General features: G+C 38.3%; 2 protein-coding genes and 1 long non-coding RNA gene across 6 annotated transcripts; 2 read left to right on the top strand and 1 right to left on the bottom strand.

The window, feature by feature from the left end:
- Positions 1–26,744: 26,744 nt before the first annotated feature.
- Positions 26,745–65,604, bottom strand: LNP1 (leukemia NUP98 fusion partner 1). 4 transcript variants are annotated; one of them, XM_042955315.1, is made up of 5 exons: positions 65,574–65,604; positions 58,908–59,071; positions 42,361–42,561; positions 31,755–31,985; positions 26,745–27,248 (listed from the first exon to the last, which is right to left on the bottom strand). In XM_042955315.1, the coding sequence occupies exons 3-5, from the start codon at positions 42,520–42,522 to the stop codon at positions 27,099–27,101; spliced, it is 543 nt and encodes a 180-aa protein (XP_042811249.1). In that variant the 5' UTR covers positions 42,523–42,561; positions 58,908–59,071; positions 65,574–65,604; the 3' UTR covers positions 26,745–27,098. The 4 variants fall into 4 exon arrangements, with proteins under 4 accessions (XP_042811249.1, XP_042811251.1, XP_042811248.1 ...); XM_042955317.1 differs by lacking the exon at positions 65,574–65,604 and adding an exon at positions 65,404–65,472; XM_042955314.1 differs by lacking the exon at positions 65,574–65,604 and adding an exon at positions 65,166–65,260.
- On the top strand, positions 51,209–57,978 carry LOC122229811. Its single transcript, XR_006207138.1, has 3 exons — positions 51,209–51,283; positions 53,207–53,311; positions 57,729–57,978. It is a non-coding gene; the product is annotated as an uncharacterized LOC122229811 (long non-coding RNA).
- On the top strand, positions 65,536–100,107 carry TOMM70 (translocase of outer mitochondrial membrane 70). Its single transcript, XM_042955313.1, has 12 exons — positions 65,536–66,169; positions 79,265–79,438; positions 81,654–81,780; positions 83,385–83,494; positions 86,749–86,897; positions 88,504–88,711; positions 90,595–90,729; positions 91,741–91,848; positions 92,752–92,868; positions 96,251–96,348; positions 96,921–97,043; positions 97,990–100,107. Exons 1-12 carry the CDS (start codon positions 65,843–65,845, stop codon positions 98,141–98,143), a joined length of 1,830 nt encoding a protein of 609 aa, XP_042811247.1. The 5' UTR covers positions 65,536–65,842; the 3' UTR covers positions 98,144–100,107.
- Positions 100,108–102,053: the final 1,946 nt, after the last annotated feature.

Here is a 102,053-nt window from a genome sequence, read left to right as displayed (position 1 = left end):
TTGTTTTAAATAAAATAAATAAACAAACAAACATTCCTGGGGAATTTTGCTTGCAAAAAGATGGAGTAGACATAATTTTCCCTATTTCCCCTGCTAGTACAACTAGAAATCAGACTTAATACACAGGCATACCCTGTTTTACTGTGCTTCTCAGATAATTGAATTTTTTTCAAATTGAAGTCTTGGCAACCCTCTGTTGAGCAAGTCTAGTGGCACCATTTTCCAACAGCACTTACTCACTTTGTTTCTCTGTGTCACATTTTGATAATTCTTACAATATTTCAAACTTTTTCATTATTATTATATTTGTTACGGTGATCAGTGATTATGACTTGCTGAAAGCTCAGATGATAGCAGTTTTTAGCAACAAAGAACTTTTTAATTAAGGTATGTACATCATCTTTTAGACATAGTGCCATTGCACACTTAATAGACTATAGTGTAGTGTAAATATAACTTTTATATGCACTGGAAAACCAAAAAATTCATTTGACTCACTTTATTGCAATATTCACTTTATTGCAGTGGTCTGGAACCAAGCCAGAAATATTTCCAAGGTATGTCTGTATAAATAAACAAAGAAAGACTTTGAAAAGTTGCAAGGAGAAGGTAGACAGGCTAATAATCTAGGGACACAAGGAATGACATGATGGTGAGTTCCCCAGGTTTTCTTTTTTCTCACTGGCCCAGACTTGGAGCCTAACAAAAGCCTGTTCTCTCTAGCCAAAGGACCAGGAAGGGGAAGCCTAGAAAGACAAAACAGAAAAAAAAAATGTTTGGACAATAACAGCTATAATCTAGCCAAATACCACGGAAAACAAAATACCACCAGCAAAGGCTAAATAGAATCCTAGACCTCTCTGCCCTTACCAAGTTATACTAAGGTGAAAACAAAGGGCTAGTTCTTTGAAAGGGTCCATGTAATGGACAAACTGCTAGCATGATGGACAAAGTAAAAAAATGAGAGAAGATACAATTACCAATGTCAGAAACAAAACAGAGGATCTCACTACAGACCTTACAGGCATCAAAAAGATGATAAAGGAATCCTACAAACAACTCTACACATACAAATTTGATTTAAACATAATGGACCATTTCCTTAAAAAACACAGATGAGCACAACTCACCCAATATGAACTCATTTGAATAGCCCTGTAACTATTAAGGAAATTGAATTCATAGTTCAAATATTTTCAAAAAAAGAAATCTCCAAGCCCAGATGGTTTCACTGAAGAAGTCTACCAAGTGTTTCAGGAAGAATTAACACCAATTCTATACAATCTCTTCCATAAAATAAAAGAGGAGATAACATTTCTCCAGTCACTTTGTGAAGACTGTATTGCTGTGACACAAAACCAAACAAACACAACACAAAAAAGAAAACTACAAACCATTTTCCCTCATGAATATAAATTCAAAAATCCTTGACAAAATATTACCAAATAGAATTCAGTAATATCTAAAAATAATTATACTCCATGACCAAGTGGTTTTTTCCCCCAAGGATGGGAGTCTTGCTTAAAATTCAAAAATCAGAGGCACCTGGGTAGCTCAGTTGCTTAAGCACCCGACTTCTGCCCAGGTCATGATCTCGCAGTTTGTGAGTTCAAGCCTTGCATCAGGCTCTGTGCTGACGGCTCAGAGTCTGGACCCTGCTTCAGATTCTCTGTCTCCCTCTCTCTCTCTGCCCCTCCCCCGCTCATACTCTGTCTCCCAAAAAATGAATGAAAACATTACATTTTTTTAATATTCAAAAATCAATCAGTGTAATCTGTGATATTAATAGTCAAAAGAAAAAAGTCACACAAACATATCAATCGATGCACAGCAAACATTTGACAAGTATCAGTATCGTAAAAATGCTCAGAAGAGGAATAGAGGGGAATGTCACAATTTGTCCTACAAAAATACTGCAGTTAATATTCACTTAATGTAAAAGGCTGGGGTTTTTTCATATATACATTGTGACTATATTTATATAACATCCTTACAATACAAAGTTATAGAAACAGAGAATGGATTCATGATTGCCAACAGTTAAGCAGGTGAGAGCGGGAGGGAAATGAGCGTGGCTATGAAAGGGCAACCTGAAGGATCCTGTGGTGAGGAGCATGTTCTGTAGCTTGACTGTATCCATGGCATGTTGTTGGGATATTGTACTATAATTTTGCAAAATGTTACCATTGAGGAAAACTGCTTAAATGGTGCATGAGCTGTCTCTGTGTTATTTCTTACAACTGTATGTGCATCTGCAATTATCACAAAATAAGAAGTGTAATTTAAAAAATATTTTTTACTTTATCTCCCTCACCTCCTCCTGGTCAACTTAGTAAAACAGTTTGGTCACTGAGCAAAAGTGCGGCTGTCTCCAGAAAGGGATACTGTCCTCTTGGCCGCTTCCTGGGTACTGTTTGGGTAGAAGGGGTGGAGGGTTATACAGAGGTATTTTGAGAATTCAGAATTCTGCCTCGGTGATTCTTGGGCATGATGTCTCATTCTTTCCCCTACTGGCAACACTAGGTCATCTAGGTTGGTATAAGGTGCAGGCTGGCCAGAAGGGGGCCTAGAGGATTCAAATTTCATTCTGGTTCAGCCACCTCCATCCTCTTGTTGGATTGACATGGTCCTAGATCATAAGGAGAACAAACACTTGATTGTGTACACTGCTAAGTCCTCCTACAAAAACCCATGCAGGCACAACTGGAGGACATAAAGGATCTCTGTAAGTTTCCTTAAACTGCGTTTGTCTTTCTTGCACCTGACCCTCTGAACAAAAGATGTGGGTGTGAAGCAGGTGTGATTAGGAAAGAGGAGGTTATAGTTACTGGAACGGACACACTGATTTTGTAGAGACACAGGGAGAGCAACAGCCCTAAGGGGGGGACACCATAACCCCTGGAACACAGGGAGGAGTGGATGGGAATATTAATCATAAATTGTGTTTCAGAACTGCCCCTAGGGGCTTTCTCCCCAAGGAAAATACCAGTTTCCCCCAAACTGTTGCAAGCATCTCAGATGACACTGCGGGTATGTCATACCCTATCAGACAGCCCAGACCACAATTTAACCTTCCCAAAGAGTCTGGAAACAAGGGATGACTCCAGTTTCTGTAATGCCCTGACACAATACCTGTCAACACCTCTGAATGGTTTCTTCACTCCCATTCACAGTCATCCTATGAGTTAGTAGCATAGACAAACAGGACAGGTTGGACTGACTACCCTGGGGTAGTCTTTCTAAAAACAGAGACTAGGGGGGCACCTGGGTGGCTCAGTCAGTTGAGTGTCTGACTTCAGCTCATATCATGATCTCATGATCTATGAGTTCAAGCCCCATGTCAGGCTCTGTGCTGACAGCTCAGAGCCTGGAGTCTGCTTCAGATTCTCTGTGTGTCTTTATCTCTGCCCCTCCCCCACTCACACTCTGTCTCTCTCTCTATCTCTCTCAAAAAAAATAATAAACTTTAAAAATAAAATAAAATAAATTAAAAAAAACACAGACTAGCTTCAATTATTCTAACTTAACTAGGAACTCTAAGGCTTACCAACTCACCAGGGGGCTACATAGGAGACACTGTCAATCTATACACCCTCCCCCACACCGCTGACCCCCCCTGAGCAGAGACTTTCCAACAATTGTCAACAACCTTAGTCTTTCAAGGGACACCATGTGCATTCCTAAGAATGTACTTCTTGAAGTGAAAGCCAGGCACTAACTTGCCTCCCTCCCCAAAACACAGTGAATTGCACCTTCAGAATTGTCACAAGAGACCTACAAGTGTTTAAACAAATACCACCAGCAGATCACGTACCTCTCAGACCAAGAAGAAGATCTCTCAAAACTAAGACTATGCTTAGTTACTTGGAGATGCTTGCCAGAAGGATAAATGACTCATTACTCATGTGGAACTCTCATGTCCCCCTACAACGGGAGTCATCTAATTAGAAAAAAATGGTGCAAAATTTACCGCTTACTATAGTTGATCTTGTTCCTCAAAGGCATTCAGGTCAGGATTATTAAGGATGATAGACTGTCTCCTTATGGGCCAAGGCAGAGTTTGTGCAATCATAAATATATCCTGCTGAATTTAGAGTTATGCCTTGGGCCAAATGAAAAGATCAACAGAAATTTAAAGAGAAAGACATTTGGTTTTCTAAGGTTGACCCTGATGGTTTATGGGATCTGTTTAGCTGGTGAATCCAGAACCTTGGGCAGAGAAGGAGGGAGGTTTGAGGTCAATCCCACTGCTTGGAGTCCTATTGATGGTAATTAAGTTACCATCAATAATGGTAATTATTGTTATCCAATACTGGTAAATGATTTAACAATAATGGTAAATACTGCTGTCCAATTATTGTCCTTAATTAAATGGTATCCAAGATAAATCAAAAGATTAATCAGATTGGCTGAAGGAGTGGCATACTTGTGGGAAAATATGCTCCAAGTAATGATGATAAAGAAACAAGAGATGGATATTGTTTGAAGACAATTTTCCATAAGACAACACTTCTGGTTGTCTTATGAGCAGAAGTACTGACAGCCTTTCTTCCAGATTATCTTTTCAAGAATGTTTGCATTTTGTTTAAGCAATGTTTAAGCAATATATCAGCCCTGGAAAATAGAGAACGTCTCCTTCCAGAGCAGAGGGTATAATAAAGAAAATGTCTCCTTCCAGGGCAGAGGTTGAAATGGTTCGCTTGCAACCCATTATAAAATGTTAGGGTTTTCTAAGCTCAGGAACACATTATATGTTCAGGCATCAACTGTCTCTCATTCTATAGGATTTGAGGTTCTGAGAACCAGCCCAAATGCTGACTCTGGCTGCTGTTATTACTATGAATAGCAAACTGTCCTTCCACTCTGACCCATAAATCTCATGTCCTTTTTCATCATTCATGACACCGTGACAGACTAACATGTTAGCTTACATGTAGGGGACAACTTCATAACCTTTACATTCCTTGATAGAAGCACCATGGTCTATCAGCCATCACCCCAGATCTCTCTCAGTCAAGGCACTGTAGTTGTCACTCTGACCTTGTTTGCCTTCAATCATTAAATCCACCCTTGTATCTGAGGTTAGGTGTCTCACCTGCAATCTCATATTCTGAAATCTCATCATTGCCTTCAGCAATAAAGCCCAGCACCATGACAGCATCTTCTATCATTACCCCTAGCCCATGGTAATTTCTCAAAGACACCAAGTGTCCCACCTTGTCATTAGAGCATTCCTTATTACCTTATGAATGGAGTGTCCCCTGGACCCTCTTAGAAAACATGATCAAGGGTGGGTCCTCTTGTCTCATATAATAAATCCACTCTAATATTCTCAACTTCCTGAGCCCCCTGATCCCTTTTTCAGTACTCTGCCAAGGCAGTTCTGGAATTTCCAACTGTTTTATTATAAATCTTTATCATGCCCAAGCTTCATTGAGTCATTCCAGCAGGCGACTAGGACAGACTGCAAGTGTCCTTGCCAGGTCATCAAATGCCAAGCACAGGAGAGTGCTACCATGTTTATAAACTTCTTCCTATCTGGTCTTGCATTTCACCCTATGTACTCCAATGTTCACACGTATTTTTTTACTGGTTCCTGCTAGTTCATTATAGCTGGGTCCCACAATTCTTTTGGGAAGCAGTGTATTTCATCTTGGTGACAGAAGTGTATTTCTTCACTTAGGCTATTGGTTTAGAGGCAGTGAGGTGTAGGGGGCAAATCTAAGAAGAAGGAACACTGCCCTGTGAAGCAGCCACCTCAGGGCATCTTTCATGGCTACCAGGCAAAGTGAGACCACTGTCCTCTAACAAAAGAAAGGCAACTTCTTTTGCCAACCTCAAGGATTTAGGGAAATCAGGAGGTCAAGATTCTAGAATACCTATTCAAATATCTTTATTGCAGATGTCAGAGTCTCACTGCTTGGTCAGGGCTCTGGTTGTAGCATAGAAGACATATCAAGGCTACTTATTCAGTTTTATTTGCAGGTCTGCTAAGTTTTCTACTAAATCTTGGGCTTGATTTTCATCACCATATGCTGATCCCTATCAGTGATGGAGTTCTCTTTAAACACTGCCTTTGAGGCTTCTCTGCTTTCATAGCCTAGGTCAAGTTTATAGTTGCCTGAATTGAGCCTGCCATTCTCTTCTGTGAGGCTTTTGAGGCAATTAACAAAAACCTAACAACTCCCTAATTCATAAAATCTGTTCTAATATAGTTCAAGTGCTGACCCTGTGGTATTGTCTAGTGTTTCCTCTTCCACTTATATATACTTCATCCCAAGGCATGAAAAGTAACAATCTGAGGGTTAGGGTTAGGGTTAGATGTCTGAAGCCAAAAGTGAAAAGATCCACATTCAGTGTTTGAAGTGAGATGCTGTTCACCTGAGGTAAGACTTCTCACAGGGAATTATCTGCTACAGCTGCATTAGAAATCTGAAGTGGGCTCGAGGGATGTGACACAAGGCAGCAGAGGCATCAGCTATATCTACCAAGCAAACAGAAGGGGGAAGTGGAAGAGTATAAAATACTAAATTTTTTAAAAGTCAATAAGGGAGAAAAAAGAGGACCATAGAACAGGTGGGACAAATAGAAACCACTTAGCAATATGGTAGATTTAAGCAGCAATATATCAGTAATTATATCACACATAAATAAACCAAACAAAAGACATATTGTCAGGGTAGACAAACACACACACACACACACACACACACACACACACACACACACACACACACATACACAGAGCTGTATGCTATTTATCAAAAAAAGCATCTATAAATATGAACACTAACCAAAAGAAAGCTTAAAAAATCATATTAATAACCAAACAGAATAGCCTTTACTGCAAAAAAAATTAATAATAATAGATATTTCATAATGATAAAAGATTCAATGCACCAGGAAGATATAACCATTCTATTTTATACACCCAGTAACACAGCTGCAAACTATACAAAGTGAAAACTGGCAGAACTACAAGAATAGAGGGACAAATCCACAATCATACAGGATATTTTTTTTAATTTTGTTAATGTTTATATATTCTTGAGAGAGAGGAGAGAGAGAGAGAGAGAGAGAGAGAGAGAGAGAGAGAGAGAGCATGAGCAGAGGAGAAGCAGAGAGAAAGGGAGACACAGATTCACAATCAGGCTCCAGGCTCCAAGCTGTCAGCACAGAGCCCAATGTGGGGCTCAAACTCACAAACCATGAGATCATGACCTGAACCAAAGTCTGATGTTTAACCAACTGAGCCACCGGGAGCCCCAATATGGCATATTTTAACAACCCCTCTCTGCGATTTATAAAACAAATAGACAAGACAAAATTCTAAAAGTGTAGAAAATTTTAAAAAAATTTTAATGTTTTTATTTATTTTTGAGACAGAGAGAGACAGAGCATGAGCAGGGGAGGGGCAGAGAGAGGCAAAGACACAGAATATGAAGCAGGCTCCAGGCTCTGAGCTGTCAGCACAGAACCCGACACGGGGCTCGAACTCAACGGACTGTGAGATCATGACCTGAGCTGAAGTCGGACGCCCAACCGACTGAGCCACCCAGGCGCCCCAAAAGTGTAGAAAATTTTAAACTCACAATTAACAAACAACTTGACATTTATAGAGTACGTAGAACTATATCAAACATCTGCATAATAAATACTCTTTTCAAACACACATGAACATTTACACAAGTTGATTATAAACTAGTCCATGAAATATAAACCAACAATTACAAAGATTTTGAAGTCATACAAGATATGTGTTCTGACTACAATGAAATAAATCTAGAAATCAGTAACTGAAACTAAATATAATATATCCATGATTCAGAAATTTGGAAAAATATACTTCAACATAACCCATGGGTCAAAAATGCAATCACAATGCAATCACAATGGGAACAAGAAAATGTCTCAGCTGACTGACAGCATATCAGAACTTTTGGAATGTAGGGAAAGTTGAAACTTGATAGTATTAAATACATATTAGAAAATACCAGGGAGTGCCTGGGTGGCTCAGTCGGTTAAGCATCCGACTTCAGCTCAGGGCATGATCTGGCCGCTTGTGAATTTAAGCCCCACGTCAGGCTCTGTGTTTACAGTTTGGAGCCTAGAGCCTGCTTCTGATTCTGTGTCTCCCTCTCTCTCTGCCCCTCCCCTGTTCACACTCTGTCTCTCACTCTCTCTAAAAATAAATAAACATTAAAAAAAATTAAAAAAAGAAAATACAAGAATGGCTAGAAAACCAATGATTGAAGCATCAAGAATATGGTAAAAGAACAAATTAAACCCAAAGAAAATAGAAAAAGGGAAATAATAAAGTCAGAAATACATACATTTTGAAATGAAGGGGTGACTGTATGGCTCAGTCAGTTGAGCGTCCAGCTCTTAATTTCATTCAGCTCAGGTCATGATCTCACGGTTCACGAGTTCAAGCCCATATCAGACTCTGCACTGGCAATATGGAGCCTGTTTTGAATTCTCTCTCTCTCTCCCTCTGTGTCTCTGCTCTCCCCCTCCTCAAAATAAATAAATAAACTTTTTAAAAAATGAAATAAATGACAAAAGTTGAGATATAGCCAAAGTAAAAGCGATGAATCACTGAAGTAGTAATTAGTAAAAGTTTATTGGGCACACACCAAAAAAAAAAAAAAAAAAACAAAAACAAAAAACAAAAAACAAAAAAACAGTTTGCAAAAAAAGGAGACTCAAACCAAAACACGGAATGAGGTTCAGGGACATATTGCTATAAAGCAGCTTCTATCAGGGGAAAGCAGTGACTATTCTTCACAGTGATTGGTTACAGCATTGCAATTTTCTTAACTGATAGGGAATTGTTCAAGGGTTACTTCATATCAACCCTGAGAAACATTTTAAGTTTTGCTTATGGTTTTCAGAAGCATAAGCAAGAAATGGATCAGGTCAAGTTAGTCTTACAAAGTAAGCTAAATAAAGCTCTGTTTGTACGACTAAACTGGTTTTGTCTGCTCAGGGAATTTTCAAGGCTCATCTCTGCTTTTTATTTTAACAATGCATATATATATATATATATATATATATATATATATATATATATAATGATATGAAAAGATATTCACAATATATTGCCAAATATTTTTTTTAAAGTAGAATATCAGGTATTTTAAGTCTGTTTATAAATGTATAAAAATGTTATCTCAGGAGATTGGTACTAGGAATGACTTTTACTCTCCACTGCATATACTAGAATGTAGATTTATTTCAATGACTATACTTACATTATATATTTTCAACTTATAATTTTTAAGTAATTTCAAAATTACAGAAAGATCAAGATCAGTACAAAGAACTCCTGTACATCCTTTATGCAGATTCTCCAATTATTAATACTTTCCTACCAAATTTGAGTTCACTCTGTCTCTGTCTCATATAAATATTTGTATTGAACACAAATACAATGTTACCATTTAATCCAAAAAGTCAAGTTTCAACAACTGTTCCAATAATGTACTTTATACATCAGGATCCGTTACAAGACCATGTGTGCATTTGCCACGTTTCTTTGCTCTCCTTCAATCTTTTTTAAAAAATGTGATTGTTTATTTATTTTTGAGAGAGAGACAGAGCGTGAGTGGGGGAGGGACAGAGGTAGAGAAAGACACAGAATCCAAAGCAGGCTCCAGGCTCTGAGCTGCCAGCACAGAGCCCTATGCAAGGCTCAAACCTATGAACCGCACCGCAAGATCATGACCTGAGCCAGGTCAGATGCTTAACTGAGCCACCCAGGTGCCCCTACTCTCCTTCAATCTTAAACAGTTTTTTAGTGTTTCCTTGTCTTTCATGACCTAGATTCCTTTTGAAGAGTACAGGTCAGTTACTTTGTAGGACCTCCTTCATTTGGAATTTGCCAGATGTCTCCTTATGAGTTACGCATTTCTGGAAGCAATACCATCAAGACCAGGAGGCACATGATATTGATTTGTCTTATTACTGGTGATATTAATTTTATCCTTTGGTAAGATGATGTCTGCCAGGTTTTCTACTATGAAGTTAATTATATACATATTGTACTTCTTACATAAGCAAGAACTACTTTGTGGGAAAATACTTTGAAGCTGTGTCTACATTTATTAGTCGGCATTCTACTGTAAAATAAGCCTTTCCTTCTTCCCCATTTATTTGCTTTTTTTTAAATTTAATCTGTATGGATTAATGGATTCCTACTTTATAACGGGTAACGTTGTAAAATTTTTTATTTGGAGTCTTAAATTGGCCCAGACTTGGCAAGTAGAAGTCCCTTCAATTTAGCTCATGAATCCTTTTGACACGTAGCCAGCATTCTTTGTTTATTCTTTACTTTCTGGTATATGATGTTCCCAGATCAACTGGTCTTTTTATCTGCCTCAACCCTGGAGCCAACTATTTCTCCAAGTATCCCTGATTCCCTAGGGTGGACAATGGTATTTAGAAACCAAGAAAGGGGCTAGATGTGCTCACTGCTATTGTGTTATTGCTTCTAGGCCCTCTTAGTGGAGTGTGTGTGTGTGTGTGTGTGTGTGTAAAATATCATCATTATATATGGTAATATTTTGTATTATCATATTTATGGCAATATTTAATCAATGTCAATTTCATGATCTTAATGATTATGCTATGATCATGCAGGAGAATGTCGTCATTTTTTAAAAGTACACATTAAATTATCCAGAGGTAATAGGATATATTCATAAACTAAAATATTAAAAAATTCAACATTTATTTTTAAAAAATAAGGTTTCATGTCTGCCACTTCCTCTCAAATGGTTCAGAAAATAATCACAATAAAAGAGAGAAATTTATGTATATATATGCACATATATGCATTTATCCATATGTATTCACATATATATACACACACAGAGACATACATACCTATTTGTATATATTTAAAACCCCCAGTTTCAGCCCAACACCATAGGGCTTATTCAACACATTCTCGCACTTTCCATATTTAACCTCCTTTCTCTGACAGTGAGATAGTTGGCTTTCATGAACCTCAATATATTTACTTATAGACTCAATCTCCCTGAATGTAACTAACCTTCCAGCTTCACCAGCAGATTCCTTAGTCCTAAGACATGCCAACCAGTACACATAAACATACCTATGCATACCTATACATGCACATAAGCCAACTACTATAGGTCTAACCCTTAATCCTGAGGAAGGGAGAAAGAAGAAGAAAGGAAGAGGAACAAAGAAAAGGAGGAGAAAGGGGAGAGGAGGAGGAAGAAAGACTACTAAATGGCCTTTTGACTAAATTACCCCTTAGGGAAGGAGAAGAAAAAGTAAGGAAGAAAAGAAGGAAGACAGGGAGGGAGGAAAGAAAGAAAGGAAGAGAAGGAGAGAGAGGAAGGATGAGGGAAGGAAGGAAGGAAGGAAGGAAGGAAGGAAGGAAGGAAGGAAAGAAATATGACCACTTATTATATAACTTCATAAAAGACTTAAAACTTCTTCCAAAAATAAATATGAAAAATACGTCTAGAAAAGACTGGAAAATGTTGCTAAAATATTAATCACACTTATGTCTAGGTAGTTAGGTTTTGAATCATTTTTATCTACTACTTGTTTGTTTTACACTTTTTTCAATAATCAACATATAGTACATTATACATTTAAAATAAAAAAAAATGGAACAGAACAAAAGTCCACAAATCGATTCACATGTATATTGATGTTTGTCAAATTTGTGAAAAAAATTCAATGGAGAAAGGATAGAGTTTTCAACAAATTGTTGAAACAATTGGGTATTCACGTACAAAAAATAAATAAAATATCTTTCCAAAACCCATGTCTGCCCATACTCTGCAACATATACAAAATTTAGCTCAAAATTGATCATAGATTAAATGTAAAATTAAAACTATATAGCTTGCAGAATACATAGGAGAAAACCTTTCATAACCTTGGGTTAGGTAAAGATTTCTAAAATAAACCAAAAGCACAATCCATTAAAAAAAAAAAAAGAAATGAGAATTTGAACCTCATTAAAATTAAGAACTTCTGCTCTTTGAAAAGCACCATTAAAAGAATGAAAATACAAGCTATCTATTGGAAGAAGATATTTGCAGATCACATACCTGATATGAACTTGTATCCAGAACATATAAGAAACCCTCAAAAACCAAAGCAATTAAAAAAAAACTACCCAGTATTTTTAAATGGACAAAATATGTAACCATATTTTATAGAAAAAAAAATACTGATAGCAAATAAGCACCTGCAAAGATGTTCAATATCATTCATTAGTCATTTGAGAAATGGAAAATTAGAACCACAGTGAGATACCATTACATACCTGTTAGCGTTAACAGCACTCCGACTGATCTTGAGGGTTTACCTGCTTCAAGCTTAGGCACTCTGCTTGCTGACCAAAACTTCAGAGTTTGTAGCAGGTTCTGCTTGACATACTGCAAACTGCTGGACTTGAGGAACAAAGGACCAGATTTTCTGGAAGGTAAGGCCTGAGCACACTCGAAAACAGACACCACTGACCATGGTGTCCTCAGTAAGAGATTCTGGGTCCAGGGGCAGGAGTCCGTACTGCCTTGCCAGGACATGGCTTGATGGACTACAGGTGCAGCTTCTACTGAAACACCTGGGAGTCTGGCAGAGGCGAGGAATCTGAAAGCCCTACAAGGACAAATGATCAACGGTTGAGCCCCAGCTTCTCCTACACATGCCCCCTGACCATTTCCCCTGCTTCCCCCTTGAAAAGCTTCCTGCTACACCCGGACTGGGAAGCTGGTCTTTGGGACATCAGTCCACCATCTTATTTTAGCTTCCTGAATAAAGCAACCTTCGCTTTTCCACCAATATTTGTCTCTCCCATGTTGACTTTCAAGCAGCAAGCAGCAGAACCTGAGTTCAGAACCAGTCCTCTGTCCGGTAACATTAGAATGACTAAAATTAAAAGATTGGCCCCATCAAGTGGTAAGGCTGTGGAGCAAGTAGAATTCCCATGTAGAGCTAGTGGGGACAAAATAGTATAATTGCTATGCAGAACAGTTTGATGGTTTCTTCCAAAGTTAAACTACACTTACCCTATGGCCCAGCAATCCCATCCCTAAAAAAATGAAACCCTAGGTCCACAGAAAGACTGGCACATAGATGCATAACTACTCTGTTTGTAATAGTCAAAACTTACAAACAACCCAAATGTCCATCAATAAGTAATTGGATGTGGTACCTCCATATAAGGCAATACTACTCAGCAATAATCACTGTGGATGAATCTCAAAATAATTGGGCAGGGTGAAATAAGTAAGACAAAAATTTCTGTATGATTCCATTTATATAAATTTATTTAAAAAAACACAAATTAATCTTTAGTGGCAGAAAGTAAATAGATCCAGGACAGGGTAGGAGGGTTATGGGAAAGAGAAAAGGAGAACTTACAAAAGGGTACAAGTGTATACATGTGTCAATATTTATCAAATTGGTACCTTTTATGTGTATTTAATAATAAAAAAGAACAATTATTAAATTGTAAAATATAAATATGTACAGTTTATTTTATGCTGTTTTAAAACTTTATAAAGCTGTTTTACTTTATAAAGCTGTTTTAAAATGATGTTTTTAAATAAAATAATGCTATCCAAAATATCATTATGGCAGAAGTATTTTATCCCACAATTTTTTTCCCAAAGAATCCATTCACAGATTCTTTTTTTTTTTTTAACACTTATTCATTTTTTGATAGAGAGAGACAGAGCGTGATTGGGGGAGGGGCAGAGAGAGAGGGAGACACAGAATCCGAAGCAGGCTTCCAGCTCTGAACTGATAGCACAGAGCCCAACACGCGGGCCTCGAACTCACCTCCCACAATTACTTTTTAAGAATAGATTCTTATAGGGACACCTGGGTGGCTCAGTTGGTTAAGTCCAACTTAGGCTCAGGTCATGATCTCACAGCTTGTGAGATCAAGCCCTGCGTTGGGTTCTGCACTGACAGCTCAGAGCCTGGAGCCTGCTTCAGATTATGTGTCTCCCTCTCTCTCTGTCCCTCCCTGCTCACATTCTCTCTCTCTCTCTCTCTCTCTCTCTCTCTCTCTCTCTCAAATATAAATAAACACTTAAAAATTTTCAAAAAAGAATAGATTTTTATAAGTAAATTTACTAGATCAAATAGTAATGATATTTTTAATGTTCTTGAGACACAAATTACTTTCAAGGTTGAACAAATTGTTACTGTTAAATATCACATCTCACCCTCCCCAAGCTGAGAACTATTTTTTTTTAAATGTTTATTTTTGAGAGAGAGAGAGACTGAATGCAAGGAGGGATGGGACAGAGAGAAGGAGACACAGAATCCGAAGCAGGCTCCAGGCTCTGAGCTGTCTGCACAAAGCCCGTCACGGGGCTCGAACCTGTCAACTGTGAGATCAGAACCTGAGCCCAAGTCTGCTGCTTAACTGACTGAACCACCCAAGCACCCCTCTGAGAACTAATTTTTTAAAACATTTGCAAATTTGATGATTTTAAATGGCTTCTTATTTTTATTTACATTTTTATTACTATGGAAGCCATATTTTAAACAGAAAATTTACAAACTCGAGAGGCTCAAGGGAAAGCATTTAGGGTGAGATTGCTGTGGAACTCAGGTTCTGTGAGAGATGATGAATAGCACAGGAATATTTGCCTGAGGAAGCCCCAAAGGACGCAGAGAAAGTCCTGAACTCTCCCTTCTAGGAACCGTAGGGCTATCTTTCAGGGAAGGAACTAGACCTATGGTATAGGGCACTAGAGGGAAAGAAAAAGATCAGATTCTGTGTGGCCAGAGCTCTTACCAAAGGGAGATTGTAGGTCAGGATGAGAAAGGATCTGGTTTTGTTTTGTTTTATTTTGTTTTGCTTTGTTTTGTTTTGGTGGTAAGAAGATGAGTGACCCATAACAGCAGTGTCAACACTGTGAGCCTTAACACAATGAAATAGGCTGCCTTCCCAGCCCTGGCAATCATTAAGAAAAGCCTGGAACATATGTGGCAGACCCATTGCAAAGGGAGTTCCTGACTCAAGGAGGAACTTGGATGAGACAGTCTTGAATCAGATGATCTTTATCAACCCCCCCCTTTATTGATATGTAAGTAGCATACATCACTGGATAAGTTTCAGCATAAAGATCTGGCTTAACACATGTTGTGAAATGATTACCACAATAAGTTTAGCTAACATCCATCATCTCAGTAAATAGAATACAGATACAATAAAAAGAAATGGGAAAAATTTTTTTCCTAATACAAGATTAGGATTTACTCCCTTAACTGCTTTCATATATATCACATAGCAGGGGTAAGTATAATCATCATGTTGTGCATTACATGCCTAGAACTTATTTATCACATGATGTTTAAAAGTCATCTGATTTTGTTTTTCTCATTCCTCCTCCTCTATTTTTTTTTTCTATTTGCTTCTACACTTCCCTGGGAATAGTGACTTGTCATTATCTTACTATGTTTGCAAATTGAAGGGTGAGAAATAAAGCCACTTGTTTATAAGAACATAGTGAGAAGCCTTTAAACACATATTAACTAATCACAGACGATGGATGTATTTCAGAGATGAGAAGAGAAATTCCTGAGAAAGTACTTGGCTGGCTCCATAATCATGTTAAAATGGCTCATGACCAGCACACCATTATTATTACCCCTTAATGAATGACTAACCAGTGCCCATCCCAGACAGAATATCCAAACAAAAAGACACAATAGTCATTACAAAGGTTTCATCAGTTGCACTTATCTCTCCACCAAAACATTTGAAGGCAATTTATATACTGGCAATGAAACCATGTACTGTGAAGAAGGATGTATAACTCACAGAACTCTGAGGAGGGAGGAAGTGAGAGGGAAGGAGGTAAGAAGAGTTTGAGACAATGTCTTCTTCATTAAACCCTGAAAGCAGCTAGATGGAGTGTTTGATGCCATGCTAGAAGGTTTTGATTTAATAATGAGGGGCAGGTCTTCAAGCTAGAGACTGACACAATCATGTTATTAAGAGTTATCTCTGAGGAAGTGATGTGTTGATTTTTGTATACTATCTGTCTTCTTCATAGGGATATGAGCGCCTGAAAGGTGTTTTATCTGTTTTGTTCATTGGTGCTGCCCCAGCACAGCTCAGGCAGTCAAAATATTTTTGTTTAATGAACAAATAAATCCTAGCAATTAGTAGGCAAATGAGAGACTGAGCGATCAGGAGCCAAGGCAAGGTGTGAGTATGTTCTGGAGTCTAAGCCACTCAACAGCTGCTGGGCACACAAGGCTGCATAGGCTGGGGGAAAGAGAACAGGTAAGATGGAGGGGTTTCACAGTTACTGTTGTTTTTTGTTTGGTTGGTTGTTTACTGAGATAAGATTGACATATAACACTATGTTAGATTCAAGTGTGTGACATAATTATTCAATATGTGTATATATTGGTAAATGATCGCCATAGTAAGTCCTCTTAATTAACATCCATCACCACACATACTTATGATTTTTTTTCTTGTGATGAGAACTTTTAAGATCTACTCTTTAGCCACTTTCAAATATGCAATACAATGTTGCTGACTATGGTCACCATGCTGTGCATATGTCTCCATGATTTACATATTCTGTAACTGGAACTTTGTACCTTTTGACCACCTTCACCCATTTTGCCCACCCCCCCATCCCACACCTCTGGCAACCACCAGCCTGGTCTCTGTATGTACTAGTTTGGGGGCTTTATATTTTTTGTTTTAGTTTTTTTAAGATTCCATATACAAATGAGATCATATGGTTTTTGTCTTCCTCTCTCTGATTTATTTCATGTAGCATAACCCCCTCAAGATCCACTCATGTTGTCACAAAGGCAAGATATCCTTCTTGTTATGGCTAAATAATACTCCATTATGTAATACACACACACACACACACACACACACACACACACACACACACCCCACATCTTTTTTATCCATTCATCCATTAATGGACACAAGTTGCTTCTATATCTTGGCTATTATAAAGAATGTTTCAATAAACATAGGAGTGCAGGTACCTTTTCCAGTTAGTGTTTTTATTTCCTCTAGATAAATACCCAGAAGTGGAGCTGCTGGATCATATGGTAGTTTTATTTTTAATTTTTTGAGTAATCTCCATACTGTTTTCCATAGTGGCCACACCAATTTATATTCCCACCAATAATGCACAAGTGTTCCCATTCACTATTGTTTTTTTCCTCATATGTGCAGATGGGGCAGAACTGTGCCCATCCAATTAATGTGATAACTGGGTGCAAAACTATAGCAGAAATTTGGCTAAAACATAAATATATAATCCAAGGTTAGAATAGGACGTTTAAAATTCCAAAGATGGAGAAAAATTGAATTCATAGTCCACCTCTTCCCTAGTTTAAAATTTACCATTGTACCAAATGCAAATCATCTGTACAGTATTTTAGGCCCTCTTTTTCCTTTTGTGCCCCATGGATATAACCAGTTTGTCACCTTCCTTCAGATACATTTACCTTTAAATGTATTATAAATCATGAAAATTACCCACTATTTATTTTGTTTAAACCAGCCTCTGAGAGTTTTGATAAGAAATGTTACATTTCTTTCTATTTGAAAGTAAGGGTAGTGGTTTTGTCATCCATCAAACACAGGCTTCTCAATGTCCAGCATTACTTGTCCAAATGTCAGCTCAAGTCTGCCCCCTAGAGCAGAGTAAACCAGTGTCCTGACAGTGTTGCTGAACTGTATTAAGTTCATAGTTCTGACCCTGGGCTTTTCCAGAGGACTGCCATTTTTCCATTTTATATGCTCCTGCATTATTTGAAAGTTCATCAGATACTACTTTTATAAGTTTAAAAGTTTCCAGTTTAGGAGATACATATTAGCTATAAGAGAGTAGTACATGACAGTGTCTTGACTAAAATAGGCATCCGACTTCGGTTCAGGTCATGATCTCGCGGTCTGTGGGTTCAAGCCCCATGTCAGGCTCCGTGCTGACAGCTCAGAGCCTGAAGCCTGCTTTGGATTCTATGTCTCCTCTCTCTCTGCCCCTCCCCGGCTCTCTCTCTCTCTCTCTCCCCCTTTCTCTCTCAAAAACAAACATTAAAAAAATTGAATAGAGATGAAGAGGAGCTCAGGATGGCTTCAAACCAACCAGGCTCCCACTTGATGACTGGTAAATGATGCTACCATTCACTGAGATAGGGACCACAGGGGCAGGGGCAGACTGAGGGCAGACAGGACACGAGACAGTAGTTTACTTTTAAAAGATGAGTTTGAGGGACACCTGAGTAGCTCAGTCAGTTAAGTGGCCAACTTCAGCTCAGGTCATGATCTCACAGTTTGTGGGTTTGAGCCCAGCATCGGGCTCTGTGCTGACAGCTCAGAGCCTGGAGCCTGCTTTGGATTCTCTCTCTCTCTCTCTCTCTCTCTCTCTCTCTGCCCCTCCCCTGCTTGTACTCTGTGTGTGTCTCTCTCTCAAAACTAAATAAACATTAAAAAAGTTTTAAAGATGAGTTTGAAATGCTTGTGAAATCTGCAGCTAGTCGTACATCCAAGGGCCAGTTGTGTGTGTGCATGCACTGCTCTGGACAGAGGTCTGCAACCCAGGATATATTTGGGGATCTTCCACATGTATGTAGCTGATGCCATGGGAATGTTTGAAATTCTCCAGAGAGAATGAGGAGTGAGACAATTGCCTAGGCAGAGCCCAGAAGAAAAGCAGTATTCAAATGATAAGGATCCCTCACCAAAGACCAACCAGGAGTGATCAGAGGTACAAGGTAACCCAAAAGAATAGTAGGTCACAAGAACCAAAGAAAAAGTTTCAAAAGGGGCAGAGTGGACAGCAGTAGCAGATGCTGACAGAAAGTAAGTAGAGTGTATTTTCATAGAATGTGACAGTAAGGAGATAATAGGGTGACTTTCATGGAAACATTTTCTATAGAGGGTAGACAACCTCTACCTTATGCCACAGATTGAAGATTGCCACAGACTGAAAACTGAGAAAGAAATGTAGATATCTCTTCAAGTTTTCTTTGAAAGGGAAGATAGTTGAAATTGGTAGCTATTAAACATCATGGATGATACCTAGTGGTATATTATGAGAGAAGGTTTTTAAGATAGAAGGATCTTGAGCATGTTTCAAAGCTATTGGAGGGGCCCCTGGGTGGCTCAGTTGGTTAACCGCCCCATTCTTGATTTCAGCTCAGGTCATGATCTCACAATTCGTGAGATCGAGCCCCGTGTCAGGCTCTGCGCTGACAGCAGGAAGCCTGCTTGGGATTCCCTCTCTCCTTCTCTCTCTGCCCCTCCCTCACTCATGCTCTCTCTTTCTCTCACAATCAATAAATAAACCTTAAACATTTTTTTAAATAAATAAAAGCTATTGGAAAGGAACCATTAAAATTATGCACTAGACTTACTGATTTGAAAAGGTGTTAATGTTATATTGCTAAATGAAATGAGTTCATGTCTCAAAAAAAAATTTTATGTATGTGTGTATGGATACACACAGACAGTATTCTAGAAGGACATATGGCAAAGTATTAACCATGTTTATCCTTGAGTAGGTAGAACAAAAATTTTAATTGTTATTATTTTCCTTTATCTGTATTTTTATTATGAGAAGTATTGTTTTGTGATATTTTTTAAAAGGCAATAAGCTAGCAACTTCCTTTTCAGAGTACTCTCTCCTCCATGTGCTATGGTCCTGAAAGTATATTGAAGACAGACGTCATTCCAGTTTGATGAAATATATTGTAAAATTCTTAACCATGATTTTTACAAGGACGGCTACCCTTGAGTTTGGGGAGGCGAAGGTAACCCAGGTAACCTGGCTCAAGTAGGAGTCAGCTACTGTGTCAGCCAGCCCACCACTCTATCCAAGGGTCTTCTCATCCTGAGGGTGGGCTACCTCTCCCCACACCTTTCTGTATTCTATAAGCAGACCATCACGAAATCTGAAACTTGGTTGGCAAGACTGAAAAGTATGTGAAGCAAGGATAGGGAAACAAATGTTTCCTTCACAACTACAGCATAATGCGGACCTCGATGGTGGGCCAGGCTCCATCCTCCTCCTCACTGGTGGCAAATAACAGTCAAAACTCACCATGTAATAGCTTGAAGTCATCTTTTCATGTGTGAAAAGCATCATACTGCAGTCTAAGACCATATGAAAGTGCCAATCCAAAATGGATGAAAGTATCTACAAAGAACTTTTCACACTCAACACCCCAAAAATAAATAATCCAGTTAAGAAATGGACAGAAGACATGAAGACATCTTTCCAGAGAAGACATCCAGATGGCTAACAGACATATAACAAGATTCTCTACATCACTTATCATCAGTAAAATACAAATCAAAACCACAGTGAGATACCACCTAATACCTGTCAGAATGAGTACAATTAACAACACAGGAAACAAACAGATGTTGGTCAGGATGCAGAGAAAGCAGAACCCTCTTACACTGTTGGCATGAATGCAAACTGGTGCAGCCACTCTGGAAAATAGTATAAAGTTTCCTCAAACAGTTAAAAATAGTACTACCCTACAACCCAGCAATTTTACTACTAGGTATTTACCTAAAGGATACAAAAATACAGATTCAAAGGGACACATGCACGCTGATATTTATACCAGCATTATCAACAATAGCCAAAGTATGGAAAGAGCCAAAATGTCTATCAACTGATGAATGGATAAAGAAGATATGGTGTATATGCATATACAATGGAATATTACTCGACCATCAAAAAAGAATGAAATTTTGCCATTTGCACTGACATGGATGGAACTAGAGGGTATTATACTAAGCAAAATAAGTCAGAGAAAGACAAATACCATATGATTTTACTCATATGTGGAATTTAAGAAACAAAACAGATGAACATAGGTGAAGGGGAGAAAAAGAGAGAGAAGCAAACCATAAGAGACTCGTAACTATAGAGAACAAACTGAGGGCTGATGGGGGGAGGTGGGTGGGGTATGGGCTAAAAGGTTGATGGGTATTAAGGAGGGCACTTGTTGTGATGCACTAGGTGTTATATGTAAGTGATGAATCACTAAATTCTAAACCTGAAACCAATTTTACCATATAGGTTAACTAGAATTTAAATAAAAACTTGAAATTAAAAAAAAAATGGATTAAGGTATAAGTTGTATGAAAATTGAAAAAATTCAACATCACTCACTTTCAGGGAAATACAAATCAAAACCACTGTGAAAGTGGTCCACTTTCTTACGCCATACATATAAATAAATTCAAAATGGATGAAAGACCTAAATGTGAGACAGGAAACCATCAAAATCCTAGAGAATAACATAGGCAGCAACCTCTTTGACCTCAGCTGCAGTACCTTCTTATCTGACATGTCTCCAGAGGCAAGAGAAACTAAAGCAAAAATGAACTATTAGGACTCCATCAAGATAAAAAGCTTATGCACAGTGAAGGAAACAACCAACAAAACTAAAAGGCAACCAACAGAATGGGAGAAGATATTTGCAAATGACACATCTGATAAAGGGTTAGTATCCAAAATCTAAAAAGAACTTATCAAACTCAAAACCCCCAAAACAAATAAACCAGTTACTAAATGGGCAGAAGACATGAATAGACATTTTCCAAAGAAGACATCCAGGTGGCCAACAGACACAAGAAAAGAGGATCATCATCACTCATCATCAGGGAAATACAAATCAAAATCATAATGAGGTATCACCTTCCACATTCAGAACGTCTCAAATTAACAACACAGGAAACAACAGGTATCGGCAAAGGATGTGGAGAAAGGGGAACCCTCTTACACTGTTGGTGAGAATGCAAACTGTTGCAGCCACTTCTGGAGAACAGTATGGAGATTCCTCAAAAAGTTAAAAATGGAGCTACCCTACAATCCAGCAATTGCACTAGCTATTTACCAAAGGATATAAAAATACAGATTCAAAGGGAGACATGCACCCCAATGTTTATAGCACCATTACCAACAATAGCCAAATTATGGAAAGAACCTACATGTCCATCAACTGATGAATGGCTAAAGAAGATGTGAGATACACACACACACACACACACACACACACACACACACACACACAGGAATATTACTCAACCGTAAACAAGAATGAAATCGTGCCATTTGCAACAACGTGGATGGAGCTAGAGTGTATTATGCTAAGCAAAGTAAGTCATTCAGAGAAAGACAAATACCATATGATTTCACTTATATGTGGAATTTAAGAAACAAAAGAGATGAACATGGGTGGAGGAAAGGAGTGAGGGAAACCATAAAATAAGACTCCTAACTATAGACAACAAACAGGTTTGATGGAAGGAAGTGAGTGGGGGTCAGGTTAAATGGGTTATGGATATTAAGGAGGGCACTTGTGATGAGCCCTGGGTGTTGTATGTAAGTGATAAATCACTAAATTGTACTCCTGAAACTAATATTACATTATATGTTAACTAACTGGAATTTAAATAAAAACTTGAGGGGCGCCTGGGTGGCGCAGTCGGTTAAGCGTCCGACTTCAACCAGGTCACGATCTCGCGGTCCGTGAGTTCGAGCCCCGCGTCAGGCTCTGGGCTGATGGCTCGGAGCCTGGAGCCTGTTTCCGATTCTGTGTCTCCCTCTCTCTCTGCCCCTCCCCCGTTCATGCTCTGTCTCTCTCTGTCCCAAAAATAAATAAAAAACGTTGAAAAAAAAATTTAAAAAAATAAATAAATAAATAAATAAAAACTTGAAATTAAAAAAAAACACAATGAGGTATCACCTTACACCTGTCAGAATGGCTAAAAGCAAACACAAGAAACAATTGTTAGTAAGGATGTGGAAAAAAAGGAACCCTCATGCCCTGTTGGTGAGAATACAAACTGGTGCAGCCATGTAGAAAACATAGAAAACAGTATGGATGTTCCTCAAAAAATTAGAAAAAGAACTATCATATGATCCAGTAATCTCACTACTGGGTATTTACCAAAGAATACGGAAACACTAATTTGAAAGGATATATGCACCCCATGTTCATTTCAGCATCACTTACAATAGCCAAAGTACGGAAGCAGCCCAAATGTCCATCGATAGATGAATGGATGAAGAAGATGTAGTATATATATCCAATGGAATATTATTCAGCCATAAACAATAAACAAAAAAACAAACAAACAAAATCTTGCCATTTGCAATAACATGGATGGAGCTAGAGAGTATAATGCTAAGCAAAATAAGCCAGTCAGAGAACGTCAAATACCATATGATTTCACTTATATGCAGAATTTTTAAAATTTATTTTAAGAGAGGGAGAGCACATGCACAGGTGAGGAAGTGGCAGAGAGAGAGGGAGAGAATCTCAAGCAGGTTCCACACTGCCAGCACAGAGCCTGACTCAGGACTCGATCTCATGAACCTTGAGATCGTGACCTGAGCTAGAATCAAGAGTGAGATTATTAACTGACTGAGCCACCCAGGCACTCTCATAGGTGGAATTTAAGAAACAAAACAAACAAAGGAAAAAAAGAAACAAACCAAAAAAAAGACTCTTAACTAAAGAGAACAAACTAATGGTTACCAGAGGGAAGGTGGGTGGGGGGATGGGTAACATACTATAGAGAAGATTAAGAGTACATTTATCATGATGAGCACTGAGTAATGTACAGAATTATTGAATCACTATATTGTATACCTGAAAGTAATTTAACACTGAATATTAATGATACTGGAATTAAGATAAAATTTTTAAAAAGAAAACTAAAAAAAAAATACAAACCATAGATTGCTATTTTACTTTTCTCTCAGTTTTGCTCCCCCTTTTTTTCTTTTTCTTTTTCCTTCTTTTTACTATCCATGACAAAGTTAGTGTGTATCTTACATAAGGAACCAACTATAGTATTGATTATAACTAGTAGTTTTGGAGATATTCTTTACAGAATGGAGACTCTGGCTGCCCTTGGACATTTGAAGAGCCAAGATAGAAACAAAGAACAAATAGGGGAAATGGGCAGAGGACCTGAAGAGACATTTTCCAAAGAAGACATACATACAGACAGACAGACAGACAGACAACAGACATATGAAAATATATTTAACATCACGAATCACCAGGGAAATAGAAATCAAAATCACAATCAGATATCACCTCATACCTGTCAGAATAGAGATGATCAAAAGGACAAGAAATAACAAGTACTGGTGAGGATGTGGAAAAAAGAGAACCATTGTGCACTGTTGGTGGGAATGTAAATTATACAGCCACTACAGAAGATCATATACAGTTACCTCAAAAAATTAAAAATAGAACTACCACATGATCCAGAAATGCTGGCATTTATCTGAAGAAAAGAAAAACACAAATTCCAAGAGAAATACACTCCTGTGTTCACTGAGGCACTATTTACAATAGCCAAGATATAGAACAAACTAAGTGTCCATCAGTGGCTAAATGGATACAGAAGATGTGGTATATATATATACAATGGAATGTTATTCAGCCATTAAAAGAAAAAAATGAAATCTTCTCATTTCCAACAATATGAACAGACCCTGAGGACATTATGCTAAGTGAATAATAAGTGACACAGAGAAAGACACTGTATGATTTCACTTATATGTGAAATCTAAAAAACAAAACAAAGGAACAAGTAAAACAAAACTCATAGATACAGGGAACAGACTGGTCGTTGCCTGAGAGGAGGGGGATAAGGAAGTGGGATCAAGAGGTACAAACTCCTTGGGTCGTCTGGGTGGCCCAGTCAGCTAAGCATCTGACTTCAGCTCAGGTCATGATCTTGAGGTTCGTGAGATCGAGCCCCATGTCGGGCTCTGTGCTGACAGCTCAGAGCCTGGAGCCTGCTTCAGATTCTGTCTCCCTCTCTCTCTGCCCCTCCCCCATTCATGCTCTGTCTCTCTTTCTCTGTCCAAAATAAATAAACATTTTTAAAAAAAGAGGTACAAACTCCCAATGATAAAATAAATAAGTCATAGGTATGTAAGTGAAGAATGGTGACTATAGTCAATAATATTGTGTTTCATATTTGAAAGTTGCTAAAGGAGTAGATATTCTTGTAGGAAAAAAAGATTTTGTAACTATGTGTGGTGATGGATGTTAATGAGCATTATTGTGGTGATCATCTCACAATGTACACAAAAATAAAATCATTATGTCGTTCACCTACAACTAATATAATATTAAATGTCAGTTATACTTCAATATAAAAAAAAAACTAAATAGAATTCTAGTATCTTTTCTCCTAAAGAAGAAAAATTGTGATACCATATGGCCTCAATGTGTTAATTAACCCAATTGTTGTAATCACTTCACAAAGCATACACACGTCAAATCATAATGTTGTACTATTTAAAATACACAATTTTAGGGGCACCTGGGTGGCTCAGTCAGTTGAGTGTCTGACTCTTGGGTTTGGCTCATGATCTCAGGGTTCCTGAGTTCAAGCCCCACGTCGGTCTCTGCACTGACAGCGCAGAGCCTGCTTGGGATTCTCTCTCTTCCTCTCTGTCTCTCTCTGCCCCTCTCCTGTTCATGCTCTCTCTTTCCGAAAATAAATAAACTTTAAAAAATTATAAATAAATAAAATATACAATTTTATTTGTCAATCATACGTCAATAAAGCTGAAAATTAAGAAAAAAAAAAAATAAGTTCTCACTCCAGCAACACATATACTAAAATTGGAATGGCATGGCCCCTGAACAAGGCTGACATGTAAATTAATGGAGCGTTCAATATCTTTTCAATAAGCCATGGGATATAATGTAAGTATGGTGACTACAGTTTATAATAATGTATGTTTGCAGGCTGCTAAGAAAGGAGATCTTAAAAGTTCTTATCACAAGAAAAAATATTTTGTAACTTTGTGTGATAATGGATGTTAATTAGACTTATTGTGGTGATAATTTCACAAAAGGTTAAAAATATCAAATCATATTGTAGACTTGAAACTAATGTTATATGTCAGTTATGTCTCAATATAAAATTAAAAAAAAAATAAGAATATGGTCTCATAAAGTTAAAACCCAGAGCATAAATCTAACCTCAGTAAATCAATCTCCACCCATGTGATCAAAATCATAAGCTATTGCCAGGTCCTGCTTTTCTCACATCCACTCATTTCCATGCACATCACACACACACACACACACACACACACACACACACACACACACACACCAAGTCAGGACCCAGTACTAAAAGGAAATTAAGGTGCAAGGGGCATCTGGGTGGCTCAGTTGGTTAAACGTCTAACTTCGGCTCAGGTTATGATTTCGCGGTCTGGGAGTTCAAGTCCCATGTCAGGCTCTGTGCTGACAGCTCGGAACCTGGAGCCTGCTTTGGATTCTGTGTCTCCCTCTCTCTCTCTCTCTCTCTCTCTCTCTCTCTGCTCCTCCCTTGCTTGCTCTCGCTCTCTCTCTCTCTCTCAAAAATAAACATTAAAAAAATTTTTAAATAAAAAGGAAATTAAGGTCCTGCCTCAGGTTAGAAGCATGAGTCAGAATGAACTGGTCTCTGGCCCTAACCCTGCCACCTACCTCATCAATGAGTTCCTGAACTTGTCTAAACTTCAGTTTCCTCAGCCAGCAAGTGAAAAGAATAGTTCCAATCCCAGTGTAGTGAGGATTATTTTAGGTGAGCCATCGAAGAACCTGGCACAGTAGTTGGCATGTTAATTACCAGTTCTCATTAAATGGTAGCCATTAGACGTACTTACATAATTACTTCTAATAAAGAAGTAAACCTAGAGTCACACCAATGTCTTTTATTTGAAATTATTTGCAAGGTTGATGTGGAAGAAGAAGAGTTTGTGAAGATGGGTGGGTGGTTCTTTAAATATCTCTCTTTACATTTTTAAGAATTACTTATTCTATTAAGATACCTTTGATTCTCCTTGTGCCCATAAAAGGACAACAACTCTCAACTAAGAGGCCAGAAGCAGCTGGAGCAGGTGCCCAGTCACCTTGGGGGACTGCCATACCCACTGCCGGCTGCAGTCACTCAGCACCCGCAGACACTCTCTTACAGCTACCTCCACCTGGCCTGGCATTCGGGGACCCGAAAAACACAGTGGCATCTGTAGTCATGATGTGGAGACAAAATACTATTTGGGCTCTTTTTCAAACAAGGAGGGCGTGTATTCTTCTCTGTGTTCTTCCTTCCTAGATTTCCTTCTTTCCTCCATTTTCTTTAGAGATTTTATCTCCATCCTCAGACATTCTCTTTCATTTCTCTCCTTTCTGCTCTCAGGTCCCTGAAAGAGAAAGGTCAGAAAAGGGTAGGAATGTACTAACAGCTAACAACGTGCAACATTTCTCCTATCAGAGATGAAGAAAGCCCTGCTCATGTAGTAGACTTGCCCATCTTAATTTCACATAATAAGTTAGCATAAGCCTAAGTGTGTTGCTAAAGGTTTTAGTCATAAATAAAGGGAATGAGCCTTGGGTGTCAGCAGAGAGACTGTGGAGGAAACTCAGCCTGTACACAACCCTGTGTCTGCCTCTGACATGTAGAGAGATGTGTTCTCACAGTACGATATAATTAATAGTCTCCTGGTGCTTTTCTGAAGAGGAATATGGCAAGTGAATCATACATGGACTGATTCTAACTTCCCAGGGCCCACTTCTTTTAAATTACATTAATAGTAGGGTTTGCATTAGTTTTAATGTGTGAAGAATGGAGTGTTGAGGAATGACATCCAACCACATTGTCATTCCCCAACAGGTTGCCCAGGGGTCCACATTCACTGATTCATTGAACACACACTACTGCTCTAAGATCAGGAGATACAGCACTAACTAAAGAAACCCTACTTCTTCAATATTACACCTAGGTGGACAGTGACAGGCAATCAATAAGCCTAAAAGGCAACAAACGATATAACAGATAGTGATAAGTACAACGATGATGAGCAAACAGGGTGATATGATAGGGAAGTGTGGAGGGGGGAGGGGAATGTTTCTTCAGTTTCCATGGTCAAGGAGCATCTTTCAAAGGAATTACTGACTAAAGAATGGCACTGATAAATGTGCTGATGGTGTCTACTTACACTTCTATTTTTAAGAAAAAAACCAAATAACATCATTACTGTCCCCCCGCCTCCATAGGAACTGGAAACGCGGGGGAACGCCTGAGTGTCTGTCAGTGTGATGAGAGGCAGTCAGATGAGCAAGATCGTGACTCAGTCCTGCAGGCTGAGTTATGAGGGTGTCCGGTTCCTGCAGTGGTGTCAGCTACTCTTCAGTGCTGAGTTGTTTTCATACCTACATTGCTTCATTTCTAACTATAGTGGTCCAGGGGTCAAAGTCACAAAGCCAAACAAACGATGAAGCTGAGATACAGCTTAAGAGAAACCTAAAAATTGTACCAGGTCTGTAAATGTGCCTCCAGATTGTGTTCATCAGACCCAGCAGCTGTATTAGATCCATCAGGCTGATAAAAGTTCATATTAAACAGTCATGAATGCCTCTAATACTTATAAAAGCAGTACAAAAAAGGAGGAAATACAGTGATGATTACTTTCAGTCTGGCTTTTCCCTTATTGAGAATAAAGATTATCTGAGCAACGCTCATTAATAATGAACTGAAATCAGGGTGCCTGGGTGGCTCAGTCGGTTGAGCGTCCTAATTCAGCTCAGGTCATGATCTCACAGATTGTGGGTTCAAGCCCCGCATCAGGCTCTGTGCTGACCACTTGCTCAGAGCCTGGAGCTTGCTTCAGATTCTGTGTCTCCTTCTCTCCCTGCCCCTCCTCCACTCACGCTTTGTCTCACTCTGTTTCTCAAAAATAAATAAATGTAAAAAAAAAATGAACTGAAATCTGTTTTCTTATTTCATTTAAAAACAAAATGTAAAAATTTTCGAAATAAGCCAGTTGAGTTTTTCAATATCAAAATGAAAGAATTTAATTTTGTTGGTCATGATCAGGTTACAAAATTAGTTTGTGGCTCTTTTTGATGCTGAAGGATAAAAAATTTTAATTTACATGTTACTATACATTTGGCTCCCAACCAAAATACATACCATTTTTAGATTTGCTAAAAAACCACACTTTTTAGTGTAGTTAGCTTTAGAAAAGTATGTCAATTGTTAAGTAGGAACAAGTTTTAAAGTATACGTATGTTCTAAATTTTTTATTTTACATTAGGATAAACTTTAAAGTATATACTCTTTAAAAATTGATATAACAGAGAGGCATCTGGGTGGCTCAGTTGGTTAAGCGTCCGACACTTGGTTTCAGCTCAGGTCATGATTACACAGTTCATGAGTCCAAGCCCTGCATCAGACTCTGCACTGAAAGTGTACAGCCTGCTTGGGATTCTCTCTCTCTCTCTCTCTCTCTCTCTCTCTCTCTCTGCCCCTCCCCTGCTCACACACTCTCTCTCTCTCTTAAAATAAATAAAGAAAGTTTTAAAAATTGATATAAAATAAAATATTCAATAAAATTATTTATCCTATATACATTTATATATATATATAATATATATATAATATATATATTATATATATATATATAATATGAAAACATAACTGATTTTGTGAATCCCTAGGAGGTTTCTAGCTATCATACATAGCCGTGAAAAGAGTTCTTGAGTCAAAAAATTGAAAATGCTGTCTTGATTGCCTCAACACTCAAAAGGAAGAGCTTGGGAAATGAAATATTAGCAAATATTTTAGGGAGAATGTGATGAGTATCTTTTTAAATAGGAGAACTGATTTCATGCTTGCACACTGTTAGGACTTATAATATTAGCAAATCATATCATATAAGCAGTTATATAAGATGTGGATCATGAGGACATCAGATCAACAAAGAACTGTTAAGATTAAGTTTTTGTTGTTTTTTTTTTTCAAAATATACCATGACTTGCTCTGGAAAAAAAAAAATTGAGGCTGATATGTCTCCTGAATTAATATAATGAATTACTTTAACAAGTAATTTTAAAACAAGAATTCTTTCATTTCTGTTTTATTCCTGCCGAAAGCTCATAATCTAAATCTAACCATGAGGAAATATCAGATAAACCGAAATTAAGCATCATTCTAAAAAGGTGTCTAAAAAAGAAGCCTGTATTCTTCACATGTCAGGGTCATGAAAGACAAGGAAAGACTGAGGAACTGTTCCAGAATAAAATCAATTAGGGGGATGTGAAAATTGGTTGCAATACATGATCTGGAATTTCACTATAGAGAATATTAATGGGGCAACTGACGAAATATGAACAAGGTCAATAAATTAGATATAAAAGTATTGTGTTGGTGTTAATTTCCTGAGTTTAACTATTATACTGTGTCTTTCTAAGAGAATGTTCTGCCCTTGTTTGGGATTTAGGAAGGGGAGAAAGATACAAGTAAATATAACATAATAACATTTGGAGGGAATCTGAATGAAGAGTATATTTTTTATACTATTCTTGCAACACTGTTCTAAGTCTGAAACTGTAGTGTTTTGAAAAATGATATAAAGAGGGGTGCCTGGGTGGCTCAGTCGGTTAACTGTCCAACTTCGACTCAGGTCATGATCTCGCAGTTTGTGAGTTCGGGCCCCACGTCGGGCTCTGTGCTTTCATCTCAGAGCCTGGAGCCTGCTTCTGATTCTGTGTCTCCCCATCTCTCTGTCCCTCCCATGCTCATGCTCTGTCTGTCTCTGTCTCTCAATAATAAATAAACATTAAAAAAAATTTAAAAATGATATAAAGAAAAGACAAAACAGGAACTCTTAATAATATTTAGGTATGGTAAGTGACAGTTGCTCACTATTCTTCCTTCCTTACTCCTCTTATGATCAGGTGGAGAGAGCAGCCTACTGAAGGACAATCACACCCAGGGTCACTCTCTGGTAAAAGTGAGGTGCCAGCTGCAAGGCAAAGATGCATGGTGACAGTCCCAACAGCCATCACTGCTAACCTGAAGACATTGTGTTCACATGGACAATGAGGCAGGAAGCACCCGCAAGTCTTCCTCTGTACATTCATAGGACATAGCTCAAAAACCGGGTGGCAATATGCCTAGTTGCTTATTTTTCTGCCTGGTGCATGGCAGAGACATATTACTATTCTTGTTTTGCAAAATAAAACAAACAAAAAACAGAAAAAAGAAGTTACTTTTCTCAAGGCCACTCAGCAAACATGTTGCATAGTTCAAAAACTATCCCCAAATTAATAGGTCTCTAGTTTATTACTTTATATATCAAGCTTGGCATTTGGAGTTTCTACTCTTCGCCCATTTCATGCCTGTCTCTCCTTTGTGTTTTACGTAGACTCCCACAAGGCCCCCTGAATGCCTGGACAGCTCCTACTCCTGGACACTCACTAGACGGGGTTCAGAGATCTCCTTCTGTGTGCTTTTTACAAGTGCAGGGGAACACACTGCTGTCACACACTATCTGCTACAGAATTAAATACGAAAGGAACAGTTGGGGTAGTTTTTCCCTTCTTCAAATAGTGAAAGAAGAACAAGTCACGATTATTTATAAGAGTGACAAAAATAGTCTCAAAGAACCAGAGGACCTCAGTAACAAAAACATTCCACCTATAGTCCTCCAGGAAATCTTCTTACACTTATTGGAATCCCCAATAAAAATAATTTAAAAGATGAATATGCATCTGGGCTATCTAAAACTGAGTGTCATTTTTCATAGACCTCATCACTAAGCTGTAAATGAAGAAGTAAGAGTTGTTCTCCTCAAACTTGGGGAGGATGAACCCCTTTGGGTTTCCTTTTCTAAAGTGGTTAAATATTCAATAACTCTGTTACATACCGAAGAGACAGAGCGTCTGGTTCTAAAGCACAGTTGTTGTTCAAAGGACTCTGAGAATGCTTGAATTTTGGAATGGGATCTTCCTTTTGATTCCAGTGGCTCCTTGAATGACCCATCTGTTGAACATTTTCTATAATCCCGCATGTGGGTATGGCATCGAAATCCCTGGTCCTCATGAGAATGCCTTCTGGGATGGCTATCAGATGATGTGATTCTGGGAAGCACAGGAAACTGGAAATACAGAATAAAAATTTTTATAATATAAAGAGACTGTACAATATTAGCACAGGGACAGATTATCCATAAATTACCAACTAAACAAATCTCATGTTGAACTGAAATTTTATCTTTTTGATTAGCAGGACATTCCTTCTACAATGAAGGAGAGTCAATTGATTAAAACATTAAGTAGAACATCCCAAGACTAACTTTGTTCGTCCTCCACCATTAGGGCAATATAATGAAGCATTCCAAGCCCTAAATTGATACGTAAAAATAAATTCCAAAATTTAAAAAAAAACTTTAAAGAAGCTATAAATGTTTAAGAAATAATGCAAAGGTGAATAGTTATATGATTGCTATATTTAGAAAGAATTTCTAAGCAAAAGCAATGGAAAAAGCCAAAAGGAAAAAACTAATTTAACTGCATAAAAATAAAGCTAATGTGCAGCACAAGCAACATAACAAAATTCATGGTAGATTTAAAAACTTTAAAAATATTTTGCTACATTTTAGTAATGTTTAATCATAATATCCTGAAAAGAACTATCTCACATACATATAAACATACAAGTCATATAATGTAATAGTATCAATGTTAAAGTCATAATCAGAAAACAATCAAAAGACAGACAGTTCAGGGAAGCCAATCTTGAAAGAACTATTCTCTTAGGTCGCCTGGGTGGTTCAGTCAGCTAAGGGTCTGACTTTAGCTCAGGTCATGATCTTGAAGTTTGTGAATTTGAGCCCCTCATTGGGCTCTCTGCTGTCAGCACAGGGCCCATTTTGGATCCTCTGTCTCCCTCTCTCTTTGCTCCTCCCCCACTCACTCACTCTCTCTTAAAAATAAATAAATATTAAAAAAAAAAAAAAAAAAAAAAGAGGGGCGCCTGGGTGGCTCAGTTGTCCAGCTTCGGCTCAAGTCATGATCTCACAGTTTGTGGGCTTGGGCCCCGCATCAGGCTCTGTGCTGACAGCTTGGAGCCTGAAGCCTGCTTCAGATTCTGTGTCTCCCTCTCTCTCTGCCCCTCCCCGGCTCTCGTTCTCTCTCTCTCTCTCTCTCAAAAATAAATAAACATTAACAAATTAAAAAAAAAAAAAAAAAAAAGAACTGTTCTCTCAATTTTTCTCACTTCCCAACCGACTCCAATTTAGCTTTTGCACGCAAGGCTGATTTTGGTCAGGATATTGGTCTCAATGTTGCCAAACTCTGTGCACTTTTGCTCTTTAATCATTTTGTAGCATTCAATCCAGTAGCACACGTGGCTCCCCTGGAAACAATCTTTCCTTGTCTTCTACCACTGCAGCTCAAGGGTGATCTTTCTGCACTGTGTTTTAGACATTGCTACTCCCTTGTTCCTCTAGCAGCTTACAACTATTGGAGTTCCTCTGGGTTCTAAACTAGTCTTTCTTCCCTTCCTTTCCTTTCTCACTCTACACTGTCCCCCTAAATATCTCATCGTCGGGCTTCAGTTTCTAGCTATATTATGATTTCCTAATGTGTATTGTTAGAGCAGACATCTCCTTGGAGTTTCTGCACCCTCAAGTTTCCTCATGGTATCCCACTGGCACCCAACTTGACTTGTGCAAATCTGAACTCATGACCTCTCCTCCCCAAACCTGCTCCTCCTGTGTCCCCTAACTTAGAAGATGGCACCACCATGCACTCAGTTACTCAGACCAGTAACTCAGGAGCCACTCTTCACATTCAATTGCCACGTCAGCAGATTCCACCTCTCAAATGTCTCTAAAAACTACCCATGCTTTTCTAGCGCCACTGTTACTATTGTAATTCAAGGCACCCAGATCATCTTTCAGCCAGGTTACAGAAGCAACCTCTTCATAGTGGATCTCCCATATCCATGCACTCATTTATTTTGTTGTTCCTGCAGCAGAAAGAGTGGGGAGGACAACTACCAAGTCACAACTGATCACTTTTCGTTTTGCACCTCATCTTGTATCACCTGCCCTTTCGGTGTCAGTCTCACTGGTTAGTCACTTCCTCCAACTCCCATGCTCCTACCCGGCACAGGCACCTTCACAGATGGTCCTCTGTGCTCATGACCACTCACCACCCTACCACATTACCTCAGGTAATGGCGAATCATACTCAGTCATTCTGCATTTCCACAGAAACCCTTCCCTACTGCCCTGGTTGGTTCCGGTCCCAGTTAGATGCCTTCCTGGGATCTTGTACTTCTCCTGTATGATACTCATCACAACTATACTCAAAATTTGGGGTAATTTTGTTACACGTCTCTCTTCTCCATTAGACCATATGCTCCATCACATCAAGAGCCATGTTTCATCCTCTGCTAGAATCCCACTATGCAGCACTTTGCCTTATTCACAGCATGAGTTCATTAAATATATATTAGATGAGGGGCACCTGGCTGGCTCAGTTAGAAGAGCATGAGACTCTCAATCTTGGGGTTGTGAGTCTCAGCCCCACATTGGGTGTAGAGATTACCTTTTTAAAAATCTTAAGCCTTTTAAAAATAAAACCTTAATATATATATGTATATGCATATACATATATATACACATATATATTCTTTCATTCTCTCTCTATATATATATATGAATAAATATACAAAGAATGAAAGAAAAATAAATATCAAAATACCAACTGGTAAAAATTGTTTATGCTTATTAGTAGACAAAGATTATGGAAAATGAAATAATACACAATCTTACCTTTCAGTTTTAAAACAAAAATGTTACTAATGGTACCAATACCAGCAAGAGTGCAGGGATCTAGGCTGGTAGGACCACAAATGTGGATAGCCTTCCCAGAAAGCTGTTGGCAAAATGTGCCAGGGGGCTTACAATATCCCCCTCCTTGGATCCATCCATTGCACATTGTTGTTTGCTGTATTGTGTCCCCCTGCCCCAAATTCGTATGTTGAAGCCTTATATGAGTAGCTCAGAATATGACATTTGGAGACAGGGCCTTTAAAGATTAAGTCAAGGTAAGACCATTATGGTGGGTCTCATTCCAGTCTGACAAGTGCCATTATAAGAAAAAGAAATTTGGACACACACGGAGGGATGCCAGAGATAGGCTCACACAGAGGAAGGAACGTGAAGACACAGCAAGAAAGTGGCCATCTGCAAGCTGAGAAGAGAGGCTTTGGAAGAAACCAAACCTGCTCACACCTTTATCTCAGACCACTAACCTCCAGAACTGTGAGAAAATAAATTCCTGCTGCTTCAGTCACCCAGTCTGTGGTATTTTGTTATGGCAGCCTGAAAAAAACTAACACACATGTCTAGAAACTTTCTCTCAAAAAATAATCAAAAATGTGGTTAAAGATTTGTAAAGCTACTAAAAAGACATGAGGTAAATTTGTATATATTATTCCATTTATTATAGGTAATACAGAGCACTTGGTGCTTTGGATAAACTGGGGAGCTAAACACTTTGGATAAACTGGGGAGCTAAACACTTTGGATAAACTGGGGAGCTAAACAGGCACAGTGTCCTGCAGAGAGATGATGTCTGCATAGGAGAAGAACACTAAACAAAAAGGGCATATGCCTACAGCCTTGGCCAAATGCTGTAAAGGAAAAGTTCAAGGTGCCTTGAGAGGATATAAAATAGGGTAAAATAATGTATGTTTGTGTGGGTGCTGGAGTGGCTAAGAGGATCGGGGAGACTTTTGTGAAGGTGTGATGATTAAGATACAGTCTGAAGGATGAGCAGGGTTAATTAGGGAACAGGGAACACTCTTCTGCCTGAGGATGAGCCCCATATGTGCCACAGAAGAGCTTGCAGGCTGTAAGGAAAAGAAGCTCGCTGAGCGGGAGCACCCGGGAGGAGGGAGGTGGGAGGAGGGCTTGAAGCAGGATAACATTGTAAGATGGACAACCTTAAAACATACCTGAATGTTTTGAAAGGTTTTCTTTGTGCCATGGAACTTTTTTTTTTTTTTTTTTTTTTTTAGTATTTTCTAAGTTTTCTGCAGTGATCATGTATTATATTATCGAGAAAAAAATGGTACTTTAAAAACTTGAGACTGAGACACAGAAGAACACATACTAAATGACTCCACTTGCATGAGGTCTCTAAATTCCTCAAACCCATAGAAGCGAGGAATAGAGTGGTGGTCGCCAGGACTTGAGAGAAGGGGGAAACAGGAAGTGGCTGATCAATGGGTATAAAGTTCCAGTTATGCAAAGATGAATGAGTTCTAAAGGTCTATTGTACAGCCTTGGACCTATAGTTAACAATACTGTATTGCACACTTAAAAATCTGCTAAGATGGTAAATCTCGTGTTAAGTGTTCTTGCCACAATAAAATTTTATTTATTTTTTTATTTTTATTTTTTTTAACGTTTATTTATTCTTGAGACAGAGAGAGACAGAGCATGAACGGGGGAGTGTCAGAGAGAGGGAGACACAGAATCCGAAACAGACTCCAGGCTCCGAGCTGTCAGCACAGAGCCCGATGCGGGGCTCGAACCCACGGTCCGCGAGCTCATGACGTGGGCCGAAGTCGGACGCTCAACCGACTGAGCCACCCAGGCGCCCCCACAATAAAATTTTAAAAATAAAATTTTTAGGGGCGCCTGGGTGGCTCAGTTGGTTGAATGTCCAACTTCAGCTCAGGTCATGATCCCGCGGTCTGTGAGTTCGAGCCCCGCATGGGGCTCTGTGCTGACAGCTCGGAGCCTCGAGCCTGCTTCGGATTCTGTCTCCCTCTCTCTCTGCCTCCCCGCCCCTCACTAACGCTCCGTCTCCCTCTGCCTCAGAAATAAATAAACATTTAAAAAAAAATTAAAAATAAATAAATAAATATAATTTTTAAATTTGAGGTTGGATATGAAATGAGAATGTTTGCACAAAGGGCATAAAAAAAAGGCAAGAGTTATATACTTAATATTATACACTTAATATTTCCTATCAGATAGGTTTTTCCAGTTGTTTGTTTTTGTGTGTGACTTTGTGGGAAACAGGCTTAAAAGATCTCTCTAATCGATTACAGGGAGAAGTTCCCATTTTTAAATATGTTTACTTACCATGCAAGCTCTACTTTTGGAATTTTATATGCCCTTCTAGTGTAATTTTCCTGGCAAAGACATGAAACAGTGCCCTAGCTTATTTTTATGTAGCTTATTTTTACCAAGTACGTACATATCACCTCCACAGCCATGGACTAGCCTTAGAGGTTTCTCTCCCACACTGTGAGTGTGGGCTCTTGCTCACGGGATGGGATCCTTCATTTTGAGCTCACCAACTGGGGTCCCAGATGACAGAGTGACAAAGCGTGTACAGACACTGCCTTCAGACCAGTCTCTGTCCAGTTCCCAGTTCTGACCCAAGGCATAGGTTCTCACTTTAATTAATTAATAAGAAATCGGTGGGGTACCTGGCTGGCTCAGTCCATGGAGCATGTAACTCTGGATCTCAGGATTGTGAGTTTGAGCCCCACGTTGGGTGGAGAGATTACTTAAAAATAAAACCTTTAAAAATTATAATAATAAATAAATAAAAAGACATTGGTTATGTAAAATTTTCCTCTGGAGAGCTTAACTACTTGATATTCTTTGTCTTGGCTTTAATTGCAATCATCCTTCACTTGTACCCCTCCTGCTCTCTGTGTAAATACAAGCCCCTGAGACACCCATTAACACCAAAATGAGAAACAATGAGGAGAAAGTTCCAGGTGCTGGGATAATAAGACCCATGTTAAGTCATAGTGCACAGTACCAGAGTACCACACTCTCTGGGGACCATGTCCTTGACCTCTGACCTCAGAACAAATCCTGGGAGGGAATCATCCTTCCCTTTTACAGATGAGGAAAATGAATCTTAGGTCAGCTAAATGTCTCGCCTAAGACTTATGCATGCAGGTGGAGAGAAAGAGAAAGGGCAAGCTTTATGGTGTCTCTTCTTATAAGAGTAGTAATCCCATCTCACCTCATGAGCTCATCTACACCTAATTACTTCCAAAGGCCTCATCTCCAAATACCATCACATTCAGGGTTAGGACTTCAGCATATGAATTTTGGAGGGTTAGCAGGGGGAGGGGGCGACATCGGTCCATGACAGAACATATGCCAAATGCCAACCACCAGTATAAAATTACCTACTGTCTTCCCATTGTGATATAAGAGAGAAAGAGAAACATTAGAGACAATGAGGGAAAGGCAAAATGAAAGACTCTAGAACTTTTTGCAGTACTTAACTAAAGCATCATCTGGAAAAAAATTCCCAATTTTCAACACTTCCAGCACATAATAATAAGAAGCATAGGTGCTCGTTAGGTACCAGGCAATGTCCTAATTACATTATATAAATTACTTATTGAATCTTCCCTACACCCTTATGAGGCATATGCTGTTCCCATCAGTCACCTTTACATATGGTCAGAGAGACGTAGGTAACTCAGTCAGTTACGCTGCTAGTGGCCGACCCTGGGTGGCTGCCTCTGGAGCCCTCCCTTCATCCTTCTCTACTCTGCTGCCCTTCCAGTGACTCCTCTACATCCAATAGAAAATAGAAAACAAATCCATAGAGCGTTATGCTAAAAGTGCTACTGTAGAGTTGTCACTGTTGCCTGAAACTCTATCACTAGTTTCATCTTTGGGATTAAGGCATTGTCTCCTGTTGAAATTAAATATAAATTTAACCTGAAAAACAAGAAACCACTGTTACTCACGTAACTTTAGGGCACTCCTTCTCCTCAGGTTTATGAAAAATCCTCTGAGGGGGCCATGCCCCGCCCGCTCCGTGTAGTGAACAAATGCGGGCAAACCACCCCTATGGTGAGATACTGTAATGGTGACAGTGTGTAGCCATACTCAGGTCAGTCAGGATAAAAATGAAAATTGTAAGTGTCTTCTATTGCTTTAAATTGAGACCACGAAGAGAGAATATAAAAATGGTTAAAGGAGATTATTTATTTATTTATTTTGAGGGAGACAGTGTGCATGGGGGAGGGACAGACAGAGAGAATCCCAAGCAGGCTCTGGGCTGTCAGCACAGAGCCCCACACAGGTTTTGAACTCAGAAACTGGGAGATCATGACCTGAGCTGAAACCAAGAGTCGGGTGCTTAACCGAGCCACCCAGGTGCCCCAAAGGTGATTATTTTCAAAAAGAAAAAAATGGGGACACATAGGTGGCTCAGTCCGTTGAGCATCCAGCCTCTGCTCAGGTCATGATTTCTTGGTTCATGGGTTCAAGCCCTGCCTCGGACTCTGTGCTGACAGCATGGAGCCAGCTTCGGAGTTTCTTTCTTTCTGCCCCTCCCCTGCTTGTGTTCTCTCTCTCTCTCTCTCTCTCTCTCTCTCTCTCTCTCTCTCTCTCTCTCTCAAAAATGAATAAACATGAAAAAAAATTTTTAATCCCTTGGGTGCAGACAGGTAGAGGCTTATTTTTATATCCCCTCAAATGATATCATGTGGGCAAGCATATACTGTGCCTACCTTGGAGCACTGAGAAAGCATTTAGAATTAGCAAAGCTTGGGGTGCCTGAGTGGCTCAGTTGATTATGCACCCAACTTGAGCTCGGGTCATGATTTCATAGCTCCTGGGTTCAAGCCCCCCACTGACCAGCTCTGTGCTGACAGCTCAGAGCCTGGGGCCTGATTGGGATTCTGTGTCTCCCTCTCTCTCTCTGCCTCTCCCCCACTCACACTCTGTCTCTTTCTCTATCTCTCAAAAGTAAATAAACATTAAAAAATAAATAAATAAATAGAATTAACAAAGCCCTCAGCCAGGGAATTTGGTTCTTCCTTGAAGACTCCTTTCATTTAGCATAATCTCCCCTTCCATAGGCCCAAACTGTGCCAAAGGATGGTAAGAGAACCATGGTAAGATACAGAAGATGCCTAGAAAGCTGAATAGACTAAAGTCTTTAAAATTCGCTTTCAAAGAGCAGAATAAATAAGGAATACAGAAACTTTTACTTGTGGCGCTGGAGGTACAAGGCACATCAGTTCAGTTAATGAAAGAGACTTCATATCACTTCATTTTTTTCCACCAAGAACATCAGGACAGTAAAGTTAGATTTTTAACTTCACTTTAAATCAGCAATCATAGATCATTAAACTGAGGCTTGTTAAAAAATAGTGTTCTCTAAAAAGGACCACGCTCTACCCCTTGTCTACCTTGTTCTTTCTGACAAATTGTATTTTCCACTAGACTGGAAGTTCCACAAGCTCAGAGATTTTGTTTGTCTTCTTGTGCCCTATAAGCCTATAGAGGCTTGCATAATGTCTGGCACATAATAGGTATTCAATAAATATATCCAATGAATCAAGGCTCCATCGCTATGGTTTTGCGGGAATCATGAGGCTGAAAGCCATATTAGAAACCACATTCAAATGGGAAAGAAGGAGAAAACTCTTCTCTTCCAACACATGTAATATTTATGGATACAGGTTACTAATAGGTTGTGAGAGGGAAGAGCCTTAGGTTGGAGCAGTGGGGAGAGAAGAAAAGAGATAAGGCTAAGAGTAAGCTTTTCTTTTTAAGTTATTCGTTGAGCTCAAAGCAAAACACACACACACAAAATGAAAACCTAATGGTTCTCATATCTCTAAGGTAAGAAAAACCTGAGTACATTTTAGAATTCGAACAGTTAAGTATCCAACTACAGGCTCTCTTCATAAATATGTGGCAAAATGTGACCAGAGGTGGAGATTCAAACCCCTGACTATTTCCCAGGACTCTGCTCACCTCACTCTGGGTCCCCTGCTCTGTGTTCTGTGCTTATGCTCTTGCTGTTCTATTGAATAGTGTGGTCATTTTTATTCCATGCTTTGCATCCTTAAATAAGCACATGCTTTCTGCATGTTAGTCTGATAATTATGGAAGTCACTGTTGACTAAGAGAATCTGAAGAGGTTAATTCAGGCAAATGCTCAAAGCTAGCATGGGCAGGAAAAGATATATGGACATCTTTTAGAAATGTCATACATAACAAATTCCACCCTGATAGTTTAAGGCAAACAGCACTGAAACCTAAAAATTGATTCTCTAAAAAGGGTGGATTATGTCAGTATTAAAAGTCTAATAAATGCTAAAATTTATTCAACAAAACTGTATTTTAAAAGTCATGTTTCTTCTTTTGTTTTCCTATTTTCAGTGGCTCCAAAGGGCTGTTGAGATAAATAGCAAATCAGAACTTTTCTCTTTGTTTCTCCCTGGTCCTCACTATCTGGAAACTGGAAACTAATTACACTCCTGGTTCACACATTGTGAATACCTCACTCGAAGTGGAACATAAGAGATTAAAATGAGAGTGTGATATGCAGGTGTTCATTTACAACAGAATCATGGACAGTTAGCACTAGAAGGGTTCCCAGGGATCATCCAGTCCAGCCTCTCTTCTTTTTTACTTAAGGTACCTGAAGCTCAAAGAGCTGTTGAAACTTGCCCTTAGTCCCTGAGTATGCATTTGGTAAGAAACCTATTTTCAAATATTTGTGTCTCAAAGACATTCCTCAAAACTTGCTGGCCAGTGGGAGTAAAAGAGATTTTGCCTTACACACTTTTATATCCCTTATAAGCATTAAGCATCTGAGAACTCTAGGGATAAAAATGAAATAAAATAACATTACCCCAAAACGTACTTGTTTCTGGGGTTGACAGAGGCAGAAGGTTGAGAATGTATTCTCTACAGCTGGAATTTTAAGTGACTCAATGAAAAAGAAAAGCTGTATTATTGTTGTGTAACTGGGAAGCAGAGGACATGTGTGTCTGCAGTGGAGTCTTCCAGCACCACAGCTGAACAAAGAGAACCACTGTCTGCACCTGCTGCGGAGTCCTCACCTGGTCAGGCCCACCCACTCCCCATCAGGGGCTTTCCTGCTTGCATCTTGTTCCCTAGACATTGGGTGTTTGCCTTGCTGAGGGCAGGACAATTGTGGCTCCTTCTACCCTCAGGAAACCAAAGGGGAACCAGAAGAAAAAGGATATCAAATTTATCCAAAGGTGGTGATTTATCATGAGGAATCACCAATTCTTCAGAGGTTATCAAATAGTGGAGCTTATTTTCAGTATTTTAAAAAGACTATAGGAAATCACACATTGACCCATGCCGATGCTGCACAAACTATAATATCAAGTGTCTTTCCTTTGGCTTGAATTACATTAACCCTCAGAAGGATTGTCTCAGGTTTATCAGTAGCTCCGAATCGTAGTTAAAGATATCTTAGACTACTAAAAATGAAGAAATCTTTACCTAATAGATGAACATCAGTTCCCCTGGAGAACAAGATAAAGTAATAAAAGGGATTTTTGTGGATATAAAAAGGTTTAGAAGTACTGCTTTTTAACCAAAGAAAATTTTATACCAAAGGCCTCTTCAAAAATTATCCAATAGAAACCCCCCTCCCCTAGTCCAACTCTCCCCTGGTTCTCTGATAATAACTCACTGGGCAGGGCAGGGAGGTTTTCCTGTAACTGGCAGCTTGTGATCCATGACGGTCTCGGAGTCCTCTCTCATTCTCTTCTATCCAGCTGTGACCCCAGAAGCTGCTCATCCATTTGGCAAAAGACACATCATCATCATCATCATCATCATCTTTGTGCTCCATGTATAGGTGATTCAAGGTACTGAAGGCCTGTCCCTAGATCTGACAGAGAGCAATATCATCCAACAGGGCTGACTTGATGAAACCCAGGATCTCCCCCAAAAGACAAAATGAAACTGGTATTTTCAAATGCTCTCCGATAATGGGATTCTTAAGGGAGAAAGATTTACTAAACAACCACTTCACCATCAGGCAGCCTCAGGGAATGTCTATTTATAAATTGTGCAGCCCACATTCCCTCCCCTCCCCCTGTCTTTTTAAATTGAGGCTTTTTAATCCTTCCATTGCTGGGGCTTGTGCCTCCAAGCCTAAGGGTGGGAAGCACAGTCCACTGCCTGGTTTTCCCTGTGCTTTGCTGCCGATGGCATGTGATGGCATCTCCAGCTGTCAATGATGATGGAGCATGACCTTATAATATGCCTGTCAGCTCCAGGCTAGTTCTGAAATGGGGCCACTTACAAGGGACAGACTGACTACAGACTGCTAGATGGCCAGCTTTTGGCATGTTATATTGTCTGCTAGATACACTCCTAGTAAATAAAACTGCTATTGATACAAAATCCTGGGATTAAGGGAGCATTTTTTTTACTGATGTATCATTTATATCTGCATAAATGTAAATAATATACATGTATGTATATAATGTACAAATATTAAGTGTTCAGTTTGATGAATTTTTTACATGCATATACCCATATATAATCACCACCATGCAGGCGAAGACAAAACATTTCCAGCATCCCAGCTGGCTCCCTTTGTCCTTCCTCCAATCCAACCTCCCTCCAAAAGGTTATGACTTCTGCCTGCTGACTCTATAATTTTGCCTGTTTTTGAACTTTGTTTCAATGGTATTATACAGAATGTATTATGTCATATCATTCAATGTTATATTGGTGAGATTTATCCATACTTTTGTAGTAATGGTAGTTCATGCTATATAGTACTGCATTGTATGAATATCCCACATTAAAAAAAATTCAATCTACTAACTGATGGTCATTTTGGGCTGTCATTTGGGTTGTGTTCAGGTAGGGCTATTATAAAAAGCTTCTATGAACACTATAACCTTGCCTTTTAGTGGGCATTTTTTTGAGATAACAGGAATAATGCATTTATTAAACCCCTGCTTTGTACCAGGTATGAAGTCAAATATCTTACATATTTGTAAATGTACATATTTTTAAATGTATCCTGGGAGATTTGTATCACATTTTATAGATAAGGACAGTGAGATTCAAACAGATCATCACTTGCTCAAGGTTAAATTACTACTAAGCAGCATAGCCAAGTTTGAAGCAAGGTGTAGAATAATGAAGTCCAGACTCCACCATTCCACCAGTATTCCAAGAAAACTTTGAGAAATCTTGCATTTGTAAACAGAGGTATTCTTGGCCATTTCCCATATGAAAACTCTTTGAGTTGCAAAAAGACATGCTTAATAATTGTGACCAGTGTTTCTAGAGCATGGTACCACAATTTCTAAGTTGCTAAGGGAAAATAACCAAAGCATAAAATAGCTTGCAACATTTTTACTTCTTGTTTTAAATAGTGAGAGATACAGGCTTGTAACTTTGTATATTTTTATTACAGAATGCAGAAAGCCTGCTTCTCAATGGCCCAGATGAGAAAAGTTATAACTATAAATGTATGCAACCACTATTGGTTGTCTCTATTATTAAAGAAAGAAACATGGTAACTTCATTGGGGAAGCAGGATAGGTATATCCACAAAACTTAACTATGGATAAGCCTCTTCTTTTCTATTCCTCTTAAGACAGGAATGTCTTTTCTTCCAATTTTTGAAACAAAATAATAAATCTATGACCAGTGGATTGAAAACCCAGAACAGATCATACCTAATTATTGCTTAAAAGTATTTTGAGGAAAAGAAATAGGACATTATTTTAAAAACCTCTTTGAGTGACATCTATCTCTTGGAGTTCTGAACCCTTCTTATATTGGGAAATGTTCAGATAAAGTTATAAATATGGAGATTTATTATGTGGAATCGGCTTATGCAACTATAGAGGTTGAAAGGCCTCACAATCTACCATCTGCAAACTAGAGACCCAGAAAAGCCAGTGGTGTAATTCAGTCCAAGTCTAAAGACCTGATAACCAGGGGAGCCAATGGTGTAAATCCAAGCCCAAGGGCAGGAGAAGATGAGATATCCCAATTTATGAAGTGAGGTGGGAAAAAAGGGCAAATTCCTCCTTCTGTCCTTTGTTCTAATCAGACCCTCAACTGATTGGATGAGGCCCACCACACTGGGGAGGACAATCAACTTTATTGAGCCCATCAATTCAAATGCTAATCTCATCTAAAAACACCCTTACAGACACATCCAGAAATAGTGTTTAATCTGGGCACCCCATAAAATTGACATAAAATTAACCATCACAGGCACTAATCCCATTCATGAGGGCTCCACCCTCTCATTTATCTCCCAAAGCCGTTATCTACAAACCATCATATTATATTTAGGCTTCAACATATGAATTTTGTAGGATTACAACATACAGCCCATAGCAGGGTCCCCACATAAACAGCACCCATTAAAAACCATGGGCACTAAGTCCCAAATGAGAATGTAGACACTTCACATGTGTTGCCAAAACTCATTACTGGAGAAATTAAATGCATCCTATAATAAGGCTTCAATGGAAAAAATATATATATATATTTTGGAAGCTTGTGCCTGGCTTTCTTCAGACTTCACCCAACATGCCCTTTACCATTTTAGATTTTACTTTGTATCCTTTCAGTGTAACAAATCTTATCCATAAGTATAACTATATGCTGTGGATTTTTCTAGCAATCTTTAAACTGCGGTGCCAGTTGGTGTCAGAAGTGGGATTTATTAAAAACAGCTCTGACTCACTGAAATATGGCTAAAACAGTGTTTGGAGAAAGGAGGTATGAAAGGGATACAATTGTGAACCTTCACCTCCCAATGGCTACCTAGTCACCTGTGGTATGAAACAGCAGCTGAGATGATGTCTCTTGTGAAAGGTGAAGGTTACCTATGGAATTAAAAATGATAGATCCAACCCTAGGAGAATTGGGTTTATTGGCTGCTTTTGGCCATGGTAGCTAAGGTGAAGGAATAAAAAAGTGCAGGCTGGGTGACACCTTTAGGTTTTGTTCTGTCCTTCAGGTGGGAGGAGAAAGGGTTCAAACATTCCTTTAGGGGCGCCTGGATGGCGCAGTCGGTTAAGTGTCCGACTTCAGCCAGGTCACGATCTCGCGGTCTGTGAGTTCGAGCCCCGCGTCAGGCTCTGGGCTGATGGCTCGGAGCCTGGAGCCTGTTTCCGATTCTGTGTCTCCCTCTCTCTCTGCCCCTCCCCCGTTCATGCTCTGTCTCTCTCTGTCCCAAAAATAAATAAAAAACGTTGAAAAAAAAATTTAAAAAAAAAAAAACAAAAAAACATTTTGTGTGAGCCAAAATGTTGTATGTTTGTATTGTTCACTCCTCCAAGTGGGAGGAAATAAGATTAAGTCAGTTCCAAGGCTGGAGAAAACTTTACACAAATTAGGAAAAAAAGACAGAGATGGGGGGGGCGGGAGAAGAAGAGGGGAAAAATAACAATCTACCCACTGGTGCAGCAGCCTGTTGCATTCCAGCTGGGATTTCTCAGTAGTTGTAATGTTAATCCTAAAAGTGTTGAATTTACTGCTAAGGTTTGAGTAAACTTGCAACAACAACAACAAAAAAAAAAAAAAAAAAGAAAGAAAGAAAAGAAAGAAAGAAAGAGCAAGAAAGAGACTTTCTAAAATGTGTTTATTTTTTGTTTTATGGGTATTGCATCTGGGTATATAATTTTTTTAATGATGTAAAAAATATATGCTTGTAATTTCATAAAGGCTAGAAGGATTATTCTAATCTGGTGAAGTCTCCCAATAAAAGTGTTAATATAACATAACTTTCTTGTTTGGATGGATTAAAAATTTAAACTCTTTGAACTTCTGAATATTGAAATCTTCATAACTAATTATTTTTGCTATGATTTTTGCCTGTTGGACCCTATGAGAAAAGGCAGACAACATAAAGAGAAATATTCTCCACAGGAAAATATAGTTTTTGAGGTTTAAAAAGTAGTTTTTTAGCTTGATAATAAGTTTCTGTAAAATCAGAGGTCTGACTCTTACAGGCTGGTGATTTTCTAGACTAAGTGTGTATATTTTTGAGTAGGTCAATTTGAACTCCAAGTCCAACAAGATAAAGGGGGCTTAAAAAGCCTTGGAACACCACTGTCTAACCTGTAGTCTCTCACCTTTGCTGCTGTCAAAGAAAAGTCGTTGGCTTTTTGGAATCCTGAATTCAGAGATCCTAATTGCCTGGACTCGATGGTATGCTGAAACCTAACAACATCTGTAACAGACAGTTCCAATCTTGGAAAGTAGACATAGGCTAAATGAATCAAACAGACTCTAAGACGACTTTAGATTTAAGACACCCCTCTGTGGGGCCAGAAACATTGTGGATGCTGGCTGGAAAACATGGGTCACCTGTAGATACCCACTAGTAAGGGCTCATTCTCTGATGGGACCATCTGAAACCAAGTTGCTAGTGGCTGTATATTTCTAACACAGGGGCTAATTGCATTTGAGATGAATGATCACAAGGAACCTAATGTGTGATTCCCATTGAAAGCTGTTAAGTTGGAAGACAACACAGAATGTAGGGTAGACCTCTCCACTCCACTCCTGACAGAGGGGGGTCTCCTCTCACCTGCTGCTCAGGAATGTCTCACTGCTGTTGACTTATGTCTGACTTTCAAGATTATTTGAAATTTGCAACGACAGACTGATAGCCTGATTCTACTTTACTTACCTTTCTCCTTAGTCAGGCAATTTGATTATTAAATGCAGCAATTCCCAGACAAAGATTGTTCTTTTTCAGGCTGATTACTGAATAAATGATCAGGATGAAAAGGGTGAGGGTTATGTAAACATGTTCTGAAAACTTTTGAAAATTCAGGATTTTGTCCTAACCAGTTCCTGAAGATGATATGTCTTTCTGGTTAAGTTATATTAACAGTGTTTTTCTGTGTAAATTCTTCTATCCCTCTGTTATGAATTTGTTAAATTATCACTTATTAAGTGGAGCATGGGATGTCAGATGGTGAACTGTGGTTCAACAACAGACCACAAGCAGAATTAAAATAGAGAAGGTTTTTATTTACAGGTCCTGGAGGAAGTACCCGGCACACCTTGAGGGCTATTGTGGGGAGGTCATGGCAGAGTGCCGACAGAATGAGGCAGAAGCTGGGACACAGGTTTTTATTAAAGTCTGCAGGTGGAGTGCTTTGGGATTCCCAGGTCTAAGGTTACATTGGTCAACTCAAGCTAAAAGGGCAGGGTCTGATAAGCCACACGGTAGTCTTATTTAAGGAGCTCCATAAGGGGAAGGCAGTGGGGGTCAGGGGAGATTGTTGATCACGAGGGCTGTTGGGGAAGTGATAGCAGGAACTTACATGTGCCTGTGACTCTGCAGACTGCTATCTAGGGCATGTGCTTGTATGAGGGGTCTAGTGTCAGTTTAAGGTCCCTGCTTGGTCAAACAAAATGATGTCAAGGTAGCAATACCATGGAGTAACAGCTAAATTCTCAATACCCTCTTTACACCCAACCCTTGTTGATGAAAAATGAGAATAAAAAATGACTGGGGAAGAAACATAAAGTAATGATTATTAAATGAGACACACTGATTTTGTAATAACAGAAAACACACACACACACACACACACACACACACACACACACACACACACACCCAGCACCTGGGAAATGCCGGAAGGAGGACATTAATGATCCCTATTTCTCATAACTACTCTGTTTTTCAGAACTACTCCTGAATGCCAATGTTGCCTTCCCAGGATGCTGTGAGGTCCTGAATTCAAACCAACTACTGAACCTATGATCACACCTGACAGTGCTGACTGTGGGGCAGCTCCTATGTTCCCATGAAGAACACCTCTAGATGTCGTCCACACTCATGAGGCAAATGAACTGATGTCAAAAACAAGCAAAACTGGCTGAAACTGCCTTCTGGAAGTCCTTCTGGAAAACTAGGGACTCAACTGCATTGCTTGGACTGGACAGAGACCCTAGAGCAGAAGGACCCACAGTGGGAAGCCACACTGGGGGGGCCCTGTTAACCTCTAATGCCTAACTAATGTATGCCTTCATTGGGTGACCTAACAATTGCAAACTTTTTGTTTCCAAGAGTACTCTCTGGGATTATATATCTTATACATGCACCTTGACTTTCATGAGTCACCTCAGTCCTGGAAGACATGCAGGACAGCTTCAGCTTTACTAGCCTTGTACTGCACTTGAACTGATGACTTAGGTCAAGTAAAAAAAGTTAATGCAAAAACTTTAGGAGAGGGCCACCTGACTTACTAAAATTGAAATTGTTAATTTTTTAAAAGGTTACTTATTTATTTTGAGAGAGAGAGTGCCTGTGGGCCCATGGGTGGGGGAGGGGCAGAGCTAGAAAGGGAGAGAATCCCAAGCAGGCTCCACAATGTCAGCACAAGATCATGTCATGAACCGCGAGATCATGACCTGAGCTGAAATCAAAAGTCAGACGCTTAACTGCCTGAGCCACTTAGGAGCCCCTGACCTTTATTGTTAATGGGACTTGTTTAATTTTAATTTTTTTAATTTATTTTTAGAGAGAAAGCACGAGCAGAGGATAGGGGCAGAAGAGGAGACAGAGAGAGAGACAGAGAGAGAGAGAGAGAGAGAGGGAGAGAGAGAAAGAGAGAACCTTAAGCAGGCCCCATGCTCAGCACAGAACCCAACTCAGGTCTCAATCCCGTGACCCTGGGATCATGACCTGAGCCTAAATCTTAACCAACTGAGCTACCCAGGCGTCCTAGTGGGATTTGTTTTAATTGGCTAAATCCAGGACTGTGGAGGGCATAAGAGAGTCAGTACAGCAAGTTGCCTTCACCCTGCCGCATGGGGTTCTACTGATGATAATTTTGCTCTAAAAACGTCTTGGCCAAATGGGGTAGACTATGTGGAAAAGAGTTAGCATAGTAGCCTGAGACTACATATCCTTAGAAAAGCCTTCCTGCAAGGTTGGCCCTTGACTGGCATCTGGGAACCTGGCTGGTTAACTTTCCCTAGTATTATAAAATTTACCCTAATTAATGAGTAGTCTAAATAGCTTATCCAAACTTTGGTTTATGCTGAACAACTAGTTTTTTTTTTTCTGAAAGTCTGGAATTTCTGTACATGCTAGACAGTGTGTGCCTCATGACCATCATCCAATAAAAGGCCTGGGGTCTGAGTTCCCGGTGAGTTTCTCTGGTAAACAACACTTCTCATTAATGGAAGAATTAAGCATGTTCTATATTCCAAGGGCTCTTGGAAGCTTGAGACAGTTTTCCTCCAGACTTCACTTATGTGTCTTTTTACTTTGATGATTTTTCTTTGCATCTTTTATCAACTGCATGCTGAGCCCTGTGAGTCCTGTGAGTCACTGCACCTAAGGCTGGTCTCCAGGACTCCCCAATACAGGAAGGAAAAGGAACCCTTCACAACTTTGGCCAAAAATTCTCCCAAAGAAATAAGCTATGAAGTTACCCCCCAAATGAAAAAGAATTTGGTCTACATTATATAAAATCAGTCCACTTCCATTTTTTCTCCTACTTTAGCTCATTTACTTAAAGGTATGAGAAAGATGGCTCCCTGATTTGCCTGAACAAAGGTCCTTATAACAAACCCGGAGCAGCAAGGGGACAGCAGCAGCAGTTGTCAGGTCTTGGCAGCTGGCGGAGAACTGCTCTTCCAGTCTGTCTTAGAATCCCTCGCACAAGAGGAGGCCATGTCCCAACCTGGGAGCCTGGCCACCAGCTTCCCCTGGCGGAGCCCTGGACACCTGCCTTGAGGAGACAGTGCCAGGGGCACTGGACCAAAGGGAGCTGCCCTTTGGCCCCTGCTCTAATGTTCTGCCTTGCCAGGCCCACGGTGTGTACTCAAAAGTGTCAAAGGGGCCAAGACAGCTGAAGTTTTCTAGAAAGCTTAAATGTGTGTTTTCTTATCATTCTTAATGTGAAAGGAATTACCTTCCCTTCGAGGGTAGGAAGCTTGTGGTGTGTGTGTTCTCATAAAGCAGTCAGACATCATGGGTGCCCAGGGAATCAGTGAGAATAATCCTTGGGCTATGTGAAAATGAAGCAGCTTTTCGATGCCCCCTCTCACATTCACTGCTTCAGGAGATTACTATCATGAAAAAATGATTTTCTCTTTATTTCATTCTCTCATTTATTTATTTCCCTTTATATACTGCAATGCCTTCCCTTTATTTATTTCATTCTCTATAGCCCCTATGGTTATAGTAATTTATTTTTTTGGTTCATTTTCTTCCTTGGCAGTTAAAGGGAAGAATTATTCCCCATACTATTTTCAAGCTTTCCTGAGCCAGTCTCATTCGAGAAAGGAGGTGCTATGTATGGGAGAACTGAGCTGCTACATCCTTATATATTTATGTATAGTCAAAATACATCAGCGGTTTTTATATAGTTTCTACTTGCCAGAAAGCAGTGCTTGAATATTTGAAACTGTGTGCTGTTATATTTAGTGTCCTGGTTGTTAGAATGTTCTTTTGCAGGCAACATGTCATAATGTAGTCATCCATTTCCATGATTGTTATCAAGTTACACTGTGAAGTTTGCAGTGTATCAAGTTACACTGTTGAAGTGATCATCAAAGGCACGACTGCTTGGTGTTTAACCAAGGGTCTGAAAGTATGTATTATTTGAGGGCAGATAATCATTATTTATTATTCTAAAAAGTTATGTAGCTTATATCATGAAAACTATTTTTAAAATATACTATTGTTGATGTAAAAAATATATGAGGAGGATGGGCGCCTGGGTGGCTCAGTCCATTAAGCCTCCAATTCTCTCATTCTCTCAGGTCATGATCTAACAGTTGGTGAGTTTGAGCCCTACAATGGGCTCCGGGCTGGCAGGATAGAGACTTCTTGGAGAAGTCTCTCTCTTCCTCTCTTTCTGCCTCTCCATCACTCACAAACACACGTACTCTCTCTTTCTCAATATAAATAAATTTTAAAAATGTATGTATATGAGGGTGGAAAAGGTTTGCCTACAAAAATATTGGTTAGATAAATATCTAGTTACTTTGGCATTAAGCATCATTAAGTTCTGCAGGATTTGGGCTACTGGTGGGTTTCATAATAGTCAAAGTCATTAGATGCTGGAATAGGTTTTTATAAGACAATACATCATCTCTTCCACAGAGAACTTTAAGCATGGCATTCATTCTCATCTGCCACAGATGGAACCTGTCTAGCTTTGCCTCCAGTAGTATTCTTAATTTTATGGCCTATCAAGGTCTTGTTGATCCCTGAGCAGCTATTATTCTAAAACAGATTGCACATCCTATTTGTTAAAATTTGCCATTATGTAAAAGAAAAAAAAAAAAACTTTATCAGTTTAGTTCATCAGTGTGTTATACTTCAGGAAAGGCTTCCTCCAAGTCATTAATTACAATTTCACCGAAACTAAGGGTGATGTCTCAGCACTTTCTTTTAATCTGAGTCTACAAGCCTCCCCATAAGAAATGCCTCAGAAAAGAACTGAAGGAATTAGATAATCTTTTGAGCTCACTTCTAAGAGGGGCAAAATTGTGCAATGTACAATAATGGTGTAGACCACCAAACATTTAAAGGAAACTGTGACAAAATATGACATTTAGGAAAAGAAATTGCAAAGTTTGAGTCAATAAACAATGGGTGGTCCTCAGACTATTATAAATAAAAATTTTAATGAAGCTTCAGAACAATATTTTCTGAGGATCAAATGCCATACAATGTTAGTATGAATATAGTCTTTCTGGAAAGAAATATAGCAAGATGTATTAAGAAGATTTTTTAAAAATATTTATATTCTTTGATCCAGAAATTTTTCTTCTTAGTATTATAGGTATATAAACAGGTACAACAAAAGATATTTGTTCATCATAACATTATTTAAAATAGAAAAAATATGGAAACATCTTAAACGTATGACAATTGAAGACCATGCTAATAAATTATGATATATTCATATAACAGAATTCTGTGCAATCATAAAAAAGCAAGGGATTTAATGACACTGAAAACTTCTCAAAATATTTGTCAACTTGACTGGGCCATGTTACCCAGATGTTTGGTCAAACATTATCCTGGATATTTTTGTGAGGGTGTTTTTGGATGAGATTTACATTTTTTAAGTGTAAACTGTTATTTATTTATTTATGGCAAATAAAATTTCAAAAAAATTTTGAATATAGTTGACACACAATGGTACGTTAGTTTCAGGTGTACAACATAGTGATTCCACATCTCCATATGTTATATTATGCTCACCACAAGTGTAGCTATGTCTGCTACCATACAACATCATTACAATATCATCGACTATGTTCCCTATGCTGTGCCTTTTATTCCCATGCCTTCTTCACTCCGTAACCAGAAGCCTGTATCTCCCATTTCTCTTCATCCATTTGCCCATCCCTCTGGCAACTATCACTCTGGTCTCTTTATTTATAGGTCTAATTCTTTTTTTTGTTTGTTTATTCATTTGTTTTATTTTGTAGATTCCACATATAATTGAAATCATATGTTAATTGTCTTTCTCAATCTGATTTATTTCACTTAACATAAGACCCCTAGATCCATCCATGTTTGTTGCAAATGGCAAGATCTCTGGATGAGATTTATATTTCAGCTGGTGGACTTTGAGTAAAGCAGATTGCCATCCATACTGCAGGTGAGCCTCATTTAATCAAAAAAGCCTAAATAGAAAATAAGGTTGACCTACCCCCAAAATAGGGAATTCTACCAACAGACTGCCTTTGTACTTCAACTGCAATATTGCTTACCCATGAGTCTCTAGCCTGCTGGCCCACTCTGCAAATTTTGGACTTGCCAGCCTCCATATCACGTGAGCCAATTCTTTAAATTAAATCTCTCCCTCAATCTCTCTCTCTCTCTCCATAACACACACACACACACACACACACACACACACACACACACACACACATCCTACACATCCTATTGGTTTTGTTTCTCTGGAGAACACTAATATATACAATTCATTAGTATGATCTCAAATATCAACTATGAATCATGGATTTCAGATAATTTTTATTTGTTCTTTATACTTATTTCTATTCTCTTCAAGTGATTATGCATCACTTTTGTAATCATGAAAAGATGTTATTTTAAAATTTGTTAATGTTTATTTATTTTTGAGAGAGAGAGAGAGAGCACAAGCAGGGGAGGGGCACAGAGAGAGGGAGACACAGACTCTGAAGCAGGCTCCAGGCTCTGAGCTGTCAGCACAGAGCCTGATGCAGGGCTCTAACTCACGAACTGTGAAATCATGACCTGAGCCAAAGTCAGAGGCTTGACCAACTGAGCCACCCAGGTGCCCTGAAAGATGTTATTTTAAAACGACTCATGCATGTCATACTTAATGGGGAAAGACTGAAAGCTTCCCCCCTGAGATAAGGAAAAAGGCAAGAATGCCCACTCTCACCACTTTTTTCAACACAGTGCTAGAAGTTCTATCCAGTTCAATAAGGGAAGAAGAATGGAAGTGGGGTGAGGGAAGGCATACAGATTTTAAAGAAAGAAATTAAATTGTCTCTATTTGTGATAATGATTGTCTCTATATAAAATCCCAAGGGATATACAAAAAATACTCCTAGAACCTAGAAGTGAGTTTCAGCAATGTTACCAGATACAGACTCAATACAAAGAAAAAATTAACTGTATTTTCTACATACTGAAAATGAACATACAGAAATAAAAATTAAAATTATAATACCATTTACAATTGCTCCAAAGAGAGTGAAATACCTAGATACAAATCTAACAAAACATGTACAGACACTGTATGCTGAAAAGGACAAAAAGCTGATAAAAAGAAATCAAAGAAGATGAAATAAATAGAAAGGCTTACTCATGAATTAGAAGAGTCAACAGAGTAAAGATGTCATTTCTCCCCATACTGACCTCTAGGTTTAATATAAATGCCTATCAAGGTGTTTGTAGACATAGAAAAGCTTACTCTAAAATTTATAGAAATTCAAAGGACATGAAATAGTTAAAAACAGTTCTGAAAATGAAGAATAAAGTAGAAAAATCATGCTATACAATGTGAAGGCTTACTGTATGGCTACAATAATAAAGAATGTTCTATTGATAGAGAAAGACACACATGGACCAATGGAACAGAACAGAGAATCCAGGAACAGATATAAATATATATATTTAAACTAGATTTTGCAAAAGTGCAAAAGCACTTTTGGCAGGGTGGGGGTGGGGAATAAGGAACAATCTATTCAACAAATGGTGCTGGGACAATTGGACATTCACATTTTAAAAACTGAATCTTCCAGCAGCCATCTGGCAGTGCACACACATGTGTGTTTGCCCTGTTTAAAAAAAAAAAAAAGTAAAAACAAAGTAAAAAATGAATCTCGACCTATGTCTCACACCTTATACAAAATTAACTCACAATGGATCACAGAATTAAAAATAAGTTGTGAAGTTATAAAGCTTCTAGGGAACAAAATGGAGACAATATCTGAGATCAAGAACTAGGTAAAGAGGGGTGCCTGGCTGGCTCAGTTGGTGGAACGTGTAACTCCTGATCTCAGGGTTGTAGGTTTGGGTGTAGATATTACTTAAAAATAAAGTCTTGGGGCACCTGGGTGGATCAGTGGGTTGGGTGTCCAACTCTTGATTTTGGCTAGGGTTGTGATCTCACAGTTCATGGGATCAAGCCCTACATCAGGCTCTGCACTGACAGTACAGAGTCTACTTGGGATTCTCTCTTCTCTCTCTGCCTCTCTCCTATTCACACACACTCTCTCTCAAAATAAATAAATAAATTTTAAAAAAATCTTTAAAAATAAAATTTAAAAAAATAAAAAAATAACAAAGCAAAGAGTTCTTAGATTTGACACTAGACATATAATTCATAAAAGGAAAAACTGATTAGCTAGATCCCATCATATTAAGAATTTTGCTCTGTAAATCAATGAAAAGAAAAGCTAAAAACTGGGAGAAAATATTTGCAAACAATGTATCCAACAAGGACTAGTTTCTAGAATATATAAATAACTGTCAAAATTCAACATTAAAAGAACAAAAGAGCAAAAGACATGAAAGACACTTCATTGAAAAAGATATATAGATAGCAAATAAGCACAAGGAAAGGTGTCGACATCATTACCCATCAGGTAAATGCAAGTTAAAGACAAAATCAGTTATCACTCTAAACACCTATCAGAATGGATAAAATTTATTAAGACTAGTGTAAACACCAAATGCTGGAGATGCAGCAGAGAAGCTAACTCATTCTTGCCTTGCTGGTAGGACTTAAAAGTGGTACAGTCACTTTGGAAACCAGTTTGCTAGTTCATTTTAAAACTAAAAGTGTGGGGCTCCTGGGTGGCTCAGTTGTTTAAGTGTCTGACTCTTGATTTCGGCTCAGGTCATGATCTTACAGTTTGTGAGATCGAGCCCCAAACTGGAATCTGTGCTGACAGTGAGGAGCTCGCTTGGGATTCTCTGTCTCCCTATCTCTGCCCGTCCCCGACTCATGGCATGCACATGCATGCTCTCTCTCTTTCTCTCTCTCAAAATAAATCAGTATTGGGTATAATGCACTATTGGGTATTTACCCTTGAGTAATTAAAACCTATGTTCATGCAAAAACCTACACGTGAATGAATGTACAGATTTGATATACACAATTTAGACTGCCCTCAAGAGAATTATGCTGAGTGAAAAGTCTTAAAAGAATTCATACTATATAATTTTATTTATACAACATTCTTGAAATAACACAATCATAGAGATGAAGAACAGATTAGTGATTGCCAAGGGTTAAGGATTGGGAGCAGGGGGTTGTGGCTATAAAAGTTTAGCATGAGAAAAACTTTGTGATGATGGAACAGTTCTGTATTTTGATTGCAATGGTAGTTACATGAAACATGTGTGAAAACTGCACAGAATTTTAATACACACATACGAGTGCATGTATGACTAATGAAATCTGAATAAATTTTGTAGATTGTATCAATGTCAATTTCCTGGTTTGATATTGTCCTATAGTTATGCAAGTTGTCAATATTGGAAGAAGTGGCATGAAGGGTACATGGGACCTCCGTGTGCATTTATTTGCAACTTTCTGCGAATCCATAATTATTTCATAATAAAAGTAAAAAGAAAAATGACTACTAAGAAAAAGAAACTTCTCTAAATGGGTAGCTACAAGATCAAAATGCTGTTGAGCTAGAGGTATTCGGGGATGACAATAATGAAGACAGCATAGGTTTTCAATCTCTCTGAATCCCCACATAAAAAAGCCAGTAGAACAATTGTAGAGGAACATATCCATAGACAACTCTACAGCAAATATTGGTGACAAAATGGGCTCTGCCCCCAAGTGGACAGTGTGAGTCAAACCACCAAAAGCTAAGACCTGGGACAGTTGTCCAAGCAGGAGGAAAAAGAAGGAAGCAACAGGGCATCTGCCAGACCTGAGAACAGGAGAACCACAAAACAGCCAATAGTTTGGCAAACATAAGGGACCAGTTTAAGAACAGTGCTAATCTTTCATCCACCAGCATTGCTAAATTATTTTATTATTTCTAGTAAATTACACTTTTGGGGGGGTTCTATGGAGACCACCAGATTGTCTGTAGATAATGAAAAGTTACTTCTTCCTTTCCAATCTCCTTTTATTTTCTTTTTTGTCTTATTATTTTGTCTAACACCTTCAGTACTATGTAATAGAACCTGAAGTCCCTGACTGATTCTTGACTTAAAAAAGAGAAAAGTACTAACATTTCATTGTTAGGTATGATAATTTATTTAGACTTCCAGATGATCTTTATAAAGCTTCTATAATAAAAATGTTTTTATAATTGTGTCATGGGCAATTATGGCAAGATAGTAACATTGGTTAAATCTTAGTAGAAGATGGTGGTAGAGTAAAAATAATTGCAACTTTTTTGCTACTTCTCCTATGGAAAGTTGGAGTCTAATTCACCTCCCCATGAATCTGTGCTGGCCCTAGTAACATGTCTGACCCATAAAATGTGGCACAACAAGGCTTTACAAAGCCATGCAGCTTCTTCCTAGGGCTCTTGGGACATTCTCTCTAGGAACCCTGAGATGGCCCCGACTGCCATGCTGGAAAGGCCACAAGAAGGTGTCCCCCTGAGTAATCTGAAATGCATCCAGTCTTCAAGCCATTTTCACCAAGGTGTCAGGCACTGAGTGAAGCTTTCTGGAACCCTCCAGATCAGGCCGACTGCCAGGAGTATAAACCATTGACACCAACAGAAGAGTCAATCAAGCCTTGCCCAAACTCCTGAGCAATAAAACTTTAAGATATAATAAAATGGTTGTTCAAAGCCACTAAGTTGCTTTAAGCCACTGCTACTTGGGATAGGTTGTTAAGCGGCAATAGTTAACCAGAACATAGACACAGAAACTATCTTTTATGGCTTTACATTTTTTCATAATTTAGCAAAATTGAGTCTCCTCCTCATTGCTGGATTTGAAGCTAGTTTCCACTGGCTTGGAAAAGCAACAAAAGGTAAAGATAGGGGACGTATAGCCTAGAGGTCCTCAGGTTCAATGCTAGATCAAGGCTAAGATCAAGTTTGCATAACCAAGGTTCCTAGTCTAATAGGAATGAATTAGAAAATGGTACCCTTTTTTTGGTGGATATTCCACTGCAGGCTGATCACTTAGTGATGGACAGTATCTTCATGCAATTCAGAAAAAGGAGCACCTTTCTCCAGGCAGACACAGCCTGATACCAGACTATGAGGAACAGAATGCAGGCTGGACCTTAGCCCCCACTTGATCCAGCCTTCTTGTGTAGGGCACAATTCATGTAACCTATATATAATATCTTTATAAGTATAAGCAAGGCAACATTTCCACATGCGCAAATGACACAAATTCTTGTGGGTGGTGATGAACTAAATTGATGAGGATAGAAAGATCTTAACAAATCTGTGAGTGGGCAGAAAGGTAGCAAATGCGTGCATCAAGTATATGCATGCACGATCAGTCACAGCTAAGGAGAGGGAGCTAGGGTTAAGGAAAAATGCAGAGGTTCCTTCTGACAGCAAAAAGAGCAGCTACTTGATTGAATCATAAAGTGACATTCCCCCTGAGAACAAAGAAGTACCACCCACTTAACTGATGCTTTGATGGAAGTTGAATAAGGCGGAATCCATCAGGAGAAAAATTAGAGAAAAATTAACAGCATGAGGGCTCAGAGGAAACATGGACTTCGATATATCATAAGTAGGGTATGAAGGACAAACCAGTCAGGTCCCAATGGAAGCAGCTTCAGTGGTGCCGATGGTAACAATGACTACAGCATGCTTGGACTGGAAACCAGTAGACAGGATGATGGTGGATGGTGGGGAAGCAGACTATTTCTGGTGATGGCAGCAGTGACAGCATGAGCTGGTCTCTTAGATGATACCTGTGGTTGGACAGCAATGGTGGCATTAGATTATTAATTTTGGCAACAGTAATGGAAATGAAGCAGCAGTCAGGGAATTGTTCAACAAACCCTTCATCAACTCTTTATTCAGCACTGACCACGTTTCAGGTATCATGTTGGGTGGATAAAATAAGTATGTTAACAAACAGTTATTATGTGCTCAGCCACGTAATAGATGTAGGAGCACAAAATGACCAGAACATGATTTTCACCCCTCAAGGACTCAGAATTGAATATGGGTAGCACATGAGAACAAATAATTATGGCAATGTAGGAGTTGTGAGGGGGAAATATATATTGCTGTGCAGGTCCAATGCAGGAAGAGAAAGCATATCCCTTTGCTCTGACATATAGCATTACAGGAGACATTGTGTTATGCACTGTATAAGATAAAAGATGAATCAGATATACCTTCTGATCTAGGATGATTATAGTCTAATAGATGAGGCAGGACAAGTATAATTCTATAAAACAAGGTAAAAAGAGTTCTGTTTTAAGAAAGTTCCAGAGAAGTATTTTGGGAGGTTAAAGGAAGGCTCATATATAGTAGATATACTATATATACTATTAAAATAGACTATTTTAAGTAAATGAAAATTCTATTTATTCTATCCTAAATGTCATTTTTTTTTCCTTTTTTGATACCCTTAAATATCATTTCCTTAAAACAGTATCTATTGAGTGCTGACTATATGCTTTGGCCTGAATGTTTGTGTCTCCCCTGCATACACCAAATTCTTAGGTTGAATTCTTAACCCTAATGTGATGGTATTTGGAGATGGAGCCTTTGGGAGGTAATTTGAATTAAATGGTATCATGAAGGTGGTTGGGGCCCTGGTCCTATGCAATTAGTGCCTTTCTAAGAAGAAGCACTAAAGAACTTGTGCACGTAAGCACTCACTCTCACACACACTCTCTCTCTCTCTCCCTTAGTTACCACACAAAAAAAGAGAGGTCATGTGAGGACATGCCAGGACTAGAGCTCTCACTAGAAACCAAATTGGCCAGAACCTTGATCTTGGACTTCCCCGCTTCCACAACTGTGAAAAATAAATTTCTGCTGTCCAAGCCACCCAGTCTATGGTATTTGGTTATAGCAGCCCTAGGAGACTAATACAGATTTTGGCACAGTGAGTGAGGCACTATTCCCCCAAAACTCATGTCCTCACAGGTAAAATACATTCATTTCATCCCAATATCCCCCAACTACTCATTCCAGCATATACTCTAAAAGCTAAAGTCCAAAGTCTTGTTTCAACATCATCCAAATCAAACATGGATGACAAAAAAAACATTGAGTGAGACTTAAGATATGATTTATCCTGAGGCAAAATTCCCGTCCAGCTGTGAACCTGTGAAACCACACGTTATTTCCTTCTGAAATACAATGATGTGACAGAAAGATTATAGACATTTCCATTCCAAAAAGGAGAAATATGAAAGAAGGGTTGAGGGGTCCCAAAAAAGTTCAAAATTTAGTAAGGCAAATCCCATTAGATCTTAAGGCTCAAGAACAATTTTCTTTGTTTCCATACTCTGCCCTCCAGGCCCAATTGGGTGGCAGGGTCACCTCAGTGAGGGAGGGGAACAGCCCAGTCCATGCAGCTTTCTACAAGGGTGACTGCCTCTGAGGCACCTGGTGGGCCCACCCTTTGAAATAGAGGAGGAACCAGCCCTGCCCTCTGCCTCTGTAGTGGGAATGGCAGTCCTCATTTTTTAACAGCCTCTGGGGTCATTGTTCCTTTTGAAAGATAAGGCATGCTTATAGCAGAGTAGCTCTATGGTCCCATATGGTCTCATATATCACAAAAGTCCAATAGCCTTCCTTCATTCTGCTGTTCCCCCTTCATTTTGGTCCTCTTTAGTCCCAGCTGGCAGTGTTTCTTCTGGTATTACTCCTGGCTCTGCTGAGATGGCTGATGAAGCTCATGAGTTGTACTCAAGATCTATCAAACAGTTGTTCAGCCATACCATTAGTGTTTCTTTGAGAACAAGCTTTCTCATTTTGCAATATGGATAGGCTAAGAATTTTCCAACCTCCAGTTTTTAGTTCCTTTTTACTTAACAGTTTCTTCTTTGGTACATCTCTCTCCTCTTCCATTTTACTGAAAGCAATAGGAAGGACCCAGACCACAGCTTCCATATCCAATTTTATCACTCATAAGTCCTACCTTCTACAAAACACTAGGACACAATTCAGCCAAGTTCTTTGGCACTTTATAACAAAGATCATTTTCCTCCAGTTTCTAGTAACCTGTTCCTCATTTACTCTGAGACCTCACTGAAAGAGCCTTTAACATCTATATTTCTACCAACATTCTGTTCATGATTATTTATGTATTTCAGTAAGAAAATGGATGCTTGGTCTCCATCTCTCACTTTTTTCTTTCTGAGCCCTCAACAGAATTGCCTTAAATGTCTTTGTCTACCAATAGTTCCTTCACAGAAATCTTGGCTTTTTCTAGCACATAACTGAAAACTCTCAGCCTCCACCCATCACAACTCCAAAGCCACATCCACATTTTTAGATATTTCTCACAGCAGCACTCCACTCCTAGTACCAAAATTTGTATCACTTAGCATGCTCCAGAGAAACAATCTATTGGATATATATGTTTATAAAGATATTTGTTATAAGGAAGGGACTCATGCAATTATGGAAGCTGAGAAGTCTCAAGATCTGTAGTTGAGAGACACCCAAGAAAGCTGATGGTACAAATTGCAGTCTGAAAGCTGGCAAATTCAAGACCCAAGAGCCAATGCTTCAGTTAATTCCAAAGGCAGGAAAAAAAAAAAAAAAAGAAAAAGAAAAAAAACAATGTCCCAGCTACAGGCAGTCAAGCAGTGGAACCTCCCTCTTACTGAGGGAAGATTAGCTTTTTTATTCCTTTCAAGCCTTCAACTGATTAGGGCCACTCACATTAGGAAGAGCAATCTGCTTTACCTAAATGTTAATCTCATCCAAAAACAGCCTCACAGACACACCCAGAATAATATATGGCCAAATATCTGGGCACCGTGTGGACTAGTTGACCAGATAAAATTAACCCTTACACTATCTTCTGGGCTCTGGAGTACAAGATGAACAAACTTTTTGTAGAGTTTATGTCCTTTGAGGGGTCACATAAATAATTTCAAATACTGCCAAGTGCTATGAGTGAGCTTCACTCATAGATGAGCTTCATCTATAAAATAGATGAAGTGTATGGAAGGAGGTGGGGGTGGGCAGGCATTTCCTTATAGGAAGTAGAGAAGGTCTAAAAGTTTCTGAGCTCAAGAATGAAATTGGAGTTATGCTTTGGGAAGAGTAATCTAGTCTCTAGGTGCAGAGTAACACATAGAAGAGAGGTTCTGGAAGCTGGGAACCTAATACAGCATTCAGAAAAGATAAAATAGAGAAAAGAGGGTCTGTGGACTCACTGGAAGGCTTGAACACCAATCAAGCAGCTATCTACCAATTCTACAAATAATAAAGTCTTTCAGGTAGCAATGACAATTAAGGGCATAGAATTATACAATTTTAAAGCTATGAGGAGCCTTAGAAATGATCTAATCTGGGGCACCTGCGTGGCTCAGTCAGTTAAGGGACCGACTCTTGATAATGGCTCAGGTTGTGCTCTCACTGTCTTGAGATCCAGCTGCTTAGAGCCCCAGATAGGGGTCCCCACGGGCTGAGTGTGGAACCGGCTTAGGATTCTCTCTCTTCCTCTCTCTCTGCCCCTCCCCCACTCATGCTTTCTCTCTCAAAAATAATAAACATTTTAAAAAAAGAAATCATCGAATCCACTGGTCACATTGGTGCTCACAGTCTCTCTCTCTCTCTCTCTCTCTCTCTCTCTCTCTCTCTCTCTCTCTCACACACACACACACACACACACACACAGCTCAGTAGTATTAAAATCTAGAATGAGAACTCGGGTCTTGCGACACCTGGCTGGCTCAGGCAGTAGAGGATGCAACTCTTGATGTCACAATCATGGGTTCAAGCCCCATGTTGGGTATAGAGCCTACCTAAAACAAAACAAAACTCAGATCTTTTGCATTCCAGTCCATTAGATGTTCTACCTCATTCAACTGACTCCTAAGATACAGACCAGAGAAGAGATAAAGAAATCTTCTATTGAGTTCCATGAATCTAGCAAGAGAAAGAAAATGTCTGTGTTCACATACACAAAACTTCAGTTTTCTTAGAAACAATTTTACTTCTCTCCTTTCAAATTTTAGAAATAGAAAATTAAGCAGTGAATGTCTATTTTGCAACAAACAAGATGTGAAGAAGACCTTATATATTATCTAGTTAAATCTTTCATATAAAGGGGTGAGAGGTGTGTTTTCACTATTTCACAGCTTAGAAATTTATGCATCAGGTCAATAAGGTCATAGAACTAGTGACATGCAGTTCTATATTATAATCAATTAGGAAATGATAGAGAAAATGGGAAAAAAGATGAATAGGCTAGGGAATGAAAATGTTATGTTTACCAAATCACAAAAGAAACAAGAACAAATTCATTTACTGATGACAACCTTAAAAATCAAACCAACAAAAGCAGCCCTTTAGATAAATATTAAAGTGTTTCAAGAAACTCTAACACTGATGTCTTTGGAAAGGGGACCTGGGTGGCTGGGGACAGGGAGATTTTTCACAGTAAAACTTTTATAACTTGTATTGCAACCATAACAATGTTACCTATTCTGATAAATAAGTAACAGCTAAAAATAAAAACCTTCAAATGACTTAGTTCCTGCCAGTAGTAATTACTAGCATTCTACAATCCCCCGAGGCTGCTGAAAAATGGAAATTTCAAGAAAGAAAAATCCTAATTCTATTCTGAAGAGGCAAGGGTGAAATTACATTAAGGGTCAGAAGACTTTCCTTTGAGGTTTGGGAATCAAGAAGGAAGAGGACTACCTACCCCAACCACTATTTGATCAACTCAATTCTATTGCTATTATTTTTAAATTTTTTTTTAACGTTTATTTATTTTGTGACAGAGACAGAGCATGAATGGGGAGGGTCAGAGAGAGAGGGAGACACAGAATTCAAAGCAGGCTCCAGGCTCTGAGCTGTCAGCACAGAGCCCCACGCGGGGCTCCAACTCAGGGACTGTGAGATCATGACCTAAGCCGAAGTCGGATACCCAACTGACTGAGCCACCCAGGCGCCCCAATTGCTATTATTTTTAGCTCATCTTTTAGTCTGTTACTAAGGAATCCCTTTACCTGAAAGCAATTTACTAACTGGAATCTACATGAAGCGGGAGAAAAGCAATGATCCTGAAACATTCAAATCAGCCCATTCTAATTTAATCCGTCTATTTTGGATATTTTGGATTGAAATACATTGTATTTCAATCTTTATGTAGCTCTACTGTGATATTGAAAATTCTGTTGTGCCCCAAAGCAAAATGATCATTTGTAAATTTTTAATATAAGGGTTTGCAGACCAGTGTATTTGAAATAGGGAGTCATAGCTCTGAATTGGTTCTCTAGTAATACCTGCCTTTTCCAATTGAAAATACTATGAATTCCGAAAAATTCCTTGCAAGGGAAATTCTTGTATTTTAAGATGTCTGGTCCAGAGCACGGGGAAAGGACTTGACAAAGCTATTCGATATATGAAAGCTATGGATTGACATTTCGGTTTAGGAATGAAGCAAGAAATCTGAGACAGCTAGTGCAAAACACCCAAGGCAGCGGGCGGATCAAAGCACTGCAGAGGGCGCGGGTGCTCCAGGGATCGCGATGTGGGCTGGTGTGTCAGGAGAAATCCAGCAAAAGGCACAAATATGTACTGGAAAGCCGCTAGTAGGTGGGAACTCTGGGTCTTCGCATTTCTACCCACTCAGTTCCCGTACATCATCATCGCTTTCGTACTGGTGCAGACGGTGAACCATAGGGACTCAAACCGTTTTGGCCGAAGCAAATTTAGATTTACCCGTTTCCCCCAAGTCTGATTTCTGCTATCTGCCCCCAATCTAAATGCCTCCAAACTAAAATCTGGCCATAGTAGACATAAAAGAATCAGTGACACAACAGGCTACCTATGGCTTTGAGCTCTTCTTTAACACACCTTTACAAGTCCTTCTAATCCACTGGCTTCACAGACATGAAGACAGAAAACCAAGCTACAGGACCTGAGAATCTAAGAAGCGCCTACGTGGCTGAAACGGGAAAACGAGGCCCAAATTCTACCAATAAATTGGGCTATTTGGGCTACGCCCCGCCCACCGCTCCTGCCAGCCAATAACATTCACAACTCTTCAGCCACTCCCGCCCATTCGTAGGGCTGCTGCAAATCCTCCACTGACCGCCTGCGCAATGTAGATCCGACTTATATGCGCCCCTCCTCCGCTTCTCAAGATAAGAGGACCCTCTGAAGACGGAGAGGACGACACTGGCTACCACTGGAGGCCGAAGACTCCAGAAGCTAGTGTCACAAACAGTGAGGGGGCTTAAAGAAAGAGAAGGAGCCACTTACGACGCCCTGTTCCCCCTAACCCGGAAGTAATTCTCCCCTATTTCCGTTCCCGCCTACGGTTAAGACGGGAGGAGAAGGACGGTAGGGTCTGGCCCGGCATGCCCTGGGCTTCCGGTGACCTCTGGCCCTTTTCTGTCGTCCGCTCTTGCTTCCCAGCGTGCTCGCTCGCTCATTGCCTCCCTTCCCTCCTTCTGGTCTTCCTTCGCACGCTACCTGGTGACTGAGGCACCCGCGACGAGCAGTGAGGCGGTGGCGGAGGACACTCAGTCATGGCCGCCTCTAAGCCTGTGGAGGCGGCGGTGGTCGCAGCGGCTGCGCCCAGCTCCGGGAGTGGGGTGGGCGGCGGCGGTGCGACTGCAGGCCCCGGCACTGGGGGCCTGCCGCGATGGCAGCTGGCGCTGGCAGTCGGGGCTCCCCTGCTGCTAGGTGCAGGTGCCATGTACCTGTGGAGCAGGCAGCGGCGGCGCCGGGAGGCTGGGGGCCGAGGAGACGCCGGCGGTTTAAAGCGCAACAGCGAGCGGAAGACCCCGGAGGGTAGGGCCAGTCCGGCCCCGGGCAGCGGACATCCCGACGGCTCCGGTGCTCACCTGGAAATGGTGAGAAGTAGCCCTGGGCCGTGGAGGTGGAACCCAGCGGGTGCAGCCTTTTCTTGACGAATTGTGCAGGTCAGGGGGCTTCCCGTCAGACGAAAGCTGCCTGGAAGCACATGAGTTTAGGGACGCACATTTCTGGATGCTTTTGTAGGGATTGGAATAGCCCGAGGGCACAGGTTAGCGGCCTTCTTTGACAGTTCCCTTTTAGTTTCAGAAAAATACATATGTGGGGTTTTTTGTTTTTTGTGTTTTTCTGAGTGACACAGCATTTATCTCTGGTGTTTTGGGTACGGGGGATATTTGCAAATGTGATGATTGTGTTTAACTAGTGAGGGAAGCCAAATTCCATGAACGATTAGTACATTGTGGTTGATAGGAATTGTGATTTCCAAGGCCTAGAATTTGATAGATAATAACCTTTAATAATGAGCCACCCCGTTATTTGAAGTCTCAGGGTATGGGATGGGTAAATACAGTGACTGTTGGTTGGCAAAGCGAAATGGTGTTGAGTAGCATTTGCTTTTTTATCTATGGGAATGAGTTTTTAAACTTTCTGGGTAGAAGCATCTTAAATTCGTTTTTAAATTTTACCTGAAAAATTACCAGACCAAGCCTGGCCTGCGTGATAAAGGTTCTTTGATGTCAGGCTATGCATCAGAGTATCTGCTGAACTACTTTGTATGGTTTTGTTGAACAGACTGTTAAATCCTTTTGGTATCTGACAGCTGTGGGCAATTGACCTGGCTACATTTAACAATACTGGGATAGGGTGGGGTGGAGGATTTTATCTGCCTCTCGGATTGTACAGTGGTAATTCCAGAGTAACTCAGAGTACATTGAAACCTTTGATCAAAAAACTCCCAGTTAAATACATTTGCAAGTCATTTCCACCTTACATTATTCAGGTTAAAGACATGGTTTTGCTAAGTAGTCAAATAAGCTTTAAAGGAAGTTTTATGTGGGAGTGAACTACCATAACTTCATGCCTAATATATGTCAGACATTGTGCTAGGCCATGAAGAGAGCCAGAGACAGTCTTTGCAATGGCAGAGTAAAACATTGCCCCCTCACCCCAGCTTTTTTTTTTTTTTTTTTTTTTTTTTTTTTTTTTTTTTTTATGTAGAAAAATGCAGTGTAGTAAGCTGGAAGAACCTATGGACTGGAGAACTAGGAAATGTGCACTTTATGGTGGGCTCTCCAGCATAGTTACCTTGGGAAAGTCATTTGATCACTCCGATCTTAGTGTCATCCCATACAATAAGAGAATTAAAATACTCTCTTTCAGTCTCATTTTTTCCAGCCCTGAAAATTGGTGATTCTGAATGCTAATGACAAATCTGAAATTCTCTGGTCATTTTTATTTCATTTGTTAGTTTAACTTTAATCACGGAAGAATAATGAATGAATGAGAAATATATAAAAGCTTTTAGTTCTATAATCACTAAAAAAAAATAATTCTTACACATGAAACTTTTTGACATTTTTTTGTAGTTTCAAAAACTTCCCTGTCTCACTCATTTGGTGTTTGAATTTAGTACACCATTGGTATAGAATTTAGCAAATTGTCTTACAGATTTTAGATTTTCTTGAGTCCATTTTTAGTTTTTCAGCATTGCCTGGGATAACAGGGTGATGATTTTTAAATTTTTGGAGTGTTTTGTCATTTTATCAGAATAATTTTTTATTAATTCACTGCTGCTAAAAATTAGATTTTAAGATTGACTTCTTTGTGTAACTTGAACTGCTCTAAAATGATTTATTATTTTTGACCTTAAATAAAACTGAGCAAAACACACATATGGTTGTTCACCTTGTGGAATTTGTGGGCTTATATTCTTGCTTTGAATTACTAAATGATTCTTCACTAAAGCAACAGTAGGAATGTCTTTTCCATTTTTGTAAAGGAAATTTGTGTTTTTACTGATGGACCAATAAATACTGGAAGACTATTTTTTGTCTTTTTTATAGTCTGGTCCTTAGAATTATTATTAGATTTATCTAAATATAACTGACCACTAGTTATAATTTATTTATTATCTGTGGTTGGAGAAATTGCTTTATATTTGAATAGCACCTTTCAGTTGGCAACCTTAGTGGGTTTTGTAAATAAGGAAGTCATTTGTTTCAACTGAGGAAAAACTGGCAGAATCCTGATGCTCTGTTCTTTCTCCACCTGAGCAATAGCTATAATTTTTAAGGGAATGAAGGAATGGACAAATACTGTCTGTTCAAGGTTCAGTGAATAAAACAGAAAATCATTGCTTTTTGTCTGTTGGCCTATGTTTGCCTTAATGTAAAATGAACTAATAAAACTGGCTGGCTTGAGATTTTTGTGTACAATGTAGACTGTATCCAGTTATCTTTTTTTCTGGAATAAACACCGGAAAGTAAAAGCAGAAATTCATATTTCTGTTTAATTAATGGGGATTTTAGGATTTCACTAAAGAAAGGCATCTAATTACAGTTGATAGCATCTGACATTGAAATACTTCAAGTATTAAATCATGTTCCATTTGGGGGCACTGGAAAACCTACCACAAGGTGCTATTTTGCTTCAGTAATGTTTTTAAAAAGACTTGAAGAATTACAGATTTCCAAAGTTGGAAAGATTCTTTGAAGATCATCTTATCCATATGGCTTCTCAATCTCTGAGTGTCTGAGGTATCACAAGGGACTACCACACCCACATATATACCAAGTATGGTATTCTGGCTGCACAGATGTCTTAGGTATTTCTTTTTTTCAAACAGGATTTTTTGAAAGGTGCATTTATTTAAAACTTTGATTGGCTATAGTAGCGTTCTATCCTGTTGTTTTTTAATCTGATAAAAAAAATACAGTTATTCTGGTGTTCAAGCTTTTTTAATGTTGCACAGTAGTTATCCCACATGAAATGGTTAGAAACCACTAATCTAAGTCAGCCCTCTAGAATGGGAAAGGAGAAATGTACTTAAGCATTTTAATTAGGAGAGCAAAGACTGAGTGACCTGGTGTTTTCAGTCATCTTTGAAATGAAGTAATTCTCTCCCCTCAAATGATCTGTTTCTAGTCATTTTTTTTTTAAAAATCAGGGTCACTGGGTCACCTGGGTGGCTCAGTTAAGCATCTGACTCTTAGTATTGGCTCAGGTCGTCATCTCATGGTTTATGGGATCAAGCCCCACATCAGGCTCTGTGCTGACAGCATGGAGTCTGCTTGGGATTCTCTCTCTCCCTCTCTCTGCTCCTCCCCCACTTGTTCACTCTCAAAATAAATAAACTTTAAAGAAAAATCAGGGTGGGGCGCCTGGGTGGCGCAGTCGGTTAAGCGTCCGACTTCAGCCAGGTCACGATCTCGCGGCCCGTGAGTTCGAGCCCCGCGTCAGGCTCTGGGCTGATGGCTCGGAGCCTGGAGCCTGTTTCCGATTCTGTGTCTCCCTCTCTCTCTGCCCCTCCCCCGTTCATGCTCTGTCTCTCTCTGTCCCAAAAATAAATAAAAAACGTTGAAAAAAAAAAAAATTAAAAAAAAAAAAATCAGGGTCACCAGTGACATTTCTATGTAACAAGTACAGTGAACACCTTTCAGTCTTTATCTTAACTTGATCCTTGGCAGTATTTTACATTGTCTTCTCTTAATTTCATAACTTTTCCTGTGGCTTCTGACATCTTGTATTCTGAATTCCTTTGCCTTTTAAAAAATTCCTGATACCTCCCTTGCTGATTGTTCTTGGTCTCCTTTCCAGGCTCTTTTCTCTACCTCTTCCTTTTGGTGACCTTCATGGTTCTATCATAAGCATTCTCTTACTTTCCACACCTTCACTGGATACTTGCTTGCTGTGCAGGAACTTATCACGTATACTGATAGCTTCCTAATTTCTTGTGTATAGCCTACACCTCTCAAGAGGCCCAAATTTAAGGGGGAATTCTCACTTCATTACCTTACAGGTATTTCACATCCAGACTCCTTCCTGTTTTTCTTGAGAATACCAACTAATGTGCCTCATCAGACTACTTTCCTAAGCCAGAGACTTGGATATCATCCTTAACTTTTAACTATTGGCATATTCTCCACATCTAATCCAGAAAAACATCCAGAAGAGTTTTAAGCCTGACTGCTACAATCACACGGCCATTATTTCTCAACTGAATAACTGCTACTCTCATTGTCTTCCTTGAATCCATTTGTCACTACCAGAATAAAATCCTGACAGTTATGTGCTTAAAATCATTAAGTGGTGTTCTGTTCATTGCCCAACAGATAAAGTTCAAACTCATCGTCATTTAAGATCCTCCATGATCTTGATCCTGTTTACCTCTTCAACTTTATCTCTTGACATTTCCTCTTATTTCTTGGCTTTGGATATTCTGTGAACACTGCCCAATACTCTACCTTCTCATCCTTCAAGTCACAACATGTAGATCATTTAACCTTTTCTGAACCCTTTACCTGGGCATAGGTTATGTGATTACATAACACTGAACTTTTCCCTTCCATAGCACTTACCACATGGTACTAGAGTTGCTTATTTATATCTTTCCTACTATACTCTTGACTATGTGAAGGCTGGGACTGGCTCTATCTCACTATTCTCAGAACCTAATAAATGCCTTGTACAAAGCAGGTGTTGAGTCAGTGTACCAATGAAGCTTCATTCTTTGACGTGTGTGTGTGTGTGTGTGTGTGTGTCCACATCTCCACAAGTTGAATATTTTTTCAGAATTCAGCTTTTCATTTTTATTCCACCAATCAACCTAGAACTTGGTATAACAGTCTTAAACCTTACTTAGACATTCTTTTTATAAATCACTTGATTTTGTATGAACTACAACCATAATCCTGCAGAAGCTGCATTCTTACAAATGAATTCTTAGGTAAAGAGTGTTCTGTATTATGATTCAGTGGGTGGGGTTGGTTGTAGATTTTTGAAATATTGGGATACAATACGGGAAAGGACTTATTATCTCAGGTATTATTCATATAATAGGTTTTATTCATATAAAAGTAATATTTGGTTGATAAAAGTATTTTTAAAAGACTTTCTCATGCTATAAGTTTTCCACAGTTGATTGCTACTTCTGTTAAGCTGGGATTCGAATTTTTAAATATGCTTTTGGAATTTGGTAAATTTAAGAGAATGAAGCCATTGAAAAGAAACAGTGTTAAACCACTTTGTCTATATTTTGATATATGTAAATGTGTATTAGGGTGATACCCATTTTATTTTCTTACACATAGATTACCTGATTCCAGTTCATTTCCTTTCACAGTAACTATACGTGATTATCAGAATAATATTTTGTAAATATTTGCTGAGCATTTACAGTGACTCCTTATTGCCAAATGTCTATCATTGAAAGCTTTCTATAATGTAGTCAATGTTACCATTGCAGGACTTGTTTTAAAGGACCCTTTCTGGTCTGAATTGTGTGTGTGTGTGCGTGTGTGTGTGTGTGTGTGTGTGTGTGTGGTTTTTCCTCCTTGGAGTATTTTCCTGGCTGTTCTTTATTAGTCATTTTTGTTCCAGAGCACATTCCTGTAAGTAACCTTCACTGACTATCAAATCTCCATTACTTTTTTTTCAACTTTGTATTCTACTAAATTTACTGGCATTATACCTTAATATCTGTTCCTTTGGTCTTTAAATGTTACTTGTTTTTTCCAGAGTAGATTAGCCTCTGCAAAAGGTACAGGGTAGATTTGTAGGTTTTGCCTCTTGTTTGACAAGTTCTAGCACAGTGCTTATGGAGAGGAGACCTACATATTTACTGTGTTTTTCATTGTTTCCTTTTAGATTTATTACCTGAGTTACTTGTTTTTAATTCTTGTGTCTTACCCAAATACTTTTGGATATATGTGTGTATATTTATATGTAGTTGCTACTTTGGTTCTAATAATTTTCTAGTTATTAGTTACACAGTTTACTAATTACCTAATCACATTTTCCCGATGTGAATTGGGGTTTCCGGTTTTTTAATCAGTGGTGATTCTTTAGAGAAGCTGCCAGTCTACTTGTTTCTTGACCTGCCTCTAGTGTTCCTTCAGGGTAAAGACTATCCTGTTGATTGTGGAGTCACATCAAATGTGCTTTTTATTAAAATGAATTCAGTTATATTTCCTTGGCATAAAGAAAGAAAAAGATCTGATTGTGCTGATGACTCTCTTTGTCTTTTCATTTAAAGACCTTTTGCCCTAAAGTTAGTAGTTAGCAAGATAGGATATCTGAATCTGTTTTGTTTCAGTTCCAGAGTGTGAATCTGGATGTGATTGTAATAATAATCTTCATAAAATGTGGATGACAATCCATGCAGTACAGAAGTAAAGTTTAGGCAACCTGGAGTGGAATTGCTAGAGTTTGAATCCTGCCTTGAGCAAGTTACTCTGACTGTCTGGCCTTCAGTTGCTCTTTATGTAAAATGAGGATAGTAATAGCACCTACCATGCATCTCCAGTGTGGTGCTCTGCTAAAGATTTGTCAAAAGTAATTTTGACAGTTGATTTTTTTAAATGTTTATTTATTTTTCAGAGAGACACAGTGAGCAGGGGAGGGGCAGAGAGAGGGAGACAGAGGATCTGAAGCAGGCTCTGTGCTGACAGCAGAGAGCCCGATGTGGGGCTCGAAGAACCACAAGATTGTGACCTGAGCCAAGTCCAGTGCTTAAGGGACTGAGCCACCCAGGTGCCCTTTTTGCTTAATGCATTAACTTCAGGATTCCTTGTGAGATTTGGCTTCAAATATTTATTGAATTCATTTAGCAGAATCACATGGAATCATGGAGTTAACTCTGCTGAACAGTTATTCATTATGAAAGAGATGGAACTTACCCAAATCATGCATGGGGGAAAAAACCTAAGTTTTCTAGTAGACCATTTTAAATCATACTTTATGTGACATACTAGGCAGATGTCAACATCTTTTTCATAGTTCTTCTGTATTCTAACCAGTATTGATGAAGTTTGAATTCACACTCATGTATGAAAATTGAGTATGTGGCTGAAGTGGAGTAACGAAAGTTTGGAGTCTTGTGTGTAGGTCTTGGTGGTGGGAAGTTACTGGAAGATTTTGAGCAAGGAATGATACAATTTACTTGTTAAAAAGAATTTTCAGAGCAATTAGAAAATAATTTGTTGTAATAAATGCAGAGAGAGCTGCATTTTCACATAACTTCAGTGTAAAATATTATGGAATGTTCAGAACCTGAAAACGACTACCCAAACCAAAAGTGATTTCCAGTAACATAAATGGCTTTTAAATGTCTTTTTTTTTTTTTTTTTTTTAACATTTATTTATTTTTGAGACAGAGAGAGACAGAGCATGAACGGGGGAGGGTCAGAGAGAGGGAGACACAGAATCCGAAACAGGCTCCAGGCTCTGAGCTGTCAGCACAGAGCCCGACGCGGGGCTCGAACTCACGGACCGCGAGATCATGACCTGAGCCGAAGTCGGCCGCTTAACCGACTGAGCCACCCAGGCGCCCCTTAAATGTCTTTTAAACATAAATGGTTTTTAAATGACTTTTAATCCACCTGAGTACTTATAGATATGCAAACAAACCGTATGAAATAAACTGGCATTTCAGGATGTTCCCATTATGTTTTAGATCAGTATGTCTGCATCTCATTTATCAAATATGCTTTCAAAATTGTCTTTGAGCTTGTCTTCTAACTCCAATCTTTAATTATGAAAGTTCTTATTATAACTCAAGAATGTAGACTGGTGGCGGCAGGTGGGGATTACTGAAAAGCAGTGTGAAGGATTCTTGTAGGATGGAATTAAAATCCCTCATAAGGAATTGTTAGTCATGTGTTCTCTAATGCAAACTTTTTTGTCCAGTGCATTTATTTTAATTTCTGCCTGCTTTTGGCCTCGAAGCTTGTGAAAATAAGGTCTAGTTCCTGATGTAGGGGAAGGCTGGCATTGTGTTAACCAGCTTTTTGTCCTACATTTCGTCAGTGGGCCAAAATGATTAGTTTTTCTGTACTGTCCTTGCTGTAATGCCATTCTTTCTCTGCATTTTTATTTTTTTTATTAAAAAAATATTTTAATGTTTATTTTTGAGAGAGAAAGAGAGCACAAGCGGGGGAGGAGCAGAGAGAGAGAGGGAGACTAAGAATCTGAAGCAGGCTCCAGGCCCTGAGCTGTCAGTACAGAGCCCCTGTGCAGGGCTTGAACTCAAGCTGCGAGATCATGACCTGAGCTGAAGTCAGACGTATAACCCACCCACGCCCTCCGTCTGTATTTTTATTAAGGAAGGGAAATAGTTGGACAGAAAGTAATGAGGCAGACAGTGGGCGTGGGGTGATAGGGATGTTAACCAAGGTTGTGCTCTCCAGAAATGTGGTTTGGTTTGCTTTCTGGAGTGGAAATGGAAGCAACTGAAGAAAATTTGCACTTGGTGATTTGCCTATGTAATTTGATCCTTTTCCACACAGTGTCATTCAAACCATTGTTTTTTTTACAGTATAATAAAAAGAAGTTAATCAGATTCTAATTTTGGCCTTAGGAGTTAAAAGACTTTTTTTTTTTTTTTTTTAAGACTTTTCAGGCCCAACATGAGGCTTGAACTCAACAACGCCAAGATCAAGAGTCGCATGCTCTACTAACTGAGCCAGCCAGGTGCCCTGGAGTTAAAGAATTTTTAATAACTTTTAAAAGGAGCTATTATATAAAACGACTAATGGAGGAAAATAGCTAATTGAAAGATTCACTTGGTTGGTTTTAAGTTGATTTAGACTTTGCTGGATAAAAATAAGTATCCATCCTCTAAGTAGAGAAAGGAAAGCCTTGTGTACTCATCTCTCCAGATATGTCTGTTCTTTTAACTTGTCAGCCCTTGCTATAACTGCCTCTTCTTGTATTCTGTATGATATTATTTGGCCTTAAACTTCTAGTAGACAGGAAGGAGTTCATTACCTGTTTCTGCGGAGACAAGGTCATTACTCTGTCCAGAAGATGTTTTTATCTAATCTGTAAATCTTTATTAAAAATACTGAATAAGGGCACCTGGGTGGCTTAGTCAGTTGAGTGTCCGACTTCTGATTTCAGCTCAGGTCATGATCCCAGGGTCGAACCAGGCTCCATGCGCCTGTGTAAGATTCTCCCTCTCTCTCTCTGCCCCTCTCCCCAGCTCATGCTCTCGCTTGCTCTCTCTCTCTCTCTAAAAAAATAAAAAAGTTAAAAAAAAAAAATACTGGGGCACCTGGGTGGCTCAGTCGGTTGAGCATCTGACTCTTGATTTCAGCTCAGGTCATGATCTCACAGTTGGTGGGATCATGGGATCTAGTCCCTCATTGGGCTTTGCACTGATAGTGCAGGGTCTGCTTGGAATTCTCTCTCTCCCTCTCTCTCTGCCCCTCCCCCCTTTCTCTCTCTCAAAATAAATAAATAAACTTTTAAAAACAGTCTTCAGTAGGTCTGTAGTCAAATATACTTCTCACATGCTTTTAATATGCCACATTATTTTCTACATAAACAGTCCCTAGTGTTTAAGGATGTGTATTTGCCATGTCCTAAATGAGTTAGAAACATTGTAAACGTTTTGCCAAAAATTGGAAGAATGTTTATCTTGATATTTAGTATCAAAAGTAACTTTCCTTATTTTGAAGTTTTATTGGCCCATAAAGATTCCTGATTATGATGTGTTCTTGGCAAATTGAACCTTTTATCAGTAAAACTGTCCTTTTGTGTTCCATCTGAGGCTTTTTAATGCTTTTTTGGTCTGATACTGCCTTATTTTTCTTAGTGTTTGCCTTCTCTAACTTTTATAGTCTTTTTGACCTGTCACTTTGTTTTAGGTTATGCCTGATAGCATAGTTTGAAAATTTTTTAATATGGAGATTTAACCTATTGACATTTAACCTATGTTGTTATTAACCTGTTTAATGATTCGTGCCATATGTAACCTGTTTTGTTTTTTCCTTTATCCTCCCCTTTCTACTTGTATTGATAATTTGCCCTACTTTTGGGTCTATTTTTAGTGATAAGGAAGTTATACTACCTCTATTTCTGTTCTTGCAGTCAACCTTAAAAACTAGTTTGGCTAGGTATAAGATTCTAAATTGGAGATAATCTTTCTTCAGAACTTTAAAGTTGTTACTTCATTGTTTTTTAGTACCCCACGTTGGTGATATTCTAATACCACTTTGGTTCTTTTTCCTTTGTGGATAGTCTGTTTTTTCTACCTAAAAACTTTTAGGATTTTTGTTGGCAAATTTCACCATGATGTGTCTAAAAATGTGTGTTATTTCAGCTCCAGGAATTTTTCTTTTCTTTTCTTTTCTTTTTTTCTTTTTTTTTTAATTAGGGCTCACACTCAATGTGGGGCTTGAACTCACAACCCTGATCAAGAGTTGCATGCTCTGCTGACTGGGCCAGCCGGGGGCCCTTCCAGGAATTTTTCTAATATTTCCTTCAACACACCATTCTGTGCCTTTCCTTCTAAATTCCAGATAGGTAGATGTTGGAACATCTGAATTTATATTCCATGTCATTTAGGTTTTCCTCCAAATGTCTCATCTTCCTGTCCTCTATTTTCATTGCATTCTGACAGATTTCCTTGGCTCTATCTTCTACTTGTTAATTTGCTCCTCAGTTATGCCCATTCTAATATATAGTCCCAGACTGTCTATTAAGATGATCTCAGCAGAAACTGAGTTTTTCTTTTAATGTTTATTTTTGAGAGAGAGACAGGGAGGGAGAGAGAGGGAGAGGGAGAGATATCTCAAGCAGGGGTGGGGCACAGAGAAGGGAAGGCACAGAATCTGAAGCAGGCTCCAGGGTCCAAGCGGTCAGCACAGAGCCCGATGTGGGGCTCAAACCTATGAAATGTGAGATCATGACCTGAGCCAACGTCATATGCTTAACCGACTGAGCCACCCAGGCGCCCCAATCCCAGACCGTCTGTTGAGTTGATTATAATAATCCTTTTTAATTTTCAAGATGTCTAATTAGTATTCTTTCAAAGCAGACTCCTTTTAAAATGACTGTGATAGCCTCTTATTCCTCTGATGTTAAAGTTTCAGTTTGCCTGGTTTATCCTGTTTTCTCAAATACTAGTTTTTCTATTTGAGTTGGGTGCCTCTCTCTTAGGGTATTAAATTTTTTTCTATGGTAGCAGTTCTCAGCAGTTTGGTCTCTTGTAAGACAGCCAAGGTATGCCTATCACTTACCTCTTGGGTGTAGGGGATCCTCGCTCCTTCTGGATGACAGCCCTAGTCCAGGCTCACTTCTCCTCTCAATGGAGTGGGAGGACTGTAGGGGCTGCTTCTAATGCACTTTTCCAGCAATAACTTGATAGTTACCCTCCTATAGTCTATAGCTATATACGAGATTCCTGATTGTCTATGATGGATATTTTGTGCTAAAGATTTTCACTGTCAAAGCGTTTGGAAGATGATTGAGGCTTTTGACAAACGGAAGATTTTATATTCATCTTTTAATTTATTTGTGGTTTATTTGGGTCTCCTACATCCTAGTTTTAAAATACGTTCCTTATTGACACTAGCTGGCTTAAACTAGCTGTTTAATATTCTGAACTTAGATAAATGGAGTTTCCGACAAATCTTTGCACACTATACTTTTAAAAAATAATTAGAGTAGTACTTGGATTAAAGGAGAAGGGAAACAAAAGGTAAATAGTGGGGGGAAAGCAGCAAAGAAAAATGAAGCAAGAGTAAGGGGGGAAAAAGAGCACGTTCAAAAAAAGGTTGGTGTTTCACTTTTCTGTTTAGGAGTGAGATGCCCTGGTCCATAAGCAACTTGGCTTTCACGACTCCTGTAAGTTATTTGTGAGGGCAACTACTTCTGCTTTTGTTTTGTCAGTGCTTACCTGTTGCAGACATTATGTATTCTTTCATAATCACATATTTGTTAAAGTTGGATGATGCTGGGGTGCCTGGTGGCTCAGTCGGTTGAGTGTCGACTTCAGTTCAAGTCATGATCTTACGGTTTGTGGGTTCGAACCCCATGTCGGGCTCTGTGCTGGCAGCTCAGAACCTGGAGCCTGCTTCGGATTCTGTGTCTCCCTCCCTCCCTCCCTCCCTCCCTCTCTCTGTCTCTCTCTCTCTCTCTCTCTCTCTGCCCCTCCCCCACTTGCGCTCTGTCTCTCTCTCTTAAAAATAAACATAAAAAAATTAAAAAATAAAGTTGGATGATGCTGACAATAAGTTTTGGGTAAAGATATGCCACAAAGCTCTTGGACTTAGCAGCTAGAACCCGGATAACTGGAATTGTCTCCAGAATGCTTCCCAAATGTTGACTGAAGTATTCACAACTGTCCTCAGTGGGTACTACCTACGAACTCTTCTTATTGTACACAGTATGTAAGTTGGGTCCTCTAGGAAGACTCTGAGACTAAGACAAGAGTACAGAAAATTTATTGATGAGCAAACAACAGATTTGGGATAACAATTATAATGAAGATGACAAAGTGTGTCTAGTATCTATTCTGTACTATTGACAAACAGCCCAATAGAAAAATAGCAACACACATGAATAAGTGGTTTTCAGAATAAAAAAGCCTCGTGGCCAATAAACATGAGAAGATTTTCAGATTCATTAATAGAGGAAAATGTAAATCAAAATAATATTGGAGTATTACTTTATACCATGGTTTTTCAATGAACTTGGCACTATTGACATTTTGGATTTGATAATTCTTTGTGTTGGGGGGCTGTCCTGTGCATTGCAGAATGTCAACAGCATCCCTGATGTCTACCCACTAGGTAACAGTAGCAGCTACCCAAACCTACCCCCTGCAGTTGTGACAATCAGAAATTTCTCCAGACATTGTCAAATGCATCCTAACTGGTAGTCACTTCTGACTGATAACCCATTAGATTGGCAAAAATTAGCTATCACAACTCTTGCTGGCAGGAATGGCAGGAAAGTGGATTTTAAATATAAAGTACTACAGCAGTTTTTTTGAAATTAAAAATACATAAACCTTTGGCTTAGCAATCCTACTACTAAGACTTTATCCCATGAAGATATTTATATGAAGTGACTTACATTGTAAACAGCTATTCTACATACCCATTTTTCTTCTGTCAGTTTATCACTGTTTAGTCTCTGATCTTAATCTATTCCTGAGTATTGATAAGTGTTCTTTCTTCTCATTTCAGAACTCTCTTGATAGAGCGCAAGCAGCCAAGAACAAAGGCAACAAATATTTTAAAGCAGGAAAATATGAACAAGCTATTCAGTGCTATACTGAGGCGATCAGTTTGTGCCCTATAGAGAAGAATGCTGACCTTTCCACATTTTATCAAAACAGAGCTGCTGCCTTTGAACAGTTGGTATGTATCTTAGGGTTTTTTGGTTTTTTTTTTTCCTGTTCTTTTTGTTTTCTTTATTTGCATAATGTTTCAGTTAGTACCACTCAAACCTAATAAGTTTTTTGAAGTTTTGAAATTACAGGCTTTTTGTTTTCATATCTTTTAATTACATAACTTTTTTAAGAACAGATTTGAGTTTTGCTGGTTAAAAATATAATCTAAAGTTATATATATCAGGTTCTATAAAATTAGACAATACAGGAAACTACAGTTTCTGGTAACCCCATCCTTCTCAACAGTTTGAGGCTATTTTTTTCAATTTTTTGTTTCCATAAATATTAATAGTAGCGTGCGGGGAGACCAAACTTATTACACAGTATTGTTTGTGACATTCTTTAATTGCCACTGTATCTTGTGCAGCTTTTCTTAGCACATGCAGATTTGTTTTATTCTTTCTGAAATGGTATATGTAGTAGCTGTTACATGTTTGTATACTGGAGAACATCTAGTGATGAACATTTGGGTTGTTTCCTGTTTTACCTATTGCATTCAGTATTTGAGTAAATATTTTCGTTAAGTATTTTTTTGCATACTTTCGGGAGGATAAAATTCTAGAAATGGAAATCTAAAGAGATAGCATCAGCACCTACTCCCAACAATATGAGCATGCTTGTTTTCCATTACTCTCGCTGACTATATTATCAATCTTAATATTATTTGCCATTTTTTCTCTCATTGTTTTAATTTGCACTTTTAGAAATGTTGCTGAAGTTCACTATTCTTTTCTGTGGTTATTGGGCATTTGTAGTCTCCGCATTTTTTTGTTCAACCAAATATTATTGACTATCTTCCTATACGGAAGGTTGCTATGGTACAAGCTGGGTCTATAAAAGCAAACCGTTATGCATAGAACTCAAGAATAGCTAAACAATGAACTATTTAAATGACATTTTCACAAATGCTTTAAATAATTAACATGATTCAGTAATAAAAAAATGACTGGCGATGGGATTGGTGCATAAAACAGTAGAGGAGACAGTGTTACAAATAGAGGAAACGGTGTGTATAATTGCTCTGAGGCAGGAAAGAGTTTGGTGTGATTAAAGAATTATAAAGGATCCTGGAGTATAGAGAGATGCAATTGGAGAGGCAGCAGAGGGCAGATGAGACAAAGTCTACAGCAGTAAGGAGTTTGGATTTGATTCTGAGTGTAATGGCAAATATTTAAGGGTTTTAAGTAAGGCAGGGACATCCTCTAAAATTGCTTTAAATGTTCTGTCAAGAATATATTGTAGGGAGGCAAGAGTGGAGACGGGGACACCAAGTAAGGATGTTGCTGAGGTAGCCTATGTGAAACATGAAGTAAGCTGAGACCAACAAGTTGCTGTTATATTGGATATGAAGGGTGAAGAAAAGCAGGAATGTAAATAATAGTGGAATGGGGAAGGAGTGAGACAGCTACGTAGAAGTTGAATTGAGAAATGTCTCTTTTGGGAGTATTCTAATTTTCTATTTTATATAATGCCAGGATGTTAGATGTGGTCACCTAGGGTGAGAGAAGAGATGAGACCTTGAGGACTCAGGTGGAGGGGAAGAATTTAGCAAAGGAAATTGAGGAGCAGCCAGTGAAGTAGGTAGAAATCAATTAGAGCAGCAGTTCTTTGGAGGTTTGGCAATAAAGAGGAACCAAGAAATGGGGTAGTAGCTGCAGGGAATTATGGACTCAAAGGAGGGTTTTTAAAAGATGGAAAATAACTAGAGTAAGTGGTTTTTTTTCGTTTTCTTTTTTTTTATATGCTCATGGGAATGATTCAGTAGAGATGTAGATTGATGTAGAGGTGAAATAGCTAACAAAGTAAAGTCTTTGAAGTGGAGAGAGTATGGATCCAGCTCACAAGTGGAGGATTGGCCTTTGATGAAGAGGGGTGCTTCCTCAGTTTTAACAGGAGGGAAGGAGATGATAGGAGCACAGAGATGCAGGTAGGTTTGTAGATTTGGTGGTAGAAAGATGGCCTAAGTATGTCCTTTGCCTGTTTTTGAAAATCAGGTTGCTTTTCTTTATTTACAGGTATTTATAGAGCTGTTGTAATATATTGTGGATCTTAATTCTTTTTATGTACTGGGAATATTTTTGTGTGTTGTGAGACTTAACACTCAGCCTGTTAAGTTTCGAAAAGTAATTTCTGTTGAACAGCGATTCCTTTAGTGTGACTTTTTTTAATACTTTCAATTACAGCAAAAATGGAAAGAGGTGGCACAAGATTGTACAAAGGCTGTTGAACTTAATCCCAAATATGTGAAAGCTCTCTTTAGACGTGCAAAAGCCCACGAGAAGCTAGACAATAAGAAGGAATGTTTAGAAGGTGAGGGTATTTTTGTGTTTACATATGAAAATTATATAAGGCTTTGTAGTCATTGGTAAGTTTATATGAAGTAGAGAAATCACTTGTATTTAAAAGTTAGATTCTTCCCCAACTGAGAATTTGTTTTCTAATTTAAATTGAGATTTCTGATACTTGAGTATTGTTTCTGTTCTCAATTATGGGACTAAATTAGTATTAAGATTTGAAGTTTATGTACCATACATTTTTAACTTGGCAATTAATGAGCATCAGTGTAATTCCATGATAAAGAAATCAGAAAAGAGGTTTTAGTAAGTGATAGTGTTGCTAAGATTCTACATATTTTCAGTTAATGTCCTATATAAACATGAAATAATTTTAAGATGAGTCATTAAAGAAAACATTTGTATTTTTGTGCTTGGTATTTTCAAACATTATTTTATACCCAATTGGAAATTATGTATTTGGTACAAAGCATCAGGTGAATTTGCCATTCTGAGTAAGTTCTGTAAGTAAATATTCTGCAGCCTCTAATTGGCCATATCTGCTTCTAAAACTCCAATTAGAATATAGGCTACTGGCTTATTTTAAAGTACATTTTTGTGGGTGATGTGGAGCTAAACCAAAGTGATTTCTACAAGCTAAATCTGCTTTAAAAGCATCAATAATCAGATTTAGCCTTAATTACTTTTTAAAATAACATTATTTAAAAGGAAAAATCCATTTTATTTTTAAAAGTCTGGATTACCAAGTGAAGTGGTTTAGAGAACATTTTAGAAAAATTTGAGGTTTTGTGGTGGTGTGTATTTTGGTGATGGGTAGAAGGACTGTTGCTTTGGAAAAAGAGAATTCTGAGTTTTGAGCCAGCCCTTGAAGTTATTACCAGTTAATAATTGGCAGAAAGCTGATTAAGTGGATTTTAGATAGGTAGACTGAGATGGGAAAAAGACATCGACTTTGGCATTAGCCAGGTTATCCGGGGAACATATGAACAGATTGACTTGTTTGGAGGAGCAAAGATTTGGAATTCTGAGAAATTGAATTCAGAAAGAGTGGGAACAGCCAATGCTTGAATACTCTAAAAGGTTGAGAGGTTCAGGAACCACTGATCTTTTAAATTTCAAACCACTTTATCTTGAGCTGTGGCATAACCAGATGAAAATGGTATTTTGAAGCAGATTTAATTGAGAGCTCCCTGGCAAGATGGCTTTGGACACAAGGAATAACTTGTGAGGGCTATAAAAAGAATCAGACATGAGAAAGCCACATTACATTGATAAGGCCTTTAGGTGCTGGGCACAAGGGAATCTTCCTGGATTCTTCATTTATTTACTATGTAGAATGTGAGGGTGGTAAGAAACATCACAAACCATACAGGATAGTTCCTTGGATTTCACAGGTGAGAAAAGTGAATAACCAGAGAAGTGGAATGAATTTCTGAGTTTCGAGTTTGAGTTATAGAGTATATAAAACTAAAGTGTTGAGAAGCAAATTATTGGAAATGAAATTGATAGCTACATCAGGCCATCAATTTGGTTTGGCTTTCGGTGGTACATGGTGCCCATTTGATGCTGCTAATCATCTTTGCAATAATTTTATACTTTTGTTTTTTCCATCATCTCTAGATGTCACTGCTGTGTGTATACTAGAAGGGTTCCAAAATCAACAAAGCATGCTGTTAGCTGATAAAGTTCTTAAACTTCTTGGAAAAGAGAAAGCCAAAGAAAAATATAAGGTAAATCTAAGTTGGTTAATAGAGGGGATATACATTGTGAAGAGTCATTTTAATTTACACTGCTTGAACTTGGGCATGATGGCAGTGGTAACAACTGAAATTAGATCTGTGTTACACTTCTTTTCCTGTAATATTGGGCTTTTGTGGCTTATCTTTTTAAAAGAAGAATGTAAGCTATATGCAATATTGTATGTGGAGAATACTGAAAGAATTCATCTGTATTAGAGGTTGCCAAACAAAGCCTATGGACCGCATCCAGTCTGCCACCTGTTTCTATAAAATTTTATTGGAACACAGCACTCAGCCATCATTTTTGGCTGCTTTTAAGGTAAAACAGCAGAGTGAGGTGGTTGTGACAGGGACTGTATGGCCTGTAAAGCCTAAAATACTTACTACCTGGTCTTTTATAGAAACAATTTGCCAGGCCCTGTCTGTATCATTAAAGGTATATTTTTAAGCATATACTGTATAAATTGGCATTGGTTTTAAGCAGTCTGTAACAGATAATTTAATTCAAGAAGCCTTATTGAACAAAACTCCATGGTGGCCATTTTAGAAATAAATGGTCCTTGCCCTTACAGAATTACAGTTTAGTGAGAGAGACCATTAATAAGTATAAAAGGCATGATATGGGGAAGTGTCATGAGGGATAGAAGTAGTGTCATGGGATTACCACAGGCATCACGAAATATCTATCACTGGAAAATTTCTGCTAAACTTCAGTAATATCAAGGCAATTGTTCCTTTTTTCTTTAAGAATAATGTTTCCCTTATAACAGAAACCCATGGGGGAGGGGAAGGAAAAAAAAAAAAAAAAAAAAAAAAAAGAGGTTAGAGTGGGAGAGAGCCAAAGCATAAGAGACTGTTAAAAACTGAGAACAAACTGAGGGTTGATGGGGGGTGGGAGGGAGGGCAGGGTGAGAGGGAGGGCAGGGTGGGTGATGGGTATTGAGGAGGGCACCTTTTGGGATGAGCACTGGGTGTTGTATGGAAACCAATTTGACAGTAAATTTCATATATTAAAAAATAAAAAAAATAAATAAAAATAAAAAAAAAAAAAAAAAAAAAAAAAAGAATAATGTTTCCCTTAAGTTGATTTTAATAAGCTGTGTGTTTTTTAAATTTTACACCCCTAAATATTAGCTGAGTTAAACAGTTAAAATGGGTTTCTTCACTGCAGGACTTTCATGTGCTAGGATATGTTGTGAATCTTGGAGAGGAGTATAGCTGTAGTTGTTCTTGGTCTCTTTAAACTGTGTTTTTCTCCTTGAGCATTTCCTAGAACTGGGATTCCTCACAGCACTGTAAAATATCATTTAATAGTCTCGCAACCTTGAGGGAGCCTAATTTCCTTGTGTATATTTATAATGTTATTGTGGAGTGATTATATTGGTTGGTCTTCAGGGTGCTCAGAAAATACGTGATAACCCACATTTACGTAGGTTCCAAATTAGTTTCCACTTATATTTTCTTTGAAGTTTTTATTTAAGTAATCTTTACACCCATTATGGAGCTTGAACTCACAACCCCGAGATCAAGAGTCGTATGCTCTTGTGACTGAGACAGCCAGGAGCCTCTCCACTGTTCATATGCTACCTTTGTAAATCACAAAATACTTTTCATGTTATTGTTTTTCTTTCTACAACAGCCCTATGAGAAAAATAAGGCAAGTATATTTGTTGCCATTTTACAGATAAGAAAACTGAAAGTGACATGTGCAGGGTCACATGGCTAATTAGTGGCACAGCTGGAACTTGTATCTTATTCCTTTGTTACTTAAGTCCATCACTTGCATTGTATTTATTTTAAATGTGTAATTCTGTGTGGAAGGCAGGAAGATACCTTTTCCAAGCTGAAATAGTAAACTAAAAGACAGTAATGATTTAGTCTGTCTTCAGCAACTGCTATTTAAAGTGGCAAATGATTGCCACTATATATTCCTATACAATCGTTAGTGAAATACTGAAATTAAGCATACTTGTCATTTGATGGGTGACCAATTGATTTACAGTATTAACCTGTATAATCCTAAATGAAGACATTGAATTTCTCCCATAAAAATAGGGCTTTCCCTAAGATTTCCTTTGTCTTCTTTCCCAATCTTATCTATTCTAGATTAGATAATTTACTTACAAAGCCAAATTCCCTTGGGGTGCTGGGGTGGCTCCATAGGTTAAGCCTCCAACTCCTGCTTTCAGTTCAGGTCATGATCTCATAGTTAGTGGGATTGAGCCTGCTTAGGATTCTCTCTCCCTCTCTCTGCCCTCCCCTGCTTGTGCTTGCTCTGTCTTCTCCTCTCTCTCTCTCTCACTCGCTCTCTCAGAATAAATAAACTTAATAAAGAAAAAAGCCAAATTCCTTTTTGTCCTTCTTCAAATACAAAGGCATTGAATCTACCAAAAAAACAGGAATGGTATTTATTATGCATACAATTTAAAATACCGTATTTCAACTTAAAAATCTTTGGGTTAGATTTTTAAGATAAAGGATCCAAAATATAAGGGCCCTACGGTTATGTTATTCCCTGTACCCTCTTGAAGATTTTATCCTAATTGGACTAAAAGGAAATAATTCTATAATGATGAATCACGTTGCCATGCCAAAAAGTAATTAAAACAAGAAATGTGATTTCATTCAGACTTTCAGTGGCATTTACTGTAATGGAGATCTTCAGATGCAGTACAGCTGGAGGTCAGATGAGAGCCCATGGTAAATGGACTTAAACATTATAGCACCTGTGTAAGATGTGGTCTTGAGTGATTAATTAAGATGCTGATCTAGAACAGAGACCAGAAGGAGATAATTTTTATTTTTTATTACGTTTTTAAAAAATTTATTTTTAAGTAATGTCTATACCCAAGATGGGGCTCAAACTTACCACCCCCAAGAGTTGCATGCTCTGCCAGCTGAGCCAGCCAGGTGCCCCAGGAAATAATTTTTAACTCGGCAGTTATTTGCCTCCTGTGTTTGAGATTTCACTTTCTTGGACTTTAACATGTAGTCCTAGGAGGTCTGGATATTTTACATGTTTGGAGAGGAGAGGTGTCATTTAAAACCTGCTTTGAGCAACTGGGATGAGTAGCTTTACCAGTTCCACTGTCTCTTGTCCTGTGGTTTGCAGTCTGATATTCTTCAGTTATTTGAGAATGAGATCCTAGTTTTTACAGCAGTCATTCTCAGTATTGTACAAATGTACCTGCTTCTTTGGTCGGTGTTTTCTCATTTTGAAATATTTAAATGTGATTGAATTTCAGAATCGTGAACCTCTGATGCCATCTCCACAGTTTATCAAATCTTACTTCAGTTCTTTCACGGATGATATAATTTCTCAGCCCATGCTTAAAGGAGAGAAGTCTGATGAAGATAAAGACAAGGAAGGAGAGGCCTCAGAAGTTAAAGAAAAGTAAGTTTATCAACTGTAGTATCTACGTAGTACCACATGATACTCTCAAGAGGATTCCCAGTGAGTCGAACAGTTGACTGTATTTGAATAGGGGTACTAACTTGAAAATTATCATGTAGCTCAACATACAGATGTTTTAGTGCAGGGAAGTTTATAATTTATAACTGTGAGATGCTTAGGAGTGCCCCATAGAGTGACTTTCTTCCAAGTTTTTCCTGCTTGCCTAGCCATTCTTTGGGCTTCTTGTGTCTGTTTCTGTAGAAAACTGAAACCAAAGTACAAGATGCTGTGTTTACAACTGAGGATCAAGTCATGTATGTATAGAAGTCACCTAGTCTGCTCATCCATTTATATTTATCAGTATTGTGTTTTGCTGTTAAGGTTAGCTCTCCTTTCTAAGAGAAGGTATAATATTATTACCAACATGACATTTTTTAATGAGTTGGGAAGAAAAGGGAATATTTGTTCCAGTAGCAGAGCATAATTTTGTGTCCATGGCATATTGGAAAGTTTGAGGAAACATTGCTTTTGATTTGTATGTCCCTAATTTTTCAACCAATGTTGGCCACCTTTTAAGGGAGGATACCATGTATAATTGTAGTTGATACACAGTCTTTTCAGAAAATTGTAGTACAGAAGTAAATGTTGAAGACCATGCCAATAATTTCCTCTACGGGTTAGGGAAAATTCCTTGCTAGAAAAATTGCAGTGAAGTTAGAGTGCAGGGAATATTACCATGTAATTATAGGATAAGTTAGCAGAGTTGTAAGATTTTGACTGATAAGTTACTTGCCAGTTTTCTCTACTCAGGATATATAATGAAGGAAATGAGAAATGTATTTTAACTTACAGAGACTTATATTTGTAAGACCCCTTAAAGGTCAGCTAGTCATCTTAGAAGAATACTGATGTCGCTGTATTTTAAAAATTTAGGGAACGGTGATTTTTTTTTAAAGTCCTACTCAATAGAAGAATCTTCCCTTAAATTTGCTTCTTTGGTATTTCCACCTATTCATTCTAGGTCTGTTTTGTAAACAACACAACTTCTGGGTGAGAGTCCTTCAGATAATTCTCTGCCTCCAGTATTGCTCCTTGACAGTGCATTTTCTACAACATAGCCAGAGTGTTCTCTACCAAGCAGAGATCAGGTCACGTCTCTTCCCTTGGCTTATGTGACCTAAACTTAATTATCTCCTAATTCTCTGTTCTTTCTGTTAGGCATAAAATAACTGTTGAGTGACATCAGTATGCCACAGGTGTGAAGGTGAATAAGACTGGATCCTTATCAATGATGCAGATCAGTCAGTCATTAGCTCATCCTTTAACATATATAAAAGTCGAAGCCTGCGCAGTAACCCTCGGTTTCTGCTGTTGACTCTGCTGTTTACCTTTTTTTCCTAGTCTCCAAGACATCAAGAAAAATCCCAGTCCGCATCAGAAATCCTAATCAGTTATTCCTCCACCACCACACCACCCTATTCCAGTCCCATACTGGAATGTTAAGGGGAAGTAGATAGTTGATTAACTCTAGCATACGAGATGTTGCAAGTTTCAGCATTTGATCCTTTCTTAGTAAATAATTTCCTATGTTCATTTTTATTTTCAGTTCTGGATATCTAAGGGCCAAACAGTATATGGAAGAAGAAAATTACGATAAAATCATAAGTGAATGCTCAAAAGAAATAGATGCTCAAGGCAAATACATGGCGGAAGCATTATTACTACGAGCCACCTTCTACCTGCTTATTGGCAATGCCAATGCGGCCAAACCAGATTTAGATAAGGTCATCAGTTTGAAAGAAGCTAATGTGAAGGTACATTTAAAAATGTGTGTGTGTGTGTAAAACTTGATTAAAAAAAGAGACTTACAGGTTTTCCCAAATTTTCAAATTTTAGTTTCTGTTCTCCAAAAGGCTGTTTTTATTTTGGAAGGAACTACCCCTAATGATGATTGGGTCAGTATGGTGAAACTGAAACATAAATATGAGTGATGTTTATCTTTAGCTAGGAAAGGATTTTTTTTTTCTTTTTTCTATGGCATCTGGTAACTTGAGCTTCCCGTGATAGCCACTGCTTACTGTATTAGACTATATTTGGATAGGGGTAAGGGTGATATAGCAGTGCTATAGGTAATACTGTAAATAAAAATACAATAGGGAATACAAGATTATAAAATGCATTCAATAAAATAAACACATTTAATCTGAAAGATTTTTGTTACATGAATTAAAAAATAGGTTCTAAAAATATGATATAGAGATATATTGAAATATACCAAAAGTTTTTGTAGTTGCATAGTTGGAACAGCTTTTTATCTTCCAGGTATTCTTATGTGTACATAATTATTTTCATAATTAAGATTTAGGGGGACCTGTTGAATTATATGAGTCTTCTACTCAGTGTTAACAAGACAAAGCTTAGCTACCAATTAACTAAAATTTCTTACTAGTTTGTTACATTTGTTCGGCCTGTTTGCTCAGTGAATTAAGTGAATTCTGTTTTTTCACCTCCAGATAATTCATTCATGTATTTTGTGTAATATAAAAGTTATTTTCAAGGCCTGAATTTTTAACAAACTATCTTAACTTCTTACAAACAAAAATAATTACAACTAAGTATTATTAAAAGTTCCTTTTAGAACTACCCTACGACCCAGCAATAGCACTACTAGGAATTTACCCAGGGAATACAGGAGTGCTGATTCATAGGGGCACATGTACCCCAATGTTTATAGCAGTGCTTTGAACAATAGCCAAATTATGGAAAGGGCCTAAATGTCCATCAACTGATGAATGGATAAAGAAGATGTGGTTTGTATATACAATGGAATACTACTTGGCAATGAGCAAGAATGAAATCATGCCATTTGCAGCAACATGGATGGAACTGGAAGGTATTATGCTGAGTGAAATAAGTCAATCAGAAAAAGATACTATGTTTTCACTCATATGTGGATCTTGAGAAACTTAACAGAAGACCATGGGGGAAGGGAAGGGGAAAAAAATAGTTACAGAGAGGGAAGGAGGCAAACCATAAGAGACTCTTAAATACAGAGAACAAACTGAGGGTGGATGGGAGGGTGGGGGAGAGGGGAAAATGGGTGATGGGCATTGAGGAGGACACTTGTTGGGATGAGCACTGGGTGTTGTGTATAAACGATGAACCACGGGAATGTACCCCAAAAACCAAGAGCACGCTTTACACACTGTATGTTAGCCAATTTGACAATAAATTATATTAAAAAAAAAAAAAAGTTCCTTTTAAAATGAGGTTTTCAAATTGAAGATACACTAATAATATGATCTTTATTTTTATTTCCTAGTGATCACAAATATGTTCTGTTTTTGTTAAAATTGTGGGGGTGTTCTTACTTCATCGAAAGAAAATTTACATGTACTTTTACCTCAAAAATTTTTTTTTTGGAGAAGAAACCTATTTCTTCCTTCATGACCATAACTTTTTGTTGTAATGGCAAGTGGTAACAATGCTTATCATACACCCTGTACAAAAATTCACTCAAAATGTCAAAATGTGGTGTTCTCTCGCTCTCAAAAGAAAAAAAAAAAGACTTGTATACTTTTAAAGGATGAGCTTTATGGTGTATGAGTTATACTTGAATAAAGCTGTTACTTTAGAAAAACTAAATTGGAATAAACAGTAACAGTGAACCTTTTCTTTTCTCATTTTGGTTATGTAGCTTCGCGCAAATGCTCTCATCAAAAGAGGCAGCATGTACATGCAACAACAGCAGCCTTTGCTGTCTACTCAGGATTTTAACATGGCTGCTGACATTGATCCTCAGAATGCAGACGTTTATCACCACCGAGGACAGGTACTTTTCTTATCAAGAGTTCTGACCTTTGTATTAAGGAATAGGATACTAGTTTTGAGAAGGTTGTCAAAAGTTTTCTTGTGTCACTTCTGATAGCGTGAACAAAGTATCAAAGTATTTCACAGTCTGGGTGGGCGTTTATGTAGTCCTGTCTTGAATATTTGTCCTTTATAAAAAAAGAAACAGAAGGTTACAATTACTGGCTTGCTGGTTCGAGTTTGTTTTTCACGTATTTCTGGCTTTTAGGTTTTCAGTGAGTAAAACATTAAAAGCATTTATTGAATATTTTAGGTTAATGCTAGAATCAACAGGATGATTTCTGTGGGCTTGCTGTAAGGAAATAGCGTCCTAAACTATACAAAAAACTGTACAAAAAAAATCTCTTCTGAATGGAGTTTTATAGTATTTGGTTTTTTAGTAAAAATTTGTTTTTTAGCAAAAATACATAGTGAAGGAAATCATTTCCAATTCCAGCCTTATCTGGGGAAAACAGGTCTTTATAACCCGTTTAACATGGATGGCTTCTTGGACTACATTAGGATGGAATGTATAGGCTACATTTCCATACAACAGAAAAGCTGAAGTTCTTTCTAGTGTAGGAAAATTTTACCTAATACTTCTATCTGAAGGCTGTTAAGAGATGTTAAGATAATCTCTTAAAATTCTTGACATTTTGATCCTTACTGGTAGTGTCTTAAGATTAATTTGAAAGATAATTACTCTTGTCTGATATGTTTGAAATTTGAAAGTAGGGATGTTTTAGTCTTCTAGGAGAACAGGTTTCTTGCTTAAGAGTGACCAAAACTGCAGTACAAAAATGGTGGGTTTAATAGTATTTAGTGTTTTTGAAAAAACTGGACACTAGTTTTTACAATCTTTCCTTTAAATGATAGGATTTTCTAGTTCATGATTTCTAGAAAGTAATTTTGTATTGAATACTACATGCTTAGCATTATGCTAAATTGTGGTAAGAGACACTGTATAGATAATTGTTTTTTTTTTCTTCCTTAGCTGAAAATATTGCTTGATCAAGTTGAGGAAGCAGTGGCAGATTTTGATGAATGTATTAGATTAAGACCTGAGTCAGCCCTGGCACAAGCTCAGAAATGTTTTGCATTGGTGGGTTCTACTTTCTTTTGTATTTTCCTAAACATCATTTTTATTTCCCATTGTTAACAAAAATAAGTGTTTCATTGTCTACAAAACCGTCACCTATTTTTCTGCCAAAGGAAGACTACAAGAGAAAAACTGTTGGTTTAGGGAAATGGAAGTATAGTTGCTAATTGAGGTTTTGCTCCTATATTTCTCTGGATGTTTTGAGTTTATCTTGATAGGTGTTTGTCCCTGATTTCATCCTCCCCTAAACAGCACCGTTCTTCTTACTTTTCTACCATAAACTAGCACAAAAAACAAAAGCATTTTGAGGAAGTACTCTTCAGTCATACCACATAACTGCTTTCTCATCTCGCCTTTGTAAAGCTGTTAATACTCAGAAACATGACGCTAAAAATCAGGTAAAATAAGTCCATTTCTAGTGAAATGAGGTACTTCCAGTTAGCCCTTATAGTCTGAGTCCTAAAAGAGTTTTTCTTAAAGAAATTGGGTCACAAGCACATTTATATTATGGATGAAAAATGTTACTAGATGAAGCTTTATAACACCTGTAGTAAGGTGATAATAAATTATATTTAGAAGCCACCATTTACAAAATGGAGAGCATACTGGACTTCTAAAAGCCCTCATTTATATGCAATGGTAACTTACACGTTAGTATGCCTTCTTCTAGATTATTAAACATCTTGAGATTGTATAATGGCAATGAAGTCATAGTTGTACATAGCAAATGGAGATATATCCAGAGATAGTTTCTTGCAACCCTTTTAGATGCAGCAAATTAGGTTAGCAAATCACCTGCTTTTCTGGAAATAATTATGTGATTTTTGTGTGACTTTTGTAATATGTTAAATTCCATGAGTTTTTGAGTTCTTGATTTGACAGGCCTCTTTTGATTTATTTCCACAGTATCGCCAGGCATATACAGGAAACAATTCTTCACAAATCCAAGCAGCTATGAAAGGTTTTGAAGAGGTTATAAAGAAATTCCCAAGGTGTGCTGAAGGCTATGCACTGTATGCTCAGGTAAATGTGATTTTTTCATATTTTTTTAGTGGGCAGTCCTTTTTTTTTTTTTTTCTTTTTTCTTTTAAGATTTTATGTATGTATGTTTATTTTTTGAGAGAGAGAGAGAGAGAAAGGGAGACACATAATCCAAAGCAGGCTGTAGACTCTGAGCTCAGAGCAGTCAGCCCAGAGCCCGACACGGCTTAAACTCACGAACTGTGAGATAATGACCTGAGCTGAAGTCGGACACTTAGCCTACTGAGCCACCCAGGTGCCCAGAACCCCTAGATGGAGAGTTACATGCTCCACTGACTGAGCCAGCCAACCAGGTACCCCCAATTACCAGTCCTTTTAAAGAACTGTATTCATACGCTGAATTCCATATGGAAATCAGAAAACTGTGCTTCCCTGGTTGCAGCTTCTATGAATACAAATAGCTTTGTTCCTGTTTTGATTTTCCTGGCACCAAAATGGTCTTGAATCACCTCAGGAGTGGCTCTTATGTTAATACAGTTTGAAAACCCTGGCCCTAAACTCCTAACATGGGGAGTCTGAAGTAGAGCATTTCCCTCAAGTGTTCATTTGGATTGGGTTCGCAAAATTAATTCCTTTAGGAAAATTTACCCTGTGCAATTGGTGAGAAGAATGTCCAAGGAAAGGTTTTTCTTTCTCTTTGATCATTGTTCTTTTAAATGGTTAGATAGGCTGAGAACAAACTGAGGGTTGATGGGGGGGTGGGAGGGAGGGCAGGGTGGGTGATGGGTATTGAGGAGGGAACCTTTTGGGATGAGCACTGGGTGTTGTATGGAAACCAATTTGACAGTAAATTTCATATATTAAAAAATAAAAAAAAAAAAAATAAATGGTTAGATAGGCTGTAACAGCTTATTTTAATTTCTCTATGGTTTGCCAAGTCCTGAGCTTTCCTTGCTTTAGGATTGAAGGTGTGGAAAGTGGGATGTATATTTGAATTTTTTTCACTTTTTAATTGTAGTCTGAAGTCTCTGAGAACTTACCAATTTTCAGTCATCCATTTAAATGAAAATGGTTAGCTTCTTATAGCCACAGTTAGACTTTTTCCTAAATGATCTTGGAATGGCTGTTTTCTTTCTTAGTCTTTAAGTTGAAATTTGCTTTTGGTATATTCATAAACCAGACATCTCAATACGCTGTATAATATCTTCTCTTACTCTTTTTTATTCCAAATAAATGTTTTCCCCCTGACCCAAACATCACAGAAATAGGAAACATTTAAAAATGGCCATCTGTGGGGGTGCCTGGGTGGCTCATTCAGTTGTGTGTCTGACTCTTGATTTCAGCTCATGTCATGATCTCACTGTTGTGAGATCGAGCCCCATGTCAGGGTATGCCCTGAGCGTGGAATCTGCTTGGGATTCTCTCTCCCTCCCTCTCTCTCTGTCCCTCCTCTGCTCGCTCGTGCAATCTTTGTCTCAAAAATAAACTTTTTTTTTTTTTTTAAATGACCATCTATGGTAGATTCCTACCTCCAAACCTTTCTGAAGGTTGTTTTTGTTTTTATTGTCTTTCATGCTACCTTTAGTCAAGTTGTAAGTGCTACAGGCCATAACTTTTTTTTTTTTTTTTTTTTTGTGAGTGGGATTATGACAAGATGGACTCGTGTTAGCTCTGTTCTTTAAAAGTCCTAATATCACTGCATTGTTAGGAATTGAGATTCAGGATATGAAGTACAACCCAGAAATTCTTTAAATTGAGTGTGAGGAATGCCTGGGTGGCTCAGTCAGTTAAGCGTCAAACTCTTGATGTCAGCCCAGGTCATGATCTCACAGGTTTATGAGTTTGAGCCCCACATTGGGTTCTGTGCTGACAGAGCAGAGCCTGCTTGAGATTCTCTGTCTCCCCCTCTCTTTGCTCCTTCCCTGCTTGCTTGTGCTCTCTCTCTCTGAAAAGTAAACATTTAAAAAAAAAAAAAATAGAGTAGGAGCACCTGGTGGCTCAGTTGGTTGAGTGACCGACTTAGGGTTTCAGCTCACTTTATGATCTCATGGGGTCTGAGCCCTGCATCCTGCTCTGCACTGATAGCATGGAGCCTGCTTGGGATTCTCTCCCTCCTTGTCTCTCTACCCCTCCCCCACTAGCACTCGCTCATTGTCTCTCTCTCAAAAATAAAAACATTTAAAAACCTTTTTTTTTAAATAAAATGAATTGAGTTTGAAATGATCTTATCTCTCCTTAGAATTTCTAGACAGGATGATGAAACATTGCTGATTACGCACAGTATTGTGAAAGCATGTACAAGATAAAATTTTATAAAATGTATTATATAAGTTAAAATAGGACAAACACACATTATAATTGTATGACATTTTTATTGAAAGGTACACTTGGGTTTGATTAGGTTTGATTAGGAACAAACCAGAAGACGACAGTACCACCCTGTCCTCATCACGGAAATGAAATTCAAAAGGATTTTTTTAGCACAGATACTAGGTACAGGTCTTCAGAGTTTTCCTAATTGCACATTGCCCTGTCTCCTCTATGCCATCTTCAGAACAGCTGTGGCTTACTCGGGCTATCTTCTTATCAGCCCTAACATTACTAGTCTGTTTGCACTAAAATAAGTATCCTTTGACCCCTCCTCTGCTTTTTACTTCACATATAATATATATGTTACTTTATACACAAATAGATGTGGTTACATAGTGTAACTTTTTTAACTCTCAAGCTTGAGCTTAGATGCTAGCCAGCTCTCCATAGTTTCAGTGTGAACTGGTATCCATGTAACCAAGCTTTCCATTTCTGCCATGGGATTTGCCCTAAAATAGTTGACTGTAGCTGCTTTTTTTTTTTTTCTTTTATCAGTCATTTTTAAGGAATCACTTTGGTAACAGTTAACACCTAATTGAATTTATTCTTCCAAACGAGTGGCTCGGTTAGTTGAGTACCCAGCTGTTGATCTCGGCTCAGGTCATGATCTCAGAGTCCATGAGATCAAGCCCAGTGTCGGGGTCTGTGCTGACAGTATGGAGCCTGCTTGGGATTCTCTGTTTCCCTCTCTCTGCTCCTCCCCTGTTCTCTGTTTTAAAAATACATAAATGAACAAAAAAAAAAAAAAAAAAAAAGAACTGGCACCAAGAGTGGGATTTTCTCTACGATGTACCAGATCATCTGTTATTGTAATATCACTAACCACTTGCCAAAAAGAAAGAAAAGTTAATATTTCATATTTATAACAATGCTTTGTAAAAAAAAAAAAAAAAAAATACTAAGATGTAACATTTTTAAATAAGTTTATATCCCCAAAACAGAATTTGGTAATGAATGGATAAATTAAGTAAATTTTAATAATTAGTAAACAATATACTTTTAATTGTTTAGGTTGACAGTTACCTTAATATAACTGAAGTATCTCCTCATATAGGCATTAACAGATCAACAACAGTTTGGTAAAGCTGATGATATGTATGATAAATGTATTGATTTGGAACCAGATAATGCCACAACATATGTTCATAAAGGGTATGTATATTTGTGGTTCTCTTTGTTTCTGTAAGAAACTGTATTTCCTGCATAGTAATAAGATGGATTTCTTCTAGTCCTTAAGAAAGGAAGTGGGGGACTGTGATAGAGAGTGTCAGTGAGTTAACTGACAAATTTCCTAATGCTGTGGATGCTTTATTAATTTTTGAAATTGTACTTACATTTCATTCTTACACAGTAATTAATAAATGTACTAGCATAAAGATTTCAGTTCTGAACATCCTGTCAGATATTACCTGTATCAAAATAAGTTTTTTCAGTCCTTGTGTACTTGAATTATCATTAAGAAAAAACCTTAAATTATACAAAATAAAAAATTAGGCCATGCAAGGTAAGTCCGTAATAGAGCCTAGACCTTTGGACACTTTTTTCATAATAAGGAATTTGGACTATAAAACCAATATAAAATTGAGGGGGGGGAATTAATGCTGATTATGTACTGTTTTAGTTGGGTTTTCCTTGTAAATTCATTGAGGTCGGAAATTGAGTCACGTACTTATCCTAATGATACTGTGCCATCGTCCCATCTGACTGCCTTGTTGCATTTGCAGTTTACTTCAGCTTCAGTGGAAGCAAGATCTGGATAGAGGTTTGGAGCTCATCAGCAAGGCTATTGAAATTGACAATAAATGTGATTTTGCATATGAAACCATGGGAACTATTGAAGTGCAAAGGTAACTCCTACAGTATGTTAGAAAATTTAAGGCAGCGCCATAGATATTTATCTTCATTCTTCTCATTACAGATATGTTATTGTCAATATCCACTAAGTCTTATTAATATGTCATGCCTTTTGAAGCAAGCTTCCCTTAAAAGTATACAACTTTGATTTGCCTTGTTTCATTACTTTTTCAATTTAAAAGTCACACTTTAAGAAATTGTTTAAGTCAAGCATATGCGTTAGAAAGGAAAATTTGAGCATTATGTGTAGGTAGGAGCACAGCCAAGGGACTTGGGGGAACCTGTGATTGGAGGGGAGGGACATGGGGTGGGAGTGTGGTGGTAGGAGATGAGGAGAAAGGTGAGTTCACACACATGTGAAGGTAAGGCCCCTGGATACTATTAATGTTCTCTGAGGTTACATCACTGCTTTTTTTTTTTTTTTTTTTTTTAATCTATCTTTGGGGGGTGGGGGGAGAATGCAAACAGGGGAAGGGCAGGGTGAGGGGGACAGGATCTGAAGCAGGTTTAGCACTGACAGGCTGACAGCAGCGAGCCCTACGTGGGGCTCGAACTCACGAACTGCGAGATCATGATGTGAGCTGAAGCTGGACACTCAACCGCCCCATGTCACTGCTTTCTAAAGGAGCCTTATGATTTAGTACAGAAACACAATGAATTTAGGGGCCAGACGGGATTATAATTTTGAGTAAGTCATTTAATTTCTCTAGTCTCACTGTTCTTATCTGTAAACAGAGACTACAGAGGTATAATGTAAGCACATGGTATTTATAATAGTAGCTAACATTGAGTGCTTTCTTTGTGCTAGGCACTATTTTGTTTCTTATAAAGGAGCAAAGAATTTATTAGGATCATAGTTGAACCTTAGTGGTCAGAAACTTCACTGTATTCTTTAAAATTCCTATAGGATGTGAAACATTTAAAATTTTGTTCTTTTAGAGGAAACATGGAGAAAGCCATTGACATGTTCAACAAAGCTATTAACCTGGCCAAATCGGAGATGGAGATGGCTCATCTGTACTCACTGTGTGATGCTGCTCATGCCCAGACAGAAGTTGCAAAGAAATACGGATTAAAACCACCAACATTATAAAATAGGGGGAAAGAGAATGACCCTCTTTTTAGAAGTTTACTCCCTTTTCAACTGAACCCTAAAGACACTGTCATGAACTGTGTTGAATGGTGGAACTTAGTATTTCTGTTTGTGCTGTTGTCATTCATTACAGGTTTCATGTCTAGGTGTTGTGGGAGTGGCTGTTGAAGGAAGTTTGCAGTGTTGCAGCTTTTATTCCCTGTGCAACAAAAGCTTAGAACCTGTTAAAGGGATATGAAAGCTGCAAAGAGTACAGATGATAATTAGCCATGCAAATAAAAACTTTGATTTGTTGATTTGGCTTTTTTTTTTTTTTTTTTGAGGCGGGGGATGGGGGGCGATGGTTATGTTCTGGATGATTTGTGTGTGTGTGTGTGTGTGTGTGTGCGCGTGTGCACGCGCATAATATATTTTACAGCATGTTGGTTTTTAAATTCATATAGTAAGTGCTGTAAAACAAGTTTCTTTGATTCAGTTAATCCCTTTTAGTTTATTTAAGGAAACAAAGCTTAAATGGGGATTTTGTTTTGAAGGCAGCAAAACTGAGACCCTTTAAACCACTGTCAGCATGCACAATGCCTCTGATTCTGCAGAATTGTTAGATTCAGTGGCAACTTAAGCCTTTTGACCCCATTCAACTCCAATGGATAATGTACATTGTTCCTAAAGTCTATAGCAACTGGCTTTCATACAGTAAATCACACAGAACCAAATATTCTGGTATATATGCTGGAAGACTGAAAATTAATGGGTGAGTGAACCAGGCAAGAGGTAAGATGAAATAGAAATGGGTTTTAATTGCCTGTGGCTATTTTTTATATTAGGCACACTATTTAATAGTGTACTTTTGAAAGAAAATTGAGGTTGGTTGTGTGTATAAAGATGAAGTGTTATACATGGGAGTGTTTAATTAGCTTAAAATGTGTAGTGCAGAAATGTGGCTAAAGGTTCCAAAAGGATATGTTTTGGAGTCAGAAGCATAGTACTTCGGTAAGTTTAGTGTTTTAACTATGGCTATGTGTGCTTAAAGAATTTTAAGCCAGTATTTTCAGAAGTGCTGAAGAAATGTGGAATGCTTTTTAGTTTGGAGCTAACCTTGCTCTCTAGTGCCTGACTGCCCATGCCTAGATCTTTACTAGGGACACTGACAGTTTTATCTTTACTTCACCTTCTTACTGAAAAAAAAAAAAAAAAAAAAAAATTTGTTTTTGTTTTACAATTGTCACTTTTCTAGACCATCCTTTTGTTTATATGCTGGATTTTTCTGGTGGGAGAGAGGTTGTGTTCTTAAAGTGTCTCGTTTTGAGATATTCGGAGTTGGGAGAGGTTTATTTAAGTCTGAGTATAATAAAAAAGCAAGCAAGCCTTTGGTTACACTCTGGAAATGAATTCTAATTAGTTTACATTTTTGGGAGTAAAGGAGCACTGTATCCCTCTGTAAGAGGGTGCTTTATCCTAATGAAGTCAAAAAGATTCTGTCTACAAGTGCTACTTTTTTAGAAACTATGAGAAATGACCCCTTCCAAAGTCAGTCTGGAAGACACTGAGGAGGCCTCTAGTGGGGACAGTTTAACATAATTGAAGATGGCCTGGATAATGGAAAGTTTGAGAGCTGTGCATTTTAGTTCTTAAACTATGTACCAATTATCATGATCCCTGAATACAGAAATGTTCTACATATCTGAATAACCTCGGACTTAAAGTTTTTATTTGCATGGCTATATTTATATTAACACTGGTATTTTCTTCTACTCTTCTCCCTTCCTACCCTTTGGGGTTGGGTAGAAAAAGACACGAAGGAAACTGAAGCATGTGCCATTCAATACTATCATTCCAAATCCTCATGGACTATTGCTTGTTCTGAAAAATTTGAAACTGCACTGAAAGCTGCATTTGTCTGTATCTTTTCTTTTGTAAATGACCTCACATGTAAATTCACCAAATAAATATTACATTCAAGCTTTTCTATCTGTCCTTTAAATAAAAAGATAGGTACTTTATTCGTTTATCATAGTATTGAGTAAAACCATAATCATTCTCTTATGGGCTTAAAATAACTGAAAATAGGTCTCACTAGTATATGAAGCAAATTAAATTTTTGGTGTGAATTGTGGAGGTTCCTGAGAACATCTGTCCTTCCTATTGGAGAAACAAAGCTCTAAGAAGGGCTACCAGAGCCAGCTTTCTTTATTCCTACCTATACCTGCCCTTACCTATGCTTGCATGGCAGCCTAGAAGTCTGCCAACCAGACCTGAGCCTTGTGTCTAACATGATCTTCGAACTGGTTTCACCAAGTTTTGGTCACAGTTTGCAACCACTCTAGTCTTTCAGAAAGGATGCCTGACATTATCTGTCTAGTAACTGAGGTATAAATAGGAATACATCCCAAAACAACAGTAAAAACTTTGGTTTTAAAACAATTCTGGTAGAACTTTCAGATCTCTGGGAACTCAAGGCTGTTTATAAATAGGAGGACCATATGATTTAAGCAAACCAGGAAACTTCTGAGTATAAAAGTAATAATTACTTAAGCCTGTTCTGGGTACACTGGGCTCTTTGCTATTTGTATATATAAGAAAATAACATACAAGGAGGGGGGGAGTAATTAATCCTAACTTCAGTCCTCTTTAAAACTGATTTGTGAATAAAGTGATAGAACTTTAACTTGATCTATTTTCAAGCCTTAACACACTGTGACTGAATAATGGTCCCCCAAAATATACCCACATCTTGATCCATGGAATCGGTGAATGTTAATTTATATAGCAAAAATGAACTTGGTAGATATGATTGTTAATGATCTTGACGTGGGAGGATTATGCTGGATTATCTGAGTAAACCCCAAATGTAATCCCAAGTGTGTTTGTAAGAGGGAAATTGCAGACAGAAGATTATGTGACTACAGGGAGAGAGTAGAGTGACGTGGCCACAAACCAGGGAATGCTGGCAGCCACCAGAAGCTGGAAAAGCAAGAAATAGATTCTGCCTTAAAGCTGATGTTAGCCCTGCCACTAAATTCGTGGCAGCTTGGTTACAGGACTGATAGGAAACTAACATACACTCCTCCCATCTATTGTGTACACATGGCTTACAATTTAAAGGAATTCTTTTAGGTATCTCAAAGTCCAGCACGTCTTCATGTACACTTAAATTTTGGCAAAAAGTGGTTTAGGCAATGAATGTATACTCAGGCCACAGTGTGGAGGTTTAATCAATAGCTGGAACATTTGTGATGTAAAATACATGTGATCATGGTACACTCAACCAGACCAAAAGGCTGCTCCTTCAGTTACGAGGCAAAAGTTGACACACCAATCTCTCTGATGAATATAGATGCAAAATTCAACAAAATATTACCACACTAAATCATGCATTAAAAAAAATCATTTGCCCCAGTCAAGTAGGATTTAATCCATGGAGATTCAAAATTTGCAAATCAATGTACTATATCACATTAATGAAAGATAAAAAGATATGATCGTCTCAATGGATGCAGAAAACACACACGACAAAGTACAACATGCATTCTCTCAAAGTAGGTTTAGAGGAAACACATCTCAACGTATTAAAAACTACATATGAAAAAACCTATAGTATACTAACATACTCAATGGTGAAAGCTTTACTTCTAAGATCAGAAACACACACATGTCCACTCAACACTTACCTGGAAGCCGAGCCACAGCAATCAGACAAGCAAAAAAACAAAAGATATCCAAACTGGAAAGACGTAAAACTTTTACTTTTGTGGATAGCACAATGCTATATACAGAAAATCCTAAAGACTCCACCAAAAAACTACTAGTACTAATAAATGAATTCAGTAAAGTTGCAGGATACAAAATCGACATTATGTAACAGATTATGTAACATATATCTGTTACATTTCTACAGACTAATAATTAGCAG

The sequence above is a fragment of the Panthera leo genome, chromosome C2 (assembly GCF_018350215.1).
Source record: "Panthera leo isolate Ple1 chromosome C2, P.leo_Ple1_pat1.1, whole genome shotgun sequence".
NCBI lineage: Eukaryota > Metazoa > Chordata > Mammalia > Carnivora > Felidae > Panthera > Panthera leo.
The sequence above is the reverse complement of the archived record's forward strand: the minus strand, read 5'-3'. Positions and strand labels throughout refer to the sequence as shown.

Bases quoted from the DNA above. Each gene is read 5' to 3' on its own strand.
- LNP1 (XM_042955315.1), bottom strand. From the start codon at position 42,522: ATGGAGCACAAAGATGATGATGATGATGATGATGATGTGTCTTTTGCC. The intron at 31,986-42,360 runs GTGAGTTATTAT...CTGTATTTCCAG, and splicing joins AAACCTCCCTGCCCTGCCCA to TTTCCTGTGCTTCCCAGAAT. The intron at 27,249-31,754 runs GTATGTAACAGA...TTTCTCTTTCAG, and splicing joins CCAGACGCTCTGTCTCTTCG to GGACCTGAGAGCAGAAAGGA.
- TOMM70 (XM_042955313.1), top strand. From the start codon at position 65,843: ATGGCCGCCTCTAAGCCTGTGGAGGCGGCGGTGGTCGCAGCGGCTGCG. The intron at 83,495-86,748 runs GTAAATCTAAGT...ATTGAATTTCAG, and splicing joins AAGCCAAAGAAAAATATAAG to AATCGTGAACCTCTGATGCC. The intron at 86,898-88,503 runs GTAAGTTTATCA...TTTTATTTTCAG, and splicing joins GCCTCAGAAGTTAAAGAAAA to TTCTGGATATCTAAGGGCCA.